We start from the raw sequence: 144,179 nt of genomic DNA, 5'->3' as shown, positions 1-144,179 counted from the left end.
GTTGTACTGAGTGATTCTCCACTCCCTTTTCCTCCCACTTCCTCATTCATCATCTATTCTATGGGTGGCGCTGAGGGCCCTTTGCTTCTGAGCCCTTTGCTTAATAATAATAACAAAATAATAATAATTATTTATTATTTATACCCCACCCATCTGGCTGGGCTTCCCCAGCCACTCTGGGCGGCTTCCAAAAAAATATTAAAATACTGTAATACATCAAACATTAAAAGCTTCCCTAAACAGGGCTGCCTTCAGGTGTCTTCTAAAAGTCTGGTAGTTGTTTTTCTCTTTGACATCTGGTGGGAGGGCGTTCCACAGGGCGGGTGCCACTACCAAGAAGGCCCTCTGCCTGGTTCCCTGTAACTTGGCTTCTCGCAGTGAGGGAACTGCCAGAAGGCCTTCGGTGCTGGACCTCAATGTCTGGGTAGAACATGGGGGTACAATTGCTCTACTACTTTCAAGGCTCGCCGGATTCTGGGAGGGGGGGTGGGGGGGGGTCTGGGATGCTTTCTAAAGACACTGTGTCCATCAGCTGTTGCCCTCCTAGTGGTTCCTCCTCCTTCTCCTCCTCCTCTCCCATTATTTCCCAGCCTTTCCCCTCATCTCCCTCTGACCTGTGACCTTCCTCAAATCCCTGTTGTAATTCTGAACTGTCTTCTTCTTCTCTGGAAGGGTTGGGCTGGGGAGGCAGTCTCCACCGTTCCTCCTCTGCCCAGTTCCTGACACCTGAACTGGGATGCCCTCAGATGACACTGGGTTGACTCTGTAGGTGCAGCCACATAGCTGTGACCTTGACCTTGCCCCATTGCCATCCATGTAAGCAACGGACAGACACATAAACTCCTTACGAAGTTGATGTCGATACTTTGCAGTCAGGAGTTGTCTCAGGCTCCCCTGGGTTCCATTTTCTTTTTCCATTTCCTGAAAGTTATATGTGGGCTCCTGCCCTGATAGGGTATATTACCTTCTGTACGACATTGCTCAGTTATCGTATCCTGTATCCTTAATTTACAGAAGTGGTGGTATATATTTTCCCTGGGAAAAGTCTTGGCACAGGTTGGAGAAACAGAAGCTATTTTCTATGCAAAAGGATGAAAGGGATTTCCCATTTAACTTAGCCAGATAATATTTCTTTTCTTTACACAAGTCTACCAGAGTCTCTTCAACTTATTTTACATCTGTGCAGTCTAAGCCAGCTGGGTTCTCTCCCCCCACCCTTGATTCCCTTCGTCTTTTGATACAGGCTTATCATTTATTTATTAGATTGGCTCAATTTTTAATTGGACTTTCTTAGTTTTTAAGCTGCTTCTGCTGCACAACCGGCTCCCTGATGAAACATCCCCACTCTGCTGCTCTGACCTGAGCGCATGATTTTTTAATTTCATTTTATTTTTTAGTTTCATCGTGTTCTCTGGGCTGGACCAGAGGTTTAATCTAGAGAGAGGTGCCCTCCGGGCAGAAGAGTTCACTGCAGATATTTTAAATACTTCCCTTCACTTCAGAATAGTTCTGGCGCTTTCTTGAATTTCAGCATGCTCTGATGGGCTTTCTTGTTGGCTTGCTTTTGAACACATCCTAAACCCTAGAAGTCTTGAGCCATAGGGTGAGAGAGAAGGAGCAGGATAGAGAGAAGGCTTTCTTGCAGCAACACTTCGTTAATTTAATTAATTAACTAATTTGTGGATTGCCAATCTGGTGCCCTGCAGTTATGGACTACAACTCCCATCAGCCATACCCCAAGCGTGGCCAATGGACAGGGATGATGGGATTTGTAGTCCCAAAAATCTGGGGGCAGGTTGGCTAGCCCTTGAGCTAATTAATTAATTAATTAATAGCAAAGAGTCTTCTGACACCTTTACGGCTAAGCTTCTATGGGCTTTTGTAGATTAATTTATTTTAAACCAATCAATATGTTTGGAAATCTTCTTTTCTGAGCAACTCCTGAACTGTGGGAGAGTTTCAGTTCACCTCTGCAGAATGCTCAACTAAATCTCTCCCCCTAGGTTTCGCCAGTGAATAGGGTAGAAGATTTGGGGTACAGTTCTGAATCCAGGTTTAATGTTATTTTTAAAATTACTTTAATATCACTGAAGGATTATCATGAGACTTTGCAGAACCCAGATCTCACCAGAACCCAGAGGCCGATTCCACTTCTCTTTGCTTCTCAAGCTGGGTGCTCCTGGCATTCTGCTGCCTGAGGCAGCTAGCTCATCTGATGCATGGTTGGGCTGGCTCTGCCAACTTGGGTCGACTTTCTTATAGCTTCATTCTGTCTTACTGTTCTCACAGATGATAGTGCTTCACTTTGGGATGGGATAATGCTCTCTCAAGAGAGTTGTAAATATTGTCCCACTGCCACTGACTAGATGGCAAGGAGAATTTGCTACCTGTAGAAAAAAACCAATCTATTTTTACTACCTGGAGTGTGGCCTAACCAAAATAATTGAAATGTCCTCGGTGATGTTTTTCTCCGTGTGTCCCTTCTGAGAATTAGCTATTGATTAGATTGCAGGCCATTTCCAATGTAACAGCATTGCGGCTTTGACCCAGAGCCGCCAGCTTTTGAACCAGCCCCTGTAGCTGTGTCTTTAACAGTGTTTTGATCGCACAGCAATTAGCAGCCAATCCTGTTTATCTCCTTGGCAGGAAGAGTTTCCCTTGGTTCCTGCAGATCAAGCCAGCTTGATTGCTTGGCCATCGTACCAGGACCCCAGAAAGAATGGTACTGGGGAATAGGACATCATCAGATCACCATTTCCCACATGTGAAAAAGTTTATTAGAGCTTCTGGTCTAGAGATCGTTTTGACTCCTCGTGTCACATTTTCAGACCACAGCTTGGTGGAAGTCCCCTGAGCAGTGCCCAGGTTGTGGAATGCCATCCTCTCTGAGAAGCTTCTTGCGCAGACATTGTACAGCTTCCATCAACAGGTCTCCACCCACATCGTTCAGCCTGGACACTGAGGGTCTTCTGGTGGTTCCCTCACTGCAAGACATGAAGATACAGAGAACTAGGCAGAGGGCTTTTTCGGTAGTTGTGCCTGCCCTGTGGAACACCTCTCATCAGATGTCAAGGAGATAAACAACTATATGACTTTTAGAAGACATATGAAGGTAGCCCTATATATGGAAGTTTTTAATGTTTGATGTTTTACTGTGATGCTTGTTGGAAGCCACCCAGAGTTGGGCAACCCAATCAGATGGACGGCATCATCATCATCTTTGTGTCCCGAAATTTGTTTAGAAAAAGTTGGAGGGTATGTCCTGGGCTGATGGACTAATGGTCTGACTCAATATAAGACAACTTCCTATGTTCCTATATAATATGATAGAATTCTCACCCCAGTTCCTCATCTCCCTGCCGCCTCAACAGCTCCCATATGGCTCGTCTTACGAAGAAAAAAACCAATAAGCTTTGAATATGCTGTATGTTCCTGTATTGAGCTTTCTGATTTCCTCCCTATATCCCTTTAATCTCTTGGTGTCAAGATTCTCATCTAATTCTTTTCTCTACATTGTGATGCTCCGTGAATGCATTTCCCTGCCTTGTCAGTGCTCATCATTATAATTTTGTGAGGGGGTGAATCTTACCATGTCCAGGTTCCTGATATTCGTAAGCCCAAGTCTAAGCCTGATTATTGTCAGGCTCTTCTGGCTCAGTTGTATCAAGACTTCTATTTCTCCCTGTCTTATTACTTTATTACACTGTTAATCTTCCACAATAAAACTCCTCTACCCCAGTGACAATAAGATTAACATGGGCAAACTTTTCCTTCTAGCTGCCACAGGTTCTCAAACTTGTCTCCTGGTTTTTGTAGAGTTGGAGGGGATCATCTAGTCTATGGGTAGGCAAACTAAGGCCTTGGGGCCAGATCTGGCCCAACCGCCTTTTAAATCCGGCCTGCGGATGGTCCAGGAATCAGTGTGTTTTTACATGAATAGAATGTGTCCTTTTATTTAAAATGCATCTCTGGGTTATTTGTGGGGCCTGCCTGGTGTTTTTACATGAGTAGAATGCGTGCTTTTGTTTAAAATGCATCTCTGGGTTATTTGTGGGGCATAGGAATTCGTTCATTTCCCACCCTCCAAAATATAGCCCGGCCCCCCATAAGGTCTGAGGGACAGTGGACCGGCCCACTGCTGAAAAAGTTTGCTGACCCCTGATTCTAGTCCAACCCTCTGCTGCAATGCAGGAATATGCAGCTTTTCCATACGGGGATTGAACCTGCAACCTTGGCATTATCAGCACTGCACTCTAATCAAATATACGTAAAATTTGGGGATGGTATTTCAGCCGAGAACTCAGTTGGAACATTTTGGAAGTGCAAAAGCCACTGGAAAATGAAGTTCTGCACATTAATCCAGAGGTGCAGTGATCAGTTCAGTCTGCACCGTAATTCTCAGAAATCAAATCTATCAAGCATACCCAACAAATAGGGATGCCACTACTTTTTTTATTCAGTTTCCATCATGCAACTTGCTTTTATGTCAGACTACATGTAACTATTCAAAAATAAATAAATCGTGCACTTTCCTTGTGAATTTGTTTCCTGGATTTTTATGATGCACTTACTACAAGACCGAGGACTAAATGTTTGGCTATGCTCATCTCGAATTTGGGTCACTTTCTTATTTGTTCAGCTTGATGGCTCTCGTTTCTCTAAAGGTATGTTATTGATTAACTCACATTATGTACCGGAAATTAAGTTTAACAGAACCCTGGTATACTGAACAGCAAAACAATGACGGGACAAAGCTTTGACAGATGAATGCTAAGAGAGATGAGATGGCGTCGTACTGAATATATCAGCAAACGGTCACCCATTTGGATTCAGATATTTGCTTTTAGAGCCCAGCTACCTGGATGAAATACATAAAACCTGAAGTAGCCAATTCAATGCAGCTCTGCTTTTAACCTCTGAAGTGGAAAGTAATTAGAAATTTTCTCCAGAATTACCCCAACCATCACCCCATCTCAGTGTATTAGATCCTCAAGCATTCTTGAGTGTCTGTCATCTAGATGTAGTGGTTTGTCAATTGGAACTCAAGCTGGAGTCTCTTAATTAGATATGTGCCGAAGTAGCTGAATTTAATGGGGAATGGCTGGCAGACAGCTTCCTCTCCGACCCCATTCCATTTAATGACAGCCTTGTAGATTAATGTCCACAGAAACCACATGTATACAACTCTCTTTCTTTCATTCGTTTTTTGCAAAACAGCTATAAATGTTGCAGCTGTGGAGCTTTGACTCTCCCTCTCACTGTGCTTCTCTGCGTTACATTACTTTTGAACATATTTTATTATGGGCCGTGCTGAAAGTTTGTGAAATATAATATAAGATGGCATTGCATAAGCAAATTGGTAGTAACGACAATGCGACTTCTTGGCCCCGCAATTACTGAGACCATGGCTTTTGACTTTGACAACCACTAGTGGGAGAAGGAGGGAGGAGGAGGAGGAGGAGATTTGCCAACTGGCCGAACTAGTGTGATGACACAGAATGTTTATGGATATGCCACCTTCTCGGGAAACAAAGCTGTCAAAACGATTGCAGTCCAGTTTCTGTGTGGGGAGTGAAAGCTGTCAGGAATAACCTGGGAGCAAAAACTGATACTGGCACTGGGGCAGGCTGAGAGTGGGGAAGAAGTCCCTGGAAGCAGGAAGATAAGGGGTCAGGAAAGAAATGATAATAAGATCCAAGAAAGTGTGTGTGTGTGTGTGTGTGTGTGTGTGTGTCAGAGAGAGAGAGAGGAGAGAGAGAGAGAGAGAGAGAGACCTATAGAATGTAGAATAATTCACCAAAACATTCTAAGGGGGTGGGGGGAAGTAGCAGTGAGCCACTAAAGACTGCCATTGTTTCTTCAGAAGGTAAAAGGTAAAGGACCCCTGGACAGTTAAGTCCAGTCAAAGGGGACTATGGAGTTATGGCGCTCATCTCGCTTTCAAGCCGAGGGAGACGGTTTTTGTCCACAGACAGCTTTCCATGTCATGTGGCCAGCATGGCTAAACCACTGCTGACTCAACAGAACACTGTGACAGAAACCAGAGCGCATGGAAACGCCATTTACCTTCCCGCCACAGCGGTACCTATTTATCTACTTGCACTGGTGTGCTTTCGAACTGCTAGGTTGGCAGAAGCTGGAACAGCAATGGGAGCTCACCCCGTTGCGGGGATTTGAACTGCCGATTTTCTGGTCAGCAATCTCAAGAGACTCAGTGATTTAGACCACAGTGCCACCCGCTTCCTGTTTCTCCAGAACACCTCTGTCAATGATGCTACATGATGACGCAACATAGCTCACAGCAGCATTAAGGGAAGGAAAAGTGGTATGCATCAGCTGTGGGTTCCTTGCTGCAACCAGGTGAAGCCCTGCTGTGGCTAAAACCAAAACAAGTGCAAAAGTTGAATCAGATACATAAGATGAACAGGGTAAGCAGATTTCCTTCTCCTTTTGCCCCTCCAAGTACCCCAAAGTTAAAATGTTTGAGCTTTTACCCTCAATTTATCTGAAATGTTACCATTACAGGAACCTTGAACCTCACAATATATTTGAATGTGTCTAATGTTCCTGAGCCAACATATGGCGGTGGCTTACAGCTTTCACAACATCCTTACGAGGTAGGTTCTTCCCGAATCCATTGTGCAAATGGGGAACTGAACCTGAATGGCCAATGTCTACTTGTAAATCTTGTTTTGAGATATATTCATCTACATGCATCCAAAAGATCAATTCTTTATTGACTGCTTTTAATGCATGAGCCGTGGTTTCCTCTAACATGTTTACTTCCTTACAGAATTAGTACTTGAAAGACAGCATGATACTGTACATCACTGGATTTGGTGCCAAGGAAATGCATTAATTTAGCAAGCATAGTCTTTTAGTAAACATGAATCAGCCCACAGCATCAGTTGTTTGGGTTTATGTATAACACAAAGCTACAACTAAATGGCAAGTACCCAGACGGCTTTGCGGTAGCAAACATGTTTTATTATGCAGAATAATATTTAGGGAGAGCAGGGGGACATTTCTTCCCCATCCTCCATTTTTCTGACCTGATCTGATTATTCCTAAGGAGCACATATTGTTGTTGTTGTTGTTGTTCATTCGTTTAGTCGTGTGCGACTCTTTGTGACCCCATGGACCAGAGCACGCCAGGCACTCCTGTCTTCCACTGCCTCCCGCAGTTTGGTCAAACTCATGCTGGTAGCTTCAAGAACACTATCCAACCATCTCATCCTCTGTCATCCCCTTCTTTTCCAGGGAGTCTTCTATTCTCATGAGGTGGCCAAAGTATTGGAGTCTTAGCTTCAGGATCTGTCCTTCCAGTGAGCACTCAGGGCTGATTTCCTTAAGAATGGATAGGTTTGATCTTCTTGCAGTCCATGGGACTCTCAAGAGTCTCCTCCAGCACCATAATTCAAAAAATCCCTTCATGGATCACTGCCTTGCCGTGGCAAAGGGGCTTGAATAACTTAGAGAAGCTATGAACTATGCCAAGCAGGGCATCCAAGATGGACAGGTCATAGTGGAGAGTTTTGACCAAACATGATCCACCTGTAGGAGGAACCGGCAAGCCACTCCAGTATCCCTGCCAAGAAAACTCCATGGACAAAGACAAGGAGCACATATAATTCTGGCCAATTCACTGATTCTTCACAGTAAGGATACAACCAGAGGTAACATGAGGTTTCATGATATTCCCTTAGTTGTTGTTGTTGTTGTTGTTGTTATTATACAAAAGTAGTCTCAGGAGGCTGTCAGTTCAAAGAGAAAGAAATGGTCCAGAGTAGAGATGCTTAACCCTTTCCCCTCCACATGTATTTCAAGTAAAAATTACCTCCCCAAACTGCTCTTTCTATTGTTGAGAGAGAGAGAGAGAGAGAGAGAGAGAGAGAGAGAGAGAGAGAGAGGAATATGAGTCATATCTTTCTTTCTGTGGGTAGAAAACAAATACTCCAATTATTACATGGAGACAGAATCACAGAATCATAGACTTGTAGATTTGGAATGGACCCCAACGGTCTTCTAGTCCAACCCCTGGCAATTCAGGAATCTCAGCTAAAGCATCTATGACAGATGGCCATCCAACCTCTGCTTCATAATCTCAAAGGAAGGAGAGTCCACCACCTCCTGAGGGAGACCATTCCACTCTTGAACAGCTCTTCCTGCCAGAATGTTCTTCCTGATGTTGATTCAGGATCTCCTCCCTTGCCATTTTAATCCATTGGTTCAGGTCCTACCCTCCAGAGCAGGAGAAAACAAGCTTGCTCCATCTTCCACGTGACAACCCTCAGGTGGTTATCAGAGCACCTCTCAGTCTTCTCCAGGCTAAACATACACAACTCCCTCAACCATTCCACATAAGGCTTGGTTTCCAAACTCTTGGTCATCTTGGTTGTTGTCCTCCACACATGCTAGGTGTGCAATGTTCGTGTGCATTCATTTACATGCATGCAAGCTAGAGCAGTTAGGGAATTTTAGATTTTGGACTTATTGTATAGAGTTTAATTCAAATGGAATAAAGCCAGCCTTGCTGAATTGGGCAGGCCTTTCTGCTCATTCTAGCCTAGCTTCTGCCCCAAACACCACAACTGCAGCTTTTATTTGTGAGTAGAAAGAAAGCTTTATTCAAGGCTACAGGGTCAATCTATAGGTGCAGAATGCCAAAGGTGCAGCTGCAGAGTTCAAGGACAACATCAAGAGTCTGAGGCTGCATGAAAGATGTGAAGATGTCTTGATAAATGGGCGCAACTCTTCCACAGGACTGGTTGTTTTTTTGTTTTTTTGAAGCTATGGGCTTCCTCATAGGGCATGGATCTGTTCCCAATGGCAGAGGGAGCACTCCAAACTTGGCAATGGGACAAGGTGGTGTACCTGGTTTTCATCCTCCTCATTTAATTCACACAACAGCCCTGTAAGGTAGGCTCAGAAAGAGTGACTGGCCCAAGGTCACCCGGTGAGCTTCACGTCCGAGTGGGGATTTGAACCCTGGTCTCCCAGGCTTCTGCCTGATACTCAAACCACTACACCACACTGCCTCGCACACACTTGCAACCCTCTCTCTATTGCCATCAAATATATTCCGGGCATGCAAAAAACAATTTCCCCCCTTATTTGTCTAAATAACCACGTAAAGGTAAAGGGAACCCTGACCATTAGGCCCAGTTGCGGACGACTCTGGGGTTGCAGTGCTCATCTCACTTTATTGGCCGAGGGAGCCGGCGTGCAGCTTCCGGGTCATGTGGCCAGCATGACTAAGGCACTTCTGGCAAACCGGAGCAGCGCAAGGAAACACTGTTTACCTTCCTGCCGGAGCGGTACCTATTTATCCACTTGCACTTTGATGTGCTTTCGAACTGCTAGGTTGGCAGGAGCAGGGACCAAGGAACAGGAGCTCACCCCGTTGCGGGGATTCGAACCGCTGACCTTCTGATCAGCAAGCCCTAGGCTCTGTGGTTTAGACCACACCTCCACCCGCGTCCCTAAATAACCACTTCGCCATATATAATCCATAAAATGAAAATATAACTATCCCCCACTCAACACAGGTTGGGAACCTTCCTGTCTGTAGATAAAGAGCTGCATAGTTAGACAATAATGACGAACTCTGCCTTGATGCAAATCTGTTCCTAAAGGTCATTTTAAGTTTAAAGAACCCATTAAGAGGCAAATCTGGTTTCTTAACACCCATTCATTAGCACAACAACACTTGCGCTTTCACACCATGTTAGCACTTTTTTGAAGATGGGGGGAAGGAGGAGATTTTGCTCTCAGCTCTTGCTATTTTTATCTAACCACCAGGCAGCTCTACACAAATTGACAAGCCCTCAACTTTGATCATTATATGTATTTTTTTCCTGTTTAGAAACAAAGAGATGAGTAAGAAAGCACAGAGGGAATTTATCTCACCTGACCTGGATCAGTTCTTTGGCCCAGGAGATTCCAAACTTTTGAAATCAGAGGTGGGAGATGCAACAGATGGTCCCGTTCTGATAATTAGCTCAATATATTGAATTTGGAGTATAAGGTGTTATTAAAAGGTAAAGTGACCCCTGACCGTTAAGTGCAGTCGAAGATGATTCTGGGGTTGCGGCGCTCATCTCACTTTACTGGCCGAGGTAGCCTGTGTACAGCTTCTGGGTCACGTGGCCAGCATGACTAAGCTGCTTCTGGCAAACCAGAGTAGTGGACACAAACGCCGTTTACCTTCCTGCCAGAGTGGTACCTATTTATCTACTTGCACTTTGAAATGCTTTCGAACTGCTAGGTTGGCACGAGCAGGGACTGAGCAACGGGAGCTCACCCCTCGTCGTGGAGATTTGAACCGCCGACCTTCTGATCAGCAAGCCCTAAGCTCTGTGGTTTAACCCACAGCGCCGCCAGCGTCCCAAGGTGTTACTAGTTATACGTTAAAGTATGGTCCGTGGAAATGGGCTGACTACAAGGCAAGGCATGCCGTATGGACAAACCTTGTTGCAAAATTTTATGCAAAGCTTGAGATGCCTATGTTTAGAACACCCAGAAGCATATCAAAATAGGAATGCGAACCACTGCAGGGAGGAAAGTGTTTTTAAGTTGGTTAAAATTTTGTGAAAATGGGATGTGATTCCACCTAATGTGATGGATATAGGACTTGTTGCCATCAAATGTTCTGTTTTTCTCCTGCGAGCTTCATTTATGTTCAGGCAAGTGAAAGAAAATTTGATCTTCTTTTTCTCAGCTCTGTTAAAAGTCTAAAAAGTGTGCTAAAGAAATGGAAGTGGAGAGGAGGGGAAGGAAAGCAAAGTCTCTTTCTTTTTCTTTTGGAGGTTGTTTGTCAGCAGGCTGACTTGAGCAAGTTTTCTTCATGGGTGGCATAGTGGTTAGAGAGTTGGACTTTGACCTGGGAGATCAGGGTTCAAATCTCCACTCAGCCATGAAGCTCCCTGGCTCATAGAGATCATAGAATCATAGAGTTGGAAGTGAGCACAAGGATCATGTAGTCCAACCCCTTGCAATGCAGGAATCCTTCGCCCAACGTGGGACTCGAACCCACAACCATGAGATTAAGAGTCTCATGCTCTACTGACTTGGGCCAGTTGCTGTCTCTCTCAGCCTAACCTACCTCACAGGGTTGTTGTAAGGGTAAAATGGGGAGGGCGAGACCCATGTACAGCACCTTGAGCTCTTTGGAAGAAGGATGAGATATAAATGTAATGCAATAATAAATATGGCTAGGGTTTGTGTCACGTTTGCAAAGCCCATCAATGCTTGCATTTTCAACATCTGCATTTACAGAACCACAGCTTCAATTGGGAAGATGAGGCTCAAAAAGGAGTGAAACTGTGGTAGCCAGCTGGTCAAGGGTAAAACGGCATTGGCCTGATCTATCAACTCTAACAGAGAGCCAGTATGCAGAAATCAGCTGGTCAAGTTCCTTGCAGCGTGGAACTAAGCTTTGGCCCTCTACACACATGTGTAGGGCTAAATGCATCGACTGGGAAAGGAACTGTACCTCGTAGCTCCATCCCTTGTTAAGTATAATAATTTAATATACACACAAATGAAAAATAGCTGAAGGTATATTGCACATGGCTTAACATGGGGTCCCCCCCCCCCATGGAGCTATATTAAATCCAAGGAGAGCACTTTGAGCTCTTGCTAAATTAATGAACATGTGCGTGTTGTAACCTTAGATCATGTGATGAAGGTATTGAGTTACAAATCTCCATTTTGAAGGGAGGTGCCTTTGAGTCTTTTCTCTCAAACCCAATGGAGTGAAGATGTAAAATGTAGTTCTCCTAAGCAGAGAGTAAACAGCCTGGAGGCTGAAATGCAGGCTTTAGCGAGGGAGAGGAAGGAGGAGCGGGAGAGGGGGAGACCCTTGCTTTTAGGTCTGTTTGGATTATTTCATATTTTGTAAGTCACTGAGCCTGTGCTTCACAGCACAATACAATGTATGAATATTTGGGTGTATCATTTGATGTGTTCTGTTTTATTTTAGAGAGTTCTACCAGAAAAAGTTTGAAAAATATTTTTATGGACCTGTACAACGATTTATTCCAAAAAGAGTCAATTCTTATGCTTCCAGTCACTTCAAACTGTGCAATATTAATATCTGCAACACCCCTGACATCACATGCCTGGGACATTAGCACACTGAGTGCAACACATGCAAAGGGGACACATAAGCATGTATTGCTGAACCCGTGTTCAGGCTTCAGTGCAAACACAGGGGACCAAGTCAGCTATACGTGCAGAAGCTTCTCCTTTGCAGGCTAATGGCTAATTGCTGCAGAGTAGGCGACAGGGAGCTGATTCAAAAGTTGGCAACCCTGGATTGGTTGCCCCAAATTAGGAGTGAGGCTTCATTGTTAAATCAGGAAATGGAGTTGTCCAACAGAATGGTGCGAAAGATTAGAAGAAGCAGACAACTAATTTCTGAAGCTCAGCAAATCTGAAGTGCTTTCAGCTGGCTGGATAAGTGGTGTAGCCAGAGTTCTTTTTTAAGCCCACAAAGAGATTTGGGCAAATATAGAACATTTTAGAACACTGGGCATCTTGCTTTCTCCCTTTAAATAGTTTCCAGTGCCTATCTTAGCTTGGGAATTTGCAAACACACTGACTTCCTGTTCCACAGATTTCTCGAGGAGGACTGGCTCTGAATAAAAGGCAGGTGGATGTTTTAAGAGGGCAATTAGCCTCTTCCCTGGGGAAAGTTCCTGTAGGGATGTTTGTGTGATGGGGAGGCGCCAAAGAGCCACTTAGGAGTTCCCAGCAATCTAACACTAGCACTGTTGCAACCACGTGGACCAAGACTATAGCAGAAAACAGCTCCAGATCTGGTTTGCTGCATGGCAACTGTTATGCACTGAGTTGAATAGGATCCAAAATGCAGCAGTCTGATTGGTCCTAGAACAATAGGATTCAGAATGCAGCAGTCTGATTGGTCCTAGAACAATAGGATCCAGAATGCAGCAGTCTGATTGGTCCTAGAACAATAGGATCCAGAATGCAGCAGTCTGATTGGTCCTAGAACAATAGGATCCAGAATGCAGCAGTCTGATTGGTCCTAGAACAATAGGATTCAGAATGCAGCAGTCTGATTGGTCCTAGAACAATAGGATCCAGAATGCAGCAGTCTGATTGGTCCGCAGGAGCCACCCAATCCATTTCCGGGTGGAAGTGAATCCGCAACCTGATTGGCCTACAGGAGAATCCCAGAATTAGCCAATCATGTGGGGCCCATTGTGTAAATAATGTATATAAAGCAGACATTTCGGGGGAACTTCCATCCCTCACTACTCTGAGCTGAATAAAGAGCATGAAATCCACTCTCGACTCCGAGTATATTTCAGTGACGATCCTTGCAAACTGTCATCGTGCTATCATTTGTGTTTTCCTTCAGCTCCATCCACTGGCTTCTACTCAACATAGTGCCAAGCAAGTGTGCAGTCAGTGCAAGGATTTACACTTGTGCAACAGGCCACTTGTGCAGCAGAACCCGCCCCTGCCTGGCATGCACATCCAGTGCCCAGAGGGTTGGGAGAACCCCAGAACAGATTTAGCAGGCATGGGGTGTGTGTGTATAATCCTTGCACTGATGGGGCTGTATTGGATACAAGCCGATAGTCATCCCATATACCATGGTCTGAATTTCCACCCCACCGTTCCAGTTTGGCCAATGGCGCCTTCTCTCCTATCAAATATTTCTCTGTGTTTGATTGGGTGGATGACACAGGAAGGAAGTGTTAATCCCTCTTCCCGTTTGCTGCAGTCCTGATCCTAATTATCCCCTCCAAAAACTGATCTGTACACTTCTGAAAAGATTCATGTACCTTCAGCTGACATCACAAGCAGTTTAGCCCAGAAATAGGACTTATACCTCTTGTCTGTCTATGGAAAGCAGCAGTTGGGAATTAAAAAGATAATACGTGACATTTCTTCTTCTTCAGTATTTCCCAACATTAGTCCTGTTCACACATAGCTACAAACAGGCAGAGGACATTTGCAAGATGTCAGCAATCATATTTGTGAGCTCCAGGAAAAGAGCAAGCATAGTGTTGAGAGAAACTAATTGGAAATGCAGAGAAATATTTGTTCCTGTCGTATTGAAACTATGGCTACAGTATTTTATTTCAATTTTTTGCTTGGCAGTTCAAGCTGCTTTATTTTTGGCTATCAAAATTTCAGTGGTAAAACTTTTTTGTTTTTGTGTAAAATGATGTTTGATTAATCTGGATTTCATAGAATCATAGGATCTTAGAGTTGGGACACCAATGGTCATCTAATCCAACGCTTTGCAATGCAGATATCTCAGCTGAAGCATCCATGATAGATGCCCATCCAACGTCTGCTGAAAAACCTCCAAGGAAGAAGAGTCCCCCACCTCTCTTGGGAGTCTGTTGCACTGCTCTTACTCTCAAAGTTTTTCCGAATGTTTAGTTGGAATCTCCTTTCTTGTAAGTTGAAGCCATTGGTTGGGCTCCTACCTCCAGAGCAGAAAAAAACAAGCATGCTCCCTCCTCCGTGTGACAGCCCTTGAGATATTTGAAGATGGCTATCATATCTCCTCCCAGTCTCCTCTTTTCTAGGCTAAACATACCCAGCTCCTTCAAGCGCTCTTCATAAGACTTAGTTTCCAGACCCTTGATCATCTTAGTTGCTTTCCTCTGCACACATTCTATCTTGTCAACACCCTTCTTAAATTGCGGTGCCCAGAATTGGACACACTACTCCAAGTGTGGTCTGTCTAAAGCAGAATAGAGTGATACTATGACTTCCCTTGATCTGGACACTAGACTTCTGTTGATGCAGCCTAGAATAGCATTAGCTTTTTTTGCTGCTGCATCACACTGTTGACTCATGTTCAGCTTGTGGTCCACCAAGGCCCCTAGATCCTTTTCACATGTGCTGCTAGTAAGCCTGGTGTCCCCCATCTTATATTTGTGCCTAAGTGCAGAACCTGACATTTGTCCCTATTGAAATGCATTCTGTTAGCTTGCACCCAGTTCTCCAATCTGTTAAGGTTACTTTGAATTTTGATTCTGTCTTCTGCGGCATTAGCTACTCCTCCCACTTTGGTGTCATCTGCAAATTTGATGAACATCCCCTCAATTCCTTCATCCAAGTCATTTATAAAGATATTGAACAACAATGGGCCCAGGACAGAAACCTGTGGCACTCCACTTCTCACTTTTTTCCAGGATGATGAGGAACCATTAATGAGTACTCTTTGGGTTCGGTCAGTCAACCAGCTACAAATCCACCTAACAGTTACCTCGTTCAACCCACATTTTACCAGCTTCCTTGCAAGAATATCACAGGGGACTTTGTCAAAAGCCTTACTGAAATCAAGATACACTATATCCACAGCATTTCCCTCATCCACCAAGTTTGTAATTCCATCAAAAAAAGAAATCAGCTTGGCTTGGTATGACTTATTTTTGAGAAACCCATGCTGGGTTTTAGTAATCACGGCATCCTTTTCTAAATGCTCACAGTTGAATTATCTGTTCTTCCCTGGTATCGATGTCAAGCTCACCGGTCAGTAGTTACCTGGGTCTTCCTCCACCCTCCCTTTTGAAGATTGGGACAACATTTGCCCTCCTCCAGTCTGTAGGGACTCACCTGTTCTCCAATAATTCTCAAAGATAGTAGACAAAGGCTCTGAAATTTTAAATGTTCGGTCTCAGGAACAAGGAATGGAGGAGACTGCGGAAAGAAAATTCAGCTGATAGTAATTGGTTCTCACTCTTTGCTAGAAGGGGAGGAGGGAGAGAAATTCAGCAGATGGGGTTTTTTTTTTGTTCTCAGGTGTACCCCCCCCCCACTTGGTTTTTGCTATTAACAGGTTGTTGCTCTTAGAAAAGGTGCTCACACAGTTTTACACTATTAATAATCTCGCATTTGTGACATCACTCTTCTTCCCAGGATAACACACTGTGCTTCAATTACTAGATTAGACTCTTGTGGTGCCTTTGATGGAGAGAGCCATTAAAATGGACAAAGCAGAAACGATCATTATATGAGGACCAGAGGATCAATGTGGTGCCTGGTTCTCCATTGCTGAGATGGAGGTTTCACAAAGCCTGAGCTTTGTGGGGGCAGGGAATTGTGCTCAACGGGGAATTTAGCAGCCAAGAAGATCAGCAGAAAGGTAGGGTTGCTGTGGCCAGAATGCAACCCAGAGAATGCAGCTCTCACCATTTAGTTAGGGGTGCTTCTGCCACATCCCAACTCCTCTCTAATGAAGACTAAGGGTGTTTTTTCCTCTGGGGTGGCTCGAAAAATGTGTGAAAATACATTCAGAAATGCATAAATTGAAATAAAATATATATCTACAATGAGCTTTTGAATAAAATGCATATTTAAATAAGTACTTAAATTTTCATTACAGCTTTTTGAAATGACTAGATGAATGCAGAACCAGGGTGGAATGGATTTATGAATGAACGCCAAATAGATTGAGAGGGACTAGAAATAGACCGGTCCATCCCTAACTAAAGAGTGAATGTTTTGTGTGAGAGACTGAGTGAAAGGGGAGGGCAGTTTGCAGGGAAGGGGCAGGAGAAAGTCATGTAAGGTCTTCAAGGACAGAGGCTTACCAGGCAATGCAGTGGTAAGATAAAACTCTTCCTCCTTTCCCGCTTAAGCCAACAAATCTGCTCTGCTTCAAGTAGTGCAGGGTTTTTTCAAGCAGTAGCCCAGGATGGAACCATGTTTCCTCACTATGCCTGACTTGGGAACATAGATTGGTATAATGGCTGCTGAATGCTTGAAGCAGGGTTTTGAGCTCTAAAGCAAGTTTCTGCTCTATAACCAACCCTTAGCATTTGTTTTTATCCTCTCTTCCATTTTATTTCTTAACTCCTTTTAGTGCTTTTAGTGAGAGCCAGTGTGGTGTAGTGGTTAAGAGTGGTAGTCTCGTAATCTGGGGAACCGGGTTCGTGTCTCCGCTCCTCCACATGCAGCTGCTGGGTGACCTTGGGCCAGTCACACTTCTCTGAAGTCTCTCAGCCCCACTCACCTCACAGAGTGTTTGTTGTGGGGGAGGAAGGGAAAGGAGAATGTTAGCCGCTTTGAGACTCCTTAAAGGGAGTGAAAGGCGGGATATCAAATCCAAACTCTTCTTCTGCTTCGTTTTGTTGCTTTAATTTATTGTTTTATCTCATTGTTTTATTGTTCTAACTCTCCTAAACTGTGAGGCTGCATGTAGCTGGGCTGGGCTGAGCACTTTGCTAGGCAGTGCCAAACGCAAGGACTTTCCTAGGCAGTGCCAAACATATTGATTATCAGAACTGTTGGCGCGCGAGCCCAGGTGGCAGCTGCAGAGCCTCCAAAACGCTCCCTTCTGCTGGATGGCACTGATGCCGGACTCTTAAATTCAAGAATAGTAGAACTGTAGAGTTGGAAGGGACCCCAAGGGTCATCTTGTACAACCCCCTGCAATGCAGGAATCTCAGCTAAAGCATCTATGATGGATAGCCACCAACCTCTGCTTAAAGACCTCCAGTGAAGGAGAGTCCACAACCTCCTAAGGAAGTCTTTTCCACTGTCAAACAGCTCTTACTGTCAGAAGATTCTTGCTGATGTTTAGTCGGAATCTCCTTGCTTGTAACTTGAAGCAATATCATTTCACGTTGTAGCGACCTTGCAAAGGCATTGCGGGAAGAAAATCCTTAGATGTTTGAAAGATGGGCAAAAAACTATAAATATATACAAACACACTTACGGATAAATATTGGTTCTGGTTCTTCATATTGCTTATATTTAAAGTGAAAGATTCGAAGTGTGGTCTGCATGGGCAGCACAGGGGTGGTTGCTCCGGGTGCAAAATTGTCAGGGGTGCAAAATTTCAACACCAGGTGCTATCCAACTACAGCTGTGCGCTTCTGTCACTGGGTTCTGTTGAAAATGGCTTCCCCATGTGAACCAGGATGTGACCTCTCCAGACAGCAGAATGACTCTTTTTTTTCTTATCTCTGTGGCTGCAATCTCTTGGGTGACACAGACGCTGTTAGGCAGCTGAATGCACATGCATACTCTGTCCGTTTTGCTCCCACCCACCCCTTGCGCATGGCCCCGGGCGCTGGCAAACCATGCTACGCCACTGGTGCTCTGCAGGCCTCATCAGCCACCATTCTAATTTCAGCCTCCCCCTTGTGTGCTGACCAATCAGAAGTGCTGTTGTGAACATGTAGCTTCATGAATAGCACTAGGTGGTCCAAATGCAGCATTCAAGTTGCTGTCCCTCACCTGGCTGCCATATGACCTTCCTATAGGAAAACGATTCTGTCTCAGAATCCTCTGGAATAACTTCTGATTCTTGAATGCTTGAGGACGCTGGCAAGCTATTCAGGTTGAACACTAGCTGACAACATTATAGCAGGGGATACCAACTCTTGAACAGCTTCTCTCTCCATTCCAAGCCGAAGAGGTCGCCATTTTCTGGTGGAGAACACACTTCTGCTTTGAATGCAGGAAACAGTCCACAACCAATGAGTTGTTGTTGGACCATGAGTCCCATCATCCCTGGCCATTAGGCATCCTAGCTGAGGCTTATGGGACCTACTGTCCAATAACATCTGGAGGGCTGCAAGTTCCCCACTCCTGCTTTTCGGCAACAAAATCAGGAATACGACTTAATTGTGGATCTATATATAGAAGCGAAGGGAAATAGCAGATGTAATTGACAATTTGAATGCACATATCATGTGAAAAGCTATTATGTCCCGTACAAACCTATCTCTAGGACACACATTAAAACAACAACAAAAGCCAACCACATTCTTCATGCGATACTTATTCTGAACTGCGGTGTTTGCCACTGCGCAAATCGCCACCGTGCCACACAGAGGAACTGTCATTAACAGAGCCTTTAATGGGAGATGTTTGTCTGAGCACCAAAGTCATTTACACTTACATAAGGCTGCTATTTACGACAAGGAGTATAATGGCATCTTTGAGCTTTTTAATTAAAAATTAATTAGGAGATTTAAGAACAAACTCATCGGGGGTTACTGTACAATGGCATGTTTACAAAATCACGCCTGGCATCCCCCCCTCCTTCCTTTCTGTTTCTGCTAAGTGTTTCAATCAATTCCGTGTCTATTAAATATAATTATGTATGATGCTTCCTCAAAATTATAATGTAGCATTTAAAGAGCAGCTGGGAAAAAAGTCTGCTTTTTAAAAACAACAACTTCGGAATGAGGGTAGCCATTAAAATGCAAATAGGTGCAAGGAGCAGTTTGTCGATGAGGGGAAAAAAACCCAACATAAACATTTTCACCCATTAATCTTGCATTTACAACGCCTTTCTGTTAAATGCTATTTATTATCTCAGCTGTTCTGGCATTGCTATGAAACGTGATGTCAGAATTGCTCAAGTATATACATGACATACATTTCCACTTAAGATATGAATATCGCCGAGTTGAGGTGAGACAACATACACTTTTCACAATGCTATTAAGCTGAATGTTTCCCATTTATTTTACACTTCTGGTGAAAAATGTTTTGGGTTTTTTTTCTTCCCCAGGACGGGATGTAGCTCTGTGGTAGAAAATCTCCTTTGCAAGCAGAAGATCCTAAATTCAATCCCTGAGATTTGCACGTACGGCTGGGAGAATCTCCTTTCTGAAATTCTGGAGAGCTTCTGCCAATCAGGGTAGAGAGTACTGGGCTAGATGGACCAATGACCTGACTCCGTATAAGGCAGATTTCCACTTCCCTGTGATTTACATTGCCTTTGGTCTCAGCTGCCCTGTGTGCCAACTTCTTGTGGTCAGATCTGATTGGCTGCAGAGCTCTGTGATGTCAGCCCCCAGTTGGTGGTGTCACCCTCACTAGCGACTCGGCAGCAGACACAGCCAGGGGAAATAATAATAATAATAATAATAATAATAATAATAATAATAATAATCCCCAGGCACTCTGTGTGGCTTCCAGCACATATAAAAACATAATAAAATGTCAAACATAAAAAACTTCCTGATTAAAACTACTGATTAAAAACTACCGGTACTGCAGCAATCCAGCCAAGAGGAATGATGGAACAGGGTCAGAAACAAGGCGGACATCCACCAAATTTAAGGGTTTGTGGCTGGCCAAGAGGGGATAAGGAATTCCACGCTTCTGAAATAGCTAGTTCTTCTTTGGAATCCAGAATCAGAGTGTATTCAATTCAACTCTTAAATTAGGGAAACTTTGGCCCTCCAGATGTGGCAGGGCGGCTCTTAACATCATCAAGGAACATGAGCCATGTTGCCAAGTGCTGGTGATAACCTTAGGAACTGCCTGGACCCAGGCCAGCCCACCTGTACCCTAAGATTTATGTTGGAGGCACTGTGGAGATGCCTGCTGGTACAACGTTTTCAGCTGGTGGGCACAAAGAGCAAGGCCTTTCTCATGGTGGTCCCCATTTAGAGAACACGATTCCCAAGGAAGTCTGGAGGCAGTATGCTTTTGAATATCAGCTGCTGGAAACCGCAGGAGGGGTGAGTGCTCTTCTACTTCGCTCCTGCTTGCCGGTTTACCTCAGGCATCTGGTTGGCCACTGTGAGAACAGGATGCTGGACTGAATGAGTCTCTAAGAGGTCTCTGTTCCCCTCACAGAGCTACAATTTCCAGAGTCCCCTGTGAAAGGAGATTGATTGTGAAACCACTTGGGGAATTTGAGGTCTGTGGGGGAGAACAGGGGTCTCACAGCAACTCTCAGCACCCTTAACAAATGAAAGCTCCCAGAATTCCCAGGATTGTGGGAGTCCATGACTGTGTAAAGTGGTACCAAAGTGTTTTAAAAGTGTGGAGTGAATGTAGCCTAAATGATACAGTCAATAACAGCCACATTCAGTATCATGGGAATTGCAAGGATTAAAATATGTACATATGAATCTTGGTTCTGGCTTAACAGCTGGAACTTTTCTTTTCCGTTTGAGAGACATATTCATTAGCATTCCTTGAGAAACTCCGCAGTCTATAGTATATATTGACTTTTTGATGCATTCATTGTGGTTTCTTCCAACATGTTGACTTCCTTTACAGAGCAGACATTTGAAAGCTTGTCAGTGTGTGACTATACATCACTGGCTTGCATGCCAAGGAAATGCATTAATTTAGCAAGTTTTGTCTTTTACTAAGAATGAATTGGCTTTCAGTGTTGGCTGCTTGAGTTTATTCACAGTCACAGGAACATTTTTTTACTGCCCCCCCTTTTTGGGGGCAATCATAATTCAAGCTTTTCTGAAACCCACAGGCAACAGAAATGCTTTTAAAATGATAGTAGTCGTCAAAACAGCCCAGACAGAAAGTTTGGTTTTTTTGCTTCTCTGACTGGGCAGTATTTGAAATAGAGCCATGGCTGAAGTAGGAACGTGAAAGGAAATCAGCTGTCGAAATGAAAAGGGACCTTTCTATCAACATGGACAAGGTGGAAGCTCATGGTTGAAAATGATAACAAACCACACTGGAGTCGAAGTGCCTTGACATTTATTTCATGTCGAGTGCCATTTGGAAATCTGCACTCCTGCTTCTCAGGTAAGTTGGCAAAGTCAGCCATACCTCTCTCTCTCTCTCTCTCTCTCATTTCGTCCTCTCTCGTAACACTAGAAGTTGTGGACATCCAGTGTTGGAAGATTCAGGACAGATAAAAGAAAACTAAGCACAGGTGGTGCTGTGGGTTAAACCACAGAACCTAGGACTTGCCGATCAGAAGGTCGGCGGTTCGAATCCCTGCGACAGAGTGAGCTCCCGTTGCTCGGTCCCTGCTCCTGCCAACCTAGCAGTTCGAAAGCACGTCAAAGTGCAAGTAGATATATAGGTACCACTCCAGCGGGAAGGTAAACGGTGTTTCCGTGTGCTGCTCTGGTTCGCCAGAAGTAGCTGTACGCCGGCTCTCTCGGCCAATAAAGCGAGATGAGCGCCGCAACCCCAGAGTTGGCCACGACTGGACCTAATGGTCGGGGGTCCCTTTACCTTTAATCATGCAGTGCATAGTTGCGTGGTGAGTTCCCGCCTCCCCCCAGTAGGAATAAAGATGCATGACACCGTTATTTTAGGTTAAGGGGCTAAAATTGGCCACAACTTTATTGGTTACGGGTGATGAGCGGTATTGGCTTAGGCATTGGTCCTAACCGACTATCCGGCTTCAGAAGACCAGGAAGGGTTAACACCAGAAGGGGGAGCCCTGCTGATGCACATCAACCGGGGTCACCGATCGGGGGTGTGCTTTAGGCCCTCACCTCTATAGGTTTCGGACGAGGCCATGCCCCCCGGAATCCTTTATCAGACTACCCTTCAATATCCGGGGGAGGGAATGGTGCTTCCTCCCCCCCGTCCATCTACATGACAATGCCCCTACCAATACCTAACCGCCAGTACCAAGGAAGTTGTGACGATTTGCTACGAGGTAGGCGACAAACCAAATGGCTGGTGCCAATTTGCCAAGTGGAAAAAATTCCTACCAGGCCCCTTAACAGCGACCAACCCAGGTCCATAGCAAGGTCAGAAGGGAAACCTTGAAGGGTGGGTGGGTGGGAAACCGAGCACCTGAGCAGCCAAAGAGGGAGATTCCCGGCCTCACCTGCCTTAAATGGTGGCAGGCCACACCCCCTAGGCCAGCCGATTGGCTGGCCAGGGGGTGATGCGGCCGAGGATTCGCCTAATCGCGCGGGGGCTGAGACCAACCACCGCGCGCATGTTGGGGGCATTAAGCCCGCAACACCACCTCCTCCCAAGGTCGGAAGTGGCTTTATGGCACTCATTCCCACAGGAGGCCACTGACTGGATGGCTTTAAAAGAGCTTTAGACCAATTCATGGAGGATAAAGTGATCAATGGCTACTAGTGATGACGGCTATGCTCTTCCTCCATGGCCAGAGACAGCGATGCTTCTCAACACCAGTTGTTGGCAACAACAGGAGGGGAGAGTGCTCTTGTACTCAGGTCCTGCTTGTTGGCTTCCCATAGCCATCTGGGCGCTGGACTACATGAGCCATTGGCTTGGTCCAGCAGGTTCTTGTTATGTTCTTATACCACCAGACAACATGAGAAGGGCAGGCAGGCTTTGGACTGCAGCAGTGGGTCAGAAGGCTTTCCCCTTCATAGCATCATTTCAATTCTCTTCCGATGTTGGCTTCTGAACATGTGAAGAGAGCTTCAGGAATGTGTGGAGCTAGCTCCACCTCAGGAATTATGCTGTCTGGACTGGCAACACTCCACCATACAATTGGCTGAAGGGGTACAATTTCACTCAGAGCTATTTTTCTAGAAAAAGAGGTGCCAGAACTCACCATGAACATCTCCCTTGTTCTCTTATAATGGCAATAGTGTCTACCCGAGAGGGGACAGAACTGAGTTCCAGCGAGTTCCAGCTGAAAAAAGAGCCCTGCTTTCACCATTTCCAAAACTCGCACAGGAATTCTGACCAATCACGGTTCCTGTCCCAACTCTGGCAACGCTATGCACAGTGAAGATGGCCCTCTTCAGGCTCAGCCGATCACATACTGTGAGGATTCAATCCGGCTGGGTGCTGATTCCCTGTGAGGACTGTGCTGATGAAGCAGCACCCTGCCGTCAGCAGGATTAAACCTTCCATGGTGTTGGCACCACGACTGAGAAGGCCCTGCTTCCAGTAGACAGCTGCAGAACTCCAGTCAGTCACTGGGAGTCCTTGGAGCAGGACCTCAGATGTTGAGTGGAATGGGTTTTGAAGTGGGCTCCTTCAGGAGAAAGTGTGTGGGGGATAAATCAATCCATTGAATAATAAGGATAATGATACAGAGAGGTGATAGTCGGAGTGCACAGGCATGAACTATTTCAGGCTCTAAAACTAAGATCCAACACCTTAAATTGAGCTCGGAAATAAAAGGAAACTATTGCAGGGTAAAAAAATAATAATTGCCAGACTAATACAGTCTGATGACTCAGTTCCCACAAGCTGTCTGGTGGAAGCTGGGGTGACTCACCTTGGATTGCTTCATTAATTATCTGGGGTAATATATATTTTTCAGAGTCAGTGTGAGGGCTTGGGAAAATTACCCCTCTCCCCCACTCCCAGAAGTCTTCTCCACCAGCCCTGAAACATGCATGTCCCTTTATCTTATGAAAGCAGACAGGTTTGGCAGAACAAGCAGTAGAGAGAGGGAATGGTCCCTCCCGCTTCTCTGATTCAGAGAATCAGCTATGTTGATTAGCCGCATGCTGGATGATGGGAGATGTAGTTCTCCTGAAAGCTTCCTCAATCATAGAATCAGATCAAAGAATCACATCTTTCTGTGGTCTGCCTTCTGATGCAGGATGTGTCGTTGCCCACATGGCGGAGGGTGGACTGAGACAACACAGAGGGCGTGTGGCGGCAAATGCACTCATTAACCTCAAATGCCATCTGTGCCCCTTCAGTAACATCTAGTACACCAAAATATGCAATACTGAGAGCTAACCCACCCCCTCTCCATTTAGAGTCTGGCCTTCTCATCAGTGGCGTAGTGTGGGGGGTGCAGGGGGGCCGGCCACAATGGGTGCAACATCTGGGGGGACGCGCTCGCCGCCTCCGGAGTCACCGAAGAGCCTCGGGTGCAGGCTGTAGCAGAGCCCCATGTCTCGTGGAACCGACGAGCTGTGCGAGCATCCAGGCTGAAGGCGTCCGGCAGGCAGCGGCTCTCAGCGCTCGCTGTGGTTCCCGCTCGTCAGGGCCGCGGAGGGCACGCCAGGCAGCCCCTCCTCACAGCCCTGCCGCTGCCGCTGCTGCTGCAGCGGCTGGGCCATGTTTCATTTTCCTCGCCTCTCTGCCCTCCTCCTCCGGGCAAGCGGCGTCGTTTGGGCGGCAGCGCCAACGGCAACTCGCCTCAGATCACCTGACACGGACCCGCCGCCGCCACCGTGGCTACCTTACCATAAATACCCCAGCCCAGGCAGCAGCAAGAAGAAGCTGGCAGCAGTGGCAGGTTAGGGGTTAGGGGGCACAAATAACTTGCCTTGCCCCGGGTTAGGGGGCACAAATTACTTGCCTTGCCCCGGGTGCTGACAACCCACGCTACGCCGCTGCTTCTCATGAGTGTAGAAATGTTGTACATTGAAATTTGCTAGTACACAGCTGAGAGAGGGGAGGTAAATACTGCTGATTTGGGGAGCAAACACCCCCGATATTGCCTAGTTTCACTCCCTCTGGATAGATTTGTGGTCTGAGTTGCAGAGGCTGATGTGTATGTGATTTGTGGAAGGATACCCTTATCTGCAGCAAGGAACTGGCAGACATGCTCTTTTGATCTTTTCAAAACCTCAATTTTTTTCAGGAAAAGAAATTCTGAACAACAGCAGGAGAGGGCTGCTCCCCTAATATTGCACTTGTGAGCTTCTGACAGACATCTGGTTGGCTACTGTGGGTAACTTGTGCATATACAGACACAGCTAGTCTTTCAGGTATCCTGATTGTAAGCTGTAAAGGGCTTTAAAGGGCAAAACCAGCACTCTGAACTAGGGATGAATGGGGGTGGGGCAGATTCATTCCATATACCCCGTCTGTACTATACATGTAAATCAAAACTTTAAATAACCCGGGCTTACTGCAAAGTATCCTGGTAGCTGTCTATTGATAATGGTTCTGAGAGGAAATCCCAGTTCCACTCTCAGAGTTACAATTCCCACAGTGATTTAGCTAGCAGTCTCTTCTGGAAAGTGTAGTGTTAAATTGTGGGTGAACATATCAGACGACACAACGATACTTCAAACAGCTCTTGTTTATTCACGGGCCAGAACAGAACTGAACTGAAGGTTTCAGTCAGCCTGCTTATATAGAGCTCCAGTACAACGTAACTGTAACAATTTTCTAAAGCTATCCAATCACAGAACTTCACTTTCGATCCCTTATTTGCATAACTATCTACAGTATCCCTCTGCTGGCCCAGGGTGAGAACTTCAGTACATAACATGTAGCTTTTGAGATGAATCTTAACAACTCTCAGCACCCTTTGCAAATTGCCACTCCCAGGATTCCTTAGGGGAAGCCATGACTGTTTAAAGTGACATTATGTGAGTTTAAATGCATAGTGCAGGGGTCAGCAAGGTTTATCTTGCCTGGGCCGGATCGGTCCCATGGGGATCCCTCCCTGGGCCGGATCGCATGAGCCCCCGCGATTTCCCGCAACGTGGAAGCAAGTCCCCGTGCCGCGCCTGTTTAGTGCCGCACGCAAGTGAGCAACTCAGTTCAGGGCCGTCTCGGAGAGTAGTCAAATGACCTCTGCGGGCTGCTTCCAGCCCATGGGCCTTAGGTTGCTGACCCCTGGTATAGTGCAAATGGTGCCCCAATGTGAACCAACCTAATTTGCAGTTACCTGGCTAATATGTCAGGGTTGGGGAACATGTGGCTTTCCAGATGTGGCTAGACTACAGCTCCCTGACTATTGACTATTTTTATCTGAGGCTGATGGGAGTTTGAGTCGAACAACATCTGGAAGGCCACAAGTTCCCCAACCCTGTGACATTTCTCTGATAATTGTGATACAGTTCTTCCACCAACACACATACACAAAGTGTTGAATAGGGAACCAAGCAGCTGAACATGCTTAATTGGTGAAAATAATGTGAAAATATTACTTATAGGGAAAAGACAAGTGTACTTAGTGAAAATAACGTAAACATAAATTATAGTAGGGAAATATGCACACACAAATGCTTAATAATAATAATATAAAATGAATTATATTAAATTGAAAAATTTGCATCTTAGGCAAAATTGCATAAAAATCCACGTATTAAGTGAAATTCACACACAGATGTGGGCCATTCTCTTTTAACTGCTAACTGCTTTGGAAATGGAGAGAACTGTATGTAAGTTTGGGGAAAAATGATAAATAGAGAGAAATTGCAACTAGCAAATTCCTCAATGTCTATTTTGAAGTGGGCCTGGACATGAGCTGGGAGTCAGTGTAACTGGTGTAGCATCGCTGGGAGTCATCTAATGTTCAGCAAGGCAAAGGGACAAGCAGTATATCAAGAGCAGCAGCATTTTTATTATTTGTACCCAACCCATCTGACTAATAATAATAATAATAATAATAATAATAATTTATTTATACCTCGCCCATCTGGCTGAGTTTCCCCAACCACTCTGGGCGGCTCCCAATCAAGTATTAAAAACATGGTTGAGTGTAAAGTTCCAGGAACTCTGGGGTCCAATTTTGGAACAGGCAGGGAAAGACACCCTTCCAATGGATTTTCTAGTACCGAATTAGCTCAAGTCATCTTACTGTTGGGAGGCTTTTAAATATCCTGCTTTCCTGATAATATAAACCTGGACAATAGTCAGTACCATTGTGCTTCTGCTGTAAGAATCTCTTTAAAAGCCACTTGAACAGAGTTCACCCTGCAGGACAAATAATTGGCATAATCTCCATGCATCTCTCAGCAAATGTGAGGCTTTGTCTTTGAAGGAGCTTCTGTTGCAGGGCTCAGCCTTTAAGAGTCCCTCTTTCCACTTAGAAACGCATTCCGGCCAAAGGTTAATTAAGCCAAAAAGGTCTATGCCAGAGCGTGCAGTGACCTCATAAAAGATAATTAAGAGATATGCATGAAAACACTGTAAAGCAAATAATAAAATCAATGAGAGAACCAAAGATTTTTTAAAAAAGATTTAAAAATGAGCACAGGGAAAATGACTACAGAAGGAAAGATTCAATAGGTTCTTTTGTAATGGTTTCATAAGGATCAAAACTAGATGCTGCAGAAAGTAGGAAACCTGGATTTCCATTCCACTTCATAACATCTGGTTATTCAAAAGAAGTGACATGAAAGAAAGAAGTGACATAGCGCAGGGGTAGAACATCTGGCTTGCATGCAGAAGGTCAATGGTTTAATCCCCAGCATCTCTAAATACGACCGGGAAACAGTGACACTATCTTTTCAAGATGATTGAGGGGACCTGGCGCAATGCCCTGAGGCCATGTGTGAAACGTCACAAGGAGCCAGGGATTGGAGACGAAAGCTCTCTGAAGATTGAGGGAGACTATCCCCCTAAAAAAAAATAACATCAGGGGAGGAGGGCTAAAGTGTCTCAGCCCCTTGGAGAGGGCACATACGCTGGGAAAGATTCCTGTGGGAAACCCTGGAGAGCCATTTCCAGTCAGTTTGGACAGCTCCTTCTTCTCCTGCTGCAGAGGTGAGGGATGGTTGAAGCAGCCTCTCAGTGGTGGTAGCATGTGGCCAGCACCGCTTCTGGCACAACAGGAAACCGTGACTGAAGCCAGAGCACATAGAAATGCTATTTACCTTCCCGCCACAGTGATACTTATTGATATACTCACATTGGTATGCTTTCGAACTGCTAGGTTGGCAGGAGCTGGGAAGAGCTCAACCTGTCACGGGGATTTGAACCGCCGACCTTCCGATCGGCAAGCCCAAGAGGCTCAGTGGTTTAGACCACAGTGCCACCCGCTACCCTGCCATGTGAATGCAGCCTTTGACTGCAGACCCATATATCAAGTAACCTTGCTTGATAGGGCAAGGTTACTTGATAATTTCAGAATCACAACCAATAGGATGGTTTTAATTAAGTTAACAAGTAAAACCAGTTATACTGTTGGGGGGGGGAGCCTACAGATGAAAGGAGAAATATATTTTTACTGATGGTAGTTTGGTTCTCTTCTATAATAATGCATTATGTATTTAGGAAGCAGAAATAGAAGAACAATTTTCCCCACAATACTAAGCCATTGTTTTTATATATATACAGCAGCTTCAATAAAGAGAAAACCCCCCGAATGAAATAAGATTCCCCATGTTTACCTCTCTCTATTGGGCCTTAGCTACTGATCAAACATTAAAAACTTAATTAGGCTTCAGATGAGCCATAAATAAGAGAGACAGGGGAAGGCGAAATAAACAAATAGCTTTTCAAACGGAAGCTAATCTTTATGTTCCTACTCAGGTCACCACCACTATGAAAAGGAGCAAAGAGGAAAGGCATAGATGCTTATCCCAACAATGAAATCCTATTAAACATGAGGCAGAGCAAATGCACACTATTTCACCTCTACATTGAAAGCTGCTATCTCTTTCTGTCGCCATGCTGAGTGGAGCAGATGGGAACAACAACTGGAAGGCCGCAGTTTCCCATTCCTGTTCTAGTGTCGGCCTTCAGTGATGTCACCACTTTACAGTATGATCCCTGATTGGCTAGGATCACCCATGTGAAGTATTGCCCATACTCTCAATTAACCTCATTTGCTCTTAGTAACTCCTCCTTCTGGCAACTCCTGCTGCCAAGCGTATTGCTCTGCTTTCCTCAGTGAGGTCAAGAGTGGAGTTTTGTCAGCTGGGCAGCCCAGAACCTTCACACACACTGCCCAGTCTTACATACCATGGAGGTCACTTGGGTGTTGCTAATGCAACAGTTTGATGCCACCACCAGAGGCGCACTCCATTCTTTCTTAAGACAGATGGATGCCAACCAAGTTTCTAATGATACATCGCAGGGAAGAGGAACTTGCGGTGTTGTTCAACTACAGCTCCCTTCATTCTTATTGGCTAGGCTGGCTGGGACTGATGGAAACTGGAGTCTAGCTATTGCCAGAGGACTACAGGTTGCTCATCATTGGTATACAAGATGCAATGGAAGATGGAGTCCTCTATCTTCTACAGCTGCACAGATGAGGGATTTTTAGCAGAGGCAGTTTCTCTCACTTCTGCTTTGTAAGCTGTACTAAAGGTAAAAAAGGCAAAGGACCCGTGGACGGTTATGTCCAGTCAAAGGCGACTATGGGCTTGCAGTGCTCATCTCGTTTTCAGGCCAAGGGAGCCAGCATTTGTCCACAGACAGCATTCCGGGTCATGTAGCCAGCATGACTAAACCGCTTCTGGCACAATGGAACACCTTGACGGAAATCAGAGTGCATGGAAATGCCATTTACCTTCTTGCTGCAGCAGTACCTATTGATCTACTTGCAATGGTGTGCTTTCTAACTTCTAAGTTGGCAGGAGCTGGGACAGAGCAATGGGAGCTCACTCCATCGCGGGGATTTGAACTGCCGACCTTCCAATCGGCAAGCCCAAGAGGCTCAGTGGTTTAGAGCACAGTGCCACCCACGTCCCTACTAAGTTGTACTATCTCACCACCCACCCACAAAAAAATCAAAATACCCTTAAAGGGACTATAGCCCTCTTTTCCTTTGCATTTGGTCATCTGGGTTCCAAAAGACAGTGACTGCATGTCTTGCACTCTCCCATGACTTGCAACTGATGTATTGAATCTGACAACTTCCTCCCCACTTTGTCCCTCTGTTTTATTCTTCAGATTAAGTAGCTATAAAGATCTATTGGAATATTTTCAAATGGAATGCCAACCCAGGGAGTGTACCCTGACTTGACTCTGTGCCATCAAACTTTAATATCACTGTGGTTACTGGGTCTCCCCAAGTAGCAAATGCATTGCTCAGCTCTTTCATCTACCATTTTGAGCCCATCTGTCATTTGCATATCAGTTCTAGCGCTATTACCAGACAGGAAGACATCAGATGAAAAATTTCATGCGGCTGTCAAGACCCTAGTGAAGTCTTCTGGACTTCAAAGTGGGAGATTTAATTGAACCTACTTTACATTTTCTTCCCGCCTTCCTTTTTTTTTGGTGCTGTAAGAAACTAGAACCCAATGGGCAAAAAGGAGAGCCTCAGCACTCATGTTCTAACATTAGTCGCAGATGATTATAAGCTTATACAATTTTCTTTGCAATCTCTCCAAATGCAAACTGCATGCAAGTAAGAAGTCACAGAAGAATATATATCAATGGCATTGTCTCTTTCTTCAGCATTTGAATATTTAGAAACTACTTACACATCCATAGGTGAGAAGAATGAACCAGGTTTTCTGGTTGAAAATCTGGATTTCAGAGTGTAGGTGAGAGAATTCTGCAGATGGGCCATTAAAATATCTCCTCAGGATTGCACAGTTGGGACAATGTCTTTCAAGAACATAAGATGAGCCCTGCTGGATCTAACCAAAGGTTTACCTAGTCCAGCATTCTATGGTTGACCAGATGCCTATGGGAAGCCTGCAACCCTGGTCCTGAACCAGGGTACCTGTCCAAGGACCTGATCTAGCCTTAACATAAGTTTATGCACCCTTCCAAAACCCATATCCACTGGCCTCCCTCCTGTTTCAGCCATCACTTTCCCTTGGTGGTGAACATCACAATGGATCAGGGACAGTACAGGTATTTGGAGTACATGCAGGAAACACTGAACTCTCTGCTGCTCACATGAATTTCCAGCACATTAGTGCAGTGTTTCCCAACCGGTGTTCCGCGGCACACCAGTGTGCCGCGAGACGTTGCCTGGTGTGCCGTGGGCGGGAGGCGGGCGAGTCGGGCGGCGGTGGCTTAGAAAACGAGCGGAGCTGCGAGCTGCTTGTAAAACAGGGTCCCAGACGCGGTTAGCCGCGATTAACCAAAATCGATCCCAGGCTCCTTAAGAACTCTCTGCAGTGCGTTTAACGTCGGACGGCTGCGGCTCATAAAAGCGCCCTGCAGCCTCCCAAGCAGCCGTGACGGGAGGCGGGTGGCCTGGGCAGGACGGACCGTCTGGCAGCAGCAGCGGCGCGGGCGAGTCGGCGTCTCTTTCCTGGCTCTTGAGACGACGGGCTCGCCGGCTTTGCGCTCGCAATGTGGAGCCTGCCACAAGCAGCAGCCGCAACAGCAGCCGCGTTTGGGCTCCCGGAGAGCAAACTTCCCCCCCGGCCCTGGACCCTCCTTGGCCCCCGGCAGGTGCAGCGGGCGCCGCGCTGGGATCTCAGCTCCTGCGAAGGGGCGGCCGGCGCGGCTCCGGGGGGCGGGGATGGGGAAGTAGATGGTCCCCCCGCCCAGTCGAGACTGAATGGTGCCCTTCCCCGAGGGGAAGAGGGAGGCGGGGAGGGGGGCTCCTCTGGTATTATTAATTAGCCGTAATTTTCAGGCTTTCGAATGGACGGCTCCTTCCATCAGCGAAGCAGCTTTTGGCGGCTGTCTCAGTGGTCCCGCTAACTTTCCTTTGAGGAAAACCTGGGCGAGAAAAGCCGCCTTCCCCCATCCAAGTTTGTCTGAAAGTGAGCAGGGTGGGTGTCACAAAGGGGTTCTAGTGGGGTTTTTTGTTTTTATTTTTTTTTAAAAAAACCTCCCCCACCATCAGATACACCAATTTGCAAGGAGCAAAAGGCACTGAACCTTCTTCTTTTCTTTTTTTTTTCTAAAAAGGCAACTATTTTATTCACGCTTTTATAAATGGAGGATGGAGGGGGGTGCAGAAAGAGACGGGGCCGTGGACTAGATCCAGCGGGAAGGAGCCTTTTGGCGGCCAGGTGCTTCAGGGGGTTGGAGGAGGCGACCCTCGGGGTTCCTTCCACCTCCACTGAAAGGTAAATGAAAGAGGTCTTAAAGCTAGCTATCATGTTGCTGAACTTATAGCCAAGTCAAAAAAGTCGCACACTGTGGCAGAGACATTAATACTTCCCGCCTGCAAAGCTATTGTAGAGGAGATGCTCGGACCTGAAGCAGCTAAGGAAATAGCCAAAGTCCCTCTCTCAAACAACACAATTTCCAGACGTATTAATGACATGTCTGCAGACATTGAAAGTGTGGTTTTGGAAAAGCTCCATAGCAGTGAGAAATTTGCATTACAACTTGACGAGTCTACTGATATCAGTGGACATGCTCAACTCTTGGCCAATGTGCGTTATGTTGATGGTGATGCAATTAGAGAAAACTTCTTTTTCTGCAAGGCATTACCAGAAAAAGCAACAGGAGAAGAAATTTTTCGGGTCACATCAGAATACCTTGAACAAGGAGGACTTAAGTGGGAAAACTGCACAAGTGTCTGCACCGATGGAGCTGCAGCCATGGTCGGGCACACCAAAGGCTTTGTAAGCAGAGTGAAGGAGAGAAATCCAGATGTGATTGTTACGCATTGCTTTTTGCACCGTGAGGCCCTCGTAGCCAAGACTTTACCAGCAGACCTAGTTCATGTGTTGGATGATGTTGTGCGCATGGTAAACTTTGTAAAGTCACGACCCGTGAAAAGTCGCATATTTGCAGCTTTGTGTGAGGAGATGGGAGCGAAGCATAAAACCTTGCTGTTTCATACGGAGGTCCGGTGGTTGTCGCGTGGCAAGGTCTTGGTTCGTGTGTATGAGCTGCGGGAGGAACTTAAAGTGTTTCTGACAAATGAGAGGTCAGATTACGCAAAGCTGCTTGCAAGTGATGAGTGGTGTGCAAGGCTGGCATACCTGGCAGATATATTTCATCATCTGAATGAACTGAACACACGAATGCAAGGCCAAAATGAAAACCTGCTTACAAGTACAGATAAAATAAATGGATTCTGTTCAAAGGTGCAACTCTGGCATCAAAACGTGGAAAGTGGCAATCTTGAAATGTTCACACTCACCAAGCAATGGCAAGGTGTTCACACTGCTGCACTGTGTGAGATAATAGGTAAACATTTAAAAACTCTCGAGGGGAAGTTGCCATTTTATTTCTCTTCAGTCTCCACTGAATGCCTTGACTGGGTTAGGGACCCTTATAGCTCAGCATCAGTTGGTGGAAAGGACATGACTTTACAGGAGCAGGAGGAACTAACTGAACTGAGACAAAATCGTGGTTTCAAGCTAAGATTTGCTGATCTACCTTTGGACAATTTTTGGTTGGAAACTGCCAAGGAGTTCCCCCTTCTGGCAAACAAAGCTATTTTGACATTGCTCCCATTTTCCACTACATATCTCTGTGAGTTGAGCTTTTCAAGCATGATTGCTATAAAAACTAAATACAGAGAGAGACTGAGAGCTGTTGACGAAGAGCTACGTGTGTGTCTTTCTTCGATTCCAGCCAGAATATCAGCTTTGTGTTCAGCCAAACAGGCCCAGGTTGCGCACTGAATAAAGTATTTTATAATTTTTCATATTTCTGTTTACTTACTATTTCATAATAAAGTAATTATAAAATACTTTCTTTGTGTTTATTTGATTCCTATTAAAGAGAGTTACTTTATATATAGTCAATATAGGCACAGAGTTAATTTTTTAAACATTTTCTAATGGTGGTGTGCCTCAAGATTTTTTTCATGAAACAAGTGTGCCTTTGCCCAAAAAAGGTTGGGAAACACTGCATTAGTGTATTGTCAGTATATAATCTGGCCTCATTCATACACAGTAAAAACTTTGATGACCATGTTCTAGAAAAGCAGAGCTAGAATCTGAACCCTAGCACCACAAATTCTGAAATTCTGTGCACTGTGCTAAAATTAGGGCACATTTGCTGGTCTTGGGGGCATCAATGTTCTTGGACGGTTTGGGATGAGCAGAATCTACCAAATTCACCTCAAATGTTGATTTAGGTGAAATTTAATGGATATTCAATCACACACACACACACTTGTATGTTTTATTAGGACCCTTTGGACTGCCCTCAAATGTTTTGCCCAAATCATCATGGGTTGTCTCCAATGTTCTCTGTCTGCTAGCAGATGGGTAAGTTTTAATGTTTTGTGAGAGAACAGTTGCACTAGTGGATACAACAGATCATGTTTGTCAAAGATGACAAGTTCACCAACAACCTGCTTATGCACTGTCTTTCACAACAGCATTCCACTGCTGCAAAACATTTCACCCAGGCATAGGCAAATTCGGCCCTTCAGCTGTTTTAGGACTACAATTCCTATCATCCCTGACCACTGGCCCTGTCAGCTAGGGATGATGGGTGTTGTAGTCCCAAAACACCTGGAGGGCCGAGTTTGCCTATGCCTGTGATTTCAACTTAGTGCTACATTGGATACAACACCTTGGATTTCACTACCAGCAAAAATTGGTGGCAACAGACTAAAATATGTATAATTTGTCACCTAAATTCTACCTAGCCCATGATTCACTTTTCCTGTGCCCTTTTAGTCCCAAAGCCTAAGCTTCTCTTCATCTACAACAGAGTGAGGGTGTGATCTGGGCAGTCAAAAAAATTAGCATGCCTGACCTTCCAAAGCAGCTTTATTCATTTTCCCTTTGAGCCTCTGTGTTGCTAAAAATTACTTCAAGGGCATGAAGTTTCTCGTACTGAACAGACTTCTTGATAGGAAACTTTGCAGCAAAAGAAAAGGGGACTTGAAAGGAAGTTAGTAAAGTTCTATGCTGTGACCTGCAAGGCTTATTTAAAAGCAAGGAGCATAATTAGAGAGGATAATGACAGGAGATGCAGGCCTTGCACTATCTTCACTGACATTCATTCTTTAACTCTCATGTCATGCCTTAGCTTTGCAAGATGATTTGGATCAATTAAATGGGTACTTCCCCTGCTGCCTACATTGTGAAGGGGAGCTTCTAAAGGAGCTTGGTTTGCACTGATCATAGCAGCTATTATATTCCGTCCTCAGATTCCGAACCTGCGGGGTCTGGGATGCTTTTAAGAGGTAAAATATTGCTCGTGTTGATCACTTCAACACGAAACTTTGAAGCCTTCTCTACAATAATAAGAAAAAGGAAACACGCCGCATTGAAGCGGGCGATTTACAGCGGCAGTTAAAAAGGAACCATTTCTGAGCAAGTCACTGAACTTTAATTTGGTGATGGAAGGCTAGATCAAGGAGGGCAGGTTGAAGCCTGATTTCGCCTATGAATTACACATCCTCATCTGTCTGGAAAGGGCTGTGGCCAGTGCTTTTGAGCTCAGCAAAGGATTTAGGTCACATTTCTCTCACAGCATCAGGCACTGCCACAGATCACATTCATCCCCTCCTATTTTTTCTCGTCTTTCCCCTCACATCCTCTGTTGTAACTTCCCCAGAGTGGGAAGGGCCTTTGCTCACTTGCAGAACACCTGCCTTAAAAGCAGAATGTCTTGGGTTTAATCCTCTGCATCTCCAGGGAGGACTGAGGACTGGAAGTAAACCTTTCCTGAAATCGTGAAGGGCCAATACCAGGCAATGCAGACAATACTGAACTAGAAGAAGCAATGGTCTGACTCAGTATAATATAAGACAGCTTCCTATGTTCCTATTAAATACTGTCACCCTCTAGATGTTTGACTGCAGCTCCCATTAGTGTGAATCACTACAGCCAATGGCCACAAATGACTGGACTTGTAGTCCAAAATCATATGGAGGCTGCTGAGGTTGGGGAAGTCTAGGAATATAAAGCTGCTTGTGAGATGGGGAAGAAGAAACATATCTGAAGAAGTGTGCATGCACACGAAAGCTCATACCAAGAACTAACTTAGTTGGTCTTTAAGGTGCTACTGGAAGGAATTTTTTTTGTTTTGACTATGGCAGACCAACACGGCTACCTATCTGTAACTGGAATATTTTCCATTGTTTTTGAAATATTGGTTGGTTCGGTGGGAGTATTCCATGACTTCAATGGTCATGGAGAATCCTAGGAACTGCATTGTTTATGGCTGCTAAGAAATGTAGCTCTGTGAGGTCAGAATCCTTAACAAGCTTCAGTTCCGAGGGTTCTTTTGGGGAAGTTATGAATGTTGAATGGTTATTCGAGTGCTATAGAGTTATGATGTGTATGTCAACATAACAGCCAGACACTTTACACAGGCCAAGGGCAAATGAAGGAAGAAGGATTTGCTCTTTGACTTATGAGAACTTCATCTTGCTTTCATACATCTCAACCCTGGAAGCTTCAGATTTGTGAGAAGATGGATTATTAAGTCCAAGTGAACTGCATGCTCAATGGCAAGTGAGAACAGGGCTTGATTGTTTGGAAAGATCTAAGTGGTCAACAGTTTTTTTTTTAATGTGGTGTCTTATGTAAGAGGTAGTCTCTTATTAAGAAAGAATAAAACATATTAGCAAGCAGCAGAGGTCAGTCAATGAACTCACTATCTTGGACAATGCTGTTCCTTGCCAGACATAATTTTTTTGTGCTAATGGCAGCATTGCTGAATGTTTCACTATCACTGTAGTTTATTTAAACCCTTTTAACACATGATAATTGCCTTTGCCTGCTGTCTACTGTTTCCTAACTTCTCCCTCAGTTGCATGAAAATTCGCATTCACCTATCATGAAGTCCAAGAAGGATAATTACAAATAAATAAATAAATCTGCATGTGTCACCTTGTTAGAATGTGATCATTATAGTTTGCTTTAATGATCTCCCTGCATGGGTTCGCTGACTTGCTTTCAGAGATTTACTCGATGCTATGAGACTCAATTAAAACAAATTTGACTAGCTGTCCAAACCACTTCGAAATCACATCATAATTTGATACTGTTGATTTGACATCTGACCTTGCTGGAGTGGTTTGCCAAGTTTTGCATGCTGGAGGAAAAAAAGAAAGAAAGCACAATTTGTTAGATTGCTCAAGAAGGTGGAACATGCCAAATGAGTGAAATAGTCTTCCGTATTGCGGGAGGGGGTGGATATTTTCAGTATATAAATGTCAAGAATTTCCCCCATGGATCAGAGGACAATCACAAAAGCATGTAAGATCCACTGAAACAAGGAAGTATAGTGCTTAGAGAACTTCTTTTATAGGATGTGGACTCTCCTTCCTTGGAGGTTCCCAAGCAGAGGTTGGATGGCCATCTGTCTTGTAGGATCTAGTTGAGTTTCCTGCATTGCAGGGGGCTGGACTAGATGATGCTCAGGGTCCCTTCCAACTCTAAAAAGGTAAAGGTAAAGGTACCCCTGCCCGTACGGGCCAGTCTTGACAGACTCTGGGGTTGTGCGCCCATCTCACTTAAGAGGCCAGGGGCCAGCGCTGTCCGAAGACACTTCCGGGTCACATGGCCAGCGTGACATCGCTGCTCTGGCGAGCCAGAGCTGCACACGGAAACGCCGTTTACCTTCCCGCTGGTGAGCGGTCCCTATTTATCTACTTGCACCCGGAGGTGCTTTCGAACTGCTAGGTTGGCAGGCGCTGGGACCGAGCAGCGGGAGCGCACCCCGCCGCAGGGATTCGAACCGCCGACCTTTCGATCGGCAAGTCCTAGGCGCTGAGGCTTTAACCCACAGCGCCACCTGCGTCCCTAGCCCTTCCACCTCTACAATTCTACAATTCTATACTATAGCATCTAGATTTATCATCATCAACAACATCATTTATTTAGATGATTTACATAGAAGTCACAGGGCAGTTTGCAACAGAATCAAGTAAGTTAAGAAGGAATACAGTGGTACCTCGGGTTACAGACGCTTCAGGTTACAGATGCTTCAGGTTACAGACTCCACTAACCCAGAAATAGTACCTCTGGTTAAGAACTTTGCTTCAGGATGAGAACAGAAATCGCGCGGTAGTGGCATGGCGGCAGTGGGAGGCACATTAGCTAAAGTGGTACTTCAGGTTAAGAACAGTTTCAGGTTAAGACCAGAACAAATTAAGTTCTTAACCTGAGGTACCACTGTACACAAAATCCATACAATCCATAAAATAACACAGTCCTGAAGATATACAACAGTATGTGTACAGCTTCATTGAATGTGGCACCTTCAGAGCGAACATGAAACTAGATGGAGGGTTGCATCCAATGTAGTGCTAGGTAACTTGTTCCATTAACACAATGATTTACACAATGGTACTCCCCATCTCTCCACACACACACCCTAAATCTGTTCTGGATTTCTCCCAAACCTCACATAGTATATTTGGGGAAGGTGCAGGGTGCATGGGAGGGGGGGGGGAAAGCAGAGCGGAGGGGGCGGAGTTCTGTTGTGCGAGCATAAATCTTTGCACCAGTGGAACAATTGTATTGGATATTGGCCAGACAATGTAGCAAATGATATTACAGTGCTACCTCCGGGTTAAGAACTTAATTCGTTCCGGAGGTCCGTTCTTAATCTGAAACTGTTCTTAACCTGAGGTACCACTTTTGCTAATGGGGCCTCCCTCTGCCACCGCAACGCTGCTGCACAATTTCTGTTCTCATGCTGAAGCAAAGTTCTTAACTCAAGGTACTATTTCTGGGTTAGTGGAGTTTGTAACCTGAAACGTCTGTAACCTGAAGCGTCTGTAATCCGAGGTACCACTGTACAGCTGTATTCTAAGACTAGGGAGATATTGGTTCTATTCAGATATAAAGCTCTCTATGTGGCGTTGGGTAATCAGTCTGCCTCTGAGCATAACATACCTCACAGGGTTGTGGTGAAGATTTCAAAAAGGGAGAAACCACGTACCCTTAACAACTTGAAGGAAGGACAGTATGTATATAATAAAGCCTAAAATAATTGAGAGAATATTTGATTAAATCTTATTCAGAAGCAAAAATTTGCTGTTCGACTGGTTGCCAGTGTAGAAAGAACGTAATGCAGGAAGTAAAAAAGAACCAAAACTCCATTGATGTTGTGTCAAGCTGTGTCAGTGGTGTGATGTGTGCGAAAGCCTCTTAGTGTGGTGCAAAATAATAGTCCCTTCAAGAAAATGTAAAATGAATGAGATGTGTCACAGTATGCCGCCATTGTCTTGAAATAAAAAATAAAAATAAAACCAGTGGTAGGTATTAAAAGTGTCAGAAGTGAAATGAGACAAAACAAAATTAAAAACAAAACTTGGTTTTAATTTTGTTGGTTTACACAAATAGCCAACAAGATATAAACTTTCGTTATGTGGAGCTGTATTCTGAGGTTCATGTTACATTTTACAGCTGCCATCTTCAGCAGGGTGTAGCCTGATGAGGACAGACTCAACAGGTCACCTTGACCTTAAACCAACTGTTTCCACACTGTTGAGATTGCAAGGAAACTTGCCCATCGCAATAAAAGTGAAGCACAGTTGGGCTCCTCCCTGTAAGTAATTCATGAATGGAGTTTACAGAAGCAGAACTTCATTTTTTGGGATAGAGACTCCCCCCCATCCCTTTGTAAAAAGAAATCATTCTGAGCCCCTGCCACTTTGGGGTCCCCATGCTCATGCATTCAGACTATGAAAGATTTCAAGAAAAGAAAATATAGTGACTGCCAGATCTATTTTGTGGAAGAAGTTCTCCTGCATGGCCTTATTTAGAAGTACATCCTATTGGGTTGTATTCAGCAAATTTTTACTTAGAATGGAGCCCTTGAAATTAACTAAATTGGCTCTATTGATTTCAATGGGTCTACTCTGAGTAAAATTCAGTTGCGCACAATTTACTAAGTTTAATGGCCCCATAACCCTCTCCCTCTCAGGGACCAGCAGTGATGTTTGGTGTTTAGGAGGCAGGTGAACAACACAGTCCTACATGCAAGCGTCAATGTTTAGGATAGATTTCTAGGTTCCTAGCTACCTGTGCATATAAAAAATAATGTTGTTTTCATTTAGTCGTTTAGTCATGTCCGATACTTTGTGACTCCATGGACAAGAGCACGCCAGGCACTTCTGTCTTCCACTGCCTCCTGCAGTTTGGTCAAACTCATGCTGGTAGCTTCGAGAACACTATCCAACCATCTCATCCTCTGTCGTCCCCTTCTCCTTGTGCCCTCCATCTTTCCCAACATCAGGGTCTTTTCCAGGGAGTCTTCTCTTCTCATGAGGTGGCCAAAGTATTGGAGCCTCATCTTCAGGATCTGTCCTTCCAGTGAGCACTCAGGGCTGATTTCTTTAAGAATGGATACGTTTGATCTTCTTGCAGTCAAAAAAATAATAATCTGGCTTTTTTATAGCTCTTGATCTGCATGGAGGTGTGTGTGTGTATGTGTGTGTGTGTGTGTCTGTTTTGCATCCCCTATTCATTTTTGAGATGTATACATAAAGTTTAAAATATGCTTGGCTTTTAAGAGATTGAGAGGGATGGTTTTTCTCTGCTCTTACCCAGCAAATGGATGTGTTGAGTCACATCCTGCTCCTATAGGTGTTAACATATTCACAGGCACTTTTAGCTTCTCTCTGGCTGGAGTGTGATGTGCCTTTTCTTTTCTTTCCCCAAGCCGCAAACAAGGCGATCCGTTTTTAAATCCATCCTGATTGTGCATTAAATACTTTTTCTAAGGATGGTGCCAAGAGCTGACATGACAGAGTTATCTCTGTAAGTATATTCCTTTGAAATGTAGTGTGGGCCTTCTCAGCGCTAGGAAGTTTATGCGTTTGGACAATCCATCATGGAGGTTTGGGTTGATGTAACTTCACCGGTGAAATATAAAGGAAACCATTTGCTGCCTGTTATATAGTAGATCGTAAGAGTCAAAAATTGTTGGGAGTGATTCCTTGAAAATACTGCATGAGTTGGAGAAGAGATAAAAGAACTGGCTTCTTAAAAACCCTTTAACTGGCCTACTTCTTTTTGTTGACAACTCATAGCAACATAGGAAGTTGCCTTATACTGATTCCATATAGCTTGGTATTGTCTACTCTTGACTTGCCATGGTTTTCCAGGATATCAGGCAAGGGATTGCAAAATGCAGACTTCTCCCGCAACCCTGAAATCTTGGTGCTTCCCAAAGCACTGATCATAGGGCTGATGATGTTGCATGCACTGGTTCCCTAATCCCTGACCGCCAGCTAACTCTCAAGCACTTGAGAAAACCACACAACTGCAGGACTGTGCAACAATTGCAGGAAAAGGGAAACATTGATGAGAACCTCAGGGCACAATTATTGCAAAAGGTGGATCCCTAGACTTGTCCTAAAGGGCCATGGGCCCCTGGGGTGGAGAAAGGAACCTCTCTGAGACCCACACGAACCACACAAGGGTTTGGAGGTATGGGGAGTTAGGAGACACACCCTGAACCAAGAGATGGATGGGCAAGCAAGGGGCTCTTCTGTTTGTGCTTGGAACAGGTTTGTCCATACCATATAGCTAGGGAAGCCTAGCGAGACTGCCTGTTTGCAGAGTTATTCAGCTTCTTCCTGCAGATACAGGTTCTTGTTGCAGATTAAATAAAGTTGTGGCCCTTCTTTACCCTATCTCTGAGTCTTGCCTCATTATTCCATGCTCTGGGTGCAATTACAGATCTCTCCCTCCATGAATTTATTTTAACTTTTCTGAAACTAGTAGCCTGCTGCATCTCATGGCAATTTGTCCCGTAAATTAGGAATACTTTGCACGAAGAAATATTTCCTTTTGTCAGTCCTGAACCTACTGTTTGCTTTTTAATAAAACTCGGGTGAAAATAGAACTTCCCCCAACATATTTAATCATAAGCTCTCCTTCAGGGGATAATTGTTGCAATATATATACCATCTTCTAAATGCTTTTTCAAAGGAATTTATTCTATTTCTTTAAAATAAACACTTTGGATAATGAAACAGGGGGTGTAGGTTTGTGGTCTATGTTTTTGCTTGGGAAGGTTCTCCTGTGATTTTGTTTAAGTTACAGATGCATAATGAATTCAGTCTTTGCAATTCCAATACAAAGTATTCTGTACTTCCTGAATTGAAGTACAGATTAAGATTTTGTTATTCTGTGGTTTTTGTCTTTCCCAAATGTGCATATGTGGTGTGTGTGTTTTATTCTCTTTCATTTGATTTATGAATTGCTTCCATAAAACAAAGAAAATTTGTGACTGAACAAAGAAAAACCCCCAACAATTAATTATTTATTTTGGAAAGTGCTTTATCTCTTTGTCTCTCTGTTCTCTATAGGTCCAGATGTCTTTTGGGTTATCTTCACCAAACTCAGAATGAGAGTTCCTGAGATGAGGGCAGTGCTCTTCATCAATGTTTTGATTCTGGGACCATTTTGAATCAAGATGGTGGACTGAAATGTGATTTGGGGGTGATGTCTCCCGATTTTTGGAACAATGGGTCTGAATTGTGCTGGTTCGTATGCCTCAGAAGAGATCATCACCCCATTTGGTAGGGCTTCACCAAATTTGGTGTCATGATTTCAACCTGCACCAATTTGGATGTCTCTGAAGAGATCATTGTCCAGGTGGGCAGGATGGTTTCAACCTGTGCCAATTTTGATGCCTCTTGATATAATGTCACCAAACCTAGTACAGGGGCTCTCAAGTTGGAAGTAGTGGTCCTCATCTATGTATAGCTGCTGGGCACTATCTGGAATCAAGATGGCAGACCAGTATGTGACTTTGGTATGACTTTACCCAATTTGGTGTGATGGGTCCAGACTACCAATTCTATGATTCTATGTATGCTTCTGATGATATCATCACCTCATTTGGTGGGACCTTTCCAAATTGGATGTGATGGTCCCAACCTGTGCTAATTTAGATGCCTTTCAAGACAACATCACTCAACTCAGCTTGAGGGTTCCGGAAGTGGAGGAGACAGTCTTCATCTACACTTTGAGTCAAGATGGCAGACCAAACTAACCCTAATTAAACATTAGCTGCCCCCAAACTGATTTGGGGCTGTGACCAGGTCATGTGCTCCTAGTTGGAGCACTGGGCCAATGTTTTTGTGTTTGTGTGTGCAAGCCCACAGCTCTAAAACTCCCAAACCACACTATCCATTTTAAAATCATAGTATTTTTTGGGGGGAAGTGTTCTTCAAATTCCCAGGCACTTGAATCTTCACTTTAATTCCCCACTTAAAAAGACTTGTACAAAAAGAAAGCTTTCTAATAGACTTGGAAAAGACAATAGAGATGGATGGCCCCTGTCTGACATATAATGAGAGGGAATTCCGGAGGGGAGGTGCTGCTATACCAAAGGTCTGATTAGTGTATCATTTGGAATGGACCTTCTGATGAGGTTACATCTGCAGGAGGCTCTCTCCTGAAGAATGCACTGATTATTTGGTTACCGAAGGGGGTGATGATTCTTTCAGAATGATTAGGAGTATTATTGTCAGATTAATGCAGAAACTGGATGCAACAGATTTATGAATGAACACATATGAAAGGGCCATGGACTGAAATAGACTGACTGACTGTTCCTAGTTTAAGAGAGTGAGTGATCAGCAGGGGGGGGGGAATATAAAGAAAGTGTGTACCCAAAATCCTTCCTTTCTCCTTCCACTTAATTGCCTTTCCATCTCTGCTTGTTTCTGTACTTCCCAGAGACACAGTAAAGGACAAATTGGCACATACAAGCACATGTGATTGAGTTACTGCAAACGGTAACTAATGGTTACTAACGTCACAGAGAGTCACCCATAATCTGTTGACGCATCAGGGTGAAACACACTGAAGCAACCATAGGAAGGGAAGGTAGCAAAAGAAGCTGTGCACTGCGGTTGGAAGCAGAGGTGTCACTGTAGTTCACAATTAAGTAGCTCAGAATATGAATATTGTCCAGCTCATAATGCTTGGATGCGTAACAAGCCCAAGCATCGTTTCTTCCAGAAATCCTTCTGATTGTTCAGAATGCAAAATGAGATTTTGCACATGCATAGTTTGCAGTGAGGCTACATCAAAGGCCAATGTGTAGAAATTCTTTTATGTTAGCTCCTTACTCTCAATGATACTCCTGATCACTGTGAAACTACTGAATTACAAGGCTGGCAGCATTAAAGTTACTTAGGCTTGTGAAACATGGACCACTTATAAATGCCATCTCCAACGACTCACAAGATTCCATCACCTGTGTCTCCAAAAATTTTTACATATCACTTGGGAAGACAGACAAACTATGCCAGTGTACTGGAAGATCACCAGTGTCGAAGCAATGATTCTTCAACATAAACTTCATTGGACTGGTCATGTTCGGTTGCCTGATTATTGTCTTCCGAAGGAACTACTCTATTCCAGATTTAAAAATGGAAAGCATAATGCCGGTGGTCAACAAAAGAGGTTGAAAGACTCAAGGCAAATCTTTTTTTAAAAAAGTAGTATAAACACTGACAATTGGGAAACACTGGCCTGCAAACGCTCCAATTGGAGAAATTGTTCTTGTTGTTGTTTAGATGTTTAGTTGTGTCCGAGTCTTCGTGACCCATGGACCAGAGCATGCCAGGCACTCCTGTCTTCCAATTGGAGAATATCTTCCAGCAAAGGGGTCATGGACTTTGAAGACGCTCAAACTTAGGACAAAAGGGAGAAATGTGCTAATAGAAAGGCACATTTGGCAAACCTTCACCATGTTCAACTCCCATCCGGAAACCTATGTCTCCATTGCGGAAGGATGTGTGAATCCAGAACTGGCCTCCACAGTCACTTATGGAGTCACTGTTAAGACTGTGTTCATGGAAGACAATCTTACTTGGCTACGAGTGATCGCCAAAGAAGAAGAGTCTTAAGGTAAATGAAAGTTTCATTGATTACTGTGCACTATGCAGCCAGGCCAAACAGCCATTTCTATGACATTTTCTCCATTCAGGTCCATCAGAGAGACAAGCAAGGAGAAGGAGCCACTGGCATTGCTGCCATTAACTCACTTCCTCACCTGCCTCCTCTTGTGAATGCTGATGGTCCTCCTCTTATCTTCCATCATTAGCAGCTAGAGGGGATGAGGGCAGAGGCTTGAGAAAGAACTGTGAGTGTCCTTTCTCCACCCTTGAGACTCCTGGGAAATGCACCCAATCTGCTGCATCTGGAACTGAGTATGGAGAGTATAGCTGACTGCTGAATGGGACACTTACCTGATCTCCCTCTGGTGTAGTTGCTGCTGACTTCTGGGATAGAAAGGGGTGAGGTATTGATGAGGTTGGCAAAGTACAAATGTGCTCAGTCAAGAACTGATGGCCCCAAACAAAAATGGATGAACATTTTGGAGGGTGTGTCTAATAATAATAATAATAATAATAATTATTATTATTATTATTATTATTATTATTATTATTATTATTATTATTATTATTATTATTTAAAAGTGATGCTTATAGCTTACATAAAAGCACCATTTCTCTTCTGGTAAACCATGGGGCTGTCTTATGGGAATCAGAGGATGCATTTGATGAATCTCATTGATCTAGTCTTGATTCTCTATCTAAGTTCCCCTGACCCAATACTTCTGATTGAATCAATGAGATTAATTAGTCTAATTGTATTGGTATAAATAAGTTATCAGTTTCCTTTCGATAAGAAGCAAAAGCAAGCAATTTATACAACTTCCAGGCTACCTTTCTTTTCTTTTTCTTTTCAATGTCCTGAGCTCAATCTCACAGGCAGATAAGAAAACACCCTTTTCACACTTCCAAAAAATGAATACAAAATACTGACAGAAAGCAGCAAATGATCTCATGAGTAGTTCAGTATATTTCAACATATCTGCTGAAAAAGTTATTGCATGGATCAATAAAAATGCAGATAAGAATTCTTATTTTTGAATTTGCATGGCAGGGTATAGCTACAGCTATAGATACACAACAATATTTGCCTTCTTTCATTTACTGGGACTGTATTCTGCTGTTTTCTTCATACATCATGAATAAGAAAAGGCAGACAAATGCATTTCCCCCTTCCTAATGTGTGGGAAGCCTTGTGGCCACCATTGTTTTCAACAAGGAAATGGAACAAATTCACCGGTAAGGTCTTAGCACTCAACAGAGGTTCATTACTAGTGTCCACTGGGCACATTGTAGAAAACTTGTTTGTTCAATGAGCACTGGGTTTGCCCCTGCAGATAAAGCAGCTCTGTCCAATTTTCAATACAAGTTGACTGCACACTGGGAAAAGCTATTAGTTGGAAGCCAAATGGTAACCCCACTAAACCAGCTTTACACATAAACACACACACACCCTTTAATGACAAAATTCTATTACTTAAGCCACCACTCAAGGGGATTAAGCAGCCCCCAGATGGATTTTTTTTCCTTACCCAGATATTCTTTAGCAGCATTCTTTAGGTCTATGGAACATTATAGACCCAAAGAACACTCTTTATTTCATGGTTCATCATGATGTTAATGCTTACAGTTTGGAAGATTAGCCTTCGTTTCAGAGAGAAGGGTGAATGGAGGTAGGCAAGCTGGATTTCAAAGAATATTGTCCACTTTTCACAGCTACTCTCATTGAAGAACTCTTGATAAGATTCTAAGAAATCTTAGGATTTGCAGTAAACCATTTGTAAACCACTACGCTAGCTCATTTGTGTGAAGAGCATCTGATCCATCTGTCATTAAATTCTACTCAATATTGATCCAGAGCAGAACTCAAACATATAGTTAGCAGAGTAAAAACTTGAACATGTTGCAGGATTCCCCAAAAAACAGACCAGAGGCAATTAATATTTCATCCAGCAGAGCTTTACTGCTACTGAAGGCAAATGAGCATAATGGTCACAAATCCAATACATTCAGGATTGGCACTGTCCATAAGAAATCCAGTTGCAGCAGACTTAACTTAAACTTGCAATAACTTACAATAAGTCTAAATCCGTAACACTATATACAGAACACCACACCGGAAGGAAAAAGAGCCAGAAAGAGATTGAAACTCAGGCTCCTTCTGGCCTTACTTTTATAGTCAACATGACCTTGACTGAGGTGATAACAGAACCCGTTTAAACCAGCCGTACTCAGCTTCTCTGAAGGAATAACCCAAACATCATGAACCTTCTGCTTGTTTCTTTCACACAGAGAAGCTTCCAGAACCCTCTTGAATTAGGTAGAATAGGAAAGATCTCTACAGATCAGATCAGTACTTTCTGCACTAAGAAATGCAAACTGATACCATCTTCCAACTAATGGCTACTGCATAGGGACTGAACAATCCGTCAGTTTTGAGGTCTCTCGGGTTTTCATTTTCCCAATCTTATATTAAGTTCTCCACATTTCTGCAGCAGTCATCTTATGGGCTTCAGAGAAGGCTTAAAGAGCCCATTTTGGGGACCCCAAACCTACATCAGATCACCACCAGTCAGATAAAAAAAGTTGAGATTTCTCTTGAACAATGAGTGGGCAACAAATGAGTCAAGGACAATATCCAGCCTCTTAGCACTTCTGTGTGGGTTGTGGATGCTTGTAGGATCTCAAGCATTCCATCTTTCATGGCTTCTAGCACTCTGAGCTGAACTGAGAATACAGAAAAATTGCATGAACTTGGTGTAACATGCAGTTAAATTAACTTATCTTTTTGACAGCATGTGAAATTTCTGAGCTAATATTTTCACTTCCCTAATAAGTGTCAGCTGAGATCTCAATTAACTGATTACCTGCAGAACTTTGGGGAACAGCCACAGAATGGCATCACAAAAAAGCGCAGAAACGTGTCCTCATTAAAAGCACATGAAAGGAACACCTGAAAATCAAACTAGATGAGACGGTAGCAGTTCCATAAGGTTAAAAAGAGAGCTGTCTAATCACACAAGAAAAGCAGTCTTCAGCACATGGAGACTATGCCTATGGTTCATCCCCAGCATCTGGTATTCAGAGGTAAACTGCGTCTGAACCTAGAAGTTCAGTTTAACTAACTAAATATCATCGCAGGATTAGCACTGTCTGTCAATAATGTTCTTTTATCTTTTTGGTACATTTTAAGTTTTGTATCATGTACACTTTTATAATTATAAGCCTGTTTGAGACTTTTTTGTAGTTTGTGATGAATAATTGCAATGAATCATCACCATCTTCTAAAGATGAATCTTTGTGTAGACAAAATGGCACCATTTAGGTATAAGAAGAAGGAGAATGGGGGGGCATGAGGTTTGCAAAACCACAATCAACTAAGGGAGAGAAAAGAAATCCTTAAAACAGTCTAATGAGGACTGGGCATGTGTCAGTATATATGAAGGAGCGTCTCCACCCCCATCGTTCTACCTGGACACTGAGGTCCAGCACCGAGGGCCTTCTGGTGGTTCCCTCACTGTGAGAAGTCAAGTTACAGGGAACCAGGCAGAGGGCCTTCTCAGTAGTGGCGCCCTCCCTGTGGAATGCCCTCCCGCCAGATGTCAAAGAGAACAACTACTACCAGACTTTTAGAAGACATCTGAAGGCAGCCCTGTTTAGGGAAGCTTTTAATGTTTGATGTATTACTGTATTTTAATATTTTGTTGGAATCCGCCCAGAGTGGCTGGGGAAGCCCAGCCAGTGGGCGGGGTATAAATAAATTATTATTATTATTATTATTATTGGGTGTGGTGACGAATGAACAGATTTGCTGTATATCGGACCAACCAGGGCCAATCACCCTAGTAATGTTTGGCATTATGGGATTACACTCATGGGGCACCCAATCAGGAACAGTACGATTGCAGAAGAAGAGGTTCTTTAAGCCTTCTCCTCCATGGCTCTGTCCCTGACAAAAATCTCCTGACACACACATGCCCCCAAGCTGCTATTCATCACAGGAGAGGAGTTGCTATTGGCGTCAGTGACTCTCCAGCATATGCGCACAGGAATCTCTTCTGCACAGGGCAAAATGATACAATGAACATGCTAGACACACCTCTGTGGGAAGGGAGTTGCACAATTTAGTGGCTGCCGCAGAGAAGGACCCCTCCAGGGCCGCCATTTTCTGCACTTCTGAGAGTGGTGGAAGTACCAAGAGAACCTATTATACAGATCTTAATACCCAAGGAGGGTATGGATATCTTCTTTCAGATATTTGAGGTCTCAGTCGTTTAGAGGTTATGTTAGTTCTAAATGGAACCCTGGCCAGTAATCTGGTTAATGCATTTTGGACCAATTGATGTTTCCAAACAATCTTCAACGGCAGCCCCATGTAGAGTGCATTTGTGCTGGAGTTTCTTCCTCCACAAAGCTCTTCGTAATAGATTCTGCAACCCTTCAGTGGCACAGGTCTTAGGACCAACTACATATTACGTTATTCATACTTAGAAATAGCCACTTCCATTTCATAGAAAAAGCAGCTGAAGGGCATACAAGGTCAACAAAGGGAGGTCTATCTGTTTTACTTTTTCTTCTTAATGAAGCCAAGGCAAGATGGTAGCTGAGCTGTTACTGCTCCCTGAACAGAATTTCAGATGATTGTGGGAAGTGGTGTAATTTCCTTTGCACAGAAACCCTGGAAAGGAAATGGAAATGATGTCATTTCCCAGGGGCATTATAAAATTCTGGTTCTGCCATGCATAATATCAGCAAATCAGCATCATTTGCAGTTCTGGCACATTAAGAGGGATTTGTTCTTTATTCCACAGAGTCCTTTCTCCTTTGCCCTACAACTACCCCATTCCTGCTCCAAGGCTGCATGGCCCCATCAAAAGACTATTAGATTCCACCAGAGAAGACATGAATCATGAATCCGTTTTGGCATTTACCAGCAGAACTTACCTTAAATCAGAGATGGCCAATTTCTCTATTCTCCAGGGCATTTTGTTCTCGGGACAGTTCTTTGAGGACAGCTGTTTATTTGGCCACGTAAACTGTCTCTCCATGATAAACCTGGCACTTTTGAGCAATAAGTGCTTCACAGATGGGAAACAAAGACCTATGTGATATAGGACGGCTAACCTTTTTCCTTACCAGGGAGAAGAGACTGGCTGACTGCTCAGGAAGACAGGCCCAGTACATTTTGATGATTGAGGCAGATGGACCCCAACTCCATGTACAGCTGAATCTTTTTTGAACACAGGAGGTCAATAGGGCAAAGCACACATGGTGGTATCCTCCACCTTTTTACCACCACTTCACACACACACAGCACCTGCTGACTGATGTCGATCTCAGCCTGTCTAACGGCAGGGCGGCACCATTTGATTTGGTTTTTTTTAAAAAAATTTTTTATTATTATTTAAGATAATTATTACAAAATACAAGCAAAATACTGCAAATACATACATATATATTTCAGGTAAGCACACATATATATAAAAGAACAAAAAGGAAAAATGTATAAAAAAGGAAGAAAAAAGAAAAATTGGAAGAAGAAAAATTGGAAGAATTTCTTCCAAATTTATTCTACAAATATCTCAATAATAAAATTTCATTGACTGACTTCCATCACTTACACTGCACTTCCTATATACAGTTTAAGCAAAAATGTATCTGTCATTCTGTATTTTCCCCATACAATCTCATACAAATATTCTAATCAACAAGTTTTCTAAATCTTTCATAAATCTATTCTAAACACAACCAATACCTCACACTTAATCCTTGTCCACATAAATCATAATTTAAGGGCCAGCACCATTTGATTTGATCTTTTGTGAGATCATCTGCAGGAGCTACACTGGCCATTCCTTGAGTTGGTGAGGTTCATTTGACAACACGAAACTGAACCTTGAGTGTCACCAGCCCAGTCCTGTGGAATATTCTGCCAAAGGAAATTCAGCAGGTATCTTCTGTGCCAACTTTTAAACACCAGACAAAAACTTTCCTTTTCTGCCAGGCTGATGCAGGTGATTAATTCTCCACATTCTTGCAGGAGTTTGTGATCTATTTATTTAAAACCCTCATGAAAATTAGGGCAAATTTCTCACAACACACACACAATTTTTCTGCAGTTTTGACCAGCACACTTTTTTTTTTTGCAAGCAGTTTCCCCTAATGTAGTGCATTATGTATGTTGTTTTCACTAACATATTCATTTCCACTATCACTTTTATGCAATATATTCAGTTTTCTAAATGTTCTTTGGTTGGAAAACTACATTGCAAAAGTCAGATAAATGCAAATTTCTAAGGATGGGTTCTCACATTGTTCCGGAAAGCGTGAATTTGATAGATTTGCCCTCTAAGGGTAACTGAATCGAATTTCCTGCACATCCCTGTCCCTTACCTTTTTCTCTCTCTATTTACTATACCCGGCCCTGAGCGGAGTTGCATTTGGACAGAGCTGCCGAGGATGGATAAAAAATAATAATAAACAGACATTATTTGATCAGATTTACATGCCACTTACTCATCAAAACCAAGCAGTTTATATAAAGGACACCTTAAAAGCACCAATAAAATTAGATGCTGTAGACAAGTTAGCTTATTTCCCCCCTCCCCCTGCAAAATCAGCATTTGAATAATGTACATTATAACATAAATTTACATTTTAAAGCACATGTCAGATTTACAGGCTTGCTTTAACATAAGCAAAAAGTTTTAAACAAGCACTGAAAAATAGCACAGCTGGGGTGCCTGCCTGAAATCAAGGGGCAGGGCGTTCCAAAGTGTAGGCACTGTCACAAAGAAAGATCAATTCCTTGCACACGTGGAACTAATATTATGCAGCAGTTGCATAAGTGCCAGGTAATAATTGTAGAATACATGTTGGCCACCCCCAGAAACCTAAATCTGCCATCCTAGTCACACTTACCTGGGAGCCATTCAATGGGACTTACTTCCAAGAAGACATGGTTAGGATTGTAGCCTTAACGAACATAACCCTTACATAAGATAATTTTAATGCTGATCAGGAGAAAAAATAAGCATGCACTAAAATGGCACAGTCCCTTATTTGGGACCGAACAATGGGAGCTCACCCCATCAAGGGGATTCGAACCGCCGACCTTCTGATTGGCAAGTCCTAGGCTCTGTGGTTTAACCCACAGTGCCACCCGCATCCCTATTTGCCTTAAGATGTGTCTAATTAATAGGGGAAATAGCCTTGTGCGCTCTCTCTCTCCTTTTTTTTACATGTCTGATGGTTTTAATCACAAGGATAACTTCAAATGCCAGGTTGCATTCTAATACAGCTTTCAAGTGACTCTGTATAAGAAGCTGTGGCTTAACAGGCTAAGGCAGAAAAAGTTGAGAGACATACACAAGTTCTTTCCCCCTCTTCTTCCATTTTGAGTCCTCTTATCTGGGAAAATGCTGCATGTTTGCTGAAATGGAGATGACAGGCGGACAGGTGAAAACAGCTTACACGTTCCTGATTTAGTAATGCTTCCCCATCACTTAGGACAGGTACTTCGTGCCAATGATTCCATGCCTCTCTTGAGCTGCATCTCAATGCATTGTTGCTGGCAGACAACAGACGCGTGCCCCCCTTCTCTGCTCGCTCGGAGCCGTCTCTAAGTGAGAGATACAGCTTCGGTGACACACTCCAAAGTTGAAAGCCTGGCGGCAGGGAAAGGTTAGGAGGAGATGGCAGCTTGTGTGGAAGAGGCTCCTCCTTTGCATGCTGCTCCACTGACGGGACCCGCAGCAATGTAGAATGATCCCCAGAATGCTTAAGCTAAAGGGACTCCTGAACATTAGGTGCAGTCGTGACCAACTCTGGGGTTGCGGCGCTCATCTCGCTTTATTGGCCGAGGGTGCTGGCGTACAGCTTCTGGGTCATGTGGCCAGCATGACTAAGCCACTTCTGGTGATCCAGAGCAGCGCACGGAAACTCCGTTTACCTTCCCGCCGGAGCGGTACCTATTTATCTACTTGCACTTTGACGTGCTTTTGAACTGCTAGGTTGGCAGGAGCAGGGACCGAACAACGGGAGCTCACCCCGTCGCAGGGATTCGAACCACCGACCTTCTGATCAGCAAGTCCTAGGCTCTGTGGTTTAGCCCACAGCACCACCTGCATCTTCCCCAGAATGCTTACTTTGGAGTAAATCTTGCTGAATGCAATTCAGCTGAGAGCTAATCTTCCTCCTCATGGAACTCAACCTCAGATCCAAGTCCTCTCTCCCCAAACCAGAGGACCTTCCATGGTCTTGCAACTGAGAGCCAGTGTGGTCTAGTGCTTAGAGACCTTGGAGATCAGGGTTGAAATCCCCACTCAGCAAGGAAGCTCACTGGGTGACCTTGGGCCAGTTGTTGCCTCTCAGCATAATCTACCTCATAGGGATGTCACAAGGTTTAAAAGGGATGGGAGTGGGGAGAAAAATATGGGATATAAATGCAATGAATGAGTGAATGAATTGAAGAGCCCTATTACCACTGCCTACTGACTATATCACCTTGCCAACAACGGTCCGTATAGTTAAAGCTATGGGTTTCCCAGTAGTGATGTATGGAAGTGAGAGCTGGACCATAAAGAAGGATGGTCGCCAAAGAATTGATGCTTTTGAATTATGGTGCTGGAGGAGACTCTTGAGAGTCCCATGGACTGCAAGAAGATCAAACGTATCCATTCTGAAGGAAATCAGCCCTGAGTGCTCACTGGAAGGACAGATCCTGAAGCTGAGGTGCCAATACTTTGGCCACCTCTTGAGAAGAGAAGACTTCCTGGAAAAGACCCTGATGTTGGGAAAGGCTGAGGGCACAAGGAGAAGGGGACAACAGAGGACGAGATGGTTGGACAGTGTTCTCGAAGCTACCAGCATGAGTTTGACCAAACTGTGGGAGGCAGTGGAAGACAGGAGTGCCTGGCATGCTCTGGTCCATGGGGTCACAAAGAGTTGGACACGACTAAACGACTAAATAACAACTGACTATATAATATTACTACTCCTCTGTTATAATCTCCCATATTTGAGATTACTTGAAATAACATCCATGAAATCTCCAACACAGAATTTCAAAGAGTTTTGCCTCCAAGGACAGCCCCAAAGGACAAATGGAAAATGCCACAGTCATTGGGTCTTAAAGGGAGAGTGTTCCTTTCATTCCTGCATTTCAACCTATACCATATGATCAACTGATGCCTCCAGTTCAAAGCAGCTGAGTTTTTTTCTTTCTGCTCTTAGATAGGAAGTCAAGAACTTTTTGTTTATTTATCGCTGACTTATTTACCAGTGGACTTTCCCAGGTTGAGGAGTTTATGGCCTGAAGTTTGATACACGGAAAACAGAGGAGGAAGGAGAACTGATGTTTTATTCTAACTAATTAGATACTAAAAAAATAGTTTCAAGGTGACTTACATTATAAAACACAGTATTACAATGTAACCAACAACAGGAATGATCACATCCGACTTTAAAATAAAGTAATCCTACCTCTCCCCAGAATATTCATATATACACTCCCTGCTCAATGATAATTCATTTTACAGCCCAGCAGAAGGACTTTATCTGGAACCAAACAGATGTTAGTGTTGATGGTGCCAGGTGGGTGTTTTTTGTAAAGAGCTTTCCGCTAATGGGAAGGGGGTCACAACAGAAAGGAGCTCTTTTTCCAAAATCTTCCAGAGCAGGTGCTCTGCTGGGGTAAAGAGTGAATATATGGGCTTTTCTTTCAGTTAAGTACAGAGCTTAATAACAGCGGGAGCTGGGTTGTGACCAACATCACCATCCTATGTCTAGTCAGAAGCAAATTGAATTGAATTTCATGGACCTTACACCTAAGAAATTGGGGTTAGGCTGGCAGCCTAGGGCTTTATGGAAAAGGTGGAGGCATTTGAAAGGAGAGAGCTGACCTCATGCGAGTGTTTTGTGAGGTCATTCCAGACATAAGGGTCAGGAAAGAAGGAAGGGTGGAATTATCTGTAGGAATAGAAGATTCCCAAACGCTCGAGGCCTATCTCAGGCAGATGCCATGGCCATACACGTGTGTGATTTTGATTCAGTATAAATATAAATGAAAGAAGTTTAGAAAATGTTTAGATCACTAAAAAAAAGATAAAAGGACATATACTTTACTGAACGGGAATTAAATCTTTGTAGGACTAGAATACTGGACTAAATTTCCATTATTTCTATGCCCCTAGCATCAAACACTTTGCTTTCCAGACAATTTTAAGCCCTGAAAAAGGCAATTAATGAGTCACTGGGGACACTATTTTTTTAAAAAAAGTCTATTCGGGTCAAAAAACCTAATTAACCTGCCTCCTTGCATTTTGAACACTTTAACAATAATCAGAGCCAAATTTTGGATGCAATTTTTTTTGTTTTGTTTAAAGAAGCAAATAGCTACTTCTATTGTGAATTATTGGTGGAATTATATTGGTAGACAAGTAAAAGGAGGAGAAAACATTTCCCCAATGAGGTGAATCATAATGGTGGCTCCCCTTGGAATATAGTTTTCAATTCAATTTTAATATGGACACTTCATATTTACATTGGCAGCACTGAGTATCAAAGTTGATTTATGAGGGAGCACAACTATTTTGATTTTTAAAAAAATCATATTTTTTGATAGCTCCTGTTTTGGGTCCAGACATGAATAAATGAATCCCACTTCCTTTCAGAATTATTATTCATTCTGCTGCATTTCCAATCAATATCATATTTGCTAATTTCATTGGTAAGCTTAATTTGTGATTATATATATATATATATATATATATTTGCTTTCGTAGATTTTCACGGGTACAGGAATGCAGGTTTTGGTGTCCTCGGGTGTCTTCCCGTGTAAAAGTTGGGGTGTCTAGGCGACGTTTCGACGAGGTCTCACTCGTCATCTTCAGGCTGGTGCTTTCGGCTTCTTGTTACTGGAACAGAGCAGGATCTCAGTGTTTGAGTTCCTATAAATACTGTTGAGGGGGTGTGGTGTATAGCCTCCAATGTTCTGGGCAGAGAGGAAGTTCCCAGGCTAGTGTGCCTTTTCTTCTTTTGTTCCTTAATTACTTGAGGGATATCTTGAGTGATTTCTTGAGTGATATCCTGAGTACCACTTAGGTGGGTCATTAGGTGTGGATTAGTTGTTAAAGTCTTTGTGTCTTGACCTCTTGAACTTTGTGAAGAGTTTTTCTGAGAAGATGGCTGTACTGCACTTAGTTGTGCTCTGGCTTGGCTTCGTGTATAGGGGCGAGCTGTGGTTTTGTGGCCTGTGTCAGCCAGATCTGTGTAGGGATTGCAGGGGGGTGCAGCATCCGGAGGTGCCACCATGGTTTGGCTACTGGATGGTGTCTGTAATTTATCTGTGGAGAGGGTCTGGGTTTGGGTCTGGTGTGGTTGATTGGTGATGGCGTGTGGCCACAAAACCACAGCTCGCCCCTATACACGAAGCCAAGCCAGAGCACAACTAAGTGCAGTACAGCCATCTTCTCAGAAAAACTCTTCACAAAGTTCAAGAGGTCAAGACACAAAGACTTTAGCAACTAATCCACACCTAATGACCCACCTAAGTGGTACTCAGGATATCACTCAAGAAATCACTCAGGATATCCCTCAAGTAATTAAGGAACAAAAGAAGAAAAGGCACACTAGCCTGGGAACTTCCTCTCTGCCCAGAACATTGGAGGCTATACACCACACCCCCTCAACAGTATTTATAGGAACTCAAACACTGAGATCCTGCTCTGTTCCAGTAACAAGAAGCCGAAAGCACCAGCCTGAAGATGACGAGTGAGACCTCGTCGAAACGTCGCCTAGACACCCCAACTTTTACACGGGAAGACACCCGAGGACACCAAAACCTGCATTCCTGTACCCGTGAAAATCTACGAAAGCAAATATCTCACCTCTACGGGGAGGAAACCTTCCAGCTGACAAGAACCTATGAGAAACTAGAAGTCCGAAGAGCCACCATCTTATGTGATCTCTTGTTCCTACGCAACTGCCGAGACAACAACTTAATTCCCACATGCTTCCAACTTAAATTCCATTCTAAAACCCCAGCTACCGAAAGGATCCTGAAACGAACTGAACTATCCCTAATCAGAAACGAACTACACAAGAAAAGATACCTACTAAACCAAACCAACAAAGATCTGCTCACTCTTCACCTCAAACTCTGTAACAAAATCCACCCTGCACTCTGGGACAAATGCAAACAACTAGCCGTCTGGAGAGCTGAAATGGAGACCTCACATAAGACAGACACACACACCAACAAACTCCACAAACTAGAGAAATGCCAGAAGCCCAGCCACCCTCCACAACAACCCATGAAACAAACAGTACATAACATATCAGACAGGATCCTCACCACAACTGAAACCAAAGTACTCTCCAAAGGTTTCAACTTTGCAGTCGCCCCGAGACGCATCCCCACGGAAAACATCATATGCGGAGTCGAAGCTAGCCTAACCAAAATCAACCCAGATGAAGCCAATAAAATCAGACTTGAAGTCACCAACATCCTCTGCTCCAGCAAACCACCCAGAAGCAATTTACACAAAGAAGAACAGAAAGCACTCACCAACCTGAGGAAAGACAACAACATAATCATCCTCCCAGCAGACAAAGGTAATGCCACTGTTGTGATGAACACATCGGACTACCAAGCAAAACTATCAAATCTACTCCAAGATCCTACCTACCAACCTATAAAAACAGATCCCACCACCTATCTGGAAAAAACCACCAAATCCAAAATAAAAGCCTCTCCTATCAGTGAAGAAATCCAGCTAAGAATCATCCCCAGAGAAAAATCATCCAGATGCCCCAAACTCTACGGCCTCCCCAAGATACACAAAGAAGGAACACCACTCAGACCAATAGTCAGCTCCATAGGCTCACCTCTACAAAATCTCGCTAAATTTCTCGCCAAGCAACTTCAGCCCTATGCAGAATCCATCTCTTCACACGTCCCAAACTCCTTCCAGTTCATAGAAACAATAAAGAAGCAAAACCTACATCCTAATGACCTACTTGTGAGCTTCGATGTTGTATCTCTCTTCACACAAGTGCCCATTAATGAAGCCTTGACAGCCATTCAAAACAAATACAATCCCCCCGAATACATCTTGGACCTGACCAACCACTGCCTAACCAACACGTACTTCATCCACAATGGACAAAGATACAAACAGATAGAAGGAGCACCTATGGGATCACCCCTCTCACCGGTCATCGCAAACCTGTACATGGAACACTTTGAAACCAATGCTTTAGACAAGTCAGAACACAAACCCAAACTTTGGCTCAGATATGTTGACGACACCTTTGTAATTTGGCCACACGGGAAGGAAAAACTGGATAGCTTCCTCACACATCTCAACAGCCTACACCCCAAAATACAATTCACTATGGAAATAGAAGCCAACAACCAACTTCCCTTCCTTGACGTCCTAATCTACAAAAAACCGGATGGCTCCCTAGGACACACTATCTACCGGAAAAAAACACACACCAACCGCTACTTACATGCACAATCACACCACCACCCTGCACAAATAAACTCCGTAGCCAAGACTCTCATCTCCAGAACCAAACGCCTGGCTGACAAAGACCACTTGACAACTGAGTTACAGAATCTCTCAAATGTGTTAATTGCCAATGGATACCAGCAAAACAGGGTTACGAAGCTAATCCAAAAAGAAACACCCCCCAAAAACCAAGACACAGAAGAAAACAATGGCATGGCCCTCCTTCCTTATATCAAGGGCACTACAGATAAAATTAGCAAAATCCTCCATAAACACAATATCAAAACAGCCTTTTGCACCAACCAAAAAATAGCCAATATCCTCAGAAACCCCAAGGATAAAATCCAGTTGGAAAACCAAGGGGTCTATGAAATACCCTGCAAAGTCTGCCCAGCCACGTACATTGGACAAACAAACAGACGAATAAATGCACGTATCGCAGAACACAAGAATGCCGTCAAAAAAGAAGAAAAAACTTCCTCTCTTTTCCAACACATGAAAGAAACAGGACACGAAATTAATTTTGCAGATTCCAAATTGCTCTTTAACATGGAACATCACCACAAGAGAATAATCATGGAAGCCATCGAGATAGAGAAACACCCTCACAACATGAACAAGCGTGACGACACATCCCGCTTGCCAGACATCTGGAAATTAGCCCTCCCCACAAAAACTGACACCAGATCCAGAGGCACACAGAACGCCATCACCAATCAACCACACCAGACCCAAACCCAGACCCTCTCCACAGATAAATTACAGACACCATCCAGTAGCCAAACCATGGAGGCACCTCCGGATGCTGCACCCCCCTGCAATCCCTACACAGATCTGGCTGACACAAGCCACAAAACCACAGCTCGCCCCTATACACGAAGCCAAGCCAGAGCACAACTAAGTGCAGTACAGCCATCTTCTCAGAAAAACTCTTCACAAAGTTCAAGAGGTCAAGACACAAAGACTTTAGCAACTAATCCACACCTAATGACCCACCTAAGTGGTACTCAAGATATCACTCAAGAAATCACTCAGGATATCCCTCAAGTAATTAAGGAACAAAAGAAGAAAAGGCACACTAGCCTGGGAACTTCCTCTCTGCCCAGAACATTGGAGGCTATACACCACACCCCCTCAACAGTATTTATAGGAACTCAAACACTGAGATCCTGCTCTGTTCCAGTAACAAGAAGCCGAAAGCACCAGCCTGAAGATGACGAGTGAGACCTCGTCGAAACGTCGCCTAGACACCCCAACTTTTACACGGGAAGACACCCGAGGACACCAAAACCTGCATATATATATATATATATATATATATATATATATATATATATATATATTTGCTTTCGTAGATTTTCACGGGTACAGGAATGCAGGTTTTGGTGTCCTCGGGTGTCTTCCCGTGTAAAAGTTGGGGTGTCTGCAAAGTCTGCCCAGCCACGTACATTGGACAAACAAACAGACGAATAAATGCACGTATCGCAGAACACAAGAATGCCGTCAAAAAAGAAGAAAAAACTTCCTCTCTTTTCCAACACATGAAAGAAACAGGACACGAAATTAATTTTGCAGATTCCAAATTGCTCTTTAACATGGAACATCACCACAAGAGAATAATCATGGAAGCCATCGAGATAGAGAAACACCCTCACAACATGAACAAGCGTGACGACACATCCCGCTTGCCAGACATCTGGAAATTAGCCCTCCCCACAAAAACTGACACCAGATCCAGAGGCACACAGAACGCCATCACCAATCAACCACACCAGACCCAAACCCAGACCCTCTCCACAGATAAATTACAGACACCATCCAGTAGCCAAACCATGGTGGCACCTCCGGATGCTGCACCCCCCTGCAATCCCTACACAGATCTGGCTGACACAGGCCACAAAACCACAGCTCGCCCCTATACACAAAGCCAAGCCAGAGCACAACTAAGTGCAGTACAGCCATCTTCTCAGAAAAACTCTTCACAAAGTTCAAGAGGTCAAGACACAAAGACTTTAACAACTAATCCACACCTAATGACCCACCTAAGTGGTACTCAGGATATCACTCAAGAAATCACTCAAGATATCCCTCAAGTAATTAAGGAACAAAAGAAGAAAAGGCACACTAGCCTGGGAACTTCCTCTCTGCCCAGAACATTGGAGGCTATACACCACACCCCCTCAACAGTATTTATAGGAACTAAAACACTGAGATCCTGCTCTGTTCCAGTAACAAGAAGCCGAAAGCACCAGCCTGAAGATGACGAGTGAGACCTCGTCGAAACGTCGCATAGACACCCCAACTTTTACACGGGAAGACACCCGAGGACACCAAAACCTGCATATATATATATATATATATATAATCTCACAGAGCCAGAGGCATCCTTGTCAGACTCCATTATCAAGCAGGACTGAAACATACAATCTTTCAAACAAAAGAAGAAAAATCAGTAATGTTAAGAAAGCTTCTGGGTTTTCTTGGTGCAAAACTGTTTACATGTACTTTTACATTGTCCTAACTTTCCATTGCCTTCATGAGTAATACTGACACATCTGAGTAGCTGTGTCATGCTGTGATTATCATTCCATGATCCCTGATTATTTGGGAGTAATCCAGAAAGGAGGAAGCAGAAGCAAGCAGAGGACACCCGAAACTGCTTTATCACAACTTGGCTTGTCTATTTCAGCTGCTTTCCAAAACAGGAATCTTTCCCAGCCCTACCTAGAGATGTCTGTAGCCATGGCTCTCTTCTGTAGCAGGTGGAAACATTGGCACCAAATGAACTTTAAAATGTGAAAATCCACAGGGAGTGTTTTTTTATTGGTTGTGGGAATCTCATATAAGGAAACGGTTAGTTTGTGCCCAAAAACTGAAACAGGAGAATATTTAGCTTAGATTTGTCCCCTTATTTTCTGAAATGGTCAGAACCTTCACAGATTGTTCTAACCCTCTAGATCACAGGTAGTCAACCTTTTTATACCTACTGCCCACTATTGCATCTTTCTTGATGGTAAAATTTCCTTATTGCCCACCAGTGCTCAATGGAAGGAGGATTCAGCCTGTGCCGTAGAACCCCCTACCACCCACCTAGAATTCTGAAATGGCCACTAGTGGGCAGTAGGGACCAGGTTGACAACCCCTACTCTAGATGATGTTCATATACAGTGGTATCTTGGTTTACGGACTTAATCCGTTCAGGAAGTCCGTTCTTAAACCGAAACAGTTCTTAATCAGAGGCGCGCTTTCACTAAATGAGGCCTCCCGCTGCTGGTGTCCTTCCACTATTCGGATTCTGTTCTTAGACAGAGGTAAAGTTCTCAAACCAAGATACTCTTTCTGGTTTTGCAGAGTTTGTAAACCGAATCATTCTTAAACTGGACTATTCTTAAACCGAGGATAGAACTGTAACCTGCTCCAAGTACTACCCTGATGACCCAAGTTAGTAGTAGGCTGGTGTTCCTTTATCTTGTTGACTGTAATTTCTGTTCTAAACGAGTCAACAGAGAAGAGAGTTTGTCGTTAGCTTTGTGTTGACGCTATAGGTGACAGCTAACCCCATAATGGTGATGGACACATAAGTACATTACAGGTATTTGTTGTGACGTGGTGTTTCAAAGTAGTGGCATTTATAGCAAATGTCCTTGTGGGACTGGGGGAGGAATTGTGAGCCCAACAAAGCTGGGAGGTGATGTGACATGACACAGGTATCTCATGATGTCAGCCTACATAATGTTATGATAGTTCAGATGGGTTGACAGAAGGCCAGTGAACACTTCTGAAATGGTTTTTTACATTGTGTTTACCAACTTAAAGAGACAGATCTTGCTATTTCAGCGATGCACCTAGGTACCGCATTCGAGCACCATCTGTCCACTGTCTTCTCTAAACAGGTGGTCAGAGTGAACATATCCACACTGGTGTGAAGTGATGCATAGATTTGGTAGAAGGAGGCATATGGGCTGCATTTGGGGGGTTCTCTCTCTAGAAATTAATGGAGTGTCAGTTATGAACCTTTTCTACCATGCTGTCAAAATGAGGATTGGCTTGAGACATTTTACTGCCTGAGGCAAATGACAAGGTGGTCATCCCCCCACCGCTTGCAGGAGCCGAACAGACTGGCAGTTGAATTTGATTTCCACACTGGTGATGGGAGAGTGTCGTTTGGCATTTGCAAGGCAAGGTTGAAGTGTTGGGGTCCAGAAGAGGAGGGAATTGAGAGAGACAGGTCTACAGTAGAGAGGAGCCAAGGAAGGAGAGAATCTAAGTCTGTCTCTTCCATATCGAAGTCCAATAGTGAAATCCAAACTCAGGACCCACTGATATGAGAGAGTTTGGATTTGGTAGATCCTGGGCTTTCCTGGGCTCAGCTGGATCTACACTGGCATGTCCCTTGCCTTGGCTGAAGCTGAGATACACAGATATAAGCCCTTCATCTTGGCTTGGCCAGCAGAATTTAAACCAGCATAATTTATACTGGCATAAATCCCCTGAAAAGGAGCAATCTGGGGTAGGGCATGGAGCCACTTATACTTATTCCAAACGCTGTTGAGCTCAGTCATGTGACATAGGACTGAATCCTCAAAAATGTGAGCCAACTATCACCTGTTGACTCCTCAATCCCAATAGGGGTAATTTACATTGGTGTAAACTATGACAGCTTATTATTTTTAAGATTGCCTGCTGAGCAAACTTACCTGAACTCCATTTCATCTGCCTGACTCTTGCCTGTGTGGATCCCCAAAACCCTTGCTATGTAGCTCGGTAACCAATGCTTCCCAGTAACCCAACTTGACTAACTGGGGGGTTGAAACCATGTCTTGTTGATTTAAGCTGAACATGTCATCTATTACACCACACCGACTTTCTCACGATAGGCATGTCAACTCACAGTCTTCACATCACAGGTGAGAAGTTCCTTGTCACCCTCAAACTCATTAGAGGTTTTTCAAAGGGTGGAAATTAAACCACAGTGCCTGTGACCTGCTGGAGCTGGATTGCAGTTAATAAATGAAGTCAACGTTTGCAACTTTTACTGTGTAACCTACATTGCGGCACATGAATTATTTTCGGCCAATCTGGCATATCTGCAAAACGAATGTTTCCAACTCCTGTATGATAAATTAAAAGAAACCCCACTCTTCAGACTATCATGCAGCTAGCTGATTCGTAGCCTTTGTAAAAAGGGCTTTAGGAGATAAAATATGCCTGTGTTTGTTTCTGAATAATTCTTAAAGGGCTGCATCTTCTTTTGAGCTTGAATCATTGCAAGGAAGGAGAGTGGGGTGGTGGGGAGGGGGAAACTCAATACATTTCATATAAAATGAGCTTTCCTTTGACATTTAGAGGTCTCAAAAAGAGGTTTATTATAGATCTGGCGGACATTTGGATATTTAATTAAATGTCAAGTACATATTTGCTGTCGTAAGAATGAAGATGAAGATTTCATCCATTCATATATTCTGTTTGTTATGCTTCGGGCTTCTCATTCACCCACAAAATTTATCAGTTGCAAGTAACTCATCAGAGATACTTACGCATTTTAAGGGTCAAAAATCTAATTAACCCCAGCAGTTCTGTTTAAAATGTGGAATAATGCCACACGAGTTCATACTGGTAACCAAAGAACCTTTTGGGTTCAATTATATATTTACAGCTCTCCCCCTCCCTGGACCAGTCCCCACCCCACACCCGCCCGGCAAGCCATCCTTTAATGTTCTTTTCAAAAGATCAACAGAGGAAGACTAGAAAGGGAGAGCAGAAGCTTTGAGGATAAAGAAGTCAAACGATGCCGATTTTAGCAAAACCCCGCAAAACTTCATTGTGATTCTTCTACCGAGCTTAGCTACATGTTTTCAGGAATGTTTCATTGTGTTTCGAGGCTGCGTTGCTGGGAAAATGTTATCAGACTTGCCAAACAGCATTATTTATCAATACCGCTGCACAACACAACGGTATGAAAATCAAAGCCTCTTGTGGGCATCTTGCTAGGAGAGGGCCCCTTTGTGTGCCAAGGCCTCGTGACCCCGCAGTCCCCCTGGGGGAATGAATAATCATGCAGAGAACAACATATAGGGTTTGGGGTTCGAAGAAGACCACAACTTTATTGGCATCCAAGTAAGTCTCACCCCTACAGGGCACTTGCCAGGACTGATGCTCCCTGTCTTCAGACTCCCCCTCTGCCAGATGTTTCCCAAGCAGTCTCAAACTGCATTGAGGCATCTCTAATCTCTGTTCTGCTCTGTACATCACTCTGCAAGGCGGAAACAGAGCTTGTCACAATAGGAGAGGCAGCCCCCTCCCACCCCATATTCTTTTGCAGCCTTTTGCCCTTTCTCCTCTGCTTCAGCGTTCGAGTCAGAACTGTTCCCTATCACAGACTCTCCCTGTTCATTAAATCCCATTGTCCCATCAGCATCCAACAACTCTTCCCACCAATCTTCTCCCTCTGACTGCTCCTCTGTGTCCCACCACCAATCCCTGGGCTTTGAGCCTTCCTCTTCAGAGGTTTCCCTTGGGGGCTGCCCAGCTTATACCTTCTATGCCTCTTCATTCAGCCAGTTCTCTCCCTGTCAGAAGGGGAAAGGCAAACTGCAGCCCGTCATCTCAGAAGGAATCGGTTAACTTGAGGAGCCGACCAAGGCCCTGTAGGACTTTAAAAATAAGCATGGACCAATGGTACCAAATAGTATGGGGAACAGCCTTATTAGAAGAAAAAAAAAGACCAATAAATCGAAACTGATACAGGGACAAACAGAAGAAGACACCTTCACCCTGGTATGGCTCCCCTTCATCACATACACAGCCCTACAAGGCAATGACAAGAATCCGCCAACAGCATATGGATCAATATGGCTAACCTGATTCAAAAACACGCGCCCACCCCACTCACACATGAAAACAAAGTTCACCCCGGCCAATCACAAACAAACAACCACACCCTTGGCCAGACATGGCCAGACTTAGCCCTCCATCTGTTTTGGGACTACAACTCCCATCATCCCAAGCTAACAGCCCAATGGTCAAGGATGATAGGAACTGTAGTCCCCAAACAGCTGGAGCGCCAAGTTTGGCCATGCCTACCCTAGGCCAACCCTAACCTCTGTCACCACCAAAGGAACACAAGTGAAGAACAAAGAGAACCCACACAAGCGACACTGACACAAAACCCCACACATACATTAAGTGGAATAGAAGCATTGCCGCCCGACCCCCATCCCCACTCACCATGGCCCCCCTCCACCTCTTTCCCCCTTTTCTTCCCAATGTTACACTAATGTCTCAATGAATGAAACTGATCTGTAGAAAATGTAACTTGAAGAAAGAGACATTGCACATACTTTTGTAAACCAAGAAATTTTTAAAATTAAAAATACGTTAAAAAAATTAACTCTACAAAGCTTAGCTCCCCATTGTGATCAATAACACCACCAGTCCACAAAAATCAGAAAGAATTTAGCTGTGATTCCAGCATTGCAGAGGGTTGGACTAGATGATCCTCGGTTTACCTTCCAGCTGTAGAATTCTACGATTCTACGAGTTATCAGCTTCTTAATACTTTCTGCATTCAGGTCAGACAAGATGGTGGTGGTTTTTTCTTCTTCTTCACACCTTTACATTCAACAGCTTATCAACCATCCCTCTATCTCTCGACTACAAAGACTTTGTTGTTCCTCAAAGCTGCCTGGTAGGTCATGGGAATATGCCACAGGATCACTAATATTGTTTCCAGTGAATTTTAATCACATCTGAAGCACACAAGATCCTTCCGAATGACGCAGTAAGCATTCCCTCCTGCTTTGTAAATTTTTAATATACTCCTTTCGCGCCGAGTGACAGCCGCCTTGCCGCATCATTATGCGGTATCTGCTTAAATAAATGCATTCTGCACACAACTTGGTGAAAAGTATTCCAAGTCCACAGGGAATATTTACAGCTGTTTTGTACTGTTTCCCACAAGTAATTACATTCCATGAACATCAGTTTTCTGTACAGAAGGCAACAATCTGGTTTGTGTTTTTTTTTCCTTTCTTTTTCTAAGAAAGCATTCTCTCTTCCACCTACACACAAGGCCACATTCATACAATTAATTTAAATCACTAAAATACCACTTTAAACACTCGTGGCTCCCCCTGAAGAATTCTGGGAGCTGTTGTTTCTTAAAAGGATTGTCAGGAGACCCCTATTCCCCTCACAGAACTACAGTCCCCAGAGCTCCCTGTGAAGAAGGATTGGTTGATAAACCACTCTGGGAATTGTAGCTCTCTGAGGAGAATAAGCGCTCCCCTAACAGCTCAGGACCTTCAACAAACTACAAGTCCCAGGATTCTTTGGGAGAACCCACGGTTATTTAAAGTAGTGTCACAATGTTTTAAAATGTAAGATGCAAAGGTGGCTCTACCCTGGTTCTCTCAGCCTTGGGTCCCCAGATATTGTTAGACTTCAGCCCCCAGAAAGGGGCATCTTGCCCACAGAGGCAAGTGGCACGGGGCGCCAAGTTCTGGAGGGCACCAAGGAAGAGGCGGAGGCTGGGCGTGGCGCCTCCCAGCATCAGCTCGCCGCCCTTGCCCACCTCTCTGAAGCAGCCTTAGGCTTCTCCCCACTGGAGGAGCTGCTCTCCAGCCGCTGTCCACCTCCTCCAGCCCCCAAAGCTGCCGGCAGTGCCGTAAAAAGGTCAGCAACTCTGGGAAATGGGGGGAGGGGCACCAGAGGGATCTTTGCCCCATGGCGCCAGATATACTTAAGATGGCCCTGCCTCCAGAGCCTGATTTCCCTCACCCTGGTCTCCAATATTTCCCTACAGAGACCTTTCTCAATCCTGCTGCAAAGGAACCCAACAAGAACCACAGCACCGCTTTGTTTTTCAGGAAAAGTGTTTCAGCATGATGAATGTTTTGAATGTAGGAAGCTGTCCAGGCACTTTTAAGGCCTGGGGCCTGAGATTGCATTGCCCCTCCTTCCTCACCATTCTTTTTTCCTTTCAAGCTGTGTCTTTTAGATAGTAAGCCTCAGGGCAGGGGCAGGCTTCCTACTGATCTTTTCTATTGTTGTCTAGTCGTTTAGTCGTGTCCGACCGACTCTTCGTGACTCCATGGACCAGAGCACGCTAGGCACTCCTGTCTTCCACTGCCTCCCGCAGTTTGGTCAAACTCATGCTGGTAGCTTCGAGAACACTGTCCCACCATCTTGTCCTCTGTCATCCCCTTCTCCTTGTGCCCTCCATCTTTACCAACATCAGGGTCTTTTCCAGGGAGTCTTCTCTTCTCATGAGGTGGCCAAAGTATTGGAGCCTCATCTTCAGGATCTGTCCTAATGAGCACTCAGGGCTGATTTCCTTCAGAATGGATAGGTTTGAGAGGTTCTTGCAGTCCATGGGACTCTCAAGAGTCTCCTCCAGCACCATAATTCAAAATCATCAATTCTTCGGTGATCAGCCTTCTTTATGATCCAGCTCTCACTTCCATACATTATCTTTTCTATAATAATAATAATAATAATAATAATAATAATAATAATTTATTATTTATTCCCCACCCATCTGGCTGGATTTCCCCAGCCACTCTGGGTGGCTTCCAAGAAAACACTAAAATACAATAACCTATTAAACATTAAAAGATTCCCTAAACAGGGCTGCCTTCAGATGTCTTCTAAAAGTTTGGCAGTTATTTTTCTCTTTGACATCTGGTGGGAGGGCGTTCCACAGGGCGGGGGCCACTACCGAGAAGGCCCTCTGCCTGGTTCCCTGTAACTTGGCTTCTCACAGTGAGGGAACTACCAGAAGGCTCTCAGCGCTGGACCTCAGTGTCCGGGCAGACTAGCAGCAGTTCTCTAGGAATTCAGAAAGGGAAATCTTTCCTAGCCTTATCTAGAGACGCTGAGGATTGGGACCTTCGGTATGGGAAGTAGATGTTCTAACAACGAGCTACAGCCCTTTCCCTAGGCCAGAGAAGGGGTGTAGGGAGGGGAGCGTCTAATGTCCAAAGTAGATGGCAATGATGAATAATTCTTTCTTTGCTAATTCCAGCAAACCGACTTGTTCTACACCTCCCACACTAACCTCACGGTTCAGAACCATGATGTTCTCCAAATGCTACAGTGCAGTCTCTTGGGGAAAAAACAACCCACGTCTGCCGTGCCCATTAAAAATACATATTTTAGAGTAAAATACATTTCTTTGGGAGAAAAGAAATGCTTTATTTGTTTTGTGGGAAAGTATGCATTCAATATTTCAATATGAATTTCCTTTAAAACAAAAGCAAGAATCAATGAAACAGGAAAGAAAGGACTGATAAATGAACCCATGCAAAATTGACACAGACATGAAGCAGACTGGTCTGCCCATTCCTAAGGGTGCATTACTGGCAATCATTTCGGTTGGGTGGGGGATGAATAACAGTCTCTCTCTCTCTCTCTCTCTCTCTCTCTCTCTCTCTCTCTCTCTCTCTCTCTCTCTCTCTCTCTTTCTCTCTCTCTCTCTCCTTCTCCCTCTCCCTCTCTCCCCCCCCCCCGCGTGTGTGTTTGTGTGCATGTGTGGATTTTGTTAGAACTAAAGTGTGCATGGAGCGGGGTGGGGTGGGGTGCTTAATCCTTTCCTCCCACTCTGCAATCCCAGTGAAAATCCCACCCCCCAATGCCTTTTATTAATCCCCCAAAGAGAAGCTTTCCTCCTTTAGAAAATCACAGGCATAAGAGGTTATTTTAGTTACGAACATGAAGTGTAAATGGCTAACCACTGCCCCTCTGCGTGGGTCATGGTCCTGATGAAAATAATCTCCCTCCTCCTCTGTACGTGTGCACATGCTATTAATTTTTCTGTTTTAACAGCTTTCAGTGGCGTGTTCAGCAGTGTATCTAATTTAACCCTTAAAACACCACCTTCCTGCTCTGAATCACCCACTACCCAAACACAAGAAGAAGAAAAAGGAGAAGAAAAAGAAGAAGTTGTTCATTTAGCACCACTTCAAGTTTCACCTTCTTTCCCTGCCCATTATTTTCTCCATCATTCCTACCCCCCAAGTGCCTTCATCTCCCTCTTAGGTTCACAATATGACAAAGATAAAAAAAGTTAAATATAAATGCTGGAAGCAATTTTGAGTGAAGAAAAATGGCAGAAACGTACTTACAGATGTCATGGTGGAACACACACAACTCGCGGCCATCTATTAGGAACAAACGATGTAATATTAGGAGAGGAGAGAGAAAATAGAGTGGGTAAAAATGTGTGAAATTAATTTATCCAGGAATTATCTTCAGCTCTGTCTGTACTTTAGGGGTTCATTTTAATCTAGAATGTTTTAGATGTATTGGACCTATGTTCTGAGTCTAGCCAAGATGAAAGCTGCTGTCTGTCTATTTCTGAATATTTTCCTGTTTCCTGATATATTCATGATGATTCTGCACCTGCCATCAAAGAATTTGATGCAGCAGTCTTGTAAAAGCAGTAAAGGGAGGAGGAAATGTGGAGTTCTTGTTTTTAAAAAATGAATTGGGAGTGGATGGGTATCAGCTACACCTGGCATGGCCAAACCTGGCCCTCCAGCTGTTCTGGGACTACAGTTCCCATCATCCCTGACCACTGGTCCTGTTAGCTAGGGATATGGGAGTTGTAGTCCCAAAAAAGCTGGAGGGCCAAGTTTGGCCATGCCTGATCTACACAGTGGGCATACCTTCTAGTAATGACATGATCGAAGAGGATGCTCCTGGACCCAGACGTTCTAGACAACTATTGGCTGGTCCCTGTGTTCCCTTTTGGGGGCAAGGTACCTGAGAACACAGTGGCTGAGCTTGACATTAATCATCTAAACCAGGGATGGGGACCCTGTAGCTCTCCAGCTGTTGAACTACAGCCCTCATCAGTCCCAGTAAGCATGGCCAATGACCAAGGATGAAGGGAATTGCAGTTCAACAACATCCAGAGGGTCATGGGTTCTCTACACCTGATCTAAGCTCATTTCATTCCTGCTTTAGGCATGGTTATGGGACCAGGACTGTCTTGATCACCCTGGCCGATGACCTTTGTCAGGAGAGAGACAGGAGGAGTGCAGCTCTGTTGATTCTCCTTGACCCCTAAGTGGCTTTTGATACCATGACTGTGGTATCGGGGAGCTGATTTAGGTCATTTCAGTCCTGTTTCCTTGGGCAGTTCTAGAGAGTAGAATCATAGAATCACAGAAATGTAGAGCCCCAAGGGACCCTAAGGGTCATGTAGACGAACTCCCTGCAATGCAGGAATCTTAGCTAAAGCATTCGTGACAGGTGGCCATCCAACGTCTGCTTAAAAACGTCCAAGGAGGGAGAGTCCACAACCTCCCAAGGGAGTTCACAACCACCTGAGTGTTTTGACCAAAGCTGGATCTGAGGAGTGTATTCATTTGGTTTTAATCTCTCCCTCTTCTTTTAGATTGTTGCTGCATTCTTCCTTTTTATTAACTCTCCAAATTTCTTTTACAGGGGTACCTCGGTTTACGAACAGTCCTGTTTACAAACTATTAAGTTTACGAATTCCGCAAAACCGGAAGTAGTTTTCCGGTTTGCGAACTTTACCTTGGTTTACGAACAGAAGCCGAATGGTGGAAGGGCACCAGCGGTGGGAGGCCTCATTAGGGAAAACACGCTTTGGTTTAAGAACGGATTTGGTTTAAGAACAGACTTCTGGAACGAATTAAGTTCGTAAACTAAGGTACCACTATATACCTATTTCATTTACTTCATCCTCTGCCAGGTGACAAATTACTGCCGAGCTTCTCTGCAAAGCTGATAACAGGGATGGGCAAATTTGTTTCTCCCAGTTTCTCATCCCCCCCCCCCAATCTTAAATTCAATACTCCAATTTCCCCATCAGTTTGCATTTAAAAAATACATATTTTTGAAAGGCAACTTCCTCTACTTTAATGCATTCTTGCATGTTATTTCCACTAATATATGTATGCAGTTGTATGCGCAAGTTGCCCTAGCTTTTTGCACACATTACTTGGCAGGAGAATGGCCCTGCAAAATTTGAAGAGACTCTCCTCCCTGGAAGAGAGGGCAGTGGTTGTGGGCGGGAGCCCGAGCTCCGCCCCTGGCCGGGGGCCTTAGCCCCCGCCCCTCCTCACCTGGGTGGCGCCCACCGGAGGCAGCCAACCAGGTGTCTCCGGGGGGCGTGTTTAGCAGCTTAATGCTGCGGCTCCAGCTCCGCCTCCTCCTCAGTCGTCGTCCTGCAGCGAGTCACCCACCCTCCACTCCCATTTAGCTCAGGGTCTAGGTTTTTTGGCCTTGCTATGGACCTTAGGTTGGTCGCCCCGGTTGTCTGGGGGGCCTGGTAGGAATTTTTCCATTTGGCATTAGGCTTTTTGGTTTTTTCGCCTACCTCGTAGCAATCGTCACAACTTTTGTTGGTGGGTAGGTTAGGCATTGGATTCATGTGTGTCAAGGGCTAGGTGTGGCCATCGCCTATGCTATCTACCGTGGGTTATTCCGTTAAAGGAATCTGGCGGTCGTGTATTCCGTCCGATGCCTGCTTGGCGGGAGGCCATGGCACGACCCTCAGTGACATCAGGGGTGAGCCTATAGTTGGATTAGCATCAACAGGCTCCACCTACTGTTGAATAAACCCACCTCCTATAGTCATCCAATGCCTAAGCCAATACCTTTTCACTGCTGTAATCAATAAAATTGTGGCCTTTTCTTGCCCATTAACCTTATATCACGTGTCCTTGTGTGTTTATTTCACATAGCGGGGGTCGGGCCCTCGATCCACAATGTGTATTTTATAAGATTAAATGCATTTCATTTTGCAAGTTGTTACAAAAAGTACAAATCTGGTACGTATGCAGACTAAATCCCCACCCCACCCCTGGCAGATCGTGGCCCGGCATATCTCTCCCCATTCCTCTATCACAGCCTGATACAATGGTTCCTGCCAGGTGACTTCTGATGGAGGGAGAAGCCTTGCTTTTCAGCAGAGCTGCTGGTGGCTCTGAGCGCCTCCTCATCTGTCCTCTGCTGTTTGATGTAACAGCTGCTTCCAAGTGATGTTTTAACAGTGTTTTATTGATTTTATTGCAAGCTATCTAGGGGGCCTATTAGGGCCAGTATGGCAAAATATACACCGGAAAAGGAAGAAAGAATTTTCCAGTTCAAGAGAAATGACAACTCATTTTTGGCTGTTTAATCTCAGGCTAGTTTTAACTAGGTAGCATATGCAGCAAATCTTCCTTTCTTCCTATTTTTTCTCCTATCCAACATGCAACGATGATGTGGTTCTGAGACCCTAGCAACCAGTTTCTTACATCTCACATTTAGGGGACCCAAAAAAATACCCCCCTCCGTGGGCAAGCTAAGGCTGCGAAACCAAGCTCCCTACTGATGGAAAGAGCTTCTGTCTATTGCAAGGAGAACAAAAGGGTGAGAAAAAATATTGTGTCTTAACCGAAAGGTGTTAAATGAGTTTGAGCTAGGTAATAGCCTCAGAGCTGATAGCATGGAACACTTTCCAGCCGAAAATTCCCTAACAAAGTCCACCAGGGTGAGAGACTTCTGTTTTCTTGAGAAGTTTCTGATCATCCCAAATTATGACTAGTTTGCGCTGTAACAACAGAACACAACACAAACAGGAGAAATAAATATTCCTCTCCACGATTGTTTCATGGGTTAGAATATTTCTGTGTTGCTGTTGTTTAGCCATTTAGTCTTTGTCGCCCCATGGACCAGAGCACGCCAGGCACTTCTGTCTTCCACTGCCTCCCGCAGTTTGGTCAAACTCATGCTGGTAGCTTCAAGAACACTATCCAAACATCTTGTCCTCTGTCGTCCCCTTCTCCTTGTGCCCTCCATCTTTCCCAGCATCAGGGTCTTTTCCAGGGAGTCTTCTCTTCTCATGAGGTGGCCAAAGTATTGGAGCCTCAGCTTCAGGATCTGTCCTTCTAGAGAGCACTCAGGGCTGATTTCCTTCAGAATGGATAGGTTTGATCTTCTTGCAGTCCATGGGACTCTCATGAGTCTCCTCCAGCACCATAATTCAAAACAATTCTTTGGCGATCTTTATGATCCATCTCATTTCTGTGTTATTTTTATTATTATTTATTAAATTTCTGTACCACCTTTCATCTGAAGATCACAGGGCTGTTCACAACATAAAAATGCAAAATGAGAACACAAAATACATAAGCAAACAAAAGCAAAATAAACCAATAGCACCCTCAAATACATTTCAAAGGCTATGGAGTGTTAATCAGTCCTGATTATAGAGGAACCTTTTCACCTGACACCTAAAGATATGGAATACAGGTGCAAGGCAAGTCTCCTTGGAGAACAGATTCTACGAATGGGGAGCCAACACCAAAAAGGCCCGTTCTTGTGCAGTCATCCTCTGGACTTCTTATGGAAGAGGCACACAAAGAAGGGCTTCAGATAGTTATTGCAGGGTAAGGGGCAGCTCGTATGGGGAGAGGTAGTGCTTGGGGCATTGTGGTCCTGAGCTGTTTAAGGCTTTACAGGTCAAAAACAGCACTTTGAATTGGAACTAATTGGCAGTCAGTGCAGTTAGGCCAGGATAAGTGTAATATGTTCAAACCATCTTGTCCTGGCCACCACAAATTCTGTACCAGCTGAAGTTTCTGAACCTTCTTCAGGGGTAGCCCTACGTACAGAGCATTGCAGTAATTTAACCTAGAGGCTATCAGAGCATAAACAACAGAATTTGGGCTCACTGTGTCCAGATTGGGGCTCAGCTGGGCCACCAACCAGAGCTGATGAAAGACACTCTGTGGGACCACCTGAGCCTTTAGTGATAGCAAAGGATACAGAAGTAGCTCCAAGCTTTGTATCTGCTCCTTCCATGTGAGTGTAACCCTATCAGGAGCAGGCACAGGAGTTTCCTTCCTTACTTTTTTGCTCTATTATTACAACACAATTTATGCTATTTAAAATATGCACTTTGGTGTGTTTTTTTTAGCAATCAACTGAAGTAATTCAATTTAGAACAAAGTTAATTGGTGGTATCTAACACTTCCCTTCTGTTGATGGAAAACACCTATTGAGAGAACATGGAAATACAGCTATTTTTGATGCCCCCCCCCGTTTTTTTTAACACTTCCAACATACTTGACTCTCTGAGCTTTGTAACAATTCTCTCCAATTTTTGAACACATAGCAATGATATTTCTCTGTGTCCAAATATATTCTCATGTCCCAAAGGTAACTGTAATACCTGCAGCCTCATTCCATTTCAATATGCATTGTTTCAGTTGTTGTTCCTCACAAGGATATTCCAATAGTAGTTATATGTTTGAGACAGAATGTGTTTCTCGTTCTTTGATATGTCTTCAAAGGGAGTGCATTTTCTCATTTTAAAATCTCTTTGTTAATTTTAAAACACAATCCCTCCTATGTAAATAGTCATACTAAGGATGAGCTTGAAAATTTAACCTGCGGTCTTATACACACGTACATGGGAGTATGCCCCACTGAACTCAGTCTGACTTCCTTCCAAATAAACACATATAGGAATGTGATGTTACTAAACTTTGTTCTTTATAAGAATTAAATTGCACAGCCAGTTCTTTAAAAGGATCCTTTTATATCATCAGGATTAAAGGATCCTTTTATATCATCAGGATTGAAGGAGCGTCTCCTCCCCCATCGTTCTGCCCGGACACTGAGGTCCAGCTCCGAGGGCCTTCTGGCGGTTCCCTCACTGCGAGATGCCAAGTTACAGGGAACCAGGCAGAGGGCCTTCTCGGTAGTGGCGCCCACCCTGTGGAACACCCTCCCATCAGATGTCAAAGCGATAAACATCTACCTGACATTCAGAAGACATCTGAAGGCAGCCCTGTTCAGGGAAGTTTTTAATATGTGACATTTCAGTGTATCTTTTATCTTTGTTGGAAGCCGCCCAGAGTGGCTGGGGAAACCCAACCAGATGGGCGGGGTACAAATAAATTATTATTATTATTATTATTATTATTAAGTCTCCTTCTTATATAACAGAGGCAGGTGGTGATTTGTTCTGGCTAATTCTTCCTCTTTACTCATATTTTAATAAACACTTATTGTTCTTTTTTTCAGGATAGGTTTTCATTCTCTTTTACTTAGAATAATAAAATCTTAGAATTGGAAGGGACCCCAATTGGTTGTCTTTCCATACAAACTTGCCTGCCAGTTGAGATCATATTTGTAGAATCTTAGAACTGTAAATTTGGAAGGAATCCTGTGGGTGATCTAGTCCAACCCTCTGCAATGCAAGAATCTCGACTAAAGCATCCATGACAGATGGCCATCCAATCTCTGCTTAAAAACATTGAAGGAAAGGAGTGTTCACCACCTCCCAAGGGAGTCCATTCCACTGTCAAGCAGCTTTTACTGGCAGGAAGTTCTTCTTGACTCAGAATCTTCTTTCTTGTAACTTGAATCTATTGGTTTGAGCCATAGGACCATTCGTGAGGACCCAAACCTATGGTTGCAGATGTCCGTCTCTGCAGAAATCACTGTAGCCACAAGATCCTTACTAGATGTGACCAACCATAAGCAAGACCTGAGCACAGCGCTCCCCACTTTGCATTCCCAGCAACTGGTATTCAGAGGCATACAGCCTCTGACAGTGGAGGTAGAGCAATGGCCAACATGACTAGTAGCCATGGGTAGGCTTATCCTCCTTGAATTTGCCCAATAATCTTTTAAAGCCATCCAAGGCATCCTTGGAGAGGTGGTACACTTTCCTTCAGTGGAGGGTGGATGCAGTCATAGCATGAGGGGAAGCCCCAGGGACAGGATCATACTACATGCTAGTAGGACTCCGATTGTGATGGCCTGGGATTCCGATTCAGAGGATGAACCAGAGGAATCCCAGCCTGCACTGGAGTCCCCGCCTCCAGGGCCGGCTGAACTGGGGCAAGGCCTAGATGCTGAAGAGCCTGCACCTGTGTCAGAGCTTCAGGAGCTGGCCCCAGGTGAAGCCCTTCTGGCCCCAGAGGGGCTTGACGACTCAGTGGCCACAGGTGAGCCTCCTCCAGGGCCCAGTAACCCTTCGGCCTCTCCTGATCTGCAGAGGCTTAGGGCAGAGAGGCGAAGGGAACTGGTTGCCCCCAGGAGGAGTGCTCGCCTTAAGGCCAGAGGAGGCGGGGCTCCTGGGGGCCGGGACCGCCCCCGGCCTTAGAAGAGGATAAAAGCCCAGTCAGCCTGGCCCCAGGTTGCGGGAGCAACGTCGTTGTTGGCTTCGGACCTTCCTGTGTTCCTGATCCCTGCTTGGCCTCCTGTTCCTGACTATCCGGTGTTCCTGATCCCTGCTCGGCCTCCTGTTCCTGACTATCCGGTGCTCCTGTTCCCTGCTCAGCCTCCTGTTCCAGCGTTCCTGTTCCCCGCCCGGCTCTCCGCCTTGGACCTCGCCCCTCTTCGTGTGGACTCTGCTTACACCCACGGTACCTACCCCCGGGACCAGCACACCGATAGAGACACATGACCGACTGGCTTGTTCTCTTCCTCCTGATTGTTCATTCGGGAGCTTCAAAAGCTTTGTCCAGCCCACAGTGACTTAAGGATCTGCAGAGTGTTAGCAGTTCACGTAACAGACTCAGCAGCGCAGCATTTTGACTAAACTACTTTATTTACATATAATACACTCGGAGCATTCTGACTCAGCTCCTTCCTCTTTCTCAACAGACAGCAAAGAGAAAGAACAAAGGACATTAGTCCCACATCACAGAAACACAGTAATACCAAAACATCCTGTCTCCGTCACTTCCCACTATGTGGAATGAAAACAGACACCGTCATGTGATAGAAAACAATCCCATGACTGCAAGTACGGAGCAAGAATCCTAACAAGTTAGAGACACAAAATTTCAACTCCTGGTGCTGCCTCAGTACAGCTGTGCACTTCTGTCAATGGGCTCTGTTGAAAATTGCTTCTCCATGTGAACCAGGAAGTGACCTCTCCAGATAATGGAACAACTTATTTTCTTATTTCTGTGGCTGCAATCTCCTGGGGGACAAAGACACCGTTAAGCAGTTAGATGCACAAGTGTACTATGTCCATTTCCCCCCTCCCTCCCACCCCCCGCATGATCCCAGATGCTGGCAACCCAAGCTACGCCACTGGGTGAATGGCCATCTGTCAGGGACTGTTTAGCTGGGTGTGATGGCCTGGGAATCCGATTCAGAGGCTGAACCGGAGGAATCCCAGCCTGCACAGGAGTCCCCGCCTCCAGGGCTGGCTGAACTGGGGCAGGGCCTTGATTCTGAAGTGTCTGCACCTGTGCCGGATCCTCAGGAGCAGGTAACAGGTGAATCTACTCTGACTCCAGAGGTGGTTGAGGACTCAGTGCCTACAGGTGAGTCTCTCCCTGGGCCCAGTAACCCTTCAGCCTCTCCTGAACTGCAGAGGCTCAGGGCAGAGAGGCGAAGGGAACTGGTTTCTCCCAGGAGGAGTGCTCGCCTTAAGGCCAGGAGAGGCGGGTCTCCTGGGGGCCGGGACCGCCCCTGGCCTCAGAGAAGATAAAGGCCAGTCAGCCCGGTCTCAGGTTGCGGGAGCAACGTTGTTGAGTACCTGTTCCTGCCTGGACCTAGACCTGACCCTCCAGTGTTCCTGTCCCCGCCCGGCTTCCTGCTTTCGACCTCGCCCCGCTCCTTGTGAACTGTTTCCAGGCTAGTGCCCCAGGACCGGACTTTGACTACGCCAACGGTAACCTTCCCCCCGGGACCAGCACACTGTGACTCCTGCCTTGCAAGGCAGTTGGGCTAGATGGCCCTTGAGTTCCCTTCCAACTCTGCACTTCTACGTTGGTATCCATCTCTATAGTACATACAGCAATTCACTGAATTCCTAAATGTCCTTAGTGTAGAACTGGTCACTGCTTGGAAAAGAAATTGCTAGATGCCATGTAGAAGCTAAACAGTGTGAAGGGACATTTTCATGCTCTATACTGAAGGGTTGGATCCAAGGTATGCCAAACTAAATTCCTGGGAGGCAATGCAGAAGATATATTAAACAATCTTATATAGCTTTTAGTTGGACATTGTTTCTGTAAATTCTACATATCTGGTTTCATCCCTGTGGGAAATCAGGTACAAAAAATATTGCCCTGTTTGTAGTGGGAGCTGTTAAGGTCCATCTTTTTTTATTTAATACTAATACAATTGATTTTAGTAAAGATTAGTGTGGTTTATTCAAAGCAGTGCCCATGGAGTTCCATTGGTACAGTGGCACTTCAATTTCCTCTGATCTCTCCATGCATTCCCCAAATCTTCTGCAGATGGTACCCCAATTTTGAGGGTGCATGAGTGGGGCTACAAGGGGGAAGAAGGAAAAGTTCCATTCCACTAGTATGTGTCCTTTGCATAAGCAGAACATGAACACTAGACACTGCCTAGTGTTTTCCATCCAGTTCTGTCCAGGGAATACAAAGCCTGGTTTTCCACAATGCAAAAGTAGAAAGGAGTGCATTGGAATTGAGTTTTGGGAATATCAGCCAGTTTGCTCTTCAGCCATTGCATGCTTTCCCCTTGATTACAGCTCTTTAGACTATATCTGTTGCGCCTTAATTAAAAACCAAGGGAAGGCACTGAATGTGCTTCCTTGCTGAATGAAACAATTAGCCTGACAGCAGCTGAATAACTGAACTACAGCCTAGGCACTGCACACGACACACACAGAAAAGAGGAAAAGCGATGCTATGCACTGAGGGGCTTGCAAAAAACACCCACGGCGAAATTCATTGATGGTCTGGTTATAGCATTGATGAGATTTTTTCCCCTTCTTCTTTTTAAAGGCTTTTAGCGATGGTTGTTCCAAACACGGTCATTTCAGCATGCGGAAATATCTCTTCGAAGCAATAAAAATGCTATAGCGGGATTGCCAAGGTGCGTTTTAGCCCCTTTGCTGAGCTGGAAGTAAAGAGAGAAACCTTGGCTATGTACATGTGGCTATGGCAGGAGATACAGTTCCCGAAAGGGAGGAAGAAGGGCCCACTTGATTTGTCAGCGTGGAAGCTTCACTTGCCACTTTAGACTATCGGGCGATTTAATGCACCGAGATAGAGAAACTGACAAAACAGTTACTGAGCCACCTCTTCTCATCCAGCTGGGAGGAGCTGATAATGGATTCTTGGGAAGGAAAATGCATAGTACAAGCAAGACTTCAGAAAATGGGATTAAGTAGATCTTAAAGAACAACAACAACAACAACAAAGTGAATGTTAGGGACTGGGCACCGAAGACGGCAATAAAGGAATAAAGCACAAATCCTATGCTTGTTTAGTGTGGGGTGTTTAGTGTGGGGTGATGTCCCCCCTGCCCTGCGCTACAAGGCAATCAAAATGTGTTGGAAATAACCTTTCGTTAAAGAAAAGAGGATAGATAAGATCTAGTTTGCCCTAACACTGTACCTCCGGGTAGGCTGCAGCATTTTAAAACAAAACAAAACACACAGAAATTACTAAGGCTGCAATTCTATACAACGTAGTTTTGAATAGACACGTCTAGGATTGTGTGGCAAACATTGCTGGGATTTTAGCATAAGAAATTGCATTCTGCTGAGTCGGATCAATAGCCCATGTAGTTCAGTACAGTGCTACCTCAGGTTACATACGCTTCAGGTTACATACACTTCAGGTTACAGACTCCGCTAACCTAGAAATAGTACCTCGGGTTAAGAACTTTGCTTCAGGATGAGAACAAAAATTGTGCTCCAGCGGTGCAGCGGCAGTGGGAGGCCCCATTAGCTAAAGTGGTGCTTCAGGTTAAGAACATTTTCAGGTTAAGAACGGACCTCTGGAACGAATTAAGTACTTAACCAGAGGTACCACTGTAGTGTCTACTCAACAGCAACTCTTCATGGTTTTTGGCAGGGGTTGCCCCACTCCCAGTTCTACTCACCAGGGATCTTGTGTAAACAGAGCCAGGGCTCTTTCACTATGCTGTAGGATCTTGGAGCAATTGGCTTGCTTTGCCTGTGAATCATGCTTCATGCTGTTTATTAATTTTTTTCCTGCACAAGTAAAAGCTTATTTACACCTCTGTTTGCATCACTGCTTTCCCCCAGGAAAACCCATGGTTTAAGCTCTGAATTGGAACAAGTGGCAATCAGGTTTCATCTTGCCCAGTAGCTCGAAGTGTGGATAGGCAGGCCTATTGTTGTTGTACTTCTCTTCCAGCAAGGCAGCCAGCTTGTGCTTTCTTTGCAGGTGTACTTTTGCACATTCTCAGGCAGGAAGACAAACATGGCACAGGTATGGCTGAAGCAGTTCCCTTGCCATCCATGTCTCTTGGAAGACCCTCCAAGTGTCCCTATTTTCCAGGAAAATTCACAGATTTACAGAAGCCATCCAAGTTTCTGATTTGATCCTGGAATGCCCCGCTTTTCCTTAGGACATCCCTATTTTTATCAGAGAACGTTGGAGGGTATGGAGTGATGTAATGACCCAGCAAAGGAGATAAGTAACTATACAACCTTAAGAAGACATCTGAAGGCAGCCCTGTATAGGGAAGTTTTTTTAAGCTTTCATGTTTTATTATGTTTTTATATATGTTGGAAGCTGCCCAGAGTGGCTGGGGCAACTCAGTCAAATGGGTGGGGTGGTAGTAGTAGTAGTAGTAGTAATAATGATGATGATGATGATGATGATAGCTCTCTATTTTTATTGGAGAAATGTGGGAGCGTATGCCTTGAGACAGCTGTGAGACAGCACTCCAGGCCTCTCTCTCAAAATGCCCTTGCAAATCTCCCTGTTTACAAGTCCTGGTCACAAGCTCTCAGAGGCTGCAATCAGCTAAATCAGAACTGCTGCTGGCTGCTTTGTGTTCCTTTGAGCTTTGAGTTTAAATTTGTAAACTGCTCTGTGGCCATTTGGCAAAGGATGGCATGGAAACCCCCCCAAAAATAAATGGTTTCCAGTCTGACCACCTCTTGAAATTGATGCTAGAATGGAAATTGGATAGGTTTAAGCATGAATGACCCAAGTGTCCTTGATGGTTTCTTTGGGGTCTGAGTGATGAACACTGATATATGTTATGATCTTAGGACAGACATAAGGAGTTGTTGTTGTTGTTTAGTTGTTTAGTCGTGTCTGACTCTTTGTGACCCCATGGACCAGAGCACACCAGGCACTCCTGTCTTCCACTGCCTCCCGCAGTTTGGTCAAACTCATGCTAGTAGCTTCGAGAACACTGTCCAACCATCTTGTCTCTGTTGTCCCCTTCTCCTTGTGCCCTCCATCTTTCCCAACATCAGGGTCTTTTCCAGGGAGTCTTCTCTTCTCATGAGGTGGCCAAAGTATTGGAACCTCAACTTCACGATCTGTCCTTCCAGTGAGCACTCAGGGCTGATTTCCTTAATAATGGATAGGTTTGATCTTCTTGCAGTCCATGGGACTCTCCTCCAGCACCAGAATTCAAAACCATCAAATCAGAACAACGATCAGACCAACGATCCAGTTGTCTGCACTGACTGGCAGTAGCTCTGCAGGGTTTCAGGTGAGTCTTTCCAATCCCTATGCTGGAGACTGAACCTAGAAGCTTTGGCTAGCAAAGGAGATGCTCCACTGCTTGCCTACAGCTCTTCTCCAATTATACTGGGAAGGTGCTGCTATGAAATCCTTTGTAGAGTCTTGCTGCAGTTAGCACAGTAACCACTAGTGGCCTTTTCAGTCATGGATGTGGAACCAGTATCCTTCCCAAAGGACACTTTCTAATATTCCTTGAATATGTTGAGAAAGTGCATCATGATGGCTTTATTTATTTATTTGCCAGACCTTTGAAGGTAGGGACAAGATGGCGGGTGCTTGGTTTTCTGTTCCAGTCAACTGATTCCTAGAAGTTGGCTCACCTGCAGCTTTTATTAAAATTGTGAGCTGGAGCGGATGGGCTGTAGGTTAGAATCTGGGGCTAAAAATATGAGAAAGAAACAAATGCGTACCTAAAACCCTTAGCCAATACTTGACGGATTTAATGCAGTTTTTTAACTCTGTCTCTCTGTTACCAGAGAAATGTGGCTCAATAGGTTTCTAGTACAGTGGTACTTTGGTTTAAGAACTGCTTAGTTTATGAACAACTTGGATTAAGAACGCTGCAAACCTGGAAGTAGGTGTTTTGGTTTGTGAACTTTGCCTTGGAAGCAGAACATGTTCCGCTTCCTGTTGAGTGTGTTCCATTTGTAAATTGAGTCCCCCGCTGCTATGGGAAAGCACGCCTTGGTTTAAGGATGCTTTGGTTTAAGAACGGACTTCCAGAACGGATTAAGTTCGTAAACCAAGGTACTACTGTACATTTCTCTAGATGAATTGAAGGGATATTGAAGGAAATCATGCTGAGCTTCAGCAAGTTGTTCTCCAGGACTCAGAGGACATCTTCAGTGATGTCATGTGAACATGGGGATTATTATTAGATACCAAGCATTTAAAGCAGAGAGCTGCGTAAATGGGTTCAGAGCCCAATGATCTCTTGAAAATAATTAAAAAGAGCAAAACATTCTTAATACCTCAGAGATCACTGAGGCTCTTGGTTATTTTGCTTTTAAATGTTAAAGTCTTAGTGAATCTCATTTAAGCTTCTGCTCTAATGCTGCCATAATTCTAATTACTCCCCTCCTGTGTTTATCAGTGTTCTAGTACATTATGATCAGTGGTATTTCCCCCCCCCCCTTCAATGAGAGAAAGCTGCTTCCTCTGATCAGTATGCCTGATTTCCCCTAATCCACGGCTATCAAGATTGGCCATGGTTTGCGATAGGGAATAAATTTGATTCAATTTATATTTAGAAATGAATTTACCCAGTTCACAGTTTCTGCCACAATACTGAACCAGTCATCCTTTTGAAATCCAGATTTTGCAATGTAGTTCTGTGTACAAAATACATACAATAGATTAATGTATATATATATATTAGTGAAGATAACATACAAAATATAGAACAACACACTGCATTAAAGAAGATGGCTTTGCAAAATCATGTATATTAGGAATATCTGCATACATTGGGCAAAAATGTCTGCCGTATGAAAAATTCACATTACAATGCTTACGAATTTTCATAAGCATGTCCTTTTTTTTTAAAAAAAATGTTGAAATGTGGGGAACTGTACTTAAGGTTAGACTGACCCTCACCCAGTCCTCCACTGTACTAAGGCCCAAGGTCCAATTCTTACATAGCCCCTATTGATTCACACGTTTTGGAGAAATAGACCTGCATGCCACCAGCGTATGAATGGTACTGGGCCCCCAGAACTCCGAATGATCTCTCCCAACAGCTTCACATGGATGTTAAATAAATTTGGGCACAAAATGGTGCCCTGCAGAAGTACCAGGGAGTCTGAGAGCCCTCCTTCAATGCTCCTTTCTGGCCTTGACCACTTAGGTAGGAACGGAGGCCTCTGCGGCATGCTGACTTTCCCCTTTACTATATACAAAGTTAATCATAAATGCTTCCAGACATTGCTAGCCAGTTTGCTCAAAAATAGCCTGTTATAGAACATTTCCCATCAGCACTATGAATTTCTGCCAGCCTGTGAATGCACTTCTCCCAGTGGTGTGTTTTTTTTTAAAGAATACCCCCCCCAAAAAAAACCCCAGTTATACAAGATGCTGGAGAAGGAGGGGTAATAGGAACCAGGGTGAAAATGCCGACCTAGCTCTTAAATACAGTGGCACAACATCAAAGGCTTTCTGCCAGGGAATACTGGTACTTTGTGAATAGCTACTTATTTCAGGGACTCTCCCCTCTCCCCTCCCCATCATGTCAAGTGTCCCTTTCAGAATGGCATTCATTTGGTATTCAGCAGCGAGCGTCATGATTTTGCTTGGTATTCATGGGGCTGACACATACGCTTCCTCTGGTTTTCCCCGCCGCTGTTTAGGATTAGTTAATGGGCACTTAAAATAGAGTGTTGCCCCTGTGGGAGTAAAATAACTTCAATCCCGGCGAACGAGCCAAAAGTATAAATGATCACATTATGCTGAACTTGGTTCAGTCAGTTATTGGCTTTCTCAAATCATATGCTAACATTCTTCTTTCGGAGAGCGAGATTTTTATGCGGAGGGTGGGAGAGGCGAGGGAAGAAGCGGCTTTGTGATGCTTCTCTAAACTCAGGAGTTACATGGGTACCTGCCCCATTCTATTAAAGTAAAGTACAGGGAGAAGCTTAGTTAATTATATATATAGGAGCTAATAATAATAATAAAAATAAGAATAATAAATTTATTATTTATACCCCGCCCATCTGGCTGAGTTTCCCCAGCCACTCTGGGTGGCTCCCAATCAAGTATTAAAAACAGTACAGCATTAAATATTAAAAACTTCCCTGAACAGGGCTGCCTTAGGATGTCTTCTGAATGTCAGGTAGTTGTTTATCTCTTTGACATCTAATGGGAGGGCGTTCCACAGGGCGAGCGCCACTACCGAGAAGGCCCTCTGTCTGGTTCCCTGTAGCCTCACTTCTCACAATGAGGGAACCGCCAGAAGGCCCTCGGCGCTGGATCTCAGTGTCTGGGCTGAACGATGGGGGTGGAGACGCTCCTTCAGATATACAGGACCGAGAAGAAGAAGAAGAGTTTGGATTTGATATCCTGCCTTTCAGTCCCCTTCAGGAGTCTCAAAGCGGCTAACATTCTCCTTTCCCTTCCTCCCCCACAACAAACACTCTGTGAGGTGAGTGGGGCTGAGAGACTTCAGAGAAGTGTGACTGGCCCAAGGTCACTCAGCAGCTGCATGTGGGGGAGCAGAGACTCGAACCCGGTTCCCCAGATTACGAGACTACCGCTCTTAACCACTACACCACACTGGCTCTCTTTTTGTGGAGGGTGGGAATGGAATTCTTCAATCAGGATCCTGCCTTTCTTCACCTACTGCATACTGCATATTATTATCACCACCCTACCCATTTGACTGGGTTGCCCCGGCCACTCTGGGCAGCTTCCAAAGAAGGGCATCAGTCATACATATGATTTGAGCTTCTTAGGTGCGATTTTGCTACCCTTACTTTAACATCATATAATGCAGACCCTGTTCCCACAAGCAAAACTTGAGCACAAGACCCCTCTCTCCTCCTGTGGTTTCTAGCAACTGGTTTCCAGAAACTAACTGTCTCTGACTGTGGAAGCAGAGAATAGCCATCATGGCTAGAAGCCACTGAGCTGGGAAGGAGGCGAAAAAGGGGATAAGTTCCGGGAGTCTACATGAGTCCAAAGCTCCTCCGTGCAGATCTTTGACTTCCAATGCAAACAGGACCACTGGGTTGGGCCTAAGGATATAGTGGAGCCAGTAGAAGCAGCCGGAATGTTCCTGCATTTATAGAATTATAGAATCCGAGAGTTGGAAGGGACTCTGGGTCATCAAGTCCAACACCCTGTAATGCAGGAATCTCAACTAAAGCATCCATGACAGAGGGTCACCCAACCTCTGCTGAAAAACCTCCAAGGAAGGAGGTTCTCTCACACAATTCCTTAACACAATTCCTCACACAATTATAATTAGATGGAAGAACTCAACACCTGAATAGGGTCATTGTCTCTTCACCGTTCAGTCTAATCTTCATGCAGTTATTTTAAATTTTATTTTAAATAACACTTGACACTGCCTCTTTAATGCCTCTGGAGCACAATTACTGCCTGATGCCTTTTCAGGTCTGGTAGTTAATGCTAAGGATGAATTAAGGCCCCAGGCAGCTGACACCCACCAGAAAGAGAAAATTGGTAAGGACTCAGGGAAAAAAGTACTTTTCATTCTCACGCCATTTAAATTAGGCGTTCGAGATAATAAACATCTTTGTCTGCATGTCCGTTCTCAATGTTCCACCATCTCGCTCTCTTAGCATTTTGTCAAACTAGCAGAACTCAGCCTCAGTCCATAATACAGAGAGGGGGTAACTTGACAGTCACCCCATAAGCTTTAAGACTCAATGGAAATTTGAACCCAGTTCTTCCCACAGAATGTCTGACACTATAATGTTCTGAAGAGTTTGATGAGCCACTCATCTCATTCCTTCTTCCTTTTCTTTTTTGACTTGCCGTCGCATTCAGCTTTTTTTTAAAAAAATAACTTTTAGCAAGTTTTACAATTTCATATTCCATACAATAACATTATCTTCAATGAAAAAGAAAAAAAATACAATTTCCCCTATTCTCTCCCCCCCCTCAAATTTCCCTCAACTTCCTCTTCTGGTTCTTTACATATTAACTTCTCCTGTTTTATTATATCTTAATATTGCATTCTTTAGTTTAAACATTATTGCATTCTGATCCTTTTTATACCATAATTATTTTTCAAATTGCCTGTTACACTTTATTATTTTCCAAATTTTACATCTTAATCTCTATGTTTGTTTTGTTAGTTGTAAGTGTTTACTCAAACCCTGCTAGTGAGTTCACTTCTTTACAATGTTTCTGTAAATGCAACATGAATGGTTCCCAATCTTTTTTGAAGTCTCTGCTGTCTTTATCTCCAAGTTCCCCCGTTAACTTCACCATTTCTGCATAGTCCATCAGTTTTTCTTGCCATTCTTCTTTAGTTGGTATCTTGCCGTCTTTCCATTTTGGGGCTAGTAGTTTCCTAGCCGCTGTTGTGGCATACATAAATAGTTTCTTCTGATCTTTTGGCAAGTCTTGTTCTATTATGCCTGTTGTTGTTTAGTCGTTTAGTCGTGTCCGACTCTTCGTGACCCCATGGACCAGAGAACGCCAGGCACCTCTGTCCTCCACTGCCTCCCTCTATTATGCCTAGCAGAAAGGATTCTGGTCTTTTAACAAACGTTATCTTAAACATTCTTTTCATTTCATTATAAATCATTTCCCTGGAATTTTTAATTATGTTACAATTCCACCACATGTGATAAAACGTGCCTTCCTTCTCTTTACACTTCCAACATTTGTTAGCGCCTGTTCTATACATTTTTTGCCATTTTTACAGGCGAATGTACCGTCGATACATCATTTTCATATAATTCTCTTTTAACAATATGCAGCCACTCATCTCTTTCCATCCAACCAGTTCTGACATACGGCTTTAACACACCAAATTGTACTGGAATGAGGTAACTGTCTATGACAATCCCTTATGGGCTGCTATAAAGTGATCGTATAATCTTACAGCAACCCTGACGGTAATCCTTGCTACTCCTGGGACACAGCTATCTCCTCTCTTACCTATGATAATATGATTAACCTTATTATTTCTCAATCAGTCCGCTGTGGCCAATGATTAGTCCACCATATGGCCAGACTAATGTAAACAAGATGCAATGAGTGATGTGGGAGCTTTCTAGATGGATGGGCAATTTATGTATTATGACTCATAGTTAAACACCATACCCTGCTCTCCCCTCACCAATGAAATTTCAGACCTTGGGGACTATTTAGAATGTTTCTGTATTTTATAAAAGGCAATGGATCAAAGAGGAAATGTGAAACCACTCTGCACACTTAATGACCTGTTCCGAGGAGTAAATTACAGCTTGAATTGTCGTGGTATTAAACGTAGCAGAGCACAGCTTAAGTGTGAATGTTCCCCCCCCCTCCAAAATACAGTTCATTCCTTTTACAGTGACACAATAGTAAAATAAAGTAACCCCTGACAATATGATTTATTGAAGAATCTAAACAAAAGATGTTGGAGCGGGTGTGTAGCAAAGTTATTTCTCTGTTCTATTACTTTTAATGAATAGCTGAGATCACGGAATATATTCAGCGAGATAAGCCTCAGTGAATTTCTGATAAGGGGGAAACAGTGAAAAAGAAAAGTTGCTTCCATTTTTCATTTGGATATATGTATACATGTGTGTGTGCGCGCACACACACACCACTTTGGACTTCACAGTGATGGCATCATTCAAGAGCATATGATGGCAAGTGAAGGTTTGGAAGCAAACATACACAAATTGGAAATGTGGGTGGGATGGAACTGGATCTTATTTTCAGATACTGAAGTTTCTGGGATCTTCTCCTCCCAGAACCATTCTGCATAAGAAGTTGAAATATACTCGGAGTCGAGAGTGGATTTCATGCTCTTTATTCAGCTCATAGTGGTGAGGAGGAGTGGAAGTTCTCCCAGAATGTCTGCTTTATATACATTATTTACACAATGGGCCCCACTTGATTGGCTAAGTCCGGGATTCACCTGTAGGCCAATCAGGTTGCGAATTCACTTCCACCTGGAGGTGGATTGGGTGGCTCCTGTGGACCAATCAGACTGCTGCATTCTGGATCTTATTGTTCTATGACCAATCGGACTGCTGCATTCTGAATCCTATTGTTCTAGGGCCAATCAGACTGCTGCATTTTGGATCCTATTCAACTCAGTACATAACGGAAGTGGACCCCTCTGGAATCTGAAACAATTCCAAATGGATCTGTTTTGGCCCACACACGTTTCTCAATAGAGTCCTCTTTGGATGCACAGAAATGGAGCATGGGAAATAGCCTGGGTGGTCTTCAATGAGGTTTTCCTCAGAGTAGAGCCACTGAATGGAATAAACATGAATAAGTTGGGTCCATTAATTTCATTGGGTCTGAACCTGAGCAAAACCTACAGTCGTGCCTTGGTTCTCGAATGCCTTGTGACTCAAACGTTTTGGCTCCCAAATTCCGCAAACCCAGAAGTGAGTGTTCTAGTTTGTGAACGTTTTTCGGAAGCCGAACGTCCAGTGCGGCTTCTGTGGCTTCCGATTGAGTGCAAGAAGCTCCAGCAGCCAATCAGAAGCCATGCCTTGGTTTTCGAACATTTTTGGAAGTCGAGCGGACTTCCGGAATGGATTCTGTTCAAGAACCAAGGTATGACTTTACTTGAATACCACCCTCTGCGGTTAACCTAGTCTGAACTGACCTATTTCAAAACAAATGCAGGAAGATTGTTCTGACATTTCCCTTTTGTCCTTCTTAAAATGTTAATAATGTAGAGTAGATGTCAATGTGCTCTCACTGATATTCGAAGCCCTCACAAGTTCTTCCCTGAAGACTCTTTCATGTATTAAGATCAACAGCCCCCCCATATAATTAGTTTTTTAACATATCATTTTCAACGATTATTAAACATACTTTTATGTCTTTTACAATTTTTTTGACTTCCATCAATCACATCTGAAAATTTTCCTATCTTTTCACTTAATTTACATTTCTTACTTTCACTATTACATTTAAATATCATAACTAATAAGTCTCTTCTTTCTCTTCTTTGCAATATTTCATCTATTTCTCCTTACAGAACTACTAGTGTAATTTGTTGATTACAGTTGCTCTTCAAATAATTCGTATATTTCTTCCAGTCTTCTGTAAATCTCTGGTCCCTCAGGTTTCAAATCCTTCCTGTCATTTTATCCAATTCTGCGTAGTCCATTAATTTTGACTGCCATTCTTCTTTCGTCGGTACAACAGGGGCCCCTCTTGGTACTTCCTTCACCCTCAGAAGTTTGGGGGTTGCAGCCATTGTGAGGGCCTTCTCTGCAGCAGCCCCTAAATTATGGAATTCCTTCCCCACTGAGATACATCTGGCAAATTCACTATACAGCTTTAGGCAAATAATGAATACTCTTTATCCTGGCCTTTGATACCTGAGATGTCTGTGATATGGCAAGTTATATCCATGCAGCTTTGACCACAGTTCATAGGTGTGGCATTTACTGAAAACGTCAGTTTCTAATTCCCGTCTCACTCTTCAATCTTGAGGAGAAGCGAGCCATTTTTAAAATTGGTTCTGCTAAAAAATACAAGTGATTCTCTTATATTATGTCCATTATTATATGCACTGCAGTACAGTAACCAGCAATAATAATATGATATGATATATGATAACTTTACTTTATTAAATTTGTTTATCACTTTCCATAACTAATGGAAGTCCCGAAGTGATTTACAAAACAAGTAATAAAACACAAAAGGCTAACAATTATGATTATGAAGTGATCAGCACATAAACAGTTCATATAATGGCACATATAACTGTGTAAAATGCATATATGTTATACTGTAATATAGTACTGCATAGAATTTGGCTCTTTTATACGTTTTATGATCACTGCAGATGGTGACAGCAGTCATGAAATTAAAAGACGACTGCTTCTTGGGAGAAAAGCGATGACAAACCTAAACAGCATCTTCAAAAGCAGAGACATCACCTTGCTGACAAAGGTCCATATAGTTAAAGCTATGGTTTTCCCAGTAGTGATGTATGGAAGTGAGAGCTGGGCCATAAAGAAGGCTGATCACCAAAGAATTGATGATTTTGAATTATGGTCTGGAGGAGACTCTTGAGAGTCCCATGGACTGCAAGAACTTATCAAACCTATCCATTCTGAGGGAAATCAGCCCTGAGTGCTCACTGGAAGGACAGATCGTGAAGCTGAGGCTCCAATACTTTGGCCACCTCATGAGAAGAGAAGACTCCCTGGAAAAGACCCTGATGTTGCAAAAGATTGAGGGCAAAAGGAGAAGGGAACAACAGAGGGTGAGGTGGTTGGACAGTGTTCTTGAAGCCACTAACATGAATTTGACCAAATTGCAGGAGGCAGTGGAAAACAGGAGTGCCTGGCGTGCTCTGGTCCATGGGGTCATAAAGAGTTGGACACGACTAAACGACTAAACGACATAAAACATACATTTTATGCATATTGTATGTGTATTTTGTGTATAATTTTGCATAGAAATTGTCATTATTATTATTATTATTATTTTGCTTTTGCTTTTTTAAAAACAAAAAATGCATGAGATACTTCGATATAAGCATGTGCTCCATACTCAGGTAAGTGGTGCTCAGCTGAGTTGGAACCACCAGATTCCATGTATAAATTCATTTAAAATGGATTCTTCCTCAGTCCCTAGTTGTGCATGCACAGTGTTCGACTGAGCCCTTGATCCTGCATAGAAATGCAAATTGATTTGCTTGTTTTGTATGGCTAGGCTGGGCACTTCAATGGCCAACTCTTCCTCCTGCTGTCTTTGGGAATAGAAGTAAACCATGATATGCAGCAGAAGCATTTAAGTGTGAAAGAAGTTGCTCAGCAGCTAAGTTGGAAGAGCTGATGCACACCCACAGAGCATCTGCTGCAAATCTTACCTCTGAATACCTCAAGAGTAAAGGTAAAGGTAAAGGACTCCTGACAGTTAAGTCCCTTTGCAAACGACTCTGGGGTTGTTGTGCTCATCTCACTTTACTGGCCGAGGGAGCCGACGTTTGTCTGCAGACAATTTTCCCGGGTCATGTGGACAGCATGATTAACCCGCTTCTGGCAAAACCAGAGCAGAGCACGGAAACGCCGTTTACCTTCCCGCCAGAGCGGTACCTATTTATCTACTTGCACTGTGATGTGCTTTCAAACTGCTAGGTTGGCAGGAGCAGGGACCAATCAACGGGAGTTCACCCTGTCACAGGGATTTGAACCGGCAACCTTCTGATCAGAAAGTCCTAGGCTCAGTGGTTTAGACCACAGCACCACCCCCATCACCTCAAGAGTATCCACACTCAAATTATAGGTTTCCTAAAGGGGAAATATATCCCCAAATTGAAGACTGGTCAGATCCAGGGATATGCAAAAATATGGGTAAGGGCCATAGAATGGCACAACATCTTGTGATATAGACGATAATAGTTTCAACCCCTGGAATCTCCAGGCAGGGATGAAATCTGAAATGGTTCTAATCCGAAATGTGGTTTTCAGCTCTCTGCTCTTTGTGAAACGCATTTCCTTTTTGTTAGGGTAGGAGAAAAGTAGTGAGGGACCATTTCTGAGCTTGGCACCACTGAAATTAGGATTCAGGAAAACAGCTCAAACATCTCAAACATCACTGTATCATAAAATTTGCCACAGAGCAATATTTGCCCTCCAATTAATTCGCAGGAGCGGAGATCTGACAGATGGTAATTTCTGACTGTTGTAGCATTGCCATAACTTTTGCAGGGCTGCATTTGTTCTGGTGTCGAATGCATCCACAATCTGTTACCAATTCAAAGGGGAATATTAGGCCTCTCCCCTGACTTTGAAGCTTCCGCCTCCTGTCCTTGAACCACGATGCAGGGAAAGCCAGCATCCATGTTTTTCATGTTTTGAGTGCATGTATATAGCTCTACATAGTTTCAAGGCAGCCAGTTTTTGGCCATATTAATACAAACAGCAGCTGAGTTGGTAGAATCATAGAATTGTAGAGCTGAAAGGGACCACGAGGGGCATCTAGTCCAACCCCCTGATATGCAGGAATCTTTTACCCAATATGGGACTCAAACCCATACTCTGAGATTAAGAGTCTATCTCTTTGGGCTATCTCTTTGCTGTAAAACTGTTGTTGGCCAGAACCACTTCAGAGTGCAGTAATTGTACTGTTACTGATCTCCTGTCTCCAACATTTCTCCGATGAAAATAGGGATGTCCTAAGGGAAAGCAGGGCATTCCAGGATCAAATCAGAAACCAGGACGGCTTCTGTAAATCTGGGACTGTCCCTGGAAAATAGGGACACTTGGAGGGGGTGCATGATCCACACCTGCCATTCCCAGCAATTGGCATTCAAAGGCATACAGTCTCCAACACTGGTTCTGCCTGGAAGCCAATGTCCCCACTGTGGAAGGATGTGTGGATCCAGAATTAGTCTCCACGGTCACTTACGGACTCATAGTTAAAACTGTGTTTGTGGAAGACAATCTTACTCGGCTACAAGTGATCGACAGAGGAGGAGGAGGAGGAGGAGGAGGAGGAGGAGGAGGAGGAGGAGGAGGAGGAGGAGGAGAAGAAGAAGAAGAAGAAGAAGAAGAAGAAGAAGAAGAAGAAGAAGAAGAAATTTTATTTATACCCCGCCCTACACAGCCAAGACCGGGCTCAGGGCGGCTAACAACCAATAACAGAAACAAGTTGATTAAAATACAATTTAAAAAACAAGATTAAAATACTACATTAAAACATTAAGATGCAGCCTCTTCACAGGAGGAGAAAGGAAAAAAGAAAGGGGGAGGGAATCAAACTGATTCTAAGCCAAAGGCCAGGCGGAACAACTCTGTCTTACAGGCCCTGTGGAAAGAAATCAGATCCTGCAGGGCCCTGGTCTCATGAGACAGAGCGTTCCACCAGGCTGGAGCCAGTGTTGAAAAGGCCCTGGCTCTGGTTGAGGCTAATCTAGCTTCCTTAGGGCCCAAGACCTCTAGGGTGTTGCTATTTATGGACCTTAAGGTCCTTCGTGGGGCATACTAGGAGAGGCGGTCCCGAAGGTACAAGGGTCCTAGATGATGATGATGAAGAAGAAGGTCATTCCATGAACAGCTGGCAACATCTGCCATATTCATTACTGAAGGGCCTAAGTGAACAAGCCAGCCCAAACAGATCCATCCATTATCTTTGCTGCCTGGGTTGTTTGCAGTAAGTGAATCCCCATTTTGTTTACAATGGAAAATAACACATATATCATGGAAGGAATAGCAGTTAATTTGGAACCATTTCATGCTAAGGTACACTGGTGCAATTTATGGGGTAGGTCTCTTTTTGTCAGATGGCCCTGCTGAAAACTAAATCTTGGCTAACTGACTCTTGTGACAGAGCCTGCTCTTGTAGAATGAAGTTGGAGTTCCGTAATGTTAACCAGGGCTTGATTATCTTAACTCTGGGCTGCTCCTAACAGGCCTGTTGTGAAAGAGATGTAATGATTTCTCACAGCAGCATCCTTTTATCCCTTTTGGCCAGAGATGATGATCTATTGATACAGAACCCTTGCTGACATCAATGGGAATCTCTTTACTCCCTGATGTCTGAGCAATTTATGTCCCCAAAGAGCTCTGCCAGGGATAATGTTTTTTAAAAGTATTAAAGCAATGTTATTTTAAATGCCTTCAAGCACGAGCCAAAGAAGAGATCCCAAGTTTCATGTAGATCAACAACGAGGAAGCCCTGGGCCTAATCTGGGTCAACCACTCCCCCCATGAGCCCGGGGAGTCTACTTCAGTCTAGTCCAGCACCTGTGCCTTACTCCTGACATCTTGGAGTGGGACACATAAAGACATGGCTCACCTGAAAGGGGGTTTTGCAGGCCCCGCCAGCCAGCTGATTGGCAACATCTGCAAATAACTGGGCAAAGCTCTGTGCAGTGGACTTCTTGAGCTCCAACAACCAGCTGATCACTGGCTCTTGGCAGGCTGTGCCTTTGTCCACACGGTTTAATTTCAAACCATGCAGGCCAAAATGGGTCATCCAATGTTATTGTGAGTCAGTTAATTTGCAGGTGAGCAACCCTGCCCACCTGGCAAACTTGGCCTATGAGTCTGGGGGAGATCATGATCTGGCCTCCTAGCCGGATCCAGTCCACCAAAACTGGTGTAAACCAGGGTGTGGAACCTGTGGCCCTTCAAATGTTGTTGGACTCCAACTCCCATCATCCTTGACCAAGTGTCTGGGGTTGATGGGAACTAGAGCTGAACAACACCTGGAGGGCCACAGGTGATGGAGAATCACTGATACAGGCTAATCTGTGGCTAGTGTCGTGTTTCAGGGCTGCAGGAACAGGTGAGATGTGGTGTCTGCTGTCCATGAGTACATTTGTTAACTGCCATTCAGTGGCTGGAAATGATCAAAAAGTCATAAAACCGGAAGGATATCTGAGTCAGCCCTTTGTTCGTTACAGCTGGTTCTACAGTTCCAGATGCAATGGCAGCATGCCTGACAGATGGCTGTACAGCCTCTTCTTAAATAGCCCAAGCAAATTAGAGCCCCGTTCCAATGCTGAATGCTTGGAATATTTCATTCCTGTCAGGGACCATGGGATTTGTAATCCAAGGACTCAGCTATACAGCTGCAAATGAAACATTTTAAGGGACGTGGGTGGTGCTGTGGGTGCTGCTGCTGCTTGGGCTTGCTGATCAAAAGGTCAGTGGTTCGAATCCTCATGACGGGATAAGCTCCCGTTGTTCGGTCCCAGCTCCTGCCAACCTAGCAGTTTGAAAGCACACAGTGCAAGTAGATAAATAGGTACCGCTCTGGCGGGAAGGTAAATGGTGTTTCCGTGCTCTGCTCTGGTTTTGCCAGAAGCGGCTTAATCATGCTGGCCACATGACCCAGAAAAACTGTCTGCAGAAGCGGACAAACGCCAGCTCCCTTGGCCTGTAAAGCGAGATGAGCGCCGCAACCCCAGAGTCATTCATAACTGGATTTAATTGTCGGGATCCCTTTACCTTTAAAACATTTTAAGTGTGTTGTAAATTGCATTATACAAATGTGACACTAGATGGCAATGGTGAGCTTATGGCAAATTCAATATATTTTTCAAAATGTTTTTTGAAAAAGCATTTTCACAATGTTTTTTTAACATGTGTCTAGATTTAACCCAAGGAGAAGATGCTCAGAGAATAGGCCTCTTCTGTTTTCCTTCTCCTCATCAGAGCTCTTCAACACTTCCTCCCTTTTCCTTACCCCTTTCTGGCAAGGGAAAGGATAGCAGATGATGAATGACACAGTGGAGCGTGAGTGGGTTTGATGTGGGAGGCCGCCTCTATGCTCATTTGAACAGTTGAACATCACTGCAAAGAATGTTCATTCCCATCCCTAATTTCAAGTCATTAACATACATTATCTCATTACTCCTTAGAACAATCAGTTAAGGTGGGAAGCGTCAGTAACCTCATACTTTAAATTCGCGTGGGCTGTGGTTGAAATAACAGTAGCATGCCTGAGGCCCCCATCCGCACTATATTTTTAAAGCAGTATCATACCACTTTCAACTATCATGGCTTCCAGTAAAGAGTCATAAGAACTACAGTTTGTTAAGGGAGCTGAAAATTGTTAGGATCCCCATTCCCCTAATGGAGCTACAATTTCCAGAGTGGCTTAAAAATCCATCCCCCTTTCTAAGGAACTCTGGGAATTGTAGCTCTGTGAGGGGACATGTATAATATTGCACTGTTAGTGTGTATAAGTGCACACTCTCCCCAGACATAACCATGGGTTATGTGGGATCAGGGATTTATTTAAGCTTTTACGGTCTGACACTGCAGAACAGCTAGACCAACTATGACGACAGGCCGGATCTGTCTCTCACACAAACACATACTCATGGAATCTCAGTTTTGGTCCAGTGTGACTGACAATAGCTGGAAAGTAGGAATGGAGGAAAGAACTGTTTGGACCACATTTTAAAGTGAACAGACTTAAATCAGGTATCCTAGCTTTCTATATAGATCAGAATGTAACAACATGATTAGGCATTTCTTTGAATTTTGTGATTCAGATTCAGTTCAGAAATGATATGCACCAAAGTGTTAAATTTTATGGGGGGGGGGTGCATATAAAATGTGCATTTTATGGAAAAAGCATTGAAAATAATACAAAAATGCATATTTTAAGGGAAGAATGCATAAAAAGTGTAGCATTTATATCAGAGGTCGGCAAACTTCTTCAGCAGGGGGCCAGTCCACTATCCCTCAGACCTTGTGGGGGGCTGGACTGTATTTTTTGGGGGGGAATGAATGAATTCCTATGCCCCACAAGTAACCCAAAGATACATTTTAAATAAAAGCACACATTCTACTCATGTAAAAATACCAGACAGGCCCCACAAATAACCCAGAGATGCATTTTAAATAAAAGGACACATTCTACTCATGTAAAAACAAGCTGATTTCGGGACTGTCTGTGGGCCGGATTTAGAAGGCAATTGGGACAGATCTAGCCCCTGGGCCTTAGTTTGCCTACCCATGGTTTATATGCCAATTCTTTCTTATATTTTAAAAAAATCCATAAAAAGAGGATAGAACAGGCCTATCACTAACAGAATGCAGAACTGGGCATTGGCTGATCCATCTATCTCTACAATTCAAAGTGTTGGTGCTGACCTTTAAAGCCCTAAACGGCCTTGGTCCAGTATACCTGAAGGAGCATCTCCACCCCCATTGTTCTGCCCGGACACTGAGGTCCAGCTCTGAGGGCCTTCCTGGCAGTTTCCTCACTGCAAGAAATGAGGTTACAGGGAACCAGGAAAAGGGCCTTTTTGGTAGTGGCGCCTGCCCTGTGGAACGCCCTCCCATCAGATGTCAAATAAATAAACAGCTATCAGACTTTTAGAAGACATTTGAAGGCAGCCCTGTTTAGGGAGGCTTTTAATGTTTGATGTTTTATCGTGTTTTTAATATTCTGTTGGGAGCCACCCAGAGTGGCGGGGGAAACCCAGCCAGATGGGCATTGTGTAAATAATAATAATAGTAGTAGTAGTAGTAGTAGTAATAATAATAATAATAATAATAATAATAATAATAATAATACCTTGCGTGGGACAAGAGCAAAATAGTCCCACTGTCTAAACTGGAAATCAGACATTCCCCAATAATAAGCAGTCTGGTTTATCATTGTGGCATCTAGCTTGTTTTAATCACTGGCAAGAATTATTCTGGAAATGGGAAACAACCTTACACATTATATTTTTCTTATTTCTTTTCCTTTTTTGGCATTTCAGTAACGAACAACAACAACAACAATAAACTATGAGTGAGTAATGGATCCCCTAAAGTCCCTATCAGTGTAGGATAATGAAGCATGAAATGGTGTTCTGAGATGAAATCCATCTCAGGAGAAGCTCTGGGTAGTTGTGAATTAACAAGTTAAGTTTGAAATGGATTTAAAAGCAAAAAACAAAAACCCAGAAGGAGTTTTCATAATTAGACAGAGACTGGAGTTTTGTATTTTATTTTTTGAAAAAATACCTTGTGAGGAATTCATGTTACCATTAAGGGGGCATTCTGATGGCATGCAATACTTTTGATGCTTTATCCTGTAGGAGCCAATATAAATACAGGTAAGGGAATCATGTGCTTTTCAACCTTGAAAACTCCCTGTACATACATGGATACCAGGTTTCCAGGGAGAAGAGTTGCAGGTTAGTACCTTGTTGTACCTTGGAATTTGAATGGAATCTGTTCCGGAAGTCCATTCGACTTCCAAAACATTCAGAAACCAAAGAGCGGCTTCCAATTGGCTGCAGGAAGTTCCTTGCAGCCAATCGGAAGCTGCGGAAGCCCCGTAGGATGTTCAGCTTCCAAAAGAACATTCAAAAACCGGAACAGTCACTTCCGGGTTTGCGGCGTTCGGGAGCCAAAACATTCAGGAACTAATTTTTTCCAAAACCAAGGTATGACTGTATTCTCCCTGATGAATTAACTTTCCACACTGCAAGGAAACTTTTTATTTTTAATGTCTGGAAAGCAATCAGATAAGCAAGTCTACCTTGCTTCTTGGGAGAAAAGCAATGACAAACCTAGACAGCATCTTAAAAAGCAGAGACACCACCTTGCCAACAAAGGTCCGTATAGTTAAAGCTATGGTTTTCCCAGTAGTGATGTATGGAAGTGAGAGCTGGACCATAAAGAAGGCTGATCGCCGAAGAATCGATGCTTTTGAATTATGGTGCTGGAGGAGACTCTTGAGAGTCCCATGGACTGCAAGAAGATCAAACGTATCCATTCTGAGGGAAATCAGCCCTGAGTGCTCACTGGAAGGACAGATCCTGAAGCTGAGGCTCCAATACTTTGGCCACCTCATGAGAAGAGAAGACTCCCTGGAAAAGACCCTGATGTTGGGAAAGATGGAGGGCACAAGGAGAAGGGGATGACAGAGGACAAGATGGTTGGACAGTGTTCTTGAAGCTACAAACATGAGTCTGACCAAACTGTGGGAGGCAGTGGAAGACAGGAGTGCCTGGCGTGCTGTGGTCCATGGGGTCACGAAGAGTCGGACACGACTAAACGACTAAACAACAACAACCTTGCTTACCTGTACCTGAAGTGGTATAGAGCCTGGAGGGCTGTGGCATGCATATTTTGAATGCATGAATTCCGAGGGCCCGTTAGTGCTATGCATTTAAAGCAGTATCATACCACTTTGAACAGTCATATCTTCCCCCGCAGAATCCAGGGACATGTAGTTTGTAAAGGGTGCTGAGAGTCCTTATGAGACCCCAATTTTCCCTTCAGAGAGCTACAATTCCCAGAGTTCCCTGGGAAGAGGGATTGATAGTTAAACCACTCTGGGAATTGTTGTTCAGGGAGGGGAACAAGGTCTCCTAGCAACTGTCAGAACTCTTAACAAACAACAGTTTCCAAGAGTCTTTGGGGGGAAGCCATGTCTGTTTAAGGTAGTATGATACTGCCTGAAATGTATAGCACAGTTGTGGCCTGCTTTTAAAAAAGTACATGAGAGGTACATCTTGGAGAGAGATTTGTGTGTTCAGACCCAGAGACCTCCCCCTAAATAAATTCACACTTGACTCAAATTTTAGTATTGGTTTTTGGCAGAATTTAGGCCACAACTTTATTGATTACAGAAGGTGAGTGGTTGTATAGGCTCTGGTTCGACAAGCTCCCTGCAGCCTTGCAGGTAACGCTGACCCAGAGCCCTATCATAGGTCAGCCAAGGGTGAACACCTGGGTAGGCGAAAAGCCGGGAACAGACTATGTTCACCACCCAGATGCCCCCCTGGACTCAGGCATGGACACAACCTCCTCTTGGGGGTTGACCAAACCAGTTGAGTCCCTGGATTCCTGTAATGGAATACCCTTCACAAAGGGATAGCGAGACCACTCTCCCATCCCTATCACCTGAACCAGTGCCTATCTGCAACCTTACAAGTTGTAATGATTTGCTACGCAGCAGGCAAAACCCAAATGGCAAAAGCCAATCAGCCAAGTGGGGAAATTCCTGCCTTGCCCCTGTCCCAACGACAGACGACACACGACAGCATAGCAAGGTCATTCCTTGGCTAGTTGAAAGTGTTGACAGTCCTGTTTTAGGTTCCAATATCCCCAGTCAGTCAGTTCATTAATGCTTGGGCCGTAGGTCATTTGCATGTAAGATAAATAAATACAATGCAAAACCCAACAGTTCTGTATCGTTGCTTCCTAGAATCATACAAAAACCTACGTCTTTGAAATACTACACGTCACATTTAACTTACAGTATACAGAACTTACATATTGGGAGGGTAAAATTTTAATATAGATAAAACATTAATCATTGAGGGATATGGTTAAACAAGAGCATCTCCAAAGCAATTGACTGCAATCTCCTTAAAAACTGTTGCCCAGATATTCGTTGCTTCTAGGGTAAAAAGAGAGACCTACAATTAGTGTCTGACTGGAGCTAGAAAATCTTTTCTGGAGTTGTATTGGCAGTGTTTTTCCCCCTAAAAAAATATTTAGGGGTATTCTCATTTTCCTATTCATATTGAAATACTGCCCCTCAATGAGGCCAAACTATGATTCACAAAATGTTTAGGGATATGCGTCACCCTGCATCCCCAAAGAAAAAAAAAAGCACTGGATATTGGACTATAGATGAGGCAGGGTAGATCGTGACAGTTGCAGTGCTTAATTCTTGTTCATTCATTTGTACAAAATTATTCTAAAATCATTTGTATGGCATTATTGAGTTTGCAATGCATTCTTAGTAATTCGGTAAAGCAAATTACTGCCTGTGTTTCTAAAAAAAGGGGGGGATAATGAATACAAAACTTAAATCTTGAATCCTCCAGATGCTACTGAACTGCAACTTCCATCTTCCAACTTCCAACTTCCATCTTCCCTGGCCATGGGCTGCGCTTGCTAGGGTTGATGGGAATTGTAGTCTAGCAACATCTGAAGGGGCAAAGGTTCCCCACTCCCACCTTAAAGGTACTGAGGGGAAATAAAACAGGATGGGAATCATAGAATCTATTCTAACATCTTAAAAAGCAGAGACATCACCTTGCCAACAAAGGTCTGTATAGTTAAAGCTATGGTTTTCCCAGTAGTGATGTATGGAAGTGAGAGCTGGACCATAAAGAAGGCTGATCACCAAAGAATCGATGCTTTTGAATTATGGTGCTGGAGGAGACTCTTGAGAGTCCCATGGACTGCAAGAAGATCAAACATGTCCATTCTGAAGGAAATCAGCCCTGAGTGCTCACTGGAAGGTCAGATCCTAAAGCTGAGGCTCCAATACTTTGGCCACCTCATGAGAAGAGAAGACTCCCTGGAAAAGACCCTGATGTTGGGAAAGACAGAGGGTACAAGGAGAAGGGGACAACAGAGGATGAGATGGTTGGACAGTGTTCTCAAAGCTATGAACACAAGTTTGACCAAACTGCAGGAGGCAGTGGAAGACAGGAGTGCCTGGCGTGCTCTGGTCCATGGGGTCACAAAGAGTCGGACACGACTAAACGACTAAACAACAGCAACAACAATCTATTCCAACCACTGCAATGCAGGAATCTTTTGCCCAACATGGGGCTTGAACCCACAACCTTGAGATTAAGAGTCTCATGCTCTACTGAGGGATGTTCCTTCTGTAACAACAGCTTGGCCAGGGATAGTTTGATTCGTAAGCTGCACATTTCTCTGTTACGTTTAGCAAAGCATCTGATGTATCAGGCTCTGCCTGTTCTGTACTTCAGACGGCTGCATAAAAGCAACAGAAATATTTAGCACTTGAACCCTTGGGACCATTCACCACACACCCTACATTTTAATCCAGATCAGCAGTGTTGCCAGTGAACATCCCCCCTTTTGCATGAAATGTGTATTCCCAAATTGCTTTAGTCTCATCTCTGTGAATATAACCCCCACCACAATGTAGCTGTCTGCTCCTTCAAAGATGCCTAAGAAAATGCTTTCCGCACACATCAGGGTGGGCTGTCTTTGCAGGCACCCCAAGGGGGTAAGGATGATCCTGGAGGTGCTGGGGCCTGAAACAGCAGCAGAGGGAGCCAAACGACAGCCCAGCTAGGGATGCAATGCACTCTAGCTTCCAAAAGCACAGAGCCATATATTCCCAGCTACCGATGAGCAACTCAAGCAGATCAACAGGCTCCTTTAAAGGGAAACTCCCACAAGGCAGTAAAGTCAAAGCATTGTGAGTAAAGGATCAAAGTGTCTTGTATGGGGAGTTTGATTCAGCGTCAAAGTAATCCCATAGTGAGTTTGATGCCTAGTTCAGAAATTAAGATTTCACTTGCTGGAGAAAATCAGGTATGTTTTTATTACTGGATTAAGGCAAAGATAGGCATGTTGCCAGAGGATGCAGTAATACATAGTGCTGCAACAATGCTGAATGGTTAGGCTTACTAACTTAGTGTTGTTGTTTAGTCGTGTCCTACTCTTCATGACCCCCTGGACCAGAGCACGCCAGGCACTCCTGTCTTCCACTGCCTCCCACAGTTTGGTCAAACTCATGTTCATAGCTTCAAGAACACTGTCCAACCATCTCGTCCTCTGTCGTCCCCTTCTCCTTGTCCTCTCCATCTTTCCCAACATCAGGGTCTTTTCCAGGGAGTCTTCTCTTCTCATGAGGTGGCCAAAGTATTGGAGCCTCAGCTTCAGGATCTGTCCTTCCAGTGAGCACTCAGGGCTGATTTCCTTCAGAATGGACATGTTTGATCTTCTTGCAATCCATGGGACTCTCAAGAGTCTCCTCCAGCACCAACTAACTTAGTAGCAATTCTCATTTAGCATCCCTGGCATGTGGTCCTGCGAAAGCTGCTCATAAGGGGATGCCAAAAAAAGCTATCTGTCCCAGATCTAATGTAAGGGTAATGATTCTTATCTTGATCACATGCAGGTTCTTTTAAATGCAAAGTTGGCAGAAGGGATGCTAATCATTGGGATCACCAATGGAAGGCAGGGAAGGGCAATTTAACCTGCTATGGGACTAGAGAAAATGCACTTTCTGAACACAATGCAGTATTTGCTTTGGAAGGAAATCCCCTATTGGTGTAGATGAGGAATTTTATCCCAATGCAAATCCCAGTGTTGTGCATTGCCTCTGTGTGTGGGCAAAATAATGAGATGAATTGGGAAGTTTATCCATGCTCCTGAGTCAGTTCCCCTCCCTGCTAAGTTACTTTGTTCCATCTACCCTTTTTCTACCACTTCCAGCTCTGTGTTTTTCTATGTTTCTCCGTGGTCTTTGCAAGAAGCGAAGCTGTTCAAAATATTGTCTGTGGAGCACTGAATTGCTCACAGTTTGTTGTTGGTAAAGCGCAACAGTGGTTTTTTTAAAAAAGAAATGTAAAAGCTTCATTTAAGAGCTTTTTTTAATAATAAAAAATTCCTAAGTTGTTTGGCTTTAACAAAAAAACTGAGCAAACAGCAGTAAACCTGGAGCACTTCAGAATCCTTATCCAGTGAGAGAGCCTGTAAGGAAAAAGACCAGAGTGAAGCTGCAAATATTTTTTTTAAAACAACAACAACAACGCACCTGCAGGAGTACATACACTTAGTCACCTCTTTATTATTTCGACGTAAGAAAGAAAAAGAAGAGACAAACCTCGCCCCCACACGCTTGAGAATACAATACGAATACGAAATATGAAGCAAAGTGCTTCACTCATTCACTTTTGCTTCGCTCACAATAAAAGCCCCTTGATCTATTTGTCTCCAGTTTAGAAGGCTTAATCCTCACTGAAAGTGCTCCTGTGCCTATAGATTTTATCCACTTTGGCCAAAAGAAGGAGGGAAATGTTATAGCTATCTTTGGATTACCCATTATAGTGAACTAGCAGCCTCTTATCCTGCATTGTTAAAAAACAAAAACAAAACCCACCTCACTGAAGTTTTGAAAGAGATTCACTGCACCATTTTGATTCAAGACGGTATTCCAGTTGTATCCAAACTTAGATAAAACACTGATCCTTGATTTCAGGTACCATTATGCAATGGTTCACTCTCCCGACTCACTAAGCCCTCTTCTCTTTTCAGTTTCTGGCACCTCCTCTCCCCAGGCTTCTCCCTCGTCTCCCTCGGACCACTCATCATTGTCCCACCACCCCTCCTCTGGCTCTGAGCCTTCTTCCCTTGACTGTTCCCCAGCTAGTTCCTCCCACCGCTCCTCTGCGTCCAACCAGGCCCTGACAAAAGGGACCTGGATCCTGGTCATGCATCATATGTATAGTATAAAGATTTTTGCATGAAATTGCTTCTAATACAAAACATTTTGCCTGCCATTTTCACTAATATATGCTCCCTGCCCCCCCCAACTTTAGTATATGCACTAATGGACAAATTATTTAGCTGGAGAACTTCACTGCAAAATCCATAGCAATGTCAAATGATGGCTGTGTTTGGATTAATGTATTGTTTTGGGAATTGTGAATTAGGTAAGTGCAAGCTGAATCAAATTTCTCACCCATGCCAAATTGTGAGTGAGAGCAAAGCTCCCCCTTTACTACCCCCTGGTTTTCCTTGTCAAATCCCCTCTCCATCCCTGCTAAGGCAAACGTAGGATTTAGAATGCCGTCTTGGCTTCATAACATTTTGTTCAGTGCCCTGGATTCCATTCTGAAGGGTCGCTTGTGTGACTGCTGATTTCAGTTTATGATGTGAAATTTCTCTCCATGGTAGCATCGCTTGCTGCTGTATAGAACACATGCCATCCTGTCAAGGCATTCATCACCATTATTATATCCGAGTAGAAGATTGGTAAATTTGTTCAGCCCCGTAAGATAGATATTATGGCATTTGACAGATGATTTCTACGTCGAAATGATCTTTTTGGAAGTGCTGAATACACTGGCACTCCATTATGCAGCACGGAGCGAAATTTCCTCACTGTTATCTGGCAAATAAGCTTTGCAAACTGGGAGTCATCAGAGAAGAATTATCCCTAAAGCTTGAAAACGGATTTTCTGAACACACCACGGGTTTTAGTGCTAATTCCCTTATTATAAGGTGGCTTTGGCCACCAATGGTTCATATTTCCAGTTCTAATTGGCTGGTGATGGTCTTAAGATGGTGTCATCTTATTTAAAAGGAGAAGGGAAACCCTCCAGAGAACATACAGTTTGAGGAGGATGTCACCTAGCTCATCACCTCATTTCCATAATGGGGGATTACAATTATCTAATGCAGCTAATGAGAAATAAAGGACAGTGGGAAAACTGCAAAATCATAGGGAGGAGGAGGAGGAGGAATACAAGGGATTACCCACCCACTGCATCCCTTCTAATCTGCTGCCCAGCACTTGAAGCCAACTAACCGATAAACATTAGCAGCAAATGAGCAATCACAATAATCAAGTAATTAAAACACTTTGTACTTATAAAACCACTCAGCAAGCCAGATCTTCTGGATTGTGAAATGGCCTCCATGGAGCTACGGCAGCCTACCATTACTGAATGCCTGTGATGTATGTTAGCTGGGCTACATAAACCCAAACTAATCAATCTGTATAGCACTTCTGTTAGGTAGGGAGACTCAATTATCACCATTCTACCTATGGGCAAATTGAATCACAAAGAGGTTAATTTTCTGCATTAAGCTGTTGCAGCTTTCCCACACATTTGCATGCATAATTTGCTCATAAATTCCTTCGGATCCTCTGTTGTTGTTCTTTGCTTCCTTTGCGGCGTCTTAAGGTGGCTATTGTTGGAGCTGGGAAACTGAATGGCACTGATGTGTAGGGGGGACCCAACAAACCATCTAGACCAGCCTTCCCCAATCTGGTGCCCTCCAGATGCTTTAGGCTATGCAGGTCCATAACTCCTAACCACTGGTCATGCTGGCTTGAGTCGATGAGAATTGCTGATGCAGACCACGCCCCTGCTTTCAACCAGAGTGCAAGACTCTCAACTCATCTGTGGCAAATTGCAGACATCCAAATGTTCTATTAACTATACGAGGAGGGAGACTTTAAAGCTTTCACAAATAACGTCCACATATCATGTTACATCATTCGTGGTGTGGGAGCTGCTGCAGCCTGTATCTTTATCATGCAGCACCACAACGGCAAATCAGGAGGACTGAGGAAGCAGAAGATGCCACCTCAACACTTTCCCATCCCAGACTGCTGTCATTGGGAGGAGTCACAGCACAGCCTGAGACTATTGTTGTTAACTTCATGATGTGGCAAGGGAAAGAGCCACACTGCAGCAATCCCAACCCTGCAAAGATAGTGCTTGAAGGTCCCTGACTTGTTCCTTTGTTGACGCATTCTTACAGGCCTTGCATCAAGTGGTGGAGTTTGCTTCAGCCTCTGTAGCTGCTTCCTAGCTATTTGCGGTAATGCATGCTTGGTCTCTGTGTAAACCCAGCCAGATGGGTGGGGTATAAATATAATAATAATAATAATAATAATAATAATAATAATAATAATAATAATAATAATTCTATGAATACCAGGCTCAGGACATGTGCTCAAGACCCTCCAAGTGCCCCTATTTTTCCAGGGACAGTCCTGGATTTACAGAAGCCACCCTGTTTTCCAATTTGATTCCAGAATGTCCCGCTTTTCCTTAGGACATATGGGCATAGCCAGGATTTTTGTTGTGGGAGGGCGGCTAAAGTTGTTGAGATTTCTTTGTGAAATCATGGCGGGGGGCAGAACCTCAGTTAATTGAGTACTTTCCATTCATTTTAATAATTTTGTGTATCTAGCTACCCTCCCCCGGACTACTCCCATGTTAGGACATCCCTATTTTCACCACAGAAATGTTGGAGAGTATGGTAGGACACCCCTATTTTCATTGGAGAAATGTTGGAGGGTATGGCTGTGTCTCTGCAGGTCATGCCATCCTTAGCTCCTTGGATAAGGAGTAGATTACTAAACATGGCTGGTCAGATAAATAAGGCTTACTGTGATAGACAGCTGTATCATCAGTTTGTGCTTTAGTTGATATTATTCTGCACTTAAAGCAGCATATTGGATTTCAGAGGAGAACTGCTGGTCAGCTTTGGACGCAGCCACCTTTCTGCGTACAGTGGTACCTCGGGTTAAGTACTTAATTCATTCCGGAGGTCCGTTCTTAACCTGAAACTGTTCTTAACCTGAGGTACCACTTTAGCGAATGGGGCCTCCTGCTGCTGCCGTGCCACCGGAGCCCGATTTCTGTTCTTATCCTGAAGCAAATTTCTTAACCCAAGGTACTATTTCTGGGTTAGCGGAGTCTGTAACCTGAAGTGTGTGTAACCTGAAGCATATGTAAGCCGAGGTACCATTGTACTTTGGAAGAAAGCCAAATGGTTGTTTGAACCCTCTTGACTTTGATCCTAGCAGCCCAAAGAATAGATGGCCCAGCCTCCTCCTTACCCCTTTCCTGTGTTCTGCTCTGGATGCCAACACTTCCGATTAGTTGGGAAATAGCAGCCATTTATTTTCTTTGCTAACAGTTTGCATTTCCCAACTCATGGGTGCTCTAGCTTAAGTGATTCTTCAATTATTTTTAAAGATGGAGTGTTCCGTTTTGTTTGGTCTTCCCAGAGTCCCGGTAATTAACGAATGTGGCAGAACATTTGTCTTAATTGCACAACGAAAGCCCTTCGCAGCAGTAATTGCTCTATAAAAGACCTATAAAACAGAACTACTTAGCTTGTGAGAAAACACCCTCATGGAAAATATTGATTGGTGGGTGGGGTGGAAAAGAGGGAGCTGGGTCCTTGTTTTCTTATCAGAAATCCTATGTGGGGAAGCAACCAAAGACATCATGCTGGCCCTGCCTAACTAAATGAATTTGCATCTCAGAGTGGGCAACCTTTGACCCACCAGGGTCCTGATTTGGCCTGCAATGCTGTTTACGCCACGCCAACTTGATCATATGTGGCATCAGGTATGTGGCAGGTAAATGTTGTTGTTGTTTAGTTGTTTAGTCGTTTAGTCATGTCCGACTCTTCGTGACCCCATGGACCAGAGCACGCCTGGCACTTTTGTCTTCCACTGCCTCCCGCAGTTTGGTCAGACTCATGCTGGTAGCTTTGAGAACATTATCCAACCATCTCGTCTTCTGTTGTCCCCTTCTCCTTGTACCCTCTATCTTTCCCAACATCAGGGTCTTTTCCAGGGAGTCTTCTTTTCTCATGCGGTGGCCAAAGTATTGGAGCCTCAGCTTCACGATCTGTCCTTCCAGTGAGCACTCAGGGCTGATTTCCTTCAGAATGGACACAGCTGCAAAGAACCATTGAGGGCTTCCAGTGTGCTCTCATTGTTGCTCAGCAGACAAAGGGTCACTGGCACTACCTATCAACCAATCAGTGCCGATACTGAGCTCCTCTGAAGTTATTCATTTGCAGAGGTGCAATTCTCCTCTGCACGCCAGCTTTGCTGGTCTGTTGAAGAAGAAAAAGGCCTTCCGCAGGTACAGTTTGTATCCACACCTTTAAAAAAAGCTTGCTAACAACAAGCCCCTTTGAAGTTCTCACCTGATTTCACAATGACGTCAGGCGATTCACAAGTCGGGACTCTCTGGAGCAGGTGTGTGTTCATTCACAAGGGGGCTGCAGAAGGGAGGAGAGGAAAGAGAAACCCATTTACTTCAACATGTAATAGTGAATGTTCTTTTCTAGTAGGCAACTGATAGCACTTTAGTTGGCTCCCCCCCCCCCCCGGGGATGTCTCACTGCTGCAAGGATAGCCCTTCCCATTCATGCATGCTGTCATGCAGTGTCACAACCATCAAGAGATGAGCATGCATGAAGCCACCCTAAACATATGCACATCATTGCAGGGTAGTTCAGCCGACTATGAATAGAGGATTATGGTCCTAAATATCAGATCCTAAACATTACCCATCCCAGCATTGTATATTAGTCTAATTCTACTCAGGCTTTTTTGGGGGGGAAGGGGGTAGCACCTCTGTTTACCAGTTTTCTTTCGAAACCATAAAACCATTGGCATGATTCCCAATACTTGTTTCTGCACACTCCCAAAATGTGCATCAGTGTGCTAATGTGATAACAACAGAATACAAATTAATTTGGCTGAGGAAGAGAACAGCGGGTGATTAAGGTTCATCAACCCAATGTCTTGCTTAACACTTCCTGTCTCGATGAATAAATAATATTACTAACGGCTTAATTATCAGCCTCTTGGCTTGACTGTAAAGGTGGGTGGAGTACCAGGGACATCCTTTTCCATACATTTTCCCATTTATTATGCACACTCTTCCCAAACTTTGTATCTTTTCTCTGAAATCTTCTGCAACCAAAAGCACATGTTGTGTCACGATCCGGGGTGTGAGCGGCAAGAGTCTGGGGCTGGCACACCGGGACTGAGGTGGTGGCACTGCTATCAGAGGCAGTCCAAGTAGTGGGTCCATAGTCAGGAACAACTCCAGTGAAGGTCAGGGACAAGAGGAGGTCAGGATGCAGGATAATTGGAATACAAGGAATGGGCTAAAGCTTAGCATCAGACCATGTTGCTGTGGCAAAGACCAAGGGTGAAATGCAGGTCTTATATAGTCCTCCAACTTTAGCACTCTTCATCTAACCATGGTTGATGGCCTGCACCTGATTCCCCTAAGGCAAACACGGCCAGGGTCTGGTTCCTGCAAACCCTCACAGTGCCCATCACACACTGTTGAATGAAAGGAACTGAGATCCAAAGACAGGCTGTTAAAGTATTATATTCATCTGTATGGTCCATCCAACTGATGTACAGTGGTACCTTGGGTTAAGAAGTTAATCTGTTCCAGAGGTCCGTTCTTAACCTGAAACTGTTCTTAACCTGAGGTCGCACTTTACGATTACGATATCTTTATTGTCATTGTCCCTTGTTGAATAATGAAATTGAAAAACTACATAAGACTACATTAGCTAATGGGGCCTCCTGCTGCTGCTGTGCCACCGGAGCACGACTTCTGTTCTCATCCTGAAGCAAAGTTCTCAACCCAAGGTACTATTTCTGGGTTAGCGGAGTCTGTAACCTGAAGCGTCTGTAACCTGAGGTACCACTGTATTACCTGAGTATCTTGGTTGCCACTGTGAATCTGAACCCTCCAGTCTACATTTGACCAATGTGGAAGTTCTCATGTTAGGTGTTTTCCAGGCCCAAACGTCCCACTGCACCTTTTCTTGGGGACTCCATAAAGCCACCTTTTGCCAGGCTTGAAGTATCCTCTCCTCCCCGGAAGCCTCAGAGGCAAGAAGAACAAACAATTTTAAGACTTTTTATTCCGTCATCTGTTTGCAAGACAAAAGATCCGTGTCTCCACACGTAGGAGATGTTTCCTACTCTGAACCCTTCCTCTTCCATCCTCAGCAACATCCTGAGTACCTATGGGAAGTCCCAGGAGTCACACTCCTCTGTATCCTCTGTTCTTGAATGCAGATGGATCAATGTGATTTTGGAGAGGGAGGATCTCCCAGACTCTCCAGGGAGGTCTCTGCTGGCTGCTCTCTCACTCCCCCTCCTCCTCTTCCCCCATTATCTCATAACTAGGCATTTCATCCAACACAGCACTGTCTCCTTCTCCTCTTGAAACTGTTGGAGGTGTGTGTGTGTGGAAACGAACCCTCCCACTCCCCCTCCTCAACCAAGAGGGGCTGAGCAGACCGAGGGGATTCATTCTATCCCTCCTGTTCAGTCCAGTCCTTGACATCTTTGGACTTTTGGGAACAGCACACAATTCAGCATGCAGCCTTTAAAGCAGGGGTGCCAACCTGAATAAAATATGGGGGGGGGGTCCTGTGGTATTTGCCCATTCCTTGTGATTTTTTGTTTGTACAGGGGGATGGAAATGTTTAATGTAGATTGACCAATGAGAAAGCTCAGAGGCGGAGCCTACCTGGTTTTGAGGCTCAGCCCAGGGGTTTTACCACTGAGAGATAGAGGAGTCAGAATCAGTAAAAGACAAATATAGCGGTTGTGGCAGCTAGAGTGAGAGACATGGATAGAACTGAGAAAGAAGAGTGTGACAGTGTGAGATAGTGCCACATCTAGTTAACCATTCTGAATATATTTAAAACTTGTTTGATCTTCAGTAAACTTTAATCTTCATTGTTGACTTTACAACCTGACTGAGACTCAGTATTTCACCAGAAGAAACCTGGCTGGTGGCAGCGGAAGACTAAGGTAGTGGTGTACAGGTCAATAGTCCCCATCCCTGGTTTAGTGACTCATTTGTTGGACTTCGCCCAGGAAGACCTTCGATCAAATCCAGCTTGGCCATACAACTCACTCACTTGGTGGCTCTGCATAAAGTCTCATCTTCCTTAGACTCATTTAACTTGTAGGGGTGTCATGTGGAGAAAATGAGTAACACCATGTATGCTGTCAAAGAAAGGGGGAGGCTCAATTCAGTAAGCCAGAGACAGTCAACATGGGACACTCTGGATACTGTTGGACTACAATTTCCATCATCCCTGAACATTGACCATGCTGGTTGGTGCTGATGGGAGCTGTGGTCCAACAACATGTAGTCCAGACTGCTGATCAGGCAACATGGCTGACAGCTTGTGACATCATTGTTAGAACATCAGCACTGGCTGCCCACCTGCTACCAAGCCAGATTCAAGGTCTTGGTATTAGTTTACAAAGCCCTGAACACCTGAGGTCCAGGTACCTTGGATACTGCCTAAATTTATATCCCAGCTTGATCATCTGCAGGAGCACTGTTGGTTGTTCCTTGAGTTGGTGAGGCTCATCTGACAGCAGCAAGAAACTGAGCCCTCAGTGTCATCAGCCCAGTGCCGTCGAAAGCTCTGCCAGTAGAGATTCAGCAGGCACCTTCTGTTTCAACCTTTAAATGCTGGCAGAAAATCTTTCTGTGCAGCCAGCTTCATGCAGGCTATTAAGGAAACAGCTTTCCATAATAGTTGATGGTGTCTGATTTTGAATTTTAATGTAGATAGATAGATGATAGATAGATGATAGATAGATAGATGATAGATAGATAGATATAGATAGATAGATAGATAGATAGATAGATGATAGATGATAGATAGATAGATAGATAGATAGATGATAGATAGATAGATAGATATAGATAGATAGATAGATAGATAGATAGATGATAGATAGATAGATAGATAGATAGATAGATAGATAGATAGATAGATAGATAGATGATGGCTAGATAGATGATAGATAGATAGATAGATAGATAGATAGATAGATGATAGATAGATAGATATAGATAGATAGAGTGAGTCAACAAAGGAGGTTTAAAGACTGTCTCAAGGCAAATCTAAAAAAAGTAGTATAAACACTGACAACTGGGAAACACTGGCCTGCGAGCACTCCAATTGGAGAACAGCCTTTACTGAAGGTGTAATGGGCTCTGAAAACACTTGAACTCAGGATGCAAGGGAGAAATGTGCTAGGAGGAAGGCACGCTTCGCAAATCCACACTGTTATGTATTGAAGTTCTCACCCTGGGCCAGCAGGGGGATACTGTAGATAGTTATGCAAATAAGGGATCGAAAGTGATGTTCAGTGATTGGATAGTTTTAGAAAATTATTACAGTTACATGGTACTGGAGCTCTATATAAACAGGCTGTCTGAACCCTTCAGTTCAGTTCTGTTCTGGCCTGTGAATAAACAAGAGCTGTTTGAAGAATCGCTGTGTCGTCTGATATGTTCACCCACAACTTAACACACACCATGATCAACTCCCACCCAGAAACCAAGGGCCCCACTGTGGAAGGACGTGTGGATCCAGAATTGGCCTCCACAGTCACTTACAGACTCATTGTTAAAACCGTGTTTATGGAAGGCAATCTTACTCGGCTACGAGTGATCGCCAAAGATGAAGAGAAGAAGAGATAGATAGTTAGTTAGATAGACAGATAGACAGACAGATAGATAGATCGATAGATTGATGATAGATCGATAGATTGATAGATATTGTTGTAAACCACTTTGATATTTTTATGACATCATGGTATATAAATATTTTTTTATAAATAAATAAGAAATAAACTTCTGGAGGGCACCATCTTGCCTATCGCTGCAACAAACAAATAGATGCCCTGAAGGGCCCTGCAACTTTCTCATGAGTCTGCCAGCAGACTGAGAAACACTTCCAGCTAGCTCACGTTCCCTTACAAATAAGCCCCAAGAAGCGATGAGATCAGCTCTCCAATATTTTACAAGCAGGGGGAAGAAAAGAGGTTAAATATAGCATATGAATTATTCATTTGACATTATTTGCTCATTTCTCATAGCATGATAGACTTTGATGGCACCTTTTCTTTCATCAGATAGATGCTGCCTCTTGTTGACTTTCTGATATGATCCCACCGGCTCCCGTGCAAGCAAAGCCAATTGTCAGACCAAACCTGCTGTTAGCAGAAATAGATGCTTCTTGCTTACATTTGAATTTAGAAATCAAATATACATTTGATCGGCCTCTTCACAAAAGGCTAAGATTCAGTTTGGGGGGGAAAACCTGGTTTGTTTATGGAGAGAATAAATGCTTGCACCTTCGCTGCCTCTGCATACTCAAACTTACGCTGCCTAAAACTGGATTACGGAGTCAAATTAATTCCTACCTGTCAGGGAACTGCCATCGGAGCCAGAGGCGGAGGCAAGGCTCCAGAGCGATGCTGGAGAGGGTCCCAGTAGGGAGAGAGGCAGCCCATCTGCTGGGGAAGGAAATCAGCGTAACACCAGGGATAAAGGGGGGCAGATGGGGGAATCGGAGAGAAGGCTCCATGACTCCTCGCCGGAGACCAGCGGGGAGAGCACGGGTACTCCGCTGCCCACACCCTCCCTGCGCAGAAGACTTCCGCGCAGGGAGAGTAGGAGGAGACTTGGCGTCAAAGAACTTCTTTGCTGGAAGAAGTTCAAGAAATGCCCACTGACGGATTCTGCCAGCGACTGAGACAGCCACAAAGTGAAGGGCTGTCCAGACAGAAAGGGTTCAACCAGGTAACCTAGCCAGGAGTGGCGGCAACTTACGCACGAGCAACCCCTATAACCATTACAGCACCTTTCAGTCCAACTGAGGCACATCCAAAGAGCAGACAACCATGCTGCCGTTGTTGTGCCGTGGGGTTTGTGATTTCAGCTCTCTTGACATAATATGCTGGAGACAGTTCTCTAGTAACACTTCTTTATTAAAGCAAACAAGACTGAGACTTGAGAAGGGGAGAGCTACATTTATAGGGACAGGGAACTAGCTAGAAAGGATACATTTTGGAGGGAACAATATCAGGCAATCACAGTCCTGCCTTTTGGAGGAAACCAATAAGACAGAGGATCCAAATACAGCAGCTTAAATGAACCAATAGTAGCTGTACCCTCTGGAACCAAAAGGCAGTCACTTTACCCTAATGCAAATACAGACAATAATAATACAGATATAAAATCCTTTGACTCAATACACAACAGCTGTCTTCCCTGTTCACTCCTGCCTCTCCTCTTATTACTATTTTTATTCATTAAACTTCAATAGTTCCCTTCAATCACAGGGCAGTTTACAATATAAAAACACAAAAATACATACGATCGTAACAAACAAAAACAATACCACTTGCAGTTTCAAAGGCCATTTTTGTCTGGTGCCTAAAAATATGCAACAAGAGTCTCCCTGGGGAGAGCATTTCACAATTCACAAGCAGGTAGCCACCACAGAAAAGGCCCGTCCCCATGTTGCTGCCCTCTGAGGAAAAGGCACATGAAGAAGAGCCTCCAGGTCAGTTCATATGGGGAGGGGAGGTCCTCTTCTCCCTCTCTTTGCTCCTTTTCCATCAAAATATAAATTATGAGCTGCTTGGGGCAGACACCTGCTATCTCATAGTCTGTAGAGTGCCGTGTACATTGATGAAGAAGAAGAGTTTGGATTTGATACCCCGCTTTATCATCACCCGAAGGAGTCTCAAAGCGGCTAACATTCTCCTTTCCCTTCCTCCCCCACAACAAACACTCTGTGAGGTGAGTGAGGCTGAGAGACTTCAAAGAAGTGTGACTAGCCCAAGGTCACTCAGCAGCTGCAGGTGGAGGAGCGGAGACGCGAACCCGATTCACCAGATTACGAGTCTACCGCTCTTAACCACTGCACCACACTGCACCACACTGGCACAAAAACCAAACCAAAACTATATTGCAGAATAGGAAATAAGGAAAGAGCCTGTGAAATTGGATGAGCGCCAGATTTCACTGAAAATAGGAGCTTAAAAGAATAAAGTTTAAATCCAGGAAAATTCAGAGACTGTTCTGCTGCTATGGGATCCAGTAAATTTGCTTTTGTTTGTTGTTTAGTCATTTAGTTGTGTCCAACTCTTCGTGACCTCATGGACCAGAGCACGCCAGGCACTCCTGTCTTCCACTGCCTCCCGCAGTTTGGTCAAACTCATGTTGGTAACTTCAAGAACACTGTCCAACCATCTCGTCCTCTGCCGTCCCCTTCTCCTTGTGCCCTCAATCTTTCCCAACATCAGGGTCTTTTCCAGGGAGTCTTCTCTTCTCATGAGCTGACCAAAGTATTGGAGCCTCATCTTCAGGATCTGTCCTTCCAGTGAGCACTCAGGGCTGATTTCCTTCAGAATGGATAGGTTTGATCTTCTTGCAGTCCATGCGACTCTCAAGAGTCTCCTCCAGCACCATAATTCAAAAGCATCATTTTTTTTTGGCAATCGGCCTTCTTTGTAATGTAAAGTTACAAGAAAGGAGATTCTAACTAAACATCAGAAATAACTCTTTGACGTTAAGAGCTGTTAGATGCTGGAACAGGTTTCTTCAGGAGGTGGTGGACTCTCCTTCCTTGGAGTTCTTAAAGCAGTGGTTGGATGGCCATCCCATGGGGGATTTCCTGTCCTCTCTCAGTAAACAGCAGTGTCTGGACAGGGATTTTCCTCAGGACAACAGCAGTGGAGGAAAGGGTTAAATCTCCCTTTCATTGGCCTCCTGTCCAATGTCACAGTCAGGAGAGGGATCTCCCAGACTGCAGATCACTTGGGTTAGTAAATGAGGGTAGGGGCTGGTTGGGAGAGAAAGGGAGTGGTTTTGCTTTATCCCTTGCTCAACCTACGGCAGGGTGACACCTGGCTTGACAGCAGTACATAAAAAAAACATCTAGGGGTCTTAGTAGACCATGAGCTTAACATGAGTCAGTATTGTGATGCAGCAGCAAACACATGCTAATGCTCTTGTTGGCTTCATGCACAGAAGTATAGTGTCCAGATCAAGTAATAGCCCCACTCTATTCTGCCAACCTAGCAGTTCGAAAGCACGTCAAAGTGCAAGTAGATAAATAGGTACCACTCTGGCGGGAAGGTAAACGGCGTTTCCGTGAGCTGCTCTGGTTTCACCAGAAGCGGCTTAATCATGCTGGCTACATGACCCGGAAGCTGTACGCCGGCTCCCTCGGCCAATAAAGCGAGATGAGCGCCGCAACCCTAGAGTTGGCCACGACTTGACCTAATGGTCAGGGGTCCCTTTACCTTTACTTTTTATTCTGCCTTGGTCAGACCACATCTGGAGTACTGTGTCCAGTTCTGGGTGCCACAGTTTAAGAAGGGTATAGACATATAGGAGAGTGTGCAGAGGAGGGCAACCAAGATGATCAAGGGTCTGGAAACCAAGCCTTATGAGGAATGGTTGAAGGAGTTGGGCATGTTTAGCCTGGAGAAGACTGAGGGGTGATATGATAGCCATCTTAAAGTACCTAAAGAGCTGTCACGTGGTGCAAGGATGTTTTCTGCTGATCTAGAGGGTCGGACCCAAAGCAATGAATTCAAATTTCAAGAAAGGAGATCCCAGCTGGGAAGAACCTTCTGACGGTGTTGAGCAGTGGAACAGACTACCTTGGAAGGTGACAGATTCTCCTTCATTGGGGTTTTTAAAAGAGAGATTGGATAGCCATCTCTCAGGGATTTCTGTATTGCAAAGGTTGGGCTAGAAGTCCTATGGGGTTCCTTCCAGCCCTACAATTCTATGATACCTTCTATTCCATAGTTAGCTATATCTGCAGCTGTGCCTCTCCTTTCTATCCTATTTCTGTCCCTTGCATTGGGTTCCTCAGCCTGCATACAGCTGTTCTAAAGTCTGCTCTGGTGTCATGCCTTGTGCTATCAAAAACATACGTCTGAAAAAAATAATGATTTACATAGCGCTATATGCTAAATCAGAGCCAATTAAGATAATACTTAACTATAAGTTATCAAGCCCCATGATTCATAATTAAAGCATTTAACTTATATAATTGTAGACAAATATAGGCCTCAGTGGAAGATACATTCATTTAAGTGAATGAAGTAAATTTCGTACCATTAAGGAACCAATCTTTATCACATGCTTGGGAGACTCTGGGGAACATGAGGAGCCTGACGAATGCAGAGGCGGTATGTTTAACATTAATTAAATTGGCAGGTAATTATTCATAATCACTCAATCTAAGTATTGTAACAAAATGGGAGGCTGTTTGCCAGAAGCAATTCTGGGAGCTTGAAGGTATGGGGCTAAACTGAAAGAATGTCTGTCCCCATACTGTCCTTTCTAGGTTTTGAGATGACCCAGGCCCTCTTTTGTAAGGTTCAAATCTCTGTCATCCATGGGAAAACTTTAAGAATATAAAAAGAGCCTGCTGTTCCATTCCGGACAATTTGAACTTAAAAGGTAAAGGGACCCCTGACCATTAGGTCCAGTCGTGACCAACTCTGGGGTTGTGGCGCTCATCTCGCTTTACTGGCTGAGGGAGCCGGTGTACAGCTTCCGGGTCATCTGGCAAGCATGACTAAGCCGCTTCTGGCGAACCAGAGCAGCACACGGAAACACCGTTTACCTTCCTGCCAGAGCGGTACCTATTTATCTACTTGCACTTTGATGTGCTTTCGAACTGCTAGGTTGGCAGGAGCAGGGACCGAGCCACGGGAGCTTACCGGACAATTTGAACTTAAACTAGGATTCTTTCTAAAAATAAAGTTTCTAAATTCTGGATTTTGGAATTCTTCTAGAGATGTGAGGAATATCTGGGACCATCTAATCTATTCAAACTTTTCCAGTGATGTCGACAAACACTGGGTTGTATCCAGATTGCTGTTTTGCTCATAAAAGGGGATTTAAAGTGAGGCAGTAAGTCTTTTCTTCACGAAAATGTTGACCTCCTTGAAATGCATCACTCTCATTTACTCACTTTTGAACAACATTGTACTGTAATTACATTTCCTACTTTTTTATTGCAAGCATCACATTATTTCCATAAATTAAATCAGCATGACAGAATTTATGTATAGATATAGGTATTCAGAGACTGTAAGAAGCCACGTTTTCTCCATGTGATGTGGGAATGAGACAATTGATACGCTTAATAACCCAAAACATTTTGGCCTCCAAGTTATGTTAATTTATTATTTAATTATGGAAGAAAGCTGCTGAATTCCTGCGCTTATGACTTCTGGGAGGTTCCTTGCAAAATTAACAGAGATTAATCAACGCAAAAGCCACTGGGTGGGTGTGCCAGGATGGTCCTCTTCCTTGTCTTCTCCACCTCCCCCTTCTTCCCATCATCAAAAACCATCAAGGCACAGTCACATGCTAGATATGTAATGCTTGTATTTTCCCTGGGTTTTGTTTAATCCCATAACTCCTTAGGGTGGCCAACTTGTCAAAATATTCCAGCAGTAAGGGCAGAATGCCATACATACAAAATGCGCATCCATAAACCTAGTTTGCACTTAATCATATTTCCTCAACTTTGTTTTCTTTTGCACTGCTGTCTCAATTCCTTGCAACTTCACTATCTCTATATATAATAAAAATGGAAGAATGTCATCATGTAACCCTATTGGAGGAATCATAGTGCCTCGTCACAATCTTGGATTTGCACATAGTCAGGGCTGGATAGGGGGAGCAAGAGTGAATGCTGGTTGCATATTATCAGCGCCTGTGGCCTGGAAAGAGAAGGAAGGAGAACTGAGAGTGGAAAAGTAGGGGTTTAAAGCAACCATAGAAGTTTGAGTAAAGCAGGTTTGGAGGGAGTTGAGAGGAAAATTGTGGTTTTTAAACAAGAGAAGAACAGCAACTCGTAGCATCCTTTACAATTGACCATCTTGGCTGGGACTGATGGAAACTGGAGTCTAACAGCATCTGAAGGACCAGGGTTTCCCCATTATTTATATTATGGTGTTAGAGGCTGGAACAGTCAAACAAATTATGAAGCTTATTTGTTCCTTTCCAAGATGAACTGAATCAAAGATCTCCCAGATAATTATTTTTTGGTATTGCCGGTAGCTAATACAATGGACCCACCCCTCCCAATGGTGGTGGTGGTTGTTGTTGTTTTCCAATATACCCCCAATGATAGCCAAATTATAACAATTACAATTAATTACCAAATTATGCAATTATCAAAATGCCAATAAACTTCCAATTAATACATTTAAGTTAAAGTGGTTCCCCACATGGTGATTTGGGTGCATTTCCAGTCTGTTATCACTGTGTGTCAGGAATGCATGCAGGAGCCAGGCCCTGTGACCAGTAGGGCTTTGCAGGACTGGGGCCTTCCTAAGTTTGTTCTGAAGAGGCAAGGCGTGGCCGCACAGGTGAGGTCGATTGGTAATTCACAGCACCTGGTGGCAAGAGCCAGGAAGGGATATAAGGTCAGCATTTCCCTTTGGCTCTTTGCTACAGCAACACGCTTCCTGCCTTGCTGCGTTTGGCTTCTTGACTCCTTGCTTGCTCATCCTCGGACCCTTGGCTTCTTGACTCCCAGCTGTCTGACCCTCAGACCCTTGGCTTCCGGACTCCCGTTCCTGCTCCCATCCCTCCATCTTGCCCCCAGTCCCAACGTCCTCCACCAAGACTTCAACCGCCCGTAAACTGGACTGTGACATCTTGTTCCATAATATTAATTAATGTCAGTTACATTTCAGTTATAATAATAATCCCTTAGTCAGCAGCTACATAATGAATGATTTCCATTCGTGATGTTATAATATATAAATTTATAAAGCTTCAAGTGAGGAACTCAGACTATTATCTGTATCATGTTATGTCCATGGAGATTCCTTCTGTTCATATATGGTGGTGTCTTTTACTTCCCAGCTGTTTTCTCCCATTGTGGCTTGGGGCGGAACTGAATCTGGAAGTTTCTGAGAGGCCTTATCTCTCCATCCATTGCTTTGATGTCCCAGAACAGGCAACAGTCTGCTAGAAACCATTCTCTCTCAGTAGTAAAACATGTTCCTGATCTTCACCATTTCCCCCTCAACCTAGGAAAAGGTGGACAGTTTTCAAATGCGCTAAATATTTAATACTCCTTTCCAACTTCCAGAATCTCTGCAGAATTCTTATCACAACCCTCAAATTCTTTTCCTTCCGACTAGATATTTATTGCCCAATTAAACTTTATCTTAGATTATGTTCTGTCAGTAGCACACACAAATCTGTTTAAAAACAACAGACAAGGAAAAAGACAGAGGTGAGGGGAATTGCTCTGTCTTTCCAACACAGTCATACTTGGGCTTCCCCTCCCCCTTTCTTCATTTTTCTTCATACGCAGTTTCCATTTTTGCTTGTTAATATCAATATTACTCCAACGTCCCTTCCTCACTTCTAAATATCTTTTTATCTTGTATTCCAGAGAGGGTTGCCGAATCATAAATACAGTGGTGCCTCGCAAGACGAAATTAATTCGTTCTGCAAGTCTTTTCGTCTTGTGAGTTTTACGTCTTGCGAAGCACGGTTTCCCATAGGAATGCATTGAAAATCAATCAATGCATTCCTATGGAAACCGCCTTCAGACCAGGTCCGGGGACAGTCTGTCCCCCAACCTCTTCTGAAGGCCGGCGGGGGGCGAAAGTCTTTGCTCCCCCCCGCCTGCCTTCAAAAGCCGTCCGGGAGAGCGGAGAATCGCAGCGCTCTTCTGAATTGCAGGACCTCTTCTGAAGGCCAGCGGGGGGCAAAAGTTTTTGCTCCCCCCGTCTGCCTTCAAAAGCCGTCCGGGATAGCGGGAAGCGCTTCCCTGCTATCCCGGACCGCTTTTAAAATGCTGGCGGTGGGGAGCAAAGCCTTTCGGCCCCCGCTGGCCTTCCTGGACCTCTTCTGAAGGCCAGAGGGGGGGGGAGGCTTTGCTCCCCACCGCCAGCATTTAAAAGAGGTCCCCGGAGATTTCCCTATGGGCTTTCTTCTTGCGAAGCAAGCCCATAGGGAAAATCGTCTAGCGAAGCGACGCAAAAACCGAAAAACCCTTTCGTCTTGCGGGTTTTTCGTCTTGCGAGGCATTCGTCTTGCGGGGCACCACTGTATATAAAAGAAGCTTGGAATAAACAAACCGTGAGCTTTCCTCTCCCCAACTGACTCTCACGTAGAAGAAAATCTTATGTCAATTCAAAACTTTGATCTATGTAGCTGATACATTCCACAGTATGTTGTTGCAACCCTTTTCCATCATGCGCCAGTACTTTAAAGCCAATTAAATGGAGAACCTCTGCTTCTTCATGGCAGTGTATAGGGTTTTCACTAAGTGAAGTGCTTTTGCAGTCAGCGCCTCCCTGCCTCCCACATTTCATGCTGGAGTGAGAGCCAGGTGCTGAGATGAACTGTGAATGAAGCTCATTCCCCCTGTACCTGAGGCAAATTTTCAAGGATGATTTACCCTCTGTCATCCTTGTTTTTAATTCGCCAACAATCCCCCACTGTCATTGGGGCTGCCTCCATTAAGGCAGGCTGGACTGGAAGCCCCCGCCCCCAATGGTTGTTGTTTCAATTACCTTTTGGCTTTCCTACTAAACAGCTTTCCATTTGTAACTAACGCTTCTGCAAAAATTTATAGTGACAGATATTTGCAGCAGTTTGACCTAATCTGATGTTAATGAGTGGAAAGGTGACAGCTCAGTCAAGATGCAACCTTAAATGGGTGGATTTGGATGGATGCATAGTTGCTGATTTTTTTCAGAAATGATCGTGAGTAATTTTATTATTTGATTTTAATTGTAACTTGGAGCTGCCAATTCTGCTTGATTGTCTTTCAGTTATTTGTTTCAGTGACCTATGGGCTGAGCAACAAACTCAAACGTGACTCATTTATTTATGTAATGCATTTGCAGGTATATCTCATGCTTCTTCCAGATGTTAATCTCTGGTTTCCAGGTGACTCAGGTACCTCAAAGAGTCAGACCAGCCTAGCTTAAGCAGTTCCTCTCCAACCTCTCTGCTAAAATTCTGGTTATTTCCTGCCTTGACTTCTGAAACATTCTCCTCTCTGGCTGTCTTGCCTTATACCTTAGCCCTCTCACCTCTACCCCTGACTCCATATTCTTTCCTTGCTGTTCGCCTCCCTCCCTCCCTCTATTATTTTACCACTGACTGCTTTAGATTGTGTCCTTCTTAGGAGCGGAGACCAATTCTCTACATATGCAATGTATCATCTACACTCATGATCCTTTGCTGTTGTTCTTAGCAACAATAGCTGCATCAGAATCCTTTGGATCATTCCCTAGTATGATGTAACTGGGTCTGCGTGCCTGGATGTGCCAGCAAAATACTCAGCTATGCCAATGTAACCCTTTCTGAGTCCATAAATGACTTCTCTGTAATAGTTCCTGCACTTAATTTATGCATGTAACAACAACAACAACAAAATTACTTATACTCCACCCATCTGGCTAGGTTTCCCCAGCCACTTTGGGTGGCTCCCAACAGAATATTAAAAGCACAATAAAACATCAAACAGTAAAAACTTCCCTAAACAGAGTTGCCTTCAGATGCCTTCTAAAAGTCAGCTAGTTGTTTATTTCCTTGACATCTTATGGGGGGCATTCCACAGGGTGGGCGCCACTACCGAGAAGGCCCTCTACCTGGTTCCCTGTAACCTCACTTCTCACAGTGAGGGAACCGCCAGAAGGCCCTCGGAGCTGGACCTCAGTGTCCGGGCTGAACGATGGGGGTGGAGACACTCCTTCAGGATCATCTGAATGTGCAGGATTACATGTTATCTGCAGGATTGAACGTGGGGTCTTCTGTACACACAAAGGAGATAGACAGTCAACTACTGAGTTACAATCCTGCCTGCCAAGTTACAGCTTTTCCCTGTTCACCATGCCAAATGCTCCAACATTCCACTTTTATAAATGATTGACATCAGTTGGATCCAAGTTCCAAAACGTGTGCTAGTGATCAAGCATAGGATTGCACCCCTCTGGTTTAATATTCTACATAGCTGAGGTCCTATTATTCCGTGTTCTTTCTGAAAATGCCTTTGATTGCTACCAACTTCCAAAGCAGCACTCAGTGTAGTTAAGAAAAGCTTTTACACTAAAGTGCCACATGAGGGAAGTGTAGGAACTCCAGATAAGTTTCCCCCCACCCCACAGAAAATAAGTGCCTAACAGTTTAAATTTTATTTTTATCTAGTTAATGGATTATGAATGACACATAATTATTTTCCTCCAGAAAATCATGTTAATTTTCAAGAGAAAATGCACGGTAGTAGAATTAGCTATTGAAATGTGATAATGTAACACTGTTTATTGGGAAAACAGAACAGCTTTCCTAATCCACCACAAGTAATTTCTATCAATCCAATCACAGGTGATGTTGCAGCAGTCATACGAATGCACTTTGTCCTCCAGGCATAGAGCAGGCACGGAAATGAATTTGGGTCTTTATAGCAGTAGCTTGTAACTATTGGGGATATAGCTTCAGCAAATCATGCTTTTTGGAATCAATAGTCAAAACAGTACCCATGAGTTGATCAAAGGGCTAATCAATGAATTTTTAAAGCAAGGGCAAATTTCAGAATGCAGTTGAGTCTTCTCATTTTCATCATCTGGTATGTGGATTGAGTATCCATTCTGAAGGAAATTAGCCCTGAGTGCTCACTGGAAGGATAGATCCTGACGCTGAGGCTCCAATACTTTGGCCACCTCATGAGAAGAGAAGACTCCCTCCTTCTTAGGCTCCATGATCACTGCAGGTGGTGGCAGCAGTCACGAAATTAAAAGACGCCTGCTTCTTGGGAGAAAAGCGATGACAAACCTAGACAGCATCTTAAAAAGCAGAGACATCACCCTGTCAACAAAGGTCCATAGAGTTAAAGCTATGGTTTTCCCATTAGTGATGTATGGAAGTAAGACCTGGACCATAAAGAAGGCTGATCACCAAAGAATGGATGCTTTTGAATTATGGTGCTGGAGGAGACTCTTGAGAGTCCCATGGACTGCAAGAAGATCAACCCTATCGATTCTGAAGGAAATCAGCCCTGAGTGCTCACTGGAAGGACAGATCCTGAAGCTGAGGCACCTCATGAGAAGAGAAGACTCCCTGGAAAAGACCCTGATGGAATCTCAGCTAAGGAATCCCTGAGAGATAGTCACCCAACCAGCCTCTGTTTAAAAAGCTCCAGAGAAGGAGAGTCCACCCCCTTCCAAGGGGTAGTCTGTTCCACTGTTGAACAGCTCTTATACTCAGAATGTTCCTCCTAATATTGCCTCAAGGAGCTAAAATATATGAATAAGACTGACATACTTCTGAATTTTGAGAACAGCCCCTTGAGCATTCCATAAATCAATCCAGTGCTGATGCTCCAATTTTTATTTGGCTTAGTCTTTGGTCAACTTTTGAAGCGATGTGATGCGATTTCTCTTCTCAAAAGCATTTTGAGAAAGTTGACGTGACTTTTAATCTGTGTAGTGTGTGGGGCAGTTACCCTTCTGCAACGCTCTTCCTTTTCGGTTTGCATTCTCAGTTGCTCATTTCATGGAGATCGTAAAGCACTTGAGGTCACGTTTGAAAAAAAGGTGCTGCTCCATTTCATAGACCCCACAAGTCACTTTTCCAGCCCACAGAGCTTCAAATGTGTCCACCTCTCCTAACAGGGATTTCAAACTCCATAAGGATGGAAAGCTGCTGGGGACAGTGAATGATTTGGAACAAATTCTCCTGAACTACGTTGTTCCAACCCTCTGATTATTTTGCATGGACTTTTCTGCATGTTGCATGGCCTGAGTATTGCTGAAGCCCAAAAGAATCAAACTCTGCACTGATTGCACGAGAGCACCCCAGTTCAGGGGGACAAAAATATAGTTGCGCTTTAAATGCATAGACTGCTTCAGAACCTAGAATACCTACTTCAAAACCAAGGATCATTTCTAGTACTGAATGTTCAGTTCTAGAAAAATGCAGCAATACAAAGACTTCCATGTGTGCGAGGATAAGTGGGATCCCTGTTCACAAGCCTCCTTAATCTCCATGGAACAGTTTTCAATGGGGTAATTAGATCCATACAACATCTCTTGAAGTGTGTTGGCATTGCTTTGCTTTCAGAAAGTCATTGGAAACATACATATGAATGAAATACTTGGCGTTCAGCCATGGGCATGGAATTTTAACACAGGTGGTTTGATTAAAGTGTCCCATAATGTAGGTGGTCAATCGTTTTTCATGCTCCCCTTTTAAATTCAGGTATCGTTGACCCCACAGCAGATGTAACTTTTGTTTCACCATAAGAAATGTTGCTATGTGATGATTGCCTGTCCAGGAATAGAGAAGCAGCAGGCGAGGCTCACTCAGATTTGGGATGGGCGAGAAATGCTTTTGGTTTACATTTTAATGCAAACGTATCTCACTCGCACTTCCCAAACCAATGCATGAACTGAAATGCAGCTATCCTTTGAAATTCACTCTTCTGTAAGCAAACAAGGTGGTTCTTCAAGCAAAGATGCACAGGAAAATGTATATATTGATGAAAAAAAATGGAAACATGGTTTATATTGGGGGAAATGGCTTGCAAACATGCAATGACATCAGTACAGTCAGGGCTTTTTTCCCTCGAAAAAAAGGTGCCGGTATTCACTATGAAGTTGTTACAGTAAGTGCCACACTTAAAAAAAAAAAAGTTCTGGTAATCTGTACCTTTTAGTACGTCCTGGAAAAAAGCACTGAGTACAGTAGCTTTCTCCCACTGTTATTCCCCAGTGATGGGAATTTGGAAGAGTGGTGAGGTCATTGATAGCTTTATCTTTCATTTATTTGTCTTCCAAGTTGGTGGACATTCCAGGTTGGTTGGTGGGCATTTGTGAAGAGACTCCAAGCTGCACTCTGAATTCTGTGCTATGTGGGGAAGATCCAGCCCAAACTTAGTGTTCCCCTCTGTCTGCCTACTCATTCTCTTTAGACCTTTTTGCTACCACCAAGTAAGAGAGGGATTTCCCCCACCTTACAAGGGTACCTTACAAGCCTAAAATATTCTTTTTGTGTCTCCCCGAGAGCAACTCAAAGTATCATGAAACTGGGCTTAGAAGATCAAATGGGCAGTTCTTTGGGGAAATGGGGGGGGGGGTTTAAGAAAACCACCACATCCCACCAATGGAGAAAAAAGGCAGTCACATAAAAGTAGGTTTAGAAATGCAATCCACAATTCCTTTCTAGACAACCCCTAGATTTAAAAATAATAATAATTAAATGACTATATCAAGACAAGAGGTGGGCAGATATAACTTGGGGTTAAGTGACTCCACAATCAATAAGGTTCAAGCAACCCAAACTTCTGAAAACTTCCTTGACTGGTCTGGCATGTGTTTTCTTGTATCCCAAGCATCAACCAGAACTTCTCAAGGAGTATTTCTGTTCCTCCCTCCATCTTAGCACACCTTGCTCACAGGTCCTCCTCCAGGAAACACAAATTCCACTTCAGACACCATTGTTGCCTGCCACCACAATCTTCAAGTAGTGTGAGATTCCAGGGGTTCCAGGCTTCCTCAGAATGAAGGACAGTGAAGACTGTGGTGTCTTTATGATGTATGGTTTATTTATACATACATACATACATACATACATACATACATACATACATACAAGATGGAGGGGCTCACAGCATTAACAACCCAAGATGGTCTTTCTCCTTCCATAGCTGTAGCCCTGGGTTCTTTCACTTCTCCCTTCCCCCAGCATCTTATGCAGTAGACATGGTACCTTTTGTTTCATCTTCCCACCTTCTCTTTTTGTACATCGTGTATTTAATGGCAAGCTATTATTTTGTACTGAGAACTGCCTTGAGCCCATTGTCAGAAAGGAAATCTATAAATGTAGCACATAAACAAACTGGAATATGAAAAGGCTAGCACAACATGGGCTGTATAAATGCATCCTTAGGTTTTGTGCAAATGGAGCCTTCCTGACGGCTTTTGCAGAACATAAAGAACAGGAAATACCCCGGGGGAAAGGAGGCATCTTCGCTTCTGGGAGATTCACACTTTTATACCACCATCAATTCTGCCTAAAGTAAAATTCTGGATAGATTTGGAGGTTCCTGTTGGAGCACAATAGACAATTTCAAGGGATGCTAAAATAGTTTTAAGTTAGACTAGTAAAAATCCTCAGAAGGGATTGATGCACCCATTAACCACATCAAGCCGTCAACTTTACAGAAAGTGGCCAGGTCATTCAGGAATATTAGATTGTTCTGAGCAGCCTTTTAAATGGATGGCATTGAAAGTAATATGTCTTCAGCTCAGGGTGGTACTTAGCAGCCCTCAAGATCAGGCATGGGTGGTTAAAGGGTAGATGGAGATTGCCTGTAGATTAGGGCTGAGCGGAAATTTTCTCCCTAGGTTCATGTTCATTTTTATGAGTATCAAAAGGCTCCTTTCTTTTTCAGCAATTTTTTTACAGCCAATACAAATATAGTTTCCTTGTCTGGATGCTGTTCAGTGTCCTTTTGCTTGCCTGACTGTTTTTTCCCCCCTTTTCTTTTTTCTTTTGCTCTTGCTGTTCCCAGCTTCAGCCGCCTTCACTGCCCTTTGACTTGGTCGGTCATAATGACTCACTTGGTTTTGTAAATTAGGTCACAACACTACATCCGATACAAAGACAGTGTATTGGTAGGGGGCGGTCATGTGCTCAGCACAGCCTGTAGATTTAATGGTGGTGTAGACAAATTAAGCTAAAGGCAGTGAGGGCAAAGAGGAAGAATGATTCTGAGAACCAGACATCGCCAAGGGAACAAAAGGGAAATGCAAACATTCAATGCATATTCCTCTATCTATTAACTGAAGGAGTGCCTCCTCCCATTTTACATCAGTCTCTTCCAATGAGGCCCTTTTCTAAGTGCTGTCATTTGCACAAAGAAGAAGGCCTTTTCGGTGGTGGTGCCCAGACTTTCAAAATCTTCTCTGGAGAATCTCAGTTGGTATTGATGTTGTAATCTTTTCAGTGCTGGGTTTGTTTTGCTTGCCCAGTACAGTGGTACCTCCGATTGCACACGGGATCCATTTCTGGAGTGCTGGAGGTGCCGCTTCTGCGTATGCGCACAGGGCAAAACCCAGAAAAATACTTTTGGGTTTGCCGCATTCGCATCCTGAAGGATACGCAACCAGAGGTGTGCATATCCAGAGGTACCACTATAATTTTTAAAAGACCAAATTTGTCTTGGGCCTGCTATTTGGTTTTTAGATGTTATATTTCCGTTTGGGGTGTTTTAACAATAGATTGTGCTTTGCTTTTCTCTCTCTTTTATTGTTGTATACCACTTTGGGACCTATTTGGCTGAAGGTTGCTTAGAAAGTGCTCCAACCTCCCTCTTGCCCACCAGTCGACTTGAGCTTTATTGAGTGATAGGGACTCAGATACATATTTTCATTGGATAAATGTTGGAGGGTATGACACATTTTTAGCTCTGGAGGGTTTGGCAGAAGATTTCAGACAGGTACAGTGGTACCTAGCAAGACGAATGCCTCGCTAGATGAAAAATGCGCAAGACGAAAGGGTTTTTCGTTTCTGGAGTTGCTTCGCAAGACGATTTTCCCTATGGGCTTGCTTCGCAAGACCAAAACGTCTTGCGGGTTTGCTTCCTTTTTCTTAAAGCCGGTAATACTCAGGGAATCAATGCTCTGCAAAATGAAAAAATCGCAAGACGAAGCAACTCACGGAACGAATTAATTTTGTCTTGGAAGGCACCACTGTAACTGTGGCAGCCTGGCATAGCACACTAGGCCGGATGCCTTCACGTGATGGCAGAAGGACTGGTTTGGGATCTAACAGATCACAGGTCAACTCAGCATTGCCTCCTCTGCTCCTTCAGAAATCCCACTCCTGCCCACCTACATGTTTGGTGGATGGAAGCTGGAAGACTGTCCTGGTGGAGTGATGTTGGTGTCACTCCACAAGCAGCCGCTGGCAAAAGGCTGACTGAGGGCGGCAGAGCCGTCAGATGTACCAGCACCCGCCATCCCGGCACAATGGCAAATTAGATTGCTCAGCTAGGTTTTATTTTAAAAACCAAATAAATCAATCATTAGTCTGGCTGTGTCAAGTGTGTTTTTGAAGTGTTTATCAAAATTAAAAGATGTTCAGTGCGGCCGTGACAGAGAACTCAAGAGATTGCCGTGTAAGCCTGGCAGCATCTAAGATTAGTCTGACCGTCTTGTTGCACAACCCAATGCAGATTTTAAAATATTCCCATTTGTTACCTGGATACTCAACTGAGTATTTTGCAATAGGATATATATCAGGTAGAGCACAAGCATAAGGAACAGAGTGAGAATAAATGTGATACATGGCCACTCACATTGCAGATTCACCTGAAAAATTGCTTGCCTTTTATTAAATAACACTTATTAACTTACCATATTCTTCCTGAAATAGGAAACAGAGTCTGACCTTTTCAAACCTTCCTTTTCTGGCAGTTTAAAGGGAACATTATAAATACCAGGAGATACTGAGCCGAACAAGAAACACGACCGATTGAAACAAAATTAACTTTGATACATAACACAGAATACTACCTCAACAGGCGTAGGTATATATTTGCCATTATTGCATTACCTTCCTATCAAAAACTGACATTCAGACTATTCCAGAAATATGAGTGCCCTTTCAGCCTTCAAATTTGGATGTATTTCCATTTTTGTGTGATGTTTATTTGACCTTGTATTAATGTCAGGCGTTGGAATTTAGATGTGATGAAAATGAAAACCTGTTATATGGCTTTTGGGTTTGCAGATGCAGGACTGATCTCATTACAAAAATGAAATGATAGACTCCTGAGTCTGATGAGCGAACAGCGACTCCGAGGCTACATTTCAAGAGGTTTGTACTGGTTTCCCTCATTGGCACAGCACATGCGACTCAAACAGAACCTTGTGCAAATACACAAATATAGCCTTTATTTATAGACCGCCAAATAGCTTCCAAAAGGTAGCTAGCTGTTATTTGCTTTATGCTAAGAAAGGTCAAGATCAAGGTCTTTTCCTACCTCCAGCAAGAAGCCTCTCTCTCTTTCTCTCTCTCTTTCTCTCTCTCTCTCTCTCTCTCTCTCTCTCTCTCTCTCTCTCTCTCTTTCTGTGTGTGTGTGTCTGTGTGTGTGTGTGTGCCTTAGTAAATGGTCTTATGCCCCACTTTGCATGATTATGTGCAATAGTTCAGTTGTGAAGCACATAATTAACATATATCTTCTCCCCCCCCCACCTAAGTTTACTCCTTTTTATAGAAAACCTATGTACTCTGAACATGCATAGTTATGTATTTGCAGCTTAATTAAATAATAACACTACCATAACTACAGGAATAAAATGGGCTTGCTGCATTTACTGTGATAGAACTAACTCTCTCTCTCTGTCTCTCTCTCTCTCTCTCCCTCTCTCCCTCTCTCTTTCTTACACACTTCCATTTATTTTCTACCTTCCTTCCAACATGGAAAACAAGAAGATATGCTTGTGGTTGCTAAGTACAGAGGTGGATTTAGAGGAGTGCAATTGGTTTGGTCACACTGGGTGTGTAGCCTCGGGTGTGTGTGCAGGGGGCACCACAGCTATGAAGTAGAATGAAAGGCTAGAGGTGGGAGGCATGAATTTTGGCATTGCCCAGGGCGCCACTGAAATTGAGACTGCAAGGACTGCCCCTGCTGGGTGGTCACCCAACTATGCACTGACCAGATCCAGATCTGCATAGATTCAGCAAGGTGGTGGTCTAAGGTGCCTTCAAAACACACACTGGGTACCATTTTGTTCCTGAAAAGGAATGTATATAGAGATGGTGAAAGATAGAGATAGATGATAGATAGATAGATGTAGATAGATGATAGATATTTTAATGCAAATGGCTACCATTTTGTTTCCTCCATAAAGCCCTCTTCATTTTAAATATGGAGCCACCATAAAAAAATGGCTGCCTTCTTTGCCACTGCTTGGGGTCCATTTATTATAGTAGACAGCACTTTTACAGACCAAGTGGATATTCTTTCAACAGTTCATTTTATTTTGAGAAGTACAGTGTCAAATGCCCCTTCAAAGACCAAAGCAGGCTTGTTAAAAGTCAGTGTGCATTCCACGTGATCCTTCTTTTAAACCTGAAATGCTTGGGAGGAGAGGAGATTTTACATTTGGATTCCTTACTTTAAAAAAAAGAAAGACTGTCATGCAGAAATTAAAAAAGGATTTATTTCAAATAAGGCCCAGAAGATATCCCTATGCTGTGGAGGAAATAAGAGATTAATAGTGCAATCTTATGCATGCCTAATAAGAAGGAAGCCCCATGCAGTTCAATGGGACTCACCCCCCACTTGGTACTGTGGACCTCATGCTGGGTGTATTTCAGGAGAGACTCACACAGAGCTGCAATAAAAAGGATACAGAACTTTTTCGGGTTGGGCGGTTCTGTTTTTTCCTCCAACCTCCTTTTTAAGACTTGAAACAAGCTTAACCTTTTCAAAACCTACAATCCAAGAGCTTTTGATTTATCATTGGTCTAGGCTTAGAAGAAGGGAAAGCGCTAACTTAACAGGCTTATGTTTTGAGGAAATGGCCAATTTGGAACCCAGATATATATCCTGGAGATCCATGTTTTGGAGAAGTGTGACCACAGGGGAGAGAGGGCTTATTATTAGTCTCAGTGGAGCTCATAATACAGAATATCAAAATCAAACTCTCCTATGTCTAGGCTGTTAAGATTTCCTCCTTTTATACCATCTCGAGATTTAATGGACTGCCTGATTATCTTACATTAAATTATGGGGTGGAGGGAATGTCCTTATCCCAGCAACACTCCTTCCTTGGATGTTTTTAAGCAGAGTTTGGATGACCATCTGTCAGGAATTCTTTAGTTGTGATTCCTGCATTTCAGGGCATTGGATTAGATGGTCCATAGTGACGTTCCCAACTATACCATTCTATGATTCTATGAATATGATCTCAATCAACAGGCAGGTTTGTATGGAAGTACAACTAATTGTACCCTGGTGGGATTGTATTCTTTAATTTGATAGAATCTTATATCAAATTGAAAATTTCCCATCTATTTGTTTGTTCATAGTTGTTTTGATGTACACAGTAAAAATAAAGTTTTGTATTTGGCTTTGGGCATATGCAAACTTACCACTTCTTTTATGGTCTTACTGTTGGCAAAAATGGCAGCCGTCAGATATTCAGAGTAAATATTTATAACAAATCAACATCTATCAGAGCCAACACTTTGAGGTTGCATCTAGATTGGACAATCATTTTTTCCCAATGACATCTGGGAAGATAAAAGTGACTGTCCAATATAGATGCACCCGTAACATGGTTGGCTCTGATAGCTGTATGTGTGCTGATCTGTTATGTCTACAGTTACAGTGTAATGTTTCTGCATGATTGTGCTTATAGTTTGAATCACCACCAATTACATCGGTGAATGTCCAGTCATGTTTGACTATCTATGGCCTGATTAATGTGAACTGTTGTTGCAATGGCCAACTGGCTGAGCAATAAACTTGAACCTGACCTGCCAGGCAGAAGCAGTTATTTAAGACAATAAGTTATTTAAGACAATAAGGATGGCTGCAGGACCTCAACAGCAGCAGCACGTGTGAGCTACACATGACTAGGTCTAGGACAAAATGCCTTTGTGTGCAAACCATGCTAAGACTGCAACCTTTCTGCCTTGTGACACACTCGCATGCACAACACAATAATGGAAAGTGTCTGGAGCACATTTTTCTCTAGCTAATTTTGCTTTTTGTTTGGCTCATCAGTAAATAAGAACAAAGTCTGGCAGGTTTTTGCAAAGCACCAATCAGCATTAGAAGATCACTTTCTATATTAAGGTAGGTAGCCGTGTTGGTCTGACGTCTGATGTCGTCTGATGTCCAGTAGCACCTTGGAGACCAGCTAAGTTTGTTTTTGGGTATAAGCTTTTGTGTGCATGCACAAGTGTATCTTTTGTGCACTTTCGTGTATCTGAAGAAGTGTGCATGCACACAAAAGCTTATACCAAGAACAAACTTAGTTGATCTCTAAGGTGCTACTGGACATTTTTTTAAATATATATATATATATTTCTATATTCAAACCTTCCATGGGCAAATATTTTCTCACCTTGCAAACTATTGCAGATTATCATACATCCAGGCAGTAGAAGACCTAAAATTGAGACATCTGCAATCAGCTTCTGTTGGAATCTTGTCATGGATGAATTTATCATGTGATAAATGCTACAGTCTGGTTTGCCATTCTGAGCAGCTGCAAAAGGTGCTGGTGTGCTTGTAAAATGTATTAATCAACAATTCCAAGAGTTAAAAGGGTGTGCATTCTTTCTTCAGCCCTTTTTCAATGTGAAGGGAGGGTTGGAGTGAGATGCCAAATGTAGCTAAATGAAAGTACAGTAGTAATTAAAAAAAGAACTAACAGTTTATGTTCAGAAATATAGACTTTTAAATTATTATTATTTTCAGAAACAGGGGTGGGGGGCAGACAACATTTATTTTTCTAAAAAACGAACAACCCCCAAGGCTATAACAGTAAAGCCAAATTCATTGAACAACATTAACTTATTCACATTAGGTAAAACTGTCTTTTACATTGGCTAACACCTGTTGTCTTATATCCTCCTTTGACTTGTTACCTCCCAGGGGCCATAGGATTGCAACCTAAAGAGTATTGACAGAAGAAACACCATAAGTGCATTGACTCTTACATTTAGTTCAAGCACCAGTTGGGTGCTTTGAAAAACTGCCCACCTCAATCTGAAGTGCTTTGAAGGCAACCTGATCCAGTTTTTAATTTTGCTTTGGAGGCAACTTGATCCAGCTTAGTTTCCAAAGCCACTTGGGGGGGGATAAGTTCCATCCTGTTCCTGTGCCCCCCAACACACACACACACATTTCAGTATTGTGGGGAAAATCAATTGTGGTGAATTTTGGAGAGCAAATTCATTTTGGCTTCATCGGCTCAGAGGTTTTAGGAATAACAAATATGCCAAAGTCCTTTTTAGCAGGAGAAATTCTCTTTTCTGCTCAGTATTCCTTGAAGATATTCTCCATGTACAACTGAGCTGACAGGTACCTACTCTGCAGAGCTTTGTTGTGAGATGTCATGCAGGAATTTACTGATATGTCATATGCAGTCTTGGTTATAAATAACTAACATACATCCTAAGAGGATATGGAATCTCAGCAGAGCTCAGGATATCACTCCCTAATAAAACTGCTGATGATGTATCTGATACAATGGTATTGTTAGCACTAAAAAAAAGAACACCTGTTGCAAAGAATAGCAACAGAAGACACTGTAGATATCATTTTCAGGTAATTTCTGCTGGGGGAAAAAATACAATGCAAAACCTTTGGTCCCAACTGTATTCTCCTTCAACAACCTGCAGGAACAACTAAGGAAAAGAAACACCAATTATATGTAATATATAATGGTAATCTATGGTAGGTTGTCTCCCTGTGCTTTGGAACTATCCAATTGTACCATGACTTTTGAAGATTCCTTGATCACTTTATTCTTTCCCATTCTTCAGCATGTACCAAATCCTATTTCATAATTTGTCCACACAGTTCTTTCTTTGGGACACTATTTTGGGGAGAGGTTGTGGAGCAGCTTTGCACAATTCTTGAATCCTGAGCCCAAATGGAGTGCTTTAGGCGAAGCTGGATATGTTCAAAAATTCTAAAGTTGCAGCAGGACCCCCTGCAGCAGTCAGGCTCCAGGGAATTCTATCCCTCCCCCAGCGGCAGCAAGAAGCAGGGAAAACGAAGAGGAGTTCTCACTAATGAGTTTATTCAATCATCACAGCGAGAGACAATGGAATGCAGTGTGTCTCCCATTAATGGCATTGCTCCAACTTGAAGAAGAAAAGAAGAGATTGGCTTTGATATTCTGCTTTATCACTACCCGAAGGAGTCTCAAAGCAGCTAACATTCTCCTTTCCCTTCCTCCCTCACAACAAACACTCTGTGAGGTGAGTGGGGCTGACAGACTTCAAAGAAATGTGACTAGCCCAAGGTCACCCAGCAGCTGCATGTGGAGGACCAGAGATGTGAACCCGGTTCACCAGATTACGAGTCTACCACTCTTAACCACTACACCACACTGGCTCCCAACTAAGTTCCTCCCCACTCCCTTCCTAGCAACAGCACTTCCCCTCACAGTGGCCAACAGGGGCTATTTGTCTCTGAGTCCTTTGCTCTTGCACTCTCAATGAACTCCGGGTTCTGGGAGAAGGAGAGTCAGAAATAGTCCCCAGTGATAACGTGTCAGCTGGCTGTTCTGTCTCTGTCTCCCCACTCCCTTCTCCCAACACCTCCCAGCTCTTCTGATCACCTGTCTCTGAGTTGTAACTCAATACTGCCTTCCTCTTCTCTGGAAGCTTCAGGAGAAGAGGGAGGCGATCTCCACCATTCCTCATCAATCTTGTCCCCTTCAGTCCATTACCTGACAGAAGCACCGTGTCATGTAAATATATGAAACATCAGACAAAGATCTGCTAAAGGTGAAACTATTGTCTCCAAACTTATCATACAAAGAAACACACCAGGTTTGGAGGTGAAGGGGAACAAAAACCAGGTGTTGAGAGGAAGGAGAGAGAGAGAGATCTTTTGTGACTGACAGTTCAATGTTGTAACCACAGGAAATGGTTTTATCCAGACTCTCCAGTGTTTTGAGAAAGGAAAGTGAAACCCTTTTTGTTCTCCCCACTGAAAAAGAAAATATTTTAATGACAAGCAGCGGAGATTTGTCTGAATATACTGCTTCGTCTGAAATTTGATGGGTTACCTACCTCTCATGTTGACTATTTTCAGATCAATTGCCTACAAAACTCCAGGGGATATTATGTTATTAATTTTTCAACTATCCCAAAATTGTAAAGGCTACCTACAGATATCCTTCTGAAAATTGACAGGATATGTGACCTCAGAAGCAGCAAAAATGTATCCAAATATCATTCAGTTCTGCAAAAAAGTTACAGACTCTTTCTTTAAAAAAATAGTCATGTTTTAAAGACAACTGGTGCAAACATCACTAAACCTATTTTCCTATAATTTTTCAAATGCAATACACCCTGTAGGTGCTATTATGCCTTCAAATTTCATTGACTTCTGCCAAAAGAAAAACCCTCCCCCCCGCAATAGTGAAGTGTGTGTGTGTGTGTGTGTGTGTGTGTGTGTGTGTTGGTATGTGTGCTGGGGGTCACAGGAACAGGATGAAACTTATCCCCCCAAGTGGCTTTGGAAACCAAGCTGAATCAGGTTGCCTCCAAAGCAAAATTAAAAACCAAATATATGATGACTATTTGGTATCAAAACCCACAGAGGAATTTTGATATTTGGTAGTTAATAGTTGGTAGTCTTTGAGAGCTGAAAGGTAGCAGCATGTAATACTTGACTGTATTTGACAGATGACATGCAATGGACATTTGACAGGTGACACCGTGACTTTTCATATTTGATATATGCCAAAATTGGATGCAAATAAGAAGACATAAGTAAGTCTAAATTTCCTGAGTTTTAAACACTGAGGTGCATTTTTCACTTTCAAAAAAGTGGGGCTGTGAACTCATGTGGGTCATGTGACTAACCCAGGAGCCCTACCCCAGAAGATGTGCCTCTTGGTTTTCCATGCGTCCCAGTTGGAGGGTATGCGAGTCCCATGGGGCTCAGCCTTCCTGGCCAGACTCTAGGGATGTTCTTCACACCTCCCTCTTTTGTGCTCCCTGATCTGTCAGAAATTTTGCCCTAAAGCACTCTAACCTTTAATTTCTTGCAGCATTTCTCTAATCCCTATCTTTTTCTATAGTTCTGCTAGAACACGTGCTCAGCAGCGGGGCCACTATGAGATATTTGCACAGTCTGATGGGGAGGGGAGAAACACCCTGTGTGTACATTGCCCCTCTGGGAAAAGATGCTCGGGAGCACCTTAAACAATTTACCAATTATCCTACAAAATATTTGGCTTCAAATAGCAGAACCTGTCCCAGACACCCCTCCTGCTGTGAAGATAACTAGGTGCCATGCAAATCTTTGCATAAAAGAGAGAAAGGGTAATGTCAACAATGTCTTTGTTAATCCAATATAAAAGCCTTTCTCTCTTCCTAGCTGTCCCCCCCCCCCCACATACCTTGTACAAATCAGAACTATTTGGTTAGAGAATGGCTTGTGCTGAACTTGTATTGAAGAGATTGGGTTTATATACAAAAGGGCTCACAAGAAAAGAACCAGAATGCTCTTAAGGAGAGAGGAGGATGGAGAGCCAAAGTAAACCCTAAACTTAAAATGTAACAGCATTTATTTTTGCTGGAACTGTTGTTAAAGACTAACCAGCTGCAGCAGAAGCAGGGGCTGTGCACATTTTGTCCAGCGGCGGTACAGGCATTAGGGATTAGCATCATCAGGTACCTCCTGAGACCCACACCCATCAGGGTGCCCTCTACTAACCCTCAACAGCCGTCGAGCCATGCTCCTCCACTCTGATGTTGCTGCCTTCTGCAACTGTCTGAGAAGCAACAAAGGTTGATAAGAGCATAAGAAGAGTCCTATTGGATCAGGTGTTCCACAGGCCCATCTGGTCCAGCCTCCTGTTCTCACAGACAGACGCATGTGGGAAGCTGACAAGCAGGGCATGAAAGGTTCTTCCCTAAAAGGTTCTGAAAGACCTACATTGGCTCCTGGTACATTTCCGAGCACAATTCAAAGTGTTGGTGCTGACCTTTAAAGCCCTAAATGGCCTCAGCCCAGTATACCTGAAGGAGCGTCTCCACCACCATCGTTCAACCTGGACACGGAGGTCCTGCTCCGAGGGCCTTCTGGTGGTTCCTTTCAATGTGAGAAGTGAGGTTACAGGGAACCAGGAAGAGGGCCTTCTCAGTAGTGGTGCCTGCCCTGTGGAATGCCCTCCCATCAGATGTCAAGGGAGTAAACAACCATCTGACTTTTAGAAGACATCTGAAGGCAGCCCTGTTTAGGGAAGTTTTTAATGTTTGATGTTTTATCACTTTTTTATTAATATTCTGTTGGGAGCCACCCAGAGTAGCTGGGGAGGCCTGGCCAGATGGGTGGGGTATAAGTTGTTGTTGTTATTATTATTATTATTATTATTATTATTATTATTATTATTATTATTATTATTATTATTATATTTATTTCCTCACAGAATAATAATAATAATAATAATAATAATAATAATAATAATAATAATAATAATAATAATAATGAACTAGTTTTCAGAGTCATAGGGTCTCTGACAGTGGAAGTAGAACATGTATGTAAGAACCTTAGAAGAGCTCTCCTGAATCAGGTGAAAATCCCTTCTAGTATAGCAGCATCACAATAGCCAACTGGATGCTTATGGGAAACCCACAACTACGACCTGAGTGACTTACTCCCTGGGCAGTAGTACAAACTTGGCCTAGAACGAGAAGCAAAGGTATGGGAAAAGATGACAGGGGTGAGATGATGGGCCCACTTAGAGAAGGGCCCATTGGCAGCTGCTAACCACTATTTTGATGCCAGGCATCCTGTCTCTCTTATGCCTAAGAGAAGATGAAGGAATGGACTCATGCTTCAGTGATGCATGCAATGTTTGACAGATTTCCCATGCTCAGAATTAGCTTTGGCTTGGAACAGGCACCTGAGCTCTGCAGTATTGGCGTTGTTGCTTGGTATTATCCTGTTTCATTTGAAAACAGTGAAAAATGAAGTGGTGTAGGATGGTCATCACTTTTCCTTTGTTGATTGTAACTAGGGGGCTTCCTTTTCAAGGCTGGCCCAGGACATTTTGTTGCCTATGGTAAAGGATGAGATTACATCTTGCCTTGTGCAGAATCTGTCCAGACTAGCTAATGAATCTTATTTCTACTCTAGCAATGGGGTGTCCTCAACTGCACTTGAACAGCAGGCTAACTTCTGGGGGGCAGGGCAGGTGTGGTACACACAGCTCTCCTCTAGTGCCTTGACATCATTCTTCTCCCTTCAGCATCTTGCCGCCCGAGGTAGCTGCTTCACTCTGTCTAATGGTAGGGTTGGACCTGCAGCTTTTTAACAGTAAGAACAATCAGCCAATCATACACTTTGGGTCCAAAAGATGGTTCATTACTGCAACAAGCCTTGTGCTCCCAAGTCCTTGATCTCTCTTTGGATGGCGACCGTTCAACAGGACCTTTTCCGACTTAAGTTCCTAGTAGACAGCCAGTTGAAAAACTCTTCTCTTGCTTTCTCCCTCATTTCTCCTCTTTTCATTACAGTTTTGGAACACAAGGAAATAAAAGAGCAAAACCTGGGGGAATTATGGGCAAATGTATCTTGTTAAGGCAACAAACTTTACCTTATGATTATGGGTAGGATTTCATTAGCATATATTTTCCTAGGGGGGAAACGTCCTTCCTGAGGCTTTCTATACTTTCCATTTATTTCTTGCTGTTCTTGATATGCCAAGAAAAAAGGCATTCGTGAAAACTATGTGATATGATTTATGCTTTATTAATATGCGTCTGCTTAAAATTCTTCTTTAAAACTTCCCTTGCTTTCTTGCCATGATCTGCTAAGTCATCAGCACCAAAGGGTAAAAATGTGTAGGACTCAACATGCAGAGCACTTTAATTACACCACAGCAGACATAGCTTATAGCCCACATCGCTCTCAATATATTAGGGAAGGCAGAGGGGATTTGGGATAGAGATGGTCTAGGAATCCAGTTCAGATGGATCTTGATACCAATTTGTGGATTCCAGCAGGCTCCAAGTTTGTCTTGTGCAGTAGTGGCTTTACAATGTAGGGGTTGCTGCTGGTAATTGAGACGGAGAGGGGCAGAAAGATCTGTGCAGCGCAGGTACAGCAGCAGAGGCAATCTACCACTCCCAACTTCTGCATACATGCTTTAGCAGCCTTTCCACTGCTTGGCACTGTGCTCTAAACCACTGAGCCTCTTGGGCTTGCCAATCGGAAGATTGGCCGTTCGAATCCGTGTAACACGGTGAGCTGCCATTGCTCTGTCCCAGCTCCTGCCAACCTAGCAGTTCGAAAGCACACCAGTGCAAGTAGATAAATAGGTACCGCTGCAGCAGGAAGGGAAACGGTATTTCCATGTGCTCTGGTTTCCGTCATGGTGTTCTGTTGCGCCAGAAGCAGTTTAGTCATGCTGCCCACATGACCCGGGAAGCTGTCTGTGGACAAATGCCTGCTCCCTTGGCCTGAAAGCCAGATGAGCAGAGGAGTTGCATTTTGTCTTAACTTGAGCTTCTGAACAAGTTGCAAATGTTGCCCCACATACAGTGCATGGAAGGGAAGGTGGAAAGGGAAATGTCAACCCCTTCCGGCTTTTGTTTTCCTGATCAGATGACTTGTTCCAACTGCCTCCCAGCCTCTTGCCATTCCAGACTCCAGGCAATGATTTCTGCTCAAAGACCAGAGTGGTGTGTTTGAACACCAAAATCATATACTTATTGATGTGTGCTTGTAAGTGTGTTTTGAGTGTGGAGCAAAAAAGCCTAGACTAGTGACAAATTGTACGTATTTTATGAACATTGCCCAATGGATTGTGTTGCCTGGAACCAGCCAGAGGGAATGGTGATGGGCAGATCACAATGAATGAGGTCCAGACTCATGAAACCCCATGCATTATCCCCGAAGAAATTCGTATGAGCAACCATAAGTTTTGTGTCATTATTTTTGCAGGAGTTAAGTCCCCAGTGGCTTTTTTGTCTGATTGTTTAAAAACATCATAAATGAGCGACTTTGTGTTGAAATGGGCAGGTGATGCCAGAGGTCACCCAACACAAGACCAGTAGCAGTCACTGGGGTGGAACTGGGTGGCACAGCATTGCTTACCAATGACCAGCTTGCTGCTGGTAACCAAGAGGGAGAGGCGGGAGAGGTAAAAGTAAAGGTAGAGGACCCCTGGACAGTTAAGTCCAGTCAAAGGCGACTACATCTGTTTGTAAATTATTTTCTTTTTTAAAGAATTCATACTTTTTAGTGTGGATTTCTCCTGAAATGCACTGTGGAGATGCTTCAAGCTTTCAGCAAGGCTTTTTTGCTCTCAATTCTCCTGTCCTACTCAAAGCTGCAACTTGTGAGAGGAGGGGGTGTTGAGAATGATCCAGGGTCTGGAAATCAAGCCTGATGGGGAATGGTTGAGGGAGTTGGGTAGGTTTAGCCCAGAGAAGAAAAGACTGAGAGGAGATATGTAACCATCTTCAGCTCTGTATGATTTGAAGGCCTGCTGTACTGAAGATGGAACAAGCTTGTTTTCTGCTGCTCCAAAGGGTAGAGCCTGAAGCAATAGATTGAAAACTGAAGAAAGGGGATTTCTTCTATTGTTGTGTTATGAGTGAAGGCGGGGGAGGCAGTGGCTTAGAGTTCACCAGGGGTATGAAATACCCTTAAGCCAGCATATCACTTCTGCAATCAATTTCCTGTAATATAATGGATTTTTAAATATTGCTTCCACTACTATATGCATTGTATGCATGACTTGGTTGCAGAACTGCATTGAAAAATTCAGAGTAATGTAGTAGTAGTAGTAGTAGTAGTAGTAGTAATAATAATAATATTCTGTCCCATCTTTTCTCCCCAAGGAGTCAATGCAATTAAAAATAAAAACATATTTAAATCAGCAAACAGTGAGGCGTTCAAGAACAACTAAGAGGATCTAAAAATAACCTTGTTTGGCGCAATCAACAACTATTCATTGTGTGAAAGCTACAGGTGAAACTTGGAAAATTAGAATATCGTGGAAAAGTTCATTTATTTCAGTAATTCAACTTAAAAGGTGAAACTAATATATAAGATAGACTCATGACATGCAAAGCGATATATGCCAAGCCTTTATTTGTTATAATTGTGATGCTCATGGCGTACAGCTGATGAAAACCCCAAATTAACAATCTCAGAAAATTAAAATATCAAATGAAATCAGCAAAACAAGGACTGCAAATAGAGCAATATTGGACCTCTGAAAAGTAGAAGCATGCATAAGTACTCAGTACTTGGTTTGGGCCCCTTTTGCATCAATTACTGCCTCAATGTGGCGTGGCATGGATGCTATCAGCCTGTGGCACTGCTGAGGTGTTATGGAAGACCAGGAAGCTTCAAAAGCAGCCTTCAGCTCTTTTACATTGCTCGGTCTCATGTCTCTCATCTGTCTCTTGGCAATGCCCCATAGATTCTCTATGGGGTTCAGGTCAGGTGAGTTTGCTGGCCAATCAAGCACAGTAATCCCATGGGCATTGAACCCAGTTTTGGTACTTTTGGCAGTGTGGGCAGGTGCCAAAGTCCTGCTGGAAAATGAAGTCAGCATCCCCATAAAGCTCATCTGCGGAAGGAAGCATGAAGTGCAAAATCTCCTGGTAGACGGCTGCATTGACCCTGGACTTAATGAAGTACAGTGGACCAACACCAGCTGATGACATGGCTCCCCAAATCTCTTTTCTGATGAGAATAGCTTTTGCATCTCATTTGGTAACCAAGGACCCAGAGTCTGGAGGAAGAATGGGGAGGCACACAATGCCAGATGCTTGAAGTCCAGTGTGAGGTTTCACTGTGTTGATTTGAAGAGCATCTCCATCCCCATTCTTGTACATGGGCAAACAGACTGCAGCAATCATTTGAAATGTGGGTATGTCACAGGAGTGTCTACGGTGCTTGCCTGTGTGTAGATTTCACATAATCACAGTTGTTGGCTGGCCTGAAACCAGCATGTGAATATTCAGTGTAAATGAGTACTAAGTACCTTGAAAAACAGTGGAACTGGTTTTGTTTTGACAAGTCCATCCAATCCCTAGTTTTCGCTGCCCATGAAGCTGTGCATGACCTATTAAATGAGATGGAAAGTGTTAAACCTGCAATCTTCATGGCATTAAAAAAAAAAGAGTGTGGAGATGAAAGAATAATCAATCTTTCATAAATAATATACATGGGGGGATACATTATATATTCAAAGTTGCAGTCAGATGGTCGAGGAGAATGATAACTTATGCTGTTGAATATCTCTGGAATGAATTGAGGAGCAGATCAAACAAAAAAGTTATAAAATAGGAATTATAGGTAATGAGGAGATCCTTGGAGAACAGGCATTCTGCAGGCTCCTATGTATAATTAAAAGATATGAGGTCAGGGGAAGCTTAGAGGTGATTATGTCAGGAATCATTTGTTATTCTTTTATTAAGCAATATCCAAACTGTGTTTGTTTTATGCCATAGTTTTATAGTGTGAAATGATTGGCATTGGCATTCTTTTTTCCAAAATAAAATAAAATGAAATAGTATGTTATGATTAAAGACAGGTAAAAGAACACTTTCATATTTGTTTCGTCTTCCACTAGCACACGTCCAATACTCTTCTCAATCATTCTGCAAGGTTGTTGTGCAGTTTAGGAAACCCAGAAGGCTTTTCAGAGACGATGACATGGAAACATGCCGGGGTGGGGAACCCTTTTCAGCCTGAGAGCCATATTATGGGATGGGGAACCTTCTGGCAAGGTTCCCCATCCCCAAATGGCAAAATTTGTGTGGGTTCTATTTGCACTGCATCAGAAAGGTTTGGAGCATCACATAGCATGACAAAGCCCACATTCCCAGCATGTTTACACTTTTTTCTATGCGATGTCTACACTGGTTTGGTCACAGTATGTTTGGTCACATACCGTAATGGTTCCAGGGGTTGCTCGTGTGTAAATCGTCGCCACACCTGGCTGGGCTACCTGGGTGAACCCTTTCTGTCTGGACAGCCACTCACCCGTGGCTGTCTCAATCGCTGGCAGAATCCGTCAGTGGGCGTTTCTTGAACTTCTTCCAGCAAAGAAGTTCTTTGACACCAAGTCTCCTCCTACTCTCCCTGTGCAGAAGTCTTCTGCGCAGGA

This window comes from Podarcis melisellensis, assembly GCF_964234715.1.
Source record: "Podarcis melisellensis genome assembly, chromosome: 6".
NCBI lineage: Eukaryota > Metazoa > Chordata > Lepidosauria > Squamata > Lacertidae > Podarcis > Podarcis melisellensis.
The sequence above is the reverse complement of the archived record's forward strand: the minus strand, read 5'-3'. Positions refer to the sequence as shown.